This window comes from Lemur catta, chromosome 10 (assembly GCF_020740605.2).
Source record: "Lemur catta isolate mLemCat1 chromosome 10, mLemCat1.pri, whole genome shotgun sequence".
In the NCBI taxonomy this organism is placed as follows: Eukaryota; Metazoa; Chordata; class Mammalia; order Primates; family Lemuridae; genus Lemur; species Lemur catta.
The window spans coordinates 7,547,040-7,670,173 of NC_059137.1; the positions used below are offsets into that span (position 1 = coordinate 7,547,040).

Sequence of the window (123,134 nt, forward strand, 5' to 3'; positions counted from 1 at the left end):
GCACCCAGGGCTCTTTCACCCCATCCCCGCTGCTAAAAGCAAGTCCTCATAATCTCCCTGCTCTGTCTGAAACCCTCTATGGCTCCCCACTGCCTCCGAATGCCACAGCCCGGCATTCAAGGTCTCTGCTTGCGGTTATCTCTCTCTCCCCAGACGTCAACCCACACCGAAGCAAGGAGCACTGCTCCAGGTCCCTACCACACATGTACTGGTGCAGTTCCCCACCGCGATGCTGGCAGTGGCAGTGTTCCTGCAGCCGGTGGTGCCACCTTTCTTCCTATATTAGCTCCTATCATTGCTGTAACAAATTCCCACCAACTTAGTAGCTTAATACAACACAAATTTATTATCTTACAGTTCTGGAGGATGGAAGTCCAAAATGGGTCTCACTGGGCTAAAATCAAAGTGTTGGCAGGGGCTGCGTTCCTTCTGGGGGCTCTAGGGGAGGATTCCTTTCCCTTCCTTTTCCAGCTCCTAGAGGCCACCTGCATACCTGGGTGTGTGGCCCCTTCCTCCACCTTCAGAGCCGGCAATGCAGGGCTGAATCCTTCCCACGTGGCGTCTCTCGGTTCTTTCTTCTGTCTTCCTCTTCCGCATGGAAGGACCTGGGTGATTCCATTGGCTCACCCGGCTACTCTCCCTGTTTTAGGTCAGCTGGTTAGCAACCTTAATTCCATCTGCTCCCTCCATTCCCCTTTGCCGTGAAGCTGGCAACACATGGTGACAGGATCAGGTTGTGGACGTCTGTGGGGAAGGTTATTATTACTGTTCTTCTGCATCACGCCACCCCTCCCCCTGCCTCACCAGGGCCTCAGCATCCTCACCAGGCAGGTGCCCTTGAGCAGGCGGCCGGGAGGAAGTGCGTGCTGCCCATGCTTCTAGGGAGGAAGCAAGGGTTCCCAACCACACGCCTTTGGGGAGTGTTTCCAGTTTATAAAGGGATTCCACATTCTTGGGGGTTAGTGTTATTTGTTCTATTCCACATCTGAGAAAAGCATGGTGAGAGAGGTCAAGTGGCTGGACCACGGTCACAGGGCAAGGAATGGACGTGAACATTGCTGGGTCAGCCCCAGGCCTCACCCCAGCTCCCCTCTTCCTTCCCCAGCTCTGAAACAGCCCATCGTAATGACTTTCCAAGGCCACTCCAAGTGAGTCCTGTGGCCAATATGCTCTTGTTTCTGGCTTCTTGCCAAAAGTCATGGGGTCACACTTGAAAGACTTCCTCAAACCCTGCAAGTGGTGGCTCTGGAGGTTTCTGCTTGAATTAGAAGCTGGAGCTGTTTCCCATGTGCTGCCAGTGGGGCTGTACTACCTGCAGGTTTCCAGGGGAGCTATTTGTCATTATGTTTCAAAAGTGTTGATAATATGCACTCCTTTTACCCATGGATGAAACAGAAAGAAAGTTGACAAAGGTGCAGAAATGTATGCACTAGGTCGTACATCACAGTATGGCGTGGAACAGCAAAATACCCAAGCTACCCAAGATGTCCATCCATAGGGCCTTAATTAAATAAAATGATGTAGCCAGTGTTGTAGCACTACATACTCCTTAAAAAATGACAACATAGCCCCCCATTTATGGGTGTGCCAAGGTGTCCCGAAGCACACAAAAATTGCTCCACTTCATTAGCCACCAGGGAAATGAAAAATTAAAGCCACAATGAGATACTACTACATACCTATTAGAATAGCTCAAATTAAAAAGACTGACCAGCTGGGTGAGGTGGCTCATGCTTGTAATCCTAGCATTTTGAGAGGCCAAGATGGGAGGATCGCTTGAGGCCAGGAGTTCAAGATCAGCTGGGGCAACATAGTGAAACCCCATCTCTACAAAACATAAAAAATTAGCTGGATGTGGTGGTGTGGTGCCTGTAGTCTCAGCTACTGGGGAGGCTGAGGCAGGAGGATCCCTTGAGCCCAGGAGTTCAAGGCTGCAGTGAGCTATGATTGGGCCATTGCACTCCAGCCTGGGTGACAGAGCAAGACTCTGTCTCAAAAAACAAACAAATAAACAAAAGACTGACCACATCAAATATCTGCAAGGACGTGAAGTCCCTGGAACTTGTATATGCTGCTGGGGGAAGGTATAAAATGGTATAATCACTTTAGGAAATAGTTCGGTAGTTAAACATAAGCTTACCGTATGATTCAGCTGTTCCACTGGGAGGTATTTACTCAAGAGAAATAATGGCCCCATATAGAAACTTGTATAGAAATGTTTATAGCAGCTTTATCTGTAATGGCCCCAAATTGGAAACAACTCAAATGTTCAGCAGCAGGCGAGTGGATAAATAAACTGTGTTGTCTCCTCACAATGGAGTACCACCTAGCCATAAAAAGGAGTGAACTGTCAACACACTCGACAACATGGGTGAATCTCAAAAATAATCATGCTAAGTGACAGAAACAAGACAAAAAGTATGTATGATTCCATTTATATAAAATTCTAGGAACTGCAAACTAATCATAGGGACAAAATGCAGGATCCGTGGTTGCCAGGGAAAGTGTGTGGCAGGAGGGATTGCCAAGGGGTGCAAGTAAACTTTTGGGGCACATGGCTCTCTCAGTTGTAGAGGTGGATTCATGGTGCACACATATGTTGAAATGTATGTACTTCAAATATGTGTGGTTTATTCCAGGTCAATTATACCTCAATAAAGCTATTTTTGAGAAAAGATGGCCTCTGGATACATTGCTAAAAAAAAAAAAAAAAAAAAAAAAGCAGGTTACAACGGTATGTACAGTTGATTTCCTTTCTGGAAAAAAAAGTGTTTGTGCGTGTGTTTTCTGGGTGATAGGATCCAGAGGTGAAGTAGGCTTTTTTCTTTAAAGTAGTCTGCATTTGCGTAATGCTCTTTAAAAATCACATGTCTGCATTTATATTTATAATAAATAAAGCAATTTCCATTCTGCAAGAGGAAAACAAAACAAGTGCCCTAAGCAGGGCCTGGGCCCTGCTGACCTCATGAGCCTCCGCTGCGGAGGCTTGTCCTGTCCAACCAGAGACAGGAGTTGACACAGTCGCAAGTGCTTCCTGTGCTGGGGCGGCTGGGCTCTTCCCAGGCTCGCAGCAGGCCCCAGGGCAGTGATGGGAGCAGCTGAACAGATGCTTCCCGGAAGGCCCGGGGTCAGCCTCAGCTAGACCAGTAAATCACCTGCTGGTGCCGCCCCGGCCCCGTGCTGGCTGCTGCAGGGGCTGGAGCGTTTCCTCTGCAGAAGCAGGGCCAACGTGGCAGGGAAATGCATGCAGTCGGTTTAGATGAGCGTGGGGAGCTCATTCACGCTTAGCTTTAAGGGGGTGGGGGATTTACTGTCTGGAGAAAGAGGTGGCTGCTGCTGGAGAGGGCAGGCGGTATCACCCAGTTTCCAAGGGACCCAAACAGAGAACTGGAAAACCAGCAGGACCCTTCAGAGTTCTTGGTGCCTTTCTGGGCATGTGACTACCCTTGGTGGGTAGTTCATATGCCAGTGAAGACTACTTCTGAGTCCAAATTCCCAGGATAGAATCTGATTGGCCCATCTTGGGTTAGGTGGCACCCAGTCAGCCAATGGGGTAGAGTCAAGTACACTAAGATGCCTTCTAAGGAATTCTCCAGGGGTTCTCAGAGAAGGGGCAGGTGTGGGCTGGGTGGCTCCCCAAAGGCTGTCCACTACACTCTACAAACAGAGAAAAGCTGATTGGGTGGCTAAGCTGCCAGACAACACCGTGCCTCCCTATGTGGCAGCTGTCCTGAGGGGCCCAAGCATGGAAAGCCAGCCTGGTCCAAGCCCCCTCCCAGGGAGAGGTTCCCCACCCAGGTTCTGTGCCATAGCAGATCCCTGGTAACAGCTGCTTGCACACGTGCCCCAGGGCAGCAAAGCTCTGCCCCAACAGGGTGATGGCCAAAGTTCTCTAAGGAATCTGACCTGAGTTACACAGGGAAGGCCAGGCTCTTATCTGCAGGAGCAGGGGTGGAAAAATACACACAGAGCCAGCCACCAAGCCAGGGCAATATGGATAGTGGTGCAGCCATCAGCTCCTGAGCAGCTTGTCATCACTGTCATCAGAACTACAATCCCATGGCTGCAACACTGACATGAAAACAACCATGACAAAAAGCATGCTTGCAACATGCTAAGCAATTCTCATGCAGGAGACTGCGACAGATGGAAACCTGGAGACCCTCATCTAACCACTAGCATGTAACGCCAACATTAGCGCTCATCTAGCACCTTCTACAGAGCAGGCACCCATTCCAAGTACATATGGAATCCTCCTAACAACACTAATATAAGAAAGATATCATTATCCCCATTTTACAGATAGTGCAACAAAGGTGCAAAGAGATTCAGTAACTTGCCCTAGTTGCCAGAGACAAGATTCAAACCTGGGCAGCCTGGCTCTGACGTCATGCTCATATCCACCGCGCTACACTGTCGCCCCGGCACTGGCACATGTCTGATGCTGTTCCAGGTACCGGGACACAGACCAAGACCCAGATCCTGTGGACCTTACTGCCTGGGGGGAGAGAGACATAAATAACAATGGCCCACATGATGAGCTGTCATTGTTGTTTTAAGTGCTGGAAGTTTGGTACCCTAAGAGTATCTAGAAAGGGAGCATCTTTTCCTGGAGGGGTCTGGGAGGGCTTCCCAGCAGAAGTGACTTGATGCTGAGGTCTAATGAGTGAGAGGGAGTGGGCCAGAGTAAGCAGTGAGGACGGCGCATGTGACAGAAAGAGGTCCAGGTGAGAGGAAACAGCATGGACAGCATATCCGGATCAGGTAAGCCCTGTGCTGAAGGTCACGGAAGGGCAGTGGTAACAGGGCATGGTAAGGATGCTGCCCTGGCCTCCAGGTGACTGGCCACTCTCTCTGTGACCCCACCCCACCTCCCTACCAGCAATCACAGTTGAATGCCCTCAGCTCTTTCTGAGGTGGCAACAGGACAAAATCAGATATGGTGGATGTGTCCAGGAGACGTTTGCTACCAAGTGGCCCGGGAGGATGTTAATCACTTCAGTGCCCGGTTTGCAGGAGTCATGATGATTCAGGGAAAAGGCTGCTCGCTGGACTCTGAAGGGAATTCAGCCGCCCGGCCACCCACGTGTGTAGATGCTAATCAGAGGCCGCGGGCTCTGCTCACCTCCAAAGTGGGGCCCTGGCGGTTTAGGTTTACACAGAACAGCTCTGGCTTCTCTCCAACGGCTTATTTTGGATATTCTTGGCTTTCCTAAATGAGTTAAAAGGCAAACACTGGGGTTTTTAAGAAGTTCTTTGGCCTCAGCCACCTAATGAATCTTCTTGGCAAAAAGTCAATTTCTGGACCCTGATGGCAGCAGCAGGACTGTCACCAGGAGAGGCTGGGCCACTCTCATGGTTGGGCACTGCTTGGTGAGGCAAGGCGACCATTAGGGCTCATATCTACCAGCTGAGCAAAGACAGCAGCAACAATGGCAATGGCAAGGGTAGGAGAACCAGCCCCCTCCTACCTCTGGACAAAGCTGGCTTTTCCCTCTTGTAGGGAACATTAAAAATGTTCCTGCCCTTTGGCCCAGAGGTTCTACTTCTGGAAATTTCCCCAAGGCCCTCCCCCCAGTGCAGAGGGAGCATTTACAAGGGTGCTTACTGCAGTGTGGCTTAAAATAGTAAAATACTGCAAACACCCCAAACATATCCTGGTGGAACTGGGTAAATCCAGTGTGCATGTCCTCACCACGGATCACTGTACACCGGGAAGAGAATGTTCTGACAAGGAGAAGCCTCCAAGAGTCACTGGTAGGTAAAATAAAACAGAACAATGTGTATCATGTTTTCCCATCTTTGTTTTTAACAAAAACAACAAAAATAATTTGCATTTTTATACACTAACAATGAACAATCCGAAAAGAAAATTAAGAAACAATTATGTTTACCATAGCACCAAAACAAATAAAATACTTAGGAATCAAGCAGGGTGGTGAAAGCCTGCACAGTGGAAACTACAAGGCACTGCTGGAAGAAATTAAAGAAGACATGAATAAATGGAAACACATCCCATGTTCATGGATTGGAAGATGTAATATGGGTTAAGATGTTTTTGCTCTCCCAAGTGATCTACAGATTCAGTGCAATTTCTATCGAAATTTCAATGACAATTTTTTCAGAAATGAAAAAAATCCATCCTAAAATTTATATGGACTCCCAAGGGTCCCTGAATAGCCAAAACAATCTAGAAAAAGAAGGACTAAGCTGGAGGATTCACTTTCCTGGTTTGAAAACTTACTACAAAGTTATAGTAATCAAAGCAACGTGGTACTGGCACAAAGACAGATGTGCAGACTCATAGAGTAGAACAATGAGAGCCCAGAAATAAACCCTCACTTATATGGTCAAATGTACAATGGTACCAAGATAATTCAATGGAGAAAGGACAATTTTTTTCAACAAATGGTGCTGCAAAAAAATGCAAATCGTACATACAAAAGGATGAAGTTGGACCTTTGCCTACCTAATACCATATACTGTACAAAAATGAACTCAAATGGATGAAACACCTAAATGTAAGACCTAAAACTACTGAGAAAAAAGTTTCCCAACATTGGATTTGGCAATAATTTCTTGGCTATGACACCAAAAGCACAGGCAACAAAAGAAAAATTAGCCAAATTGAACCTCATGAAAATTTAAAAATTTTGTGCATCCAAAGACAATATCAATAGTGTGAAAAGGTGACCCCTAGACTGATAGAAAATATGTGCAAATCATATATCTGAAAAGGGATTAATATCCAGCATATATAGAGAACTCCTAAAACTCAATAACCAAAGACAAACTACCGGATTCAAAAATGGGCAAAGGACTTGAATAGACATTTCTCCAAAGATGCTCAACATCATTTAATGTAAATCAAACCACAATGAGATACCACCTCACACTCATTAGGATGGTTACTACAAAAAGAAAACAAAACCCAAATTACTAATGTTGGAGAGGAGGTAGAGAAATTGGAGCCCTTGTACACTGTTGGTAAGAACGTGACATGGTGCAGCCACTGTGGAAAACAGCATGGCAGTTCCTCAAAAAATTGAAAATAGAATTACCATATGATCCATCAATTCTATTTCTGGATATATTCACAAAAGGATTGAAATCAGGATCTCAAAGAGATATTTAAATATACATGTTCATAGCGACACTATTCACAATAGCTAAACCATGGAAGCAACCCAAGTGTCCATCAACGAATGAATAAATGAGTAAAATGTGGTCTATACAAACAATGGAATATGATTCAGCCTTAAAAAGGAGGAAATTCTGACACGTACTACAACATGGATGAACGTTGAAGACATCATCATGCTAAGTAAAATAAGCTAGTTACAAAATGACAAATACTTATGATCCCACTTCTATGAGGTGCTTAGAGATGACAAAATCATAGAGACAGAAGGCAGAATGGTGGTTGCCAGGGGCTGGGGGGAAGGGGAAATAGGAGTTAGTGTTTAATGGGTTTAATGGTTAACAGAGTTTCAGATAATGAAAAAGGTTTTAGAAATGGATGGTGGTGATGGTTGCACAACATTATGAATGTATTTAATACCACTGACCTATATACTTAAAAATGGTTAAGACATAATTTTACATTATATATATTCTACTACAATAAAAAAATTGAGAAAAAATTATGACTGTAAGCTTTGAGAAAATCATCTAAAAGAATCTACACCACACTGTTAACAGAAGTTATCTCTTGGGGGGGCATTATAGGGGACTTTCACTTTTTAAACTTTCTGTAGTATAAAATCATACAATGCTTGAATTTTACAATGATGAACATGTGGTACTTTTGATTTGAGATCTTTCTCCTTCTCCTTCTCCTTCTTCTTCTTCTTTTTTCTTTTTGAGACAGAGTCTTACTCTGTCACCCTGGCTAGCGTGCAGTTGCAGTAACATCATCATAGCTCACTACAACCTCAGACTCCCCTGCTCAAGCAATACTTCTGCTCCAGCCTTCCCAGTATCTGGGACTACAGGCACGTGCCACCACACCTGGTTGGTTTTTCTATTTTATTTTATTTTTGTAGAAATGGGGTCTCGCTCTTGGTCAGGTTAGTCTTGAACTCCTGGCTTCAAGCAATCCTCCCACCTCAGCCTCTCAGAGTGCTGGGATTACAGGTGTGAGCCACCGCGCCCGGCCTTTCTTCTTTTTAATGTAAGCATTTACTGCTATAAAATTTCCTCTTAGCACTGCTTTTTCTGCATGCCATAAATTTGGATATGTTGTCTTCATTTTCATTTGTCTCAAGATATTTCCTAATTTCCCTTGTGATTTCTTCTTTGACCCATTGGTTGTTTAAGAGTGTGTTGTTTAATTTCATGTATTTGTGAATTTTCTAGTTTTCCTTCTGCTATTGATTTCTAGTTTTATTTTATTGTGGAGCCTGTGCTATTTTTAAAACCAGAAAAGCAGTGATTAAAAGGGAAGAAGAATATCTTGATAACGTGTTTGTTAGGAGTTCAGGCTCAGAATCCAAATTGTCTGGATTTGAAGTTTGTTCCATTATTTACTACCCATGTGACCCTGAGCATGATGGTGCCTCTCTGCCTCAGTTTCCTCACCTGTGAAATGGGACATACCATGTGAAGATTAAAAAAAATTCATAATCAAAAAACCTTAGATCAATGCCTGGGGTGCATATTAAGAATTCGGCAAAGTGTTAGCTGCAATGATGGTGAGGAGGAGGAAGAGGAGGGGACAGTGGCCATAGTACAGACTGGGGGTACAGCCTCAAGCACATGAATTGAGCTCCCTGCCCTCCTGGTTTAACACTTACTCTGTGGAAGGGTTAGTGCCAGTAGGGTTCAGTTGTTCATTTGTTTGCTCTTTCATTCAACAGTCACTCACTGGGCCCTGTTATGTGCCAGGCCCTGGGCTGGGGGCAGACTTAACCTTGCTGTGCCTTTACTCCTTTATCCATGAAGTGGGCTGACGGTACCACGGGAAGGCTGCTATTGCCATTTGAGGAAACCTTGCAAGCACAGTGTGCCCAGGCATGGCTCCCAGGGCAAGGTCAGTACAGAAGCTGTTGTAGGAGTTTAGAGAATTGGGAACATCACAATCTTCTTTAAAGCCAATCTGTGCCTCTGTTTCCTGATCTCTAAAATGGGAATAATCAGCGAGGTGTGGTAGCTCACGTCTGTAATCCTAGCACTTTGGGAGGCCAAGGCAGGAGGATCCCTTGAGGCCAAGAGTTTGAGACTAGCCTGGGCAACATAGTGAGACTCTGTCTTTATAAAATAATAAAATTAGCCAGGCGTGGTAGCGATCTTCTTTAAAGCCCATCCCTGAGCAGGAGGATGGGCAAGACTGCTCTGCCTTAGGGCTGCATCACTAAACTATTGAAGTGTTGACTTCTGCTTCTCTGTCCCACCCCCAATAAAACCCAAGGAACCACTGTTACCTCTTCTCGTACACCCCCCAGTGTCTACAACAGTGCCTGGTACACGGTGGGCATTCAGTTTTTGTTTCAGTGGAACAAGAATTATTCTAAGTACTTTACAAATATCCACTCATTCACTACTCATAACCTCTCTGTGAAATAGGTGGTGTGATTATTCCCCCCCCTTTTTTTTTGAGACAAGTTCTCTCACTGTCACCCAGGCTGAAGTGTAGTGGCACAATCATTGCTAACTGTATCCTCAAACTTCTGGGCTCAAGCAATCCTTCTGCCTCAGTCTCCTGAGTAGCTGGGACTACAGGTGCCTGCCACCTCACCTGGGTAATTTTATTATTTAGTAGAGACAGGGTCTCACTATGTTGCCCAGGCTGGTCTCCAACTCCTGGCCTCAGGGGATCTTCCTGCCTTGGGCTCCCAAAGTGCTAGGATTACAGGTGTGAGCCACTGAGGCTTGCTGATTATTCTCATTTTAGAGATTAGGAAACAGAGGGACAGAGTGGTTAACTAGCTTATCCAAGGTCACACAGCCAAGAAGTGGCAGAACCGGAATTTGAATCCTGGGCCATATTTGTTGAATGAAGTAAGGAAGGAAAAGGTGGGGTGTAGCATTTTGAGTCTTTAGGTCTGAAATGCAGAATCGGAGAGCAGGGCCCTGAGCAGGCAGGCATCAGCCCCTGCCTGTGGCTCCACAAGTGAGGACTGAGCTCTGGGAGGGCAGGACCTGAAGGCCAAACAGGAAATTAAAATCCGGAGTTCCCAGCTCCCAGCCCTGTGAGTTAGGAGTTCAGGATGTATGGGAAACCTTTGACAGTGTTAAATTCCCTACTGCGGCTGGACATTCCTCGTGAGCAGACAAGGCAGGTCACAAAACAGTGTGATGTTAACAGCCAGCTTTTGATGAGCACTTCCCGGTTGCCAGGGAAATCAGGAAGCCCTTTACACGGCGCATTGCTACCTCATCATGTCCTCAGAAGAATTCTGTGAGACTTGTATGGCCACTAAACCCACTTTACAGCTGTAAAAACTGAGGCTCAGAGATGCCAAGCAACTGGCTCCAGGCCCCAGAGCTTCGGTGGCGGAGGCTGGGACTCATAGCCTGGCCGGATCTCCAGTTCCCGCTGCTCACCTGCACCCCCGCTGTCCCCACCCCACCAAGGTCTTCCCACTAAATGCCACCTCTGATGCTTTTCACATTTAAAAACAATAGCTGTTGGGAGGGGTGTGGAGAGAAGTTGGTTAAGGAGCACAGGAATATGGTTAGGTAGAAGGAATGAGTTCTGTCCAATAGCACAGTAGGGTGACTATTGTTATAACAATTTATTGTATATTTCAAAATAGCTAGACGGGAAGAAATGTAATGTTCCCAACACAAAGAAAAGATAAGTGTTTGGTTAATTGGATGTCCCAATTAACTCGATTTGATCATTACACATTGTATGCATGTATCATAATATCACATGTACCCCCAAAATATGACTATGATATAGCAATAAAAAACAAAACAAAACAATGGCCGTTGCTGACAGTAATACCAGGGACTGTGACTAAGAATTCAGAAAGTAGGCAGAGCTCAGCAAGGTCTAAAGGGCTGTGTGCATGCAGGTACCTAAGAGGACAGGGAGGTGACCTGGGAACACCTCTCTTTGGTAAACACAGCCCTGATCACCGGGTGAAAAGTGTTGGGCTCCTGCCAGGTTATGTAAGCTCCGTGCCAGCCTGCTGACGCCTGGCCTGCTGGCTGGGGGGTTTGAGAAGGTCCAGAAGACCAAGTCTAGGCTCAGGAGGTATCCTTTGAGGTGCTCAGTGCACGGTCAGGCTGTCCAAGAGAGGCCTCAGATGAGCCTGTCCTCCACTCCCGTCAGGGCCAGCTAGGCCCCAGGGACGCTTCCCAGAAATGGGACTTCTGCTCACCCTTTGGGAAGCCCCTCTGTCTCTCTTTGTGGCTTCGTTTGACCCTGCACAGAAGGAACTCAGCGCGACTCCATTTCCTAAGTGGCTCCGTGCCGTGCACTTTTCCCTCGTAACTTATGTAACTGTGCAAAGAAGGTATCATTATCCCCATTTTACAGGTGAGGACACTGAAGGAGAAAGAGGTTAATGACTTGCTTGAAGCAATAGGGCCAAGGAGTGGCAGGGCTGGGATTTGAACCCAGGTCACCTTTGGCAGGAGAAAGGCCCTAGGAACTGTGTGCTCCTGAAGTATTTTGAGACTCAGGTGGCAGGTGAAGGGAAAGGTAAGAGGGCTAAATTCCTGAATCCTATGGAGAGGCAAAGGCCATGTGGGAAGCTGGTCTGGAATAATCACACCCCCCTTTTTCTAATACCTTCCATGGCTCCCCATTACTTTTAGGATAAAGCATATCATTAATATGGCCTACAAGGTCCTGTAGTAGGATGGGGCCTGTTTACCTTTGAGCCTTGCCCTTGCCTCTGGGAGACCTTGGGCTCCTGCATTCTCTCCTGCCATGGGCCAGCTCAGACTGTCCCCTCTACCAACTCCCCTCTCTTCTGGCTGGCTTCTACCCATGCCACTTGCTCAGGGAAGTCTGCCCTGACCACCCACACCAGGTCAGGCCTCTGTGTTCCCACTGCTCCCTGAACTCCTGCCTCCCTCCCCAACCAGGTATATCACCACAACTGTCATTGCTTGGGCCACATCCATGTGCCCCTCATTGTAGCCCCAGTCCCAGAGCAGATGGTGGGATAAACCCCTGTGAATGTAGAATGAACAAATGAAGTGAATGAATGAAGTGCTGGGCAGATCTTGGAAGCCTGAGGTAGGAGGCAGACACAGCGCGAGGACAGGGAGGCTGCTGGGGGCTGACCTACAGGTTGCACGAAGGACAGTAACGCCAGGGCAGGGCCAGCTCCCAGGGGTCAGGGAACAGGCTGAAAAGTTTGGATGTTGCCCTGTCAGCGATTCGGAGTCCTAGGCTGAGAGCACGTTGGAGCCAAAGGCCTGGTTTAAGAAGGGAAAGTTGGCCTCAAAGCTGAAGGGGGAGATGGGTGCAGCTCTGGGAAAGCCACCCAGGGGTCTCTGTACACAACATAAACAGGGTGAACACACTGTCACATTTTGACCTGAGAATCTGGCCTGAGTTTGCAGTGTTGGGGCACACACTCTCAAATCAAATCTGTCCAACGACCCCAGGAGGCAGGGACCACTGTGGGCCCCACTGAACAGAAGGAGAAACTGAGGCTTAGAGAGATGGAGTGTCCTGCCCCAAGTTACACATGGACTCTCCAGCCCCTGCCTAATAACAAGAATGTATTGCAGCTTGCTCAGAAGTATAGACAATCTACACCTGCACTGTCCAATAGGCTGGTCATTAGCCATGTGTGGCTACTTAAATTTTAAATTAGAATTAAATAAAATTTAAAACTCAGTTCCTCAGTCACACTAGCCACATTTCAAGTGCTCAACAGCCCCACGTGGCTAGTGGTTACCATATTGGACAGTGCATATATGGAACATTTCTATCACTGAGGAAAGTTCTGTTGGACAGTGCTGGTCTAGACCATAGAGGTGGACAGGTCCTCAGAGACTAATTCAATGCTCATCATTAACAGATAGGGATAGAGAGGCAGGGACTGAGTGGTTCAAAGTCACATAGTGAGTCAGTGGCAGAGGTGGAAGTCAAAACCTGACTTCCAATCCAGTGCTCTCTCCATTGAAGTAGATTGACTCCTATGTCTTAGCTGGGGCTTGGCAAGTGGCTTCTGTAAGGCAAAAAGACATCATAAATTGTCTAAAGACAATTGATTAAGTGGAAGCAATACTTTAACATATATAACAGAGCTCGACATCCACAATATGTAATAAGCCACTACAAAGAAATAACAAAAAGATGACTACCCCAATTTAAAAATGGACAAAAGACAGAGAGAAAATTTATAGAAGAAATTTAAACAGCCAAAAAATATGAAAAGATACCAATGAAAGAAATGCAGGTGCTGTGGGATAACTTTTTTTATTTTGGTCAAACAGATTGGTAAGGATGGAGAAAGTATGGGAAGGGGCTGCTTTCTTATACTGTTGGTGGAATACAAATCTGTCCAAGTTTTCTGGAAGGCAGTTTGGCAGCATCTCTCACCAATAAATATGTAAATACCCTTTGACTCAGTAATCCCTGGGCTGGAACCCAGGGCCACTTGACTCCAGATCTCGTGTTCTGAACCATGACTACCCTCCGTGAGTGATGGTCAGGCTTGGGTTGGAAAGGGCAGAGTCGGCTGACCAACTTGTGGACTTGCCCGTGGGAGGGCAAGACGGATTAAGCAGGACGGATTGCTGTGGGCGAGTTCTTTGCAGCCTTTATCTTTTCGTGTGACTAGCTCAGATATTAGCAAGGAGCCCAGCACAAATCGATATGCCCTTGGTCAGCTGCTTCGGTGGCTCAGCTGCCATTCCAGTTCTGCAAATAATTGGAGACCAGTCACCAGTGAATCAGCACTGACTGCCCTTGGCAAGCAGGGCTGGGAAGGCAGCTTGGCACAGCATGGCTGTGTGAAGCAGTCTCTGTTCTAGGTGTCAGGTGACCGAGAGAGCAGGCCAGCTGGGTGGTTGCCCTCAGGGTGATTTGGGCAAGTGAAAAGTCCTCGCCTCTGCCTCAGTTTCCCTTTTCTTTCTCTGCTTTTTTTCCTTTCTTTTTCTTTCCTTCTTCTTTTCCTTCTCTCCTTCTGCCCTCCCTCTTTTCCTTACAATGAATGCCAAGTGTGCACCAGGTATTGTGCTGGGCCCTGCAGAGACAGAAAACAGAAGGCCAAGCCCTCATTTTCTCTGCACACAGGTGTTTGGTAACATGGGGGCACAGAGCATTGTACCCGATGGGGGAGGAGGGGAGAGGGGTTGCTGGAGCTAAAGCTAGACCTAGCGTAGGTGTCACCAGGTGGGCAGGGGGGTGAGCCCAGGACCTTTGGGCAGCAGGAGCCCGAAGGAGGCAGGCTGGGAGAGGCTGAGCAGTTGCTTCCAGAGGGGTCTGAATGCCAGGCTAAGAACCTTGGATTTTATCCAGAGGGTAACAGAGAAGCATAGAAGGGCTTTTGTTTATAATAGCCTTATAATTATATATTGTTAAACTATAAAACTAACTCGTCCTATTATAAGAATCAAACAATACCCGAAAATATTCTTTAAAGTAAAAATTTCCCTCCAAACCCTATCCTGAAATGGAAGCCTCTGGTGTCACGGTTTTGGATGTATCCTTTGAGATTCTCCTCTATGCATGCACAAACATATCCATTTTTCTTCACCAAAATAAGCTCATCCTTTACATACTGTTCTGTGACTCGCTGTGCATGGGAAGGTGGCTGTCTCCCACCTTGGCACACACAAATCTCCAGCCTCCTTCTTAACAGGGCCACATCGTCCCTTCACTGGTGCCTCCCTTCATTGGACAAATACTTGAACCCTGTTGTATACCAGGTGCTGTTCTGTATGCCAGGGATGGAGCAGGGAACAAAACACAGGCCCTACCCTCAAGCCCTCCCTCTTCCTATGTTGGACATTAGGCTGTTCCCAATATTTTCTTATAATATACTATGGTGCAGGGAACATTTTTTACATGAATCTTTGTACATGTGTGTGAATATTGTTATTGGGTAATTTCTGTTAAAGGGAATAGTGCACGTTGAATTTTGACAATTTAATATTGGCAATATTGAGGAGGTTTAAAGTAGCAGGTTATATGGTTAAATTTACAGTCATCCCTCCATGCACATGTACATACATACATGCAACTAACAAGTATATATGCACTCAGTTATGCAGTCACATGTGCATTCCTTTGACAATCATTTATGGAACATCTATCATGTGGCAGGGCCTGGATTGGACATGGGGACACCATGCACCATGCAGAAGTGTCTGACCCTGTGAAGCTCATGCTCCAAGGGAGAGAGTGCTAAGTACGCAGCATGACAAGAGTTGATTCAGGGCCTGGGAAGGTGAGGATTCTTCAAGGCCCTCTCACTTTCTCCAGCTGTGACTATATTCCTCTCTAGTCCTAATCCAGTGCTTATGCTCACTTACCCCCCAACTTCAAGAACCTTGTGGCATTCAATCAGATTCAAAACACTGGGAATATTCAAAAGGTTCTAAATCCTTTCTGGGCTCTTTAGCCCTGACCACACTCAGTAGCCATTATGGTTGCTCAGCAAGTGCTGTGAGCGCTTCCTCTGAGATGGGTCCCTTCCTCTTCCCATCGCTCTGTCTCTGCCCTGGTCAGAGCCACCAGAGACTCCTGCTGGGATGCTGTGATAGCCTCCTCACCTGCCTGCCTGCTTCTGTTCTTGCCCTCTCACAATCCGTCCATTCTCTACACAGAAGTCAGAAGGAGCTTTTAAAAAAATGTATTTTAGATCTTGTCACCCTCTGCCCACATCCTCCAGTGGTGTTCCTTTGGGCTGTAAACTAAGCTCCTCCAAGGCCCACAAGGGCCCACGTGAGAGGCCCCTGCCTACCCTGGTGCCTCTCTCTGCACCAGCTACTCACTCATTCTGGTCACATGGAGTCCCCCAAACATGCCAGCTCATGCCTCTGCCCCCAGAGTTTCCTATGCCTGGGTCTTCCTTATTATTTAGGTCTTGGCTGAGATGACACCCCATAGAGGCCTTCCTTGACCACCCATCTGTATCACGACCCCCAACCCAATCATCTTCTCCCATATTTCCCTCGGTTTCCTTCTCCAGACCACTTGTCAGAAATTATTTTGTCTGGTATTGGGCTCCTTATATGTCGGGGGGACAGGCCATGCTTGGGAATTTGGAGAGGCTAGAGAAGTGTGAAAGTGCTGGCCTGGAGCCCCTGCTGACCACTCGCTCAGTCCCCCATGTCCTGCCAGGCCTGAACCATTCACAGGTACAGCCTCTTGAAGTCCTCACAACATTCTAGAAAGGTTGATATTCTTTTTCTTTTTTTTTTTTTTTTGAGACAGTGTCTTATTCTGTTACCCAGGTTGTAGTGCAGTGGTGCAAACAGCATCAAACTCCTAGGCTCAAGTCATCCTCCTACCTCAGCTTCCTGAGTAGCTGGGAGCAGCTGCAGGTATGTGCTACCACTCATGGCTAATTTTTTTTTTTTTTTTTTTTGTAGAGTCAGTGTCTTGCTATGTTGCCCAGGCTGGTCTTGAACTCCTGGCCTCAAGTGATCCTCCTGCCTTGGCCTCCCAAAGTACTGGGATTACAGGTGTGAGCCACTGTGCCCAGCCAAGGTTGGTATTCTTATTCGCATCTTACAGGTGAAGACACTGTGGCTCAGAGATGGGAAAGTTTAGGGTGTGCCCTTCAAGATTCCTTTCTATGCATACAAAACTACACCCAAAAGTTTGTGTGGCACAGGTGGCAATGGTGAGTCAGCCAGATTTTGAACTTAGCTCTGTTGGCTCCAGGGCAAGTGGTCCTAGCCATACCTGACAGAATACCCTCCCCATTTGGAAACCCCGAACCAAGCCCATGCTGGCAATACACAGCAGAGCCAGGATTCTAGCTCGGACTCACCTCACCCAAATCTAGCATCCTGTCTTGGCACCATGCTCTCTCTCTTCCCTGGGCACCATCTGAGAAAGGGAAGGGAAACTTTCTGGGTTCCCAGGGCACAGGGCACAGGGAGATAAATACCTGACCTGAGCTAAGCCTGGCAGTCAGGCCCACTCTGCTTCCTGTTGGAGTGGCCTGAGGTTACTCATGTCCACAGCTGAGGAGCCAGCCAGGCCTTGGGTTGTCCTTGGCTGGCTCCCTCCTCTGAAATCCCCTCCTGGAATCAGGCAGCCACAGGCTCTTCCCTCGTGGAGCAGGCCCAGCCAGGATTAGTGAGAACACACCCCACAGTGTGGGCAGCAAAGCTTAGCACTCTTTGAGCCTGTGCTTCAGGGTCAAGACCCCAGTCAAATGTTTTAAGTCCTCTAGGCCTCAACTTCCCTATCCATAAAAGGGAACACATTGTAGCACTGGGAGCTGCTATTATCATTTTTCTCCAATCTAATTGTGTTTTCTAAATTATGGGGCAAACTGGAGAGAAGCTTAGATCGCCACCTATGTTATGGCTGGGAAGCAGGAAAAAATCAGAAATCAGACTCACAAGTCCAGACCTAGCTCATCCCCAAGTCCAGAGTCAAATCCGTCTCTCAATGCCTCAGACCTACCCCCCCCCCCCAATGCTGAGGTACTGCTGTCATCATCTCTTGTTTGGACCACCACGACAGGCCCCTCACCTACCCCTTTCCTATCTTCTCCCCTCCTCATTACTTGCAGCCAGGGCAAGCTTCTTATGTCAAAAAGCAAATCTGACCAGGTCACTCTTCCAGTTCAATATGTGTCAGTGGTTTCCTCTTTACTCTGGTCTACAAGACTCTGCAAGATCCAGGCTTTCCAGCCCCATCTCTTGCTTCTCTTTCAAATCACCACAATATAGCCAGTTGGCAGTGCCAGAAACTTTCTGTGGGCACCGTGCTCTCTAGCCACCAGGCCTCTGGCAGCTCCCTCTGCCTGGACCCTGCCTGACTCAGGGCATGCATCCCGTGGGTGGCTTGGGTCACCTTGTTTCAGAAGCCTCTGAGTCCCCTTCCTCGCACCCCTATGGCAAATGCCTCCTTTGAGCTCCCGCAGTCTCCTGTATGTCTCCTTTTATAGCTCCTACCCACGAGGTTTGCTGCTGTGTGCCTGTGCCTGCCTGCCTGCTTCTCCACCTGATCTTGAGCTTGGTGCGGTTGCAGAGGGCAAGCCCACCAGGTTCCCTGCTGGGTCCCAGCCTGGCTCAGAGCAGATTGCCCCTAAACAGTTGGATACTGGATGAATGAACGGCAATATGCAGAGGGGCCTGGGAGGTGCGAGGCTCCCAAAGTGGTCTCTGTAGCCACAGCAGTTAACCTAGTCATTGAGACTAACCTTTTTTTTTTTTTTTTTTTTGAGACAGAGTGTCACTTTGTTGCCCGGGCTAGAGTGAGTGCCGTGGCATCAGCCTAGCTCACAGCAACCTCAGACTCCTGGGCTTAAGCGATCCTACTGCCTCAGACTCCCTAGTAACTGGGACTACAGGCATGAGCCACCATGCCCGGCTAATTTTTTTGTATATATATTTTTTAGTTGGCCAGATAATTTCTTTCTATTTTTAGTAGAGACGGGGTCTCACTCTTGCTCAGGCTGGTCTCGAACTCCTGACCTCGAGCGATCCACCCGCCTCGGCCTCCCAGAGCTAGGATTACAGGCGTGAGCCACCGCGCCCGGCCCAAGACTAACCTTAACCAGGCAAGAAACTAAACGACAACAAAAGGCTTAGATAACAGCTTGAAACAATACAAGCTGGGTCACAAGGCGTGTAATGAACTGGTCCAAGTCACCTCCTCGGCTAAGGCTTCCAGGCACTCCTCAATGACTAGGAGAACTACAGATTTGGAGGCGAAAGACCTGCTCGGGTCTTGTCTCTGGGTGTCAGTTTTCTGAGAAATGGGACTCACTACCTTCCGGGCCTGATTTAATGTTTAACGAGCTCAAGTCTGGCGGGACCCTGGAAGGCCATTGCAGCCATAGTTTTCAAATTGTTTCTCCTCGTCATTGTTTCTTCTTTTCTTCTGCTCCCGCTCTCCTCTCTGCCCTGCCAGCCCTGGCTCCCCGCCCCGCGACCTCCCACTGCCTTCCCGGGGCCCCTCTCCCTTCCCCTCCGCTCCGCCCTACCCGAGGAGGCGGGCCCGGCCGCGCGGCCGCACCAATCCGAGCGCCCCGAGCTGCCTCAGCCTCCGCGAGTCCCGCCCCACGCCGCCGTCCGCCAATTGCGCTCCGCGCCCGCCCCGCCGGGTCGCCCAATCGCGGGAGGGCCGGGCCGCCGGCGCCCCGCCCCTGCCGCTCTCGGCGGCAGCTCCGCGGGCGGCCGAGCGGGGCCTCGGCATTCTCGTAGCGGCGCCGCGCAGCGTCGGGCTCAGGCGGCCGCGTCGGGGACGCAGGCGAAGGCGCTGCTGCTCGCGGGGTGCTGGGTAGAGGCGGCGCGTGAGGCGGGCGCCACTGGCTGGGCCAGAGGGCTTTTCAGCTCCGCCGGGGCCCGCGGCGCGGGTCCCAGGACCGAGAAAGAGGCGGCGCCCCCGCTGCCCGGGGCCGGCCCGGTGCCCGCCCGGAGGAGGCCCGTGGCCGGACATTCCCGGCCCACGGTGTCCCGACGCACCCCCCGAAGAGGCCCCCAGAGCTCCCGGCCGCCCCTGGGGTGCCCTCCGCCTCACCTGCGCGGGCCGCGGGGCACCCGTGCGGGGGCGTGTGCGCGGCGAGGGCTCCTCCCCCGGCCGCCAGCGGGGCGGGGGCGGGGCCGCCCGCCGCCCTTAGTCTCACCGGTTCGCCCGCCGCGCCCGGCCGCGCGGTGTGAGCTCCCCGGGGACCGCGGCTCGGGATGCTGCCCGCCAGCGCGGCCGCTCGCGCGCAGCCCGCCGCCCTTGCCCTTGCCCCCCGGGCCATGCGCCGCTGTTTACATGCCGGTGAAGCCCCCGGCCGCTCCGAACCCCTCCGAGCCCCGACTCCCCGAGGGTGAAGCCGGCCGGCCCGAGAACTGGACTGGTCGCTCAGACCTGGGGCTCCGGACTCAGATACCCGCCGGCTCCGCCGCCTCCGCCACCATCTGGGCGGGATCCGGCTCTGGTGTTTTGAGGAGGGGGTGTGGTGTAGGGAAAGGAATCCTGGGGATTTCTGGCCCCCCTTTTTTTGGCCTTCGGGGCTTCAGACTCAGGGAACTCGCTCATGGCTTTCTTGATGAAGAAGAAGAAATTCAAATTCCAAACCACTTTCACCCTGGAGGAGCTGACTGCAGTCCCCTTTGTGAACGGGGTTCTCTTCTGCAAGGTCCGGCTGCTGGATGGCGGGGATTTTGTCAGCTTGTCGTCAAGGTAGGAGCTGGGGCAGTCTCGCAGGAGAGGGGGATGATCAGCGAGATTTAGTCACTTGGCAAGTGTGGAAGCACCCCTTGGGGCCAGGAGAATCCGGGGGATTATGTGTGTCTGGGGCAAGTTTGCACAAGGCAGGCCCGGGCCTGAGGAAGGTGGCAGGGTGCCAGGCACCCGTCTGCAGGTGACCAGCTGGATACCTGGGGATCTCCTCTTTCAGCAACCCTCGTGGGGCCCTGCATGCTACCTGCAGTAGGCCCATTCTGCCCATTCTGCGGACTTGCACATAGAGCCTAGGGGGATTTGTGCTTTGGTCCAGGGGTGAGTAGGGTAGGGGTGTTCCAGGCCACCTTGCACCCTAGCTGGCCACTCGGGCTCTCACGATTTAGAGCACAGACCTGCCACTGGTGCTCCGGTACTCCCTGGCGCTTGGGAAGGCCGGATCCCAGGCATTCCCCAGTCTGGCTGGAGGGAGGTAGCTGGATTTGGCTAACCCAGCCCCCTCTGTGTGACTGTCCTCTTCTAGCTGGAGCTGGACTGCTTTGCATTGCAAATGCCCTTGTCCTGGAGGCTGCTGCCCTCTCTGAAAGAGGCTCCGTTGAGTTTGGTTTTGTGTTCATCCCCATGCTGGCAGGTCCAGCTGCCCAGCTTATTGCTGAGTTCCCAGGCTGCCCCTCACTGACTGGGCCTGTCTGGAGAGAGCCCTGGCATCCGACACATGGGGGTGGGAATTCTGGCTCTGTTACGTGCTGGGCTTCTGTGTCCTCTTCTGGAAAACGGGCCTAATGCAGGTCTCTCCGTCAGAGTTGTAGAGAAGTTTCAAGTAGCTAGAATGCTGGGAAGGCCTGGGGCACCTTGCTTCCCTGATCTGCTCTGCCTTTCCTCCTCAGGCCTCCCTGTGGGCCCAGTTAGCCAGAGCTGCCTCACCGTTCTGGGTTGGGGTGTGTGTCACAGATGGACAAACTGAGGCCGAGAAAGAAGCGTCTTGCCAGGGACTTCGAAGGAGGCAGTTAACTCGGCCAGTATGGAGACCTGTTGGATGAATCCAGAGGTCGAATGCTTTGCTGGGAGGAGGGGAAGGGAGGGAAGCCGCACAGCCTAACCCAGATTTAGGAATCTCCGGTGCGGACAGGGTGGGGTGGCTTTTCTGTGCACTGGCTCCCTGTTCTGCTGGGAGCTGCTTATCTGAGGAATTTGGACAAGGGCTGCCCCTTGTGGTGGGGATGGTGGGCCATCCTTGGTTGCCTGGGAAGCCTGTGATCCCATAGCCACCCACATAGAAACCTAAGGTTTCAGAGAGAGGGGGCTGTGCTCTGAGCTAGGGCCTGGAGTCAGCTGCTCACTAGCTGGGTGACATTGGGTGGGTTACCTAACCTCTCTGATCTCAAGAATCAGCTATAATTGGTGCTGTGCTCCATTTTACTAGCATCTCTCACTTAACCCTTTGACTATGTAATGGTGGTGGGGTGGCCCATAGGATTATTATCCCTACTTTACAGAGGTGGAAACAGGCTCAGAGAGGGAGCGATTTGCCTCATTTGATACAGTAGAGCCCAGATTCAAACTCAGGATGTGCTTTTTTTTTTTTTTTAATTGAGACCAGAGTCTCAGCTCTGTTGTCTGGATTACAGTGCAGTGGTGTCATCCTAGCGCACTGCAACTTCAAACTCTTGGGCTCAAGGATCCTCCTGCCTCAGCCTCCTGAGAAACTGGGACTACTGGCATACGCCACCACATCTGGCTACTGTTTGTATTTTTTTGTAGAGACTGGGTTTCACTGTTGCCCAGGCTGGTCTCAAACTCCCGGCCTCAAGTGACCCTCTTGCCTAGTCCTCCTAAAGTGTTGGGATTATAGGTGTGAGCCACTGTGCCCGGCTCAGGGTGTGCTTTTAACAACTATCCTGTTGTGTGTTTTCCTGAGCCTCTGTTTCCTCCTCTGTAGAATGGGGAAGTCATATCCACCTCTAGGGTTGCAAGGGGGATGGGATAATGTATGTACCAGGTCTGGCCCAGGCAAGTTGCTACAGCAGTTACGGTTACTATGGGCAGAAATGCCCAGGCCCTTCCTGGGTCTTGTGTGGGACCAGATTGAGTCAGCAGGGGGCCCACATGTGAGCTGGGAGTGAGGAACAGGGTCTTGGATCCCACCAAAGAATTGATATTGAGGCCTGGGCCGAGGTCTTGCCTGGCCTCCCAGGTCCTGGAGCCACTGTCACCACCCTACCTGTTGGCCCTTCCGTTGTCCTAAATCTGCTCCGTCATCCAGGAAAGTCTGCAAAGTTCCAGGTCTTAGCCCATACTGGATTTCACCTCTTCCTTCCTGGTTTTCTCTTCTTCCTTCCTGGCAAGGGGACTCAGATTCCCTGAACCAAGCTGAGCCCAAACAGCCTTTCCCAGATCTCATCCTGGATGGAACCTGAGGGGCTGGGGAGGGAGGAACTGACATTGAGCCCCCCACCCCAACAAAGGTGGGCACTTACTAGGCACTGGGCACCTGTTTGCTGCTGTGCAGGTGTGGCTGGAGAGAACAGACAGTGACGTTGGAACTTGAAGCCAGCTTAGAGCTACTTTGGCTTTTGTTGGGCTTTTGCTCAGTAGATGGGGGTTTTGGGGTTTCTGGGTTCCTACTGCCTCCACCTCCACCCCACCCACTCTGGTCTGTAGCCTAGGAACCCCACCTCACAGCCTGCCGCTCCAGACAGCCAAGGCCCCATTGTTTTCAAGTTGAGGTAGGGCCTGGGGGCATTGGACATAGTTACACCCTGGGCTCAGATCCAGTAGCTATCTTCCCCAACCCCAGGGACCCCTGAGATGGCCCAGAGTTCTGGGTGGCAGCATGGGCCCCACCCCTGCAGCACCCGCCCTCCTAGCTGGAATGTTTCCCTGTGTGTTGGGTGCCTTGGCAACACCTGGGTACACAGCTTGCTTGACCCAATTTGAGCAGGTAGAACAGGTGGTATGTCGGGCTGTTCCTTAGCCTCATCTTTCTGGGGCTTCCTTACGAATAGTAATCCTCGCGGCTACTGTGTTCTGAGTGTGCCAGGCACCATGCTGAGTGTTTTGTGAATGGCATTTCCATTAATCCTCTTGGCTATCCGGAGAGGCATGTAGGCCAGAGAGGTGAAGCCACACACCAGAGATCACCAGGTGGCAATTGGGAAGTTAAGGCTTTTAACATTACAGTTTTAAACCACCTTTGATTGTGCACTTACTGCATGCCAGGGACTTGTTGAGCATCTAAATGTATGATCGTTGGAGTCCCTTCAACCATCCATCCATGGGCTGATGGTGATCCGCCACTCAAGATGAGGGACCGGGGTCAGGAGAGCAGAAGTGACTGAGCCCGTGCTGCTCAGCTAAGGAGTACCGGACATATGATTTGAATTTGGGCAGGTCCAGCTCCAAAGCCTGTCTTGCCTTGATGGCAGTGGGTTGGAAGCAGCCACAGAACCATGTGACACCCCCGCACCTTTGCAGAAGGTTCCTATCGGCATATTGGGTGGGACAGGAAAGTCCAGAGCTGGATAATTTGGAGGCTCTGTACTAGGCTTTGTGAGGTCCAAAGAAAAGGGTCCCCAGGGCCATAAGGTGGGATGGAGCTGAAGTCACTGCTGTGGATTTGGGGCTAGGCCTGGGCTAGCACTGGCGCACTGCAAGCATTGGCCAAGGTTCCTGCCCAGAGACCTCCCAGGCGGACATATTCAAGTGGCATCAGGGAGGCTTTCCTGGGGGTCCCGGGAGGGATGCAGAGGTCCTAGTCAAGTTGGGGAACAGCCAGCTTTTCCAAGGCGGCCCTCCAGCAGCAAGAATCCCAAACATTCTGAGAGGTCTCTACTCCCAGCTGGCACCAGTCCTGTGGCCTGCCTCACGCTCGTGGCTGGCAGTGCCAGGGGAAGGGAGCACAAGGGAGGCGCTGACTTACCTCACAGTAAGTCCTCTCTGGAGGAGATGGGCAGAGAGCGTTTCCTCAGCCAGTGGATGGAGAAACTGAGGCCTGGGGCACAGAAGTGACTTCCCAGGGCCACTTCATAGGAGGAGCTAATGGCATAGCTAGGCAGACTCTGATCTGGCCCTGACCTCTGTTGCCTGTGCCTCAGTACCCTTCTTTGCATGAAGGTTGCAGGCTGGGCCAGAAGGAGAGGACGGGTCCCTCTGGGGGCTCCTCCTACCCTGTACTTGGGTGCAGGCTGTCCAAGGAGCAAACTGTGACTTGGAGAGGCCCCTCCCCTGGCCTTTCTTCTTTGATAGGCTTGAGTCCTCAGTTGGCTTTCAGTGGGATTTTTACTTGTTTTGTTGGAAGAGCGTGTGGCTGCTCACCACACAGGTGCTGTCTGCCTTCCGCGGGCGGGCACAGCCTTGTGCCAACCGGGATGGGCAGCCTCAGGCCACGTGTGGGATTCCTTGAGCATGAAGAAGGTCTTGGGCACGTTGGCTCTGCGACTGGAGGCCCTGTGCCAGGCCTGGTCCCCAGGGAGGCCAGGCCGCTGGGTCTTTCCTCACACTCCTTACACTTGGCCAGGGCCTCTGCTTCCCCAGTCCCTCGCCCGTCCTCCTGGGAAAAGGCTGCACAATGCCACTTGAATCCGCCACCCTGAGAGGCCTTCTCTCAGGCACTGTGGAGCTCGAGGAGGGCAGGATGGCTGGAGGTAGACACACAGTTCTGTCCCTCGGGGGTATGTGGAGGTGCTGTGGGACAGACCCCCGAGTTGGGTGGAGGGCAGTGTGCCTGGTGGGCACCATGGAAGCTTCGGGGCCAGGCAGTTCTGGGGCAGGTCCTCCTGGATTCCATTATGCCCTGGCAGACCAGCTGGGGGGCATTTCTGTTCAGGCATCCCCCACTGGCTCAACAGCTGTTGATTGAGTGCCCATCTCAGACTGGACATGTCCTTGCCTTCCTGGAGCTCACCATCTCGGGATAGGGAGGGCTTCCCTGAGGAAGTGACCCTTCCTGGGAGGAAGGCCAAGGGGGATTGGACTAGCAGAAGGTTGGGTCAGTGGAGTCCCCTGGCCAGGAGGCACTTGCTCCCAGTGGTCCCGGCGAGGGGCTGGTGTGGCTGGGTGTGGGGAGGAGCCGGGAGGAGGAGAAAGTGAAGTGGTGGATGGCCAGCTGCTCTGTTCCTGGCTTGGGAGTCCTGTCGAGGGGCGAGGGAGTGACAGGCCTGGTTTGCCAACTAGGATTGATGGCTCTTGCTGCCTGGCGGAGAAGGTGCAAGGGGGCCTGACCTGAGCCAGTTGGAGTTGGCTGGTGGGCAGTGCTGGCCCCGCCTGGCTGGGCAGTGGCAGGCAGAGGAGTGGGCAGACTGGAGAGAGGGTTGGCAGGCAGAGTGGGCAGGTGGGTTTCCTCATCCCAAAGGTCTGGCATCATGCCTAGTACTTAGTAGGTGCCAGAAGATAGACATTCAGAAGGTCCACAGTGGCCAGATATAGCCAGGGTTTGTTGACCCCTGGAGTGTTCCAGTAGTTTTTGATTGAGTAAAAATCCAGACTTTCCATTTCTTTTAAGTTGGAAGATCTGACAGCAGTGCTGCGTGGCAGTGTTTGGCTCTAGGGCCTGTGTAGCTGCCTCTTACGTGGGCTGCTGCTCGAGGCTCCTCCTCGACCCCACTGCATGCCCTGGATCCCTGGCGTGGCCACCTTCCGTTTCCTCAGGCCAGCCTGGTCCCCAGGGCACCTGGAGAAGGCCTTCCATGTGCAGGTGGGGGGCACAAGGAGGCAGAGTGGCCTGTGGAGAGAAGCCCCAGCCGGAGAAGCAGGCAGGGCCATGCTGGGAGGCCTCAGAGGCCAGCGTGAGCAGCAAGGCCGTGGCACCGGGCCAGCTGCTGGCTCCCTGCCAGGTCAGATTGTGCTTCTGGTGGCCGTGGTGAGGCCTGAAGTTGCCCAGTGTGTGCCTGGCCTTGGTGTCTGCTCTTTGGACCTGGCTTTTGCTCTTAGCTAGTCACACAATTGGCAGGTGCCACCCTGGCAGCCCCTGCCTGCCAGCCTGGCAGCAGCTCTGACCTGTGGTGATCTGGCTCCACAGGGCCAGCCTGTTCCCCGAGGCCTGTTCCTCCCTTCAGGCTCTGTCCTGGGAGGTGCTCTGGCCAGGGGTTCTGGGCAGCAGCCACACCATGTGCCTGTGGGCCCTGCTTTGCCCGGGGTTGGCTGGGAGGCTGTGTGTGTCTTCGAACCTTGCTTGTTCGGTACCTGAGAGTCCTGACTTGCATGTGGGGGGCCCTGCTTGGGCATTGGGATGGCCACTGTTGTGTCTGCTAAGGGACCTCAGGGGCTGAGGGACTTGGTGTGTGAAGACTGGCGATGGCCATGTGGTGACCTTGGAGTCGCTCGCCTGTGGCTGGGGATGGGCAGTATTACCTGAGACAACCAGTGTAGATTTATCCTTCTCACCAAGGGAGCCACAGTAAGTTTAAGGAGGGGAGAGGCACCAGATTTGCTTAGAAAGAGACCTGGATCTAATGTAGGGTGGGGAGGGTGGTGTAACTCTTCATTATCCACTTGCCTGGCAAGCGCTTTGGATGTGGGGGCACAGGACTTGCCCCAGGGCTCCAGGTGTGCTCTGTGACCTGTCAGCCTCCCCCACCCCCAGCCTGCTGGCGCCCTGCAAGGTCAGACTGCTGTTGGTGGCTCTGTAAGGCCTGAAGCTGCCCCGCCTATGCCTGGCCGTGGTCTCTGCAGAGGGCTATGGTGGCAAACCCTTGGTTTTCACTCTGAGTCTCTTTTGGCACCCGGTGTTTGGAAAAGCTCTCACATGCAGGCCAGGAGCTGCCCACACCCCGACCCTGCCCGATGTCAACTGGGAGCCGCCAGCCCGCAGCCCCTCCAGCCAACTTGTTTTGGTGGTTGGGAGGAAGAGCTGACAGAGGGCTTTCTGCCTACTTGGTTTCTGTCCTGCCCTCCCCCTGCCCCCAGGTCTGGGGGAGATGGTCCTGTCCTGTCTCTGCCACTTGTTGCCTTGGGCAAGTGACTTCCCTGAGTCTCTATGACCCCCCCTGTGAATCGGGGCTGCTGGTGCCTGCCTCGTGGTGTTCTTGGGAGGACATGGTGAGATGATGCCTCTCAGACGTCTAGCTCGGCTCCTGGCACACGGTAGACACACTGTATCTGCTACAGTCTATCCTTCTGTCCCCTGGCTGAGTCATGACCGTGGGCTGAATGGTGCATCTAAGTTGCCCCTCCAGAGCAGCTGGCATTGGTGCTCCCTGTGGGCCAGGACTGATGGGGTGCTGCTGGGACAGGGTACTTCCCCGTCTCTGCTCTCTGCAGGCATGGGAGCAGGTGAGAGCACACCTTGTATCTGAGCTCAGGGTCCCCAGTGGGGTCTGCGTGCTTTCTGGTCCCTGTTGGCTTGAACCTGCCCTGCATGGGGGTGCTTGGCTATGAATGAGTGAGAGCCAGAGTGCTCCTGTGCTGGGGAGGCTTCTGCCAAGGAAGGGGCCGTCTCCACGGCCAGCTGTGGGACCCACTCTGGCATGCAGAAGACAGCTGTCCTCAGAGGTGGAGGGCACTGGCTGGCAGGTTGCTGGTAGGCAGGGGCACAGGTGAGAGAGCCAGGGGCCCCTCCTGGCCTCATGTCAGCTTCTACCGCTCCTTGCCCTTCTGGTTTCTGTGCCTTTGTTCCTGCAGTTTCCTTTTCCTCAGGCTCCCTCCCCCACTTCTTGACTTGCTGAACTGCTGCTCAGCCCAAGAGCCACCTCCTCCAGGAAGTATCCCCTGGCCTCTTTTGGCCTCATACACCCTGTGTGGACCTTTATCTCAGGGCCCTGCAGTCCCTGACCACGTCTAGCTCTTTCCTCAGACTGTGGGCCCTTTGTGGCCTCTGTTACATCATTGCATCTTAGTCCTGGGGCTTCCTGTGGTGGGTTGGTGCTGCCCTGAGGCTGGAACTTTTTACCCGGGCTCTGAACCTATGTGAGTCTTGGCACTGGACCTCGAGGCAGCCACCACCAGCTGCTGGACCGGGCCCTGACCTCCCGTGCCCGAGGTATCAGTCTGTGTCAGGAGCCGCCCTCACCCGCACACCAGGCAGCTGGGCACCGCCACGGGCTCAGAGGCTGCAATTGACAGGCAGCTGGGGGCATGGATGGCTTGGGTTGGGTGGACCCCTGGGGGGAGTACGGGTGCTCATAGTAGGGTGTGGAGGAGGAGGAGGGGGCTGGGGCCTGACTGTGCTCTGCAGTTGGACCTTGGCAGCTGCTCAGTTGCTCCATGACCATGAAGGGCCTTGGCCTCTCAGCCTCAGCTTCCTCCTCCGTCAAATGGAGGCACTCACACGGGCGCAGAAGGGCTACCTGAGATTAGAGCTCCCTGCTTAGCACAGGGCCAGGCATCTGGCAGCTAAAAACAGACTCAACCTGCCGAGAGAGAAGGTGCACAGCCTAGTGCTTGGGGAGGGTGGAAGTCTGGGTTCTCTTTGCACGCAAGGTGCCCTCACCTCCCACCACTTCCTCTTTGCGCGGCCGGACGCTCTGCAGACGTGGGGGCAGCACACCTGCGGTACCCCGCTCCTGCTTGTCTCCCCCTGGTTGCTCCATGACAGTTTCCTGGGCATCTTCTGTGTGTGGGCCCAGGCTAGGCCCTGGGGATGCAGCGCCCGCCCCCCATGGCCCTCCCCAGTCGGGGAGGCACAGGAATCCAATCAGTGCTGTGGTCACAGGCCCTGGGCAGGTGATGCTAGGTTCAGTTCCAGGGGAGGAGTAGGGTTAGCGGGTGGCGGGTAGGAGAAGAGCATCCCGGGGCAGAGAGATGGCAAGATAGAGTTCTAAGCAGGGAAGAGCCCTTGGAGTGGGGGGGGAGGGTAGGGGGTGGGAGCCACAGCAGGGTGTGACTCCAAGTCATATTTGTATTTTAGAACCACAGGGCGGCAGTGTGGTTAACTGGGGCTCCAGGTTGCAGAAGGGCAGGTGACGGTCAGCTGAGAAGGGCGACTTTCCACCCCTGTCATCACGGAATGATTCAAAACAAAACTCGAGGCGTACTGTGCGGTGGTGAGCGAACAGGCTGCTGCTCTCAGGGACCAGCCTCACAAACATGACATTCGGCAGAGCAAGTCAGAGCCAGGAGTGTATGATGCCATTTATATAAAGTTCAAGAACATCTTGATACAAGTCAGGGTGAGGGTCACGTGTGGAAGGGGTTTCTGGGGGCCTGTAATGTTCTGCTTCTTGGGGCTGTTCTCATGGGTTTGTTCTCTCTAGCATCTGTGAGCTCTGCATGTCTCTGTGCCAGAAACAAGCCTTGCGATGCCCCACACCTTTGGGCAGTGCTGAGCGGATGCCAAAGTCCTCTAGACAAAAATGAGCCACCTTTTTGTGTGCCTGGAAGAGGTCCTTGGATCTTTTCCTGGGTCTTTTTGGTGGGGCAGCCTGAACCATCTGACCTGATAAGCATCGCTCTTGTTTACAAGGCAGTAACTTATCTTGGCAGCTGCGGCAGTCTTCTCTGGCGAGGGGTTTTCCTTCTGCCTCTTGCAAACCCCAGCAGGGCCTGCTAGACCGTGGGTTTGGCAGTTCAGAGGGAGGGAGGGCTCCTGTGCTGCCAGACGACTGGATCTCTCTGATCCTTGCTTTCTTCGTCTGTGAAATGGGATAATAAGCTTCTCCTTGATGCTTGGGTGAAATGGGATAATGCCTGTTACATACCTGTCCTGGCCCCTGGCATGGAGCACGGCTCTGTAAAGGCTGGCAGTGGTTGGCATTAATCCAGGGCTGTTGTTGGAAAGGGCCCAGGGGTGGGAGCAGAGAGGAAAGGTCCATGTTCCTCCCTTTCTCTTTCTCTTCTGTCTTCCTGTGGTTCACCCATTTAGGAGACATTTGTGTTAGAACCAGGCCACTGCCCTGATCAAGACAACTGTGGTCCCTGCCTGGGGCCCATGAGCCAGGGGAGACTTTCTGGCACGTCCGTCCCTCAGAGAAGTGCTGAGCACTGCAGGGGAGGGGAGGCGTCACCACCCCTCCTGCTGTGGCCCTGAACCCTCACTTTGTGGATGAGCCTTTGACAGACCACGCTCTCCCCGGGTGCCCAGAGAAGGCCTGACCCTGGGCTGCAGCAGCTCCTAGAGGCTTTGTGTCAGCTAAGGAGGAATCGCATGTTACAGCTGGCCCGTCTTAGATGCAAGGAAGACCAAGGCCCAGGCTCCTTTGGATGTATCCTCGGTATTCCATAGAGACCTGAGTCGTAGTAAGTGCTCAGTAAGTTTGTGTGGAGTGAGTGAATGACAGGCAGGGATTGGCCCAGGGTTGGTCTGTGAGTCTGCAGAGAATCAGGTGTCTGGGGAGGAGGTGGAGACCAGTGAGTCAGGGCCTTGTGGTCCTTCCTGACCCTGAGCCCTTGGTCCTGTGGTTGGAATCTTGGGGAGCTGCTGAAGATGGCTGGAAAAACAGGTCTGAGTCTGTGCTGGGCTGGGAGGAAAAGTGGCTCTAGCCGAGCAGTTCCTCATTATCACCCGGTCACCTCAGAAGTCCAGGGAGCCACAGGTAATGCTGTATGGATCAGTGGGAATGCCTGGGTGACAGATCCAGCAGTAGCAATGACCCCTGACCCCAGCTGGCAGCCCCTTTCCTGGAGGTGGTACAAGAGGCTTAGGGGCAGCCCTTGTGGGTACAGGGGTGTGCAGGCACTCATTCAGTTGTCAGATGCTTATTGAGCACCTGCTGTGTGCCAGGCGCTCTCCTTGGGACAGGGGATGCAGCAGTGAGTGAAACAGAGGCCTTGCCTCCAGCAGCAGCTCTGTACCCTGTGAGACAGGAGCCTAAGACCTGGGCCCACAAGAGGAAGCCCACAGTGTGTAGGGTGCCCTCGGGATGGGCTTGGATGGAGCTAGGGGTTCAGAGGACAGAGGCATCCCTGTGAGTCAAGCCTAGCCATTCCAGGAGCCGGTCCCCAGGGATGGGGATCCCCCTCCCCTCTCTTCTCTTCCTCCTCAGGTGAATCAGACACCACCCAGGTGTGAGTCAGCCAGGAGTGGCCCCAGGCATGCCTGAGCCACCTGCCAGTCCACCTCCCTGGACATCCCAGCCGGGGTGTCCAAGTGAGGTTCAAGGCCTGAGGAAATGTCCTGATCCATGGGCCTGGGACAGAGAAGTGGGCGGGGGCCTGGGTCAGGGGCTTTGCCTGCCTGGCTTCCTGCTGGACCATCTGCGTAAGAGGGGAACTCAGGGTCCCTCTCTGCAGTTACTTCTGGAGGCCTAGTCCCTGCTGCATTCAGCATGGGTTCCCCATGTATGTGCCAGGCCTTGTAGCAACCCAGTGAGACAGGGACAGGGTGGTGACTGAGGCCTAGAGAGGTCAAGTGTCCAGAGTGGCAGAGCCTGGCCTTGAGTGCTGGTCTCTGCTTCCCCATGCTCACAGGTGGGCCTGCTGGGAGTCTGGTGGGTACAGGAAGGGAAGTCCCCTGAGTAGAGCCAGCCCCACAGTCTGTGTTTGTCATGGGTCCTCAGTGGGGGAAGTTGCTACCACAGCCTGGCGTGATGCCCGCTGTGTCTTCTTTTTTTTTTTGAGACAGAGTCTCACTCTGTTGCCCGGGCTAGAGTGCCATGGGGCCAGCCTAGCTCACAGCAACCTCAAACTCCTGGGCTCAAGCAATCCTCCTGCCTCAGCCTCCCAAGTAGCTGGGACTACAGGTCTGTGCCACCAAGCCCGGCTAATTTTTTCTATATATATTTTTAGCTGTCCATATAATTTCTTTCTATTTTTAATAGAGACAGGGTCTTGCTCTTGCTCAAGCTGGGCTCGAACTCCTGAGCTCAAACGATCCACCCACCTCGGCCTTCCGGAGTGCTGGGATTACAGGCGTGAGCCACCGCACCCAGCCCCACTGTGTCGTCTTGCTTTGCATTTCTAGGGCCTCTGGCTTGGCCCAGCCGTGGCATGGGAGCCCAGCTTGTGGCTCTGGGGTCAGATCACAATCCTCTCCAGGCCAGGAGACCATGGACAGGTGACTTCTCTGCTCTAGTCCTCAGTTTCCTTGCCTGTGACGAGTGAGATGGGGATGATGGTCCCTGTTTCCTAGGGCTGGGCTGCGGACACGGGAGGTCCAGCAGGAGAGCTCTTGGCTCAGTGCCTGATGTGCAGCAGGTGTTCAGGAGATGGGGAGCTGATATTAGGAGTTTTTGCCGGGCCTGTTTGCTAGGGAGCATTTTCCCACTTCTCCTCCTGACCCTGGATTGATCTAACTTGGTCCCCGACACCAGCAGGTCTTGATGGGTTTGGCCCAGAGCCACACCCACTGACCCCACACTTTGACCAAATTTGACCATCCTTCCCTTGGCAGAAGCCTGGACTCAGAGCTGCCTCTTCCCTGGTACCGAGACTGGCGGTGAAGGGTCAGCCCACAAAGCTCAGGATCCCGGGTCGCCTTGCACTTATGCCACGATCCCCTGAGCGTGGCTGCACTGTCTTGGCAGATTTCCCAGGGATCCTGCAGGGTCAGGAGGTGGCGGTGGGTTCCTACAGGGGGGCCTGGGAGTACAGACCATCCCTCATCTCCTGTGTGACCTGCAGCAAGTACCTGGACTTCTCTGAGCATCCATTTCCTGATCTGTGACATAAAGGAATGAGGTTAATGCTTGAGAAGCACCTGGCACATGAGAGGGTACCTGGGAAACAGGAGCCAGGCTGGACTGCACTGGGTGGTGGGGGCACCTTTGCTCAGGTGTGAGGGATTGGACCAGCACTTGGTCAAAGCCAGCAGTTTACTTGGGACCCCATCAGTGGCCTGCTCTCCACTTGTGCTGTAAGGGCAAGAGAGAGTGGCCACTGGCATCAGCTGGGAATCGCATTCACAGGTGTTTGCCTGGGCAGTAGCTCGAGCTGCCTGCGCAACCTGACTCTGGGTGCAGAATGCAGAGCAGGGCAGCCATGTGCCTCTGTCCGTAAAACAGGGTGTCTGCACCTGCCTGTGGGGTTTTTGAAGATCATTCTCACGGATACTTGGCTGGCGAGTGGCAAGATTCCAACCCAGGTATGTCTGACTCCAGAAGCCCTGCTCCTAAACCCTGACACTTGCCCAGCAAGCCTGAGTGACCTGGCCAGTCCCCCACCACTTTTCCATCTTGGAGTTTCCGGAGCCCCAGTGGGCTGTCTGCTCTGCTTGTTTGGGTCGCTTGCTGACACCAGCCTTCACTCCCAGCCCACCCACCAATCCCGGAGCCCCTCGTAGGGCTCCCTTTGGCAGAGGAGCAAAGAAGGCATCTTAGGGCTGATGGGTGGCTACTCTGAGCACTCCAGTACCGGGCAGCGTGGCTTGGCTTCTAGGAACTTCTTGCTGCCTCATCGTGGGAGGAGGGGCTGGCCCTGTCAGAACTGTGAGCTGCTTCCCCTGCACACAGCCCTGAACCCCTGGCAGGAGCCAGACGCTGCTGGACTGCCACGTTGGCTCTTCACCCCACAGCCCCTGGACGGACGCCGTGGCTGCTTCCCAGGGTGGGCTCCTCCCCAGGCGGCTGTACTCTTGTCTCTTCGGGGAAGCACAGGCAGATGTTGTCGATTTAAATTGTTTCCTTATTAGACTCTCTCTCTCCATCCTGGGCTGGGTTTCATCAGCTGGGAGCCTTGATTGCATCACTGCAGCGCCAGCTCCTCCAGGAACCAGGCCAAGGACTGTTGGAGTGGGTGTGGCTGAGGAGGGGCAGGCAGGACGGCAGGGGGAGGGACCTACATGGTGGAGTCTTACTCTGGTCACTTCTTGTTATAGGGGCTGAGTGGGAGGCATCAGAGTGCCAGCCCCCTCAGGTACCCAGGAACATATAGCGAGGGCTGGGAGGTCCCTGGGGTCCCACACAGTTCTGACAGCTACGTTGACTCTTAGCTGGGTGCCCAGCTCCCTGCGTCAGAATCACCTGGGTGGTTGTTTAAAATGTCTTTCCAAGGCCTGCAGTAGTGGTTCTCAACCACTGGTTCACAACCAGGAGTGATTGGGAGACATTTTTGGTTGTCACACCTAGGGGTGTGCTACTGGCAGGATGTTGCTAACCCCCACAGAGAGAAACCCTGTCCTGCAGAGTCCGTAGTCCTGGTGGGCCTGCTGGGAATCTTCGATTGCATCTGAGAAGCCCTGTCTTGCTGGGCCTCACACCTCTCTCTTGGCTGTGAGATCGAGCACCTGTTCCTAGCCAGGCTGGGGCTCTGTGCTGGTGATGAGACACGTAACCGTGAGCACGTGCAACTGGGAAGGTGCAGTGCTGAGGATGGGCATGGGGTCATGCTGGAGCCCTGTCATGGGGGCTGGGCTGCCCCAGTAATACCCAGGATCCCCTTTTCCTGACTTTCTGCCCCTGTGACAGTTGGCTGCCAGCCAGGCCATACACCTTTGCTCTGACTCCAGGGAGAGGCCCGGTTGGGCCCGTTTGGTTCTTGTCAGTAGGGACCCTGTGGGCCTGGCAGCCTGTGGCCAGGAGGTGGCTTCCACGGCACTGACCGCTTGTCACCCGAGTGATGGAAACCGGGGACCCCAAGGCTCTGGGATCTTGTTGTTGCACTTAGCTGCGCAGTGATGCTCGCCATGCCTGGGCCAGGTACTGGGGATGTGGCAGCGAGCTGGCCTCCGGACAACAGAGCTCAGACTCGGGGACAGCTCCTGCTGGGAGCTCTGAATTTCACTATCTGAGAAGCTGAGGACGGTGGCTCATTTTAGCCTGGCCTGCCACCCTTCACAGGCTCTGAGGCCTCTTCAGTAGCCTTCAGCTGCTGGGAGCCTGGGGGGGCAATGTCCCTTCCTCCAGCGTGTCCATCTGCCTTCCTGCTTTTGAGGGGAGCAGACATAGGGAGGGGGTGAAGGTGTGGGCTTGGTGTCACAACCGCTTGGGATAGCATCCAGCTCTGTTGTTTTCGTGACTTTGGACCTGTCCTGCCCCTCTCTGGACCTCAGTTTCTTTTTCTGTAAAATGGGAATGGTAATGGCACACACCTCTTAGGACTATAGTAGAATTCAGTTGGTCATGCATATAAAACATGGGTCCTGCAAAACAAGCTCAAAGAACAGGAACTGTTTTTAACAGGAGGTATTGATTAATTAAAGATGTGCTGCGGGGGCCAGGGACGGGTTCAAGAGCAGGCCTTGGAGGAGGACACAGAGAAGGTCCTGCTTTATGCTAGCTCTGTCCTGGGCTCTGAGGAGGCAGTAGTGATTCAGACAGAGATGTGGTCCCCATCTGCATGGGGCTCCGAGGGTGAGACATGGTGGGGCACATGCTAGGCAAATGTGGCCACACGGATGCAGTGTTGACAGAGTTCTTTGCATCCCTCCTCCAGCTGAGCAGTGGAGAAAGGAGCGGTGGCACCACAGAGCCATGGTGACAGCCCTATGTGCTGGGGAGATCACTCTTTTATAGAAGAAGTTGAGACTTATTGAGATGGGGTTTCCTGGTCACTTGAGTGGCCTCTTTGTCAGCCTGATCCTGCCCCCCTCCCTTCTCTTGGCTCTTCCTGGGAGCCGCCTCCTAGCTTCTGGGTCTCCCCTGTGCTGTTCCCACTGCCTGGGACATCCTTCTCCCCGAATCTTCACCTAGCAAGCTTCAGCCTGCAGGTCCCAGCCCTGACGTCACTGTTGGGGGAGCCTTCTCTGACTCCGGCCCCCAGACCCCAGGTCAGGCCCCTTCTACTTCCACGGAGACTGGCAGCGATTGTTGGTCTTTTCCTGTGTAATGTCTGCCTCCCCCACTCCACTAGGGGCTGCCCCACACCTGAGCCAGTGCCCACAGTTAAGTCTTTGTGGATGCATCATGGAAGCTCTGGTCAGGATTTGGGACATAGGTCCCTGTGTCTCCCACACTTCAAGGTGCGGCTGCCAGGACGGGGCCAGAGGTCACTGGGCTGGCCTCCCCGGGGCAGGAGAGCTCCAGGGGAGTTCTGCCTGGCAGAGGACACGAGCATGTTGGGGGTGCTCTGCTCTATTTCAGGACAGCCCAGAAATAGCTGAATTCTGCCACTGTGCTGGCCACAGTGGCTGTGGTAGGTGGAGGGCTCACCCTGCCATGCTGAGATTTGCACGTCTAATTGTATATCTTAAAGCTAAAAACGAAACCGTCCCTGTAATTACCTGTCCTTGGCAGTGGGGAGCCGAGAAGCACACCCTGAAAGCCCAGGCTGGGGAGGGCTGGCCGTTGGCGGCTCTTTGCTGGGGGGCGCCCAGTCTCGCCAGCCGGTCCTGCGCACCGCACAGGCTGGCCCTATTTGTCAGTGCCGTGGGAGGCGAGTGTGGGTCCAGGCCTTGAGCCAGGCAGCTGGGGGTTCAAGTCCCTCTTGCTTGTGTGTGACCAGCTCTCCTATCCCTTTTCTCATTTTCAGTTTCAATTTCGATTATGGAAACAACTCTTGGGCAGAAAAGAAGAAAGTGGCCCTGATGACCCCTCCCCCGCCTCAGACCTGCTCTGAGCCCCTCCCCTTCTGACCGTGAGCCCCTCCCCTTCTGACCGTCATCCCCTCGCGCCAGTGCGAATAAGCCCCTTGGCCAGGCATCCTGGAGTCTGGCGTTCTGGGCCCCCTGGGTTAAAGCTGTCTCCTTCTCTGGGCCTTGGTTTTGTCATCGTTAAATTCCAATTTGAGCCACGTTAGCCAGGCAAGCGGGGGGATGCACAGTCTTACATTTTCTTAATAAACATTTAGCATTTTTCTTCATAGCTGCTCATCTGGCTTAGTTTTTTCACCCTTTCCCTTTTTCTGAGACAGGCGGCTCACTGTGCCTCTGGTCACTGCAGCCACACGCTCTGCTCTCCGGAGCCTCGGACACTCTTCTGGGTGCTGCAGTGCTGGGCTGGGCTCTGCTGTTCCTGGGGGACATTCCGAAGGGTGGCTTTTCGGCCTCGGACCACATTGCAATCTCCAGGACTCTGGAGGAGTTAATTCCCTCTGCTCGGCGTGCTTTAAAAAAAAAGTTTCAACTGATACTTTCAGTTCACAAAGAAAAAAAAGACATAGTCCCCCCCTCATCCTCATCCTTTCTCTCTGTCCTTCCCTACTTTTAATCTCTAGACACTCCAGTGGCCAGAGATGGCCTTCATTTGTGATGTCACTCAGGTACTTCCCATTTTCTCTGTGCATATGAACATTTATATAACTTTTTAAAAAATAAAACGGGGGAATGGGGTCGTACTGTAGATTCCCGTCTGCATATTGCTTCTCCTGTGGGTCGATGGGTCTTTCCGTGTCGGTGAGCACAGACTGCTGTGTCCCTTCTTCTGGCAGTTGTCTGCTTGGTGCCGTTTGAGCCATCCCCTCATGCTCATTTGGGTTCTTCCTGTTTTTCCCCAACTGTAATCTCTGCTGCCATGGCCGCCTGTGCACACGTGGATGCCTGTGGTTGCCGGCATCTCCACAGGGCCCCTTTGTGAGCTTGGGGCCAAGACTCCCTCTCCTGTCTCCCTGCGTACCATGTGCCACGCTGGCTCCTTGCTCCTCCTTACACATGTCAGGTGTGTTCCCACCCCAGGGCCTTTGTACATGCTGTTCCTCAAGCATGGGTTGCTCTTCCCTCAGGTGTCTGTGGGGCTCACTGTCTCCCTCCTTCAGTTCTTCGCTCAGGCATCACCTTCTCATTAAGGCCTTCCCTGGCCATCTTTCCCTCATGCCCCCTCACCTGGGCATTGCCTACCCCCTTCCCCAGTTCCTTTTTCTCCACGGCACCTACAACCTCCTGCCATGCACTTGCCTGGTTTTGTCTGTCTCCTAACCCAGAGTGTAAGCTCCTTGCAGGGGACGGTTTCTGTCCACTTCGTTTGCTGCTTATGTCCCTAGGGCCTTCAGCACCCTGGCAGGTGGTGGGTGCATAGTGAAAGGTTTCTGAGTGAATCAAGTCCCTGAGATTTCCTCACACCTGGCCTGGCCAGCTCCAGCCTGGGGCTCCTGCTGTCTGCTTTGCACCCTCCCCCTGCCCCAGCCCTGAGCCTGTGTGCATCTCCCCTCGTTGTCCCTGGGACCCATGCCACCCACCTAAGGTGCACAGCCGCTTCCTACCAGAGGAGCCCTGGGTCTGGTGGGAGGCTTGTGGGCCCTGAGGTGGCTGCAAGCTGTGACCTGGGTGGGACATGGGCTGTGGACACGGGACGGCCTGGAGTCAACACTGGCTCTGCTGCCAGCAGCTCTGTGACTCTGGGGGAGCTACACGGCATTTCTGAGCCTCACTTTCCTCATATGTAGAGTGGGCCACAGTGACTGACAGCCACCTTTCTGTGTTGAGTTCCAGGTGGCACACAGTAGGCCCTCGGGAAGTAGCCACTGCTGCAGTGTTTATTTCACCCTTGCTGTGACCTCCTAGGGTGGGCCGGTAAGGCTGCTAGCTTCTTCCTGAGGGTGTGGTGGCATCGAATAGGTGATTGTTAGAGCCCTGTGGAAACAGGGCTGCCCGGCAACGATCCTGGGATCCGTCCCAGGCTCGCCTTCCCGAGGGAGGGAACGTGCCCCGTTACCTGAGCCTGAGAGGGCTCCACGTGGCTTTCTCTGGCCTCAGGCTTTCTGGCTGGCATTCCCACGGCAGACTCTGAACGGGGAAGGGCAGAATCCCACAATTCACCATCAGCTTTTGTTCCCAGATACTAATCCCAATTCCTGAGTATTTCAACAAACCCAGAACAGCAAGCTTCCTTCTTAGGCCTCCAGCAGTTGCCGCCAGCTCCTAGCTAGGGTGGGGGTCTGAGGGTCCACATGGGAGCCTCACAGCTACCCTGCTCTCAAGCTTGGCCCCTGGCCACCTGGGAAGTGTCTGTTCTTGCCCTTCTACCCGCCTCCACCATGGCTGCTCTTAGCCTCTGCCTAAGCCACAGTCCATGGTGGCCAGATGGAGCTGCTGTCAGAGTAGATGCAAAGTCTTCACTGCGCCCTGGGGCCCAGCAGGCCCTCACCTCTGCTCCCTCACCTTTATCTGCTCTGCTCTCCCCTCAACTCCTTTTCAGCCTCTGGCCTCCCTGCTGTGTCTCCATTTGCTGAGCATGAGCATGCCTCCATCGAGCATGAGCATGCCTCTACCACAGGGCCTTTGCACTCCTCTGGATGGCTCTTTCCCCCACTGTTGCTCAGCTCCAGTCCTTACTTCCTTCCAAGCCTTGCTCAGATGTCACTGCCATGAGGGCCATCCCTATGCACCTGTCTGAAGTAGCACTCTGCCTTCTCATCTCTACTCCCACCCGCCTTTCCTGCTGTGTTCTCCATTTTCTGTTTATCTGACCTACCAGGTATTTGGTTTTTGGTAACAGTTTTATTGAAGTATAATTCACATACCATACAATTCACCCATTTAAAGTATACAATTCAGTGGTTTTTAGTACATTCACAGAGTTGTACAACCATCACCACAACCAATTTTAGGACATTTTCATCACCACAGAAAGAAACCCCGTACCCATTAGCAGTTATTCCTATCAACTTCCCCATCCCCTGGCCACCAGTCTACTTTCTGTCTCTGTGGGTTCACCTGTTCTGGGCATTTCATATAAATGCAGTCCTCTCTGGCTGGCTGCTTTCACTTAGCATAATTTTTCAAGATTAATCCACAGTGTAGCATGTATAAGCATTTCTTTTTATTGCTGAATAACACTCCGATGTATGGCTAGACCACATTTTATTTGTCCATTCACCAGTTCTCTAGCCCTGACCTTTCCGCTTGTCCCCATCTTGGACTGCAGGGGGTTGCTGGAGCTCAGCCTCCTGACAGGGTGGCAGCATTCTGGTGGCTGAGTTCCCTCCATCCCCAGCGTCTTCATCAGATGAGGCACATCTCACAGAGACGCCAGGCCCCTTGCGGGGCTCCGCTCGCTGCACACTCCAGGTGCCCGCGAGGGAGGGTGCTGTGCCCAGTGAGGGTGAGGGCTGCAGCCCAGGTCTGCCTGACCCAAGTGCTGTTGCCCCTTGTCACAGCCTTGGCAGGAGCACGGGATATCCCTTGGTCATGTCCTCAAAGCCTTGTGGAGCCAGGCATGGTTGCCTGGAGGGGGCTTCTCACAGAAGGTGAGGCTTGGGGACTTTCATTGGCCGAGGAAACGGGACTCCCTTCTTGTTCATGCTGTTCCCTCTCCCTGGAACTGCCTCCCCAGCCTGGCTTCTCCCCACTTGTCATTTGGGCCTGAGCTTGAATGTCACCTCCCTGCAGCGGTCACCCTCCCTGACTCACCCCTTCCCCTGCCCCCTCCAGGTGACACGGGGTGAGTCATCACTGGGTGGATGTAGTCCGCGGCAGTGGCTCACCGCCCAGCGCCTGCTTGGCACTCAGAGACCTGGGCAGGGCCTCGGGTGCATGGCAGGCACTGCTGGCCCCGCCAGCGCCGCGAGTTCCACCTGCCAGGCCTCCCCAGGCTCCACGCCCTGTGAGCCGAGGTGATGGCTGAGGAGCCGTGACTCTGAAGTTGGACAGTCCTGGATTCAAATCCCATTTTGCCAGTCACTAGGGATTTGAGCTTGGGTGGGTGTGGAGTGGCTTCCTCTTAGTGCCCTCAGCCCTAGAAGGGGGCGCAGAGAGCCCATCTTGCACGGCTGCCGTGAGAAGCAAATGCCGATGCTCAGGAGATGCTTGACTGCCACCCTTTCTGACCCTCCACCCTCGGGTCACCCAGGGTGTGAAGAGGCCACTTCCTAAGCTGTCCACTTGGCCTTTCCGGTTAGGTGGGACGAGCTGGAGATAACGTCTCTCACACCACCCCCTCCCTTCCGTGGCCGCCCCTTCCTTAGCACCGGTTCTGCCAGGCGGGCTGTGGGGGGACGGGAGCTGCAGGGATGCAGAGCTCTTCTCTGCCATGTGCTGCTGCCACCCCCACATCCTGCCAAGGCCTCTGCAGCAGCTGGAGGGGCTTGGCTGAGCCGCTCCCACCTGCTCCCACTCACCCCAGGGCACAAAGCACCGCCCCATTGAAGGGGTGCTGAATTCCTCAGCGTAGTCATGGCTCCCAGCCCCAGGAGGAACTTGCAGGGCTGGAAGGCCAGACAGCCAGTTAGCGTCAGGGAAGCTGAGGGCGCTGGTTGCTGCCTGCACGGAGCCAGGCTGCTTGGTTCAACCCCTGTCCTCTTCCTGGTGCTGGGCCTTGGCGAGGGTCCTCACCCCCAGCGCTCCTGGTTTCTTTGAGTGTGGAACTGGGCTGAGATGGTGGCTGTCCCGGACGGTGTTTGCAAGGGTTTGGCATGAGCGCCTGTCCCCAGCACTGGGAGCAGGCTCTGGGGACGGCTGGCTTTTGTGAAGTTCTTTGAGCAGTGCAGGCACACAGGAGGTGTTGTGTGCATATTAGCTATGGTGGTTACTGTTGTCATTGTTACCAGTGGTGAAGAAGGGGGCTCTGGAGTCAGGAGGAACTGGGCTTAGGGCCCAGTGCAGCTGTTTCCCCGCTGGCTGATGCTGGGCAGTTTGCCTCAGTCTCTTCACCTGTGAAATGGGTTGAGTGTGGTCCCGCCTTGGAAGACTGTTGTGAGGGTCACCTGAGGTGGTTGGCAGGAGCCTGGCTGAGGGAGGTAGTGGCAGCGGAAGGAGCCACCCACAGTCACGGGGCAGGGTGGAGGGGGCAGCGCTGGGAGTAGAGGGAAGCTCAGCAGCTTATTAGCTCCCTGGGGAAGGGGGCGGCTGCCCCAGCCTGGCCTCACCCTGGCCTTGTGTTTTGCATATTTTTTGAGACAGTCTCACTCTGTTCCTCTGGCTAGAGTGCCGTGGCGTCAGCCTAGCTCACAGCAACCTCAAACTCCTGGGCTCAAGCGATCCTCCTGCCTTAGCCTCCCGAGTAACTGGGACTACAGGCATGCGCCACCATGCCCGGCTAATTTTTTCTATATATTTTTAGTTGTCCAGCTAATTTCTTTCTGTTTTTTCAGTAGAGATGGGGTCTTGCTCTTGCCCAGGCTGGTCTTGAACTCCTGAGCTCAAATGATCTGCCCGCCTTGGCCTGCCAGAGTGCTAGGATTACAGGCATGAGCCACTGCTCCTGGCTGTGTTTTGCATTTTTTATTACATGTTTTTTTGTTGTTGTTTTTACAATTACACAAGTCCATTCTTGTGAAAATGCAGTTACTTTGTGACACAAAGTGAGAAGTGAGAGCTCCCCTCCTCCTCACTCCCGCCAGCAATGGCACTCTGGCAGCACTCTCTCCCCGTCCCAGGTACCTTATGAGGTTCCCTGGCAGTGATCTGTGCTTTGTACTTGCGCTCACCTCTCCCCTCTGGCCTGCAGGGAGGAGGTGCAGGAGAACTGCGTGCGGTGGCGGAAGAGGTTCACCTTTGTGTGTAAGATGAGCGCCAACCCTGCCACAGGCCTGCTGGACCCTTGCGTCTTCCGTGTGTCTGTGCGTAAGGTGAGGCCTGCCCAGGGTGAGGGTGGGCTTGGGGCCACTGCCTCTGGGGCTTTAGGCCCTCCCCTGACTTGTCCCCCCTGACCAAGGAATAATGGGGGAGGAGTTGCTCTGCCCCTTTTCTGTCCCTGCCTCAAATTTGGAGAGATTTGGGGAGACACATGAAGTCCCTAGGACTCCCTAGTCACCCTGCTGCTGTATCTCCCTCCCTGTGCAGGAGCTGAAAGGCGGCAAAGCTTATTCCAAGGTAAGAGGGCCTGTGTGGAGGGGCGGTGGGATGGGACGGAGCAGCGTGGGATGAGCATGAGGGAAGCTTCCAGAAAGACTCACAGCCCCGTCTCTGCTGCAAACAGGAGATAGTCAGCCCTGCATGAGATGTATTTTTTGGGAAAAATCTTTATTGATAAGTCTTTGCAGTCCATATAAAGGTAGCACATGCTCGTTGGAACACAAATGGTACAAAAGTTCATAGAGTGAAGGGGCCAGTTTCCATCCCCTCCTCTCCCCAGGACCCCACCATTGGGATATGTTAGGATCTTTCCAGACCTTTTAAGAAAAAAAAAATTATGAAATTACCATACCTGCAGAGCAGTGAATTAAAAATATATGCATGTAGTTTAGAGAAATATAAAATGAGCAGCCTTTATGTGTATTTCTGTACACGCAAACAATAGGATTTTTTAAATGCACAAGTATACAGATTTGCAGCTTGGTTTTTTTACTTAGCCAGTACATCGTGAGCATCTTTTTGTGTTATCACCAATTTCCATGTGCTTTCTTTTTTTTCTTTTTTTTTTGAGACAGAGTGTTGCTTTGTTGCCCGGGCTAGAGTGAGTGCCGTGGCATCAGCCTAGCTCACAGCAACCTCAAACTCCTGGGCTCAAGCGATCCTACTGCCTCAGACTCCCGAGTAGCTGGGACTACAGGCACGCGCCACCATGCCCAGCTAATTTTTTCTATATATATTTTAGTTGTCCATATAATTTCTTTCTATTTTTAGTAGAGACGGGGTCTCGCTCTTGTTCAGGCTGGTCTTGAACTCCTGACCTCGAGCAATCCACCTGCCTCGGCTTCCCAGAGTGCTAGGATTACAGGCGTGAGCCACCGCGCCCGGCCTTCATGTGCTTTCTAATGGCAGCAACATCCCATTGCATGGCTGATGACGGTGACTCAGCCAGTCCCCACTGTGGGACATCTGTGTTATTGCCAGGGTTTCAATGCACCCACAGACAGTCCAGCCCTACATAGTAAAATCTTTTCTACTGGGTAACGAGAGAAGACAGCTCTGGCTTTGAATCAGCCTGCTCTGCCCTCAACCCCTCATCTGTGTGGGGAACCCTGGGCCTCCCCACTTCCCCTCTTGGCTGCTGGGAGGCTAGTGCCATGGCGGGAGTGGGGAGTGGGCGCCCTCCGACGGGAGGGGAAGTGTGTTGGCTCACCTCTCACCCTGCGTGGAAGGCCTGCGGGGGGCGCTGCACAGGGCGTGGCCCTTCCCCCTGGTCAGAGCTCAGGAACCGGTGGCTGGGCTGTGCACTCTGCCCCGGCCCCCGGTGTGACGTCCCTCTCCAGAAGCAGAGGGCAGGGTGGCTAGAACCAGGCTTGGAGGGTGCTGAAATGGAAATTTCTCCTCCTGTTGATTCACGTGGGTGAGGACAGCCACCCAAGCAGGAAAGAAACAACCAGGGAACAGCCGAGAGCATCTTATCTCCACCAGCAAACGCTTATGGGGCACTAGCACCTGTCAGATGCTGCCAGGCCCCTTCCCATCTACTCTGTAACTGAACTCCTGCTGCCGGCTTTGCTCCCATCGGACAGAGGAGGAGACCAAGGCCCAGAGAAGTAGTGGGACATGGCGCTGATCTGGAGTAGTTTCAGTCCTATCCGTCGGGTTAGCTGTGTGGCCCTGGGCAAGCCTCCTCCCCTCCCTGAACTTAGTTTCCTCGTCTGTAAAACGGTCTGAGTCAGTGGCAGAGCTGGGACCTGAACTCAGTTCCCTGATTCTGGACCGTGTGCCCCTAAACACAGCAATAGAGACTTGTACACAGCAGGCCTTGATAAACATCCCTGATCGGTTTGGTTTTCCCCAACGTCCCCAAGCCTGGCACTACCTCACCTCGACTTCAGTTTCCCCTCCAGGTGTGGCAGACTTGGCTGCCATCTCAGGGCCTTCCTAGCTCATGCCTACTTGCACTTTCTCCCACTTCCCTCCCCACCCCTCGTTCCTCTCCTGGACTCAGCATCAGAGGAGCCCCCCTCCAGCCCCTCACTCTGGCCTCCACCAGGGGGACTTCCCTGGGGTCCGTGCCCCTCCCTGCATCATGCCACCCCACCATCCAGTTCCCACGGGCCTTCCCTCCTTCCCTGCCTGCTTGCCTGGCAGCTCCCGACAGCACGGCCTTGTTTCCCAGGGAACAATGCATCTGTGTCACGGACAACAATGTCCTTTCATGTCGGGCGAGCTGGCCCCAGTGCACGCTGGGACACGACACAAAGGGTGCTTTGTGCAGCTCAGGGATGTGAGCTCCTGGCTTTGCCACGTCGGTGCTGCTGACCCGAGCCCTCTGTCCTTGGGTCCCAGTTATGCAACAGTCAGTCAGGGCTGTGGGGTGGGTCCAGGGGCTTTGCCTGTCTTCCCCCTCCCCCCACTTCTGCCAAGTTACCCCTTCTGGGAGTCTGCCACCCAGGAGCCCACACTGCGTGCAGCATCCCACATGCTCTTCTTCCCTCCTAGCTGGGCTTCGCCGACTTGAACCTGGCTGAGTTTGCAGGCTCGGGCTCCACGGTGCGCTGCTGCCTGCTGGAGGGATATGATACGAAGAACACCCGCCAGGACAACTCCATCCTCAAGGTACCAGGGGCCCTGCTGCCTCTTCTGCCCCCCACCAAGGGGTGGGGACAAACCCAGCTCCCCGTCAGAGTCTCCTGGAGGGTTGCTGGCAATTCAGGTTCTCACCTGGGCAGGCAGTGAGAGACCCTGGGATCAGGAAACCACTATCAGAGGCCTGGCTGGGATACTGGCCTCAGTTTACCCATCGTGGTCAGGGGGTGGACCCTGACAGTTTCTTTAAGGGTTTAGTGAGCACTTGCAGTGAGGGCCGGCCGTCCCTGACCTTGTGATATGCCGACAGCAGCCCCGTGGGTGTGTATGTGTGATTAGTCCTGGCTGTGCACGGAGAGAGTTGAGGCACAGAAGTAAAGTCGTTTGCCTGGGGTCACACACACAGCTAGCCCTTGGTCCCCAGCCCCTTTGCCTCCTCGGCCCAGCTCCTAACCATGCCCCATGTGACACGGGGCAGCCTGGCTCCTGTTGAGGATCGGCGAGCATGGCGGTTGCTGAGGGCCTGGCACAGGCCCGCCTTGGCTGGACACCTGCAGGTGTCCAAGACAACTGTTGCCCCTATAGCCTCTTGGGAACAGAGAGGTCTGGGTGTCCGCTGCCAGCATGTCTATCTTCCTCTGTTTCCCCACCCTTCCACCTGGTTAGAAAACAGGCCTGTCCCGACACCACCTCTGTAAGCAGGAGCGTGTTGTGTCTGGAGCAGGGCTGGGCAGGAGGTAGTGGGCAGGGGCTCTGGGACCTTCTAGACCCTTTGACCTCTCACAAGGGGTCCAGGCTAATGGTTGTGGTGGCCAGAGCCTTTCAGCCTCCCCTACAGTGGCCCCATGTCCCCTCAGTCAGGCCAGATCAAGGGGGTGGGGAACAGGTGGCATCGGATTCAAGCCAGCTCCCCCATGTCCTGTCTGCAGGGTCTTTGGCTATCACTTCCCTTCCCTGAGTCTTGGTTCCCTGGTCTGCAGCCTGGGGCTGTTGTCTACTCTGTAGGCTGCTGTCGTGGCCAAGTGAAATCATCCATAAAAAGCCTCAACCCAGTGGCCACCGTGTGATCAGTGGTGGGAGCTGAGCACCTCTTTCCTGCACGCCTGTCGCTCCTCTCAGCCCAGATTTTGATATCCAAACCTTGCCATGTTTGGGCCATTGAAAACATCTTTGCCCAAGTGGATGCTAACCTTTTCATGGCTTTGTGCTTTGCTTTATGCATCAAACTTTCACCAAGCCCCCTGCAGCCGGACTCGTGAGCCCCCACCCCGCCCACCTTGTCAGGTGCCTGAAGCTTCCCCACCACAACCCCATGTGGGGCTTTTCAGGCCCCCTCCTGCCTGTGCCCCTCACACAGGATGGAGGGGAACGCGTGGCCCCATGCCTGAGGTACTCTCAGTGTCGTCATCATGCTGAAATGACTGTAGCTACCTCTGGCTACGCTGTCACTCCGCCAGGCACCGGGCAAAGCTCGGGCCTCATCATCTCACTGCGTCCTCCTCACCACCCTGCCAGGCAGGCCCTGGGGTCATCTCCATCCTCCACAGGAGGCTCAGAGAGGTTAGGTTACTTTGCTAGGACCCTCCAGCCAGGAAGGTGCAGAGACGGGGTTGGAGTCCAAGCCCTCTGAGGCCAGGCCAGGAGGCTGCTGGGGGCTGTGCCTGGGCTGGGTGGGGGTGGCCGAGATGTAGCTGATTCCTCCCCTTCCTGTAGGTCACCATCGGCATGTTCCTGCTCTCTGGGGACCCCTGCTTCAAGACGTGAGTGCTGGCACAGGTGGCGGGAGGGCTGGGGGACAGGGACTCTTGGGCTCCCCTGTGCATCTGGTCCTGAGCTGGGGCCCCTTAGTCACACCCATCTTTCTTCTCAAGGCCACCGTCCACTGCCAAGTCCATCTCCATCCCGGGCCAGGATTCCTCCCTGCGGCTGACGTGTAAGGGTGGCGGGACAAGCAGCGGTGGCAGCAGCAGCACCAGCTCTCTGACAGGGTCTCGGCCTCCCAAACCCCGGCCAACCATCCTCAGCTCAGGTACCGTCCCCTCTGCCCGCCTCTCCCCCACCAGCAGCGGGTACCCAGGGAGACACTTGCTGAGAGGAGGGAGGTGGTGGGATGGTGTTTGTGTCTGTTCGTGTTCCCACTGGGCCGATGGGGGCTGAGCACCTTGTGAGTGCTGGGCCTGGGATTGCAGCAGTGCCTTGAACCAAGAGTGACATGGCCTCCTCGCCCATGTGGTCCTCAGTCTAGCAGGAGAGACATAAATAAATCATATGCATAAATCAAGCCATAAATAAATCACATGCATGTCCATGTACAGATGTGACCAGAGGTGGGGGAGACAGGCACAGAAGGTGGGATCTGTCTGAAACCTGGGGTGGCTTCCCTGAGGAGGTGGCATCTGGGGGCTGAGAGCTCTTGCTCTCCCACTTGCTGTGTGACCTTGACTGGCCAGTTTGCCTCTCCGAGTTTCAGTGTCCTCTGGAAGATGGGGTTGGGAATGGTAATTACAGCTTAGGTTGCTTTGGGGCTTAACCAAGCTAATGTACCTGTTGGCTCATAGCTGCTCAGTAGGTACGACGTTTGTGTTAAAGTATCATCATTACTAATGTTGTTATGAAAAAGCCCAGATCCCCAGAGGAGACAGTGTAGCAATTAGGTAGTGGTGCTGGCAGGAGAGGAGGCTCTGGCCCGCCCCCAAGTGTTTGCTGTGCTCCCGAAGCAGGGCCCCCAAGCTGATGCGTGAGTGAGCCAGTGTGCTGATGCTTGCTAGGTGATTCCGCCCTGGGGGCGGTGAGGGACCTTTGGCCATTGGGGCCTGGCTGTCCTCCACTCACATTTTTCCTGCAGACGCAGCCAGGGGAGGCCCCAGGCAGAAAGCATGCGGGCGTGGGGCTTCCCCGCAGTTACTCTTCCAGCTCCAGGGTGGGGGGCCCCAGAGGAGAGCTCCATCTGGGGACCAGGCCTCTCCCAGGCAGGTGGGATTTAAGCACCCACTTACTTCTGTGGCTGGTTCCTGCCTCCCCCGAGTGCAGAGAGCCTGTTGGGGACTTGCAAAGCCACGTGGCTGTGGTGGGCACACGGGCAGGCCTGGGCTCCTCTCTGAAGAGGGTGCGGATGGACCCTTCCTGTGCTGGCTGGCAGGGCTGGCGGGAGGGCTGGCAGGTGGGGATTCAGAGCACTGGGTGGGTCCTGCCTGGTCCCGTGTGCCTCCTGCTGGGGAATGCCAGGAAAGTTTGTTTTGAAGTTGGGCTTATGGGTGACTTGGGATAGGGCTGTTGACTGGTCCCTTCAGGCCAGCCTGCTCCCCTCCCCCTCCCCACGTCCCCTCCCCCTGCTCGGTCTACTCCAGCTACACTGACCCCAGCTCATTCCAGCCACAGGGCTTTTGTGCTGCTCTCTCTGCCTTGAAGGCCTTTTCCCTGATGCCTTATCTGGCTCCCTCCCTCCCATGTGTCCTGAAGGGCTTGGCATTAAGGCCATCTCCTTGGAGAAGCCTTCCCTGCAGGTCCCCAGACAGGGCCAGGCCCCCGACATGCTCTGCTCCTTGCTCTGCTGCTCACCACAGGTGTCGGTGACAGTGGCCCAGGTTTTGTTCAGCGTCCTTCCTCTGAGCCTCAGGCATTCCTCACAAGGAGGTCCCCAACTGGTATCTTGGGAATGAACAAAGCTGGGTTCAGAGGGTGACCTGTGGCTCAGGGACTCAGGCAGGTTGCTGCTCCTCTGAACCTTCATTTTTCAGTCTGTAAATGGAAATATGTGGAGCCTCCATAGGAGGCTCAGTAAGGGGACAGTGTGAAGGGTGAGGTGGCACCACTGGGTAAGCCCTGCGCCTCCCCCTTTCTGCCTTCCAGGGCTGCTGGAGGAGCCAGACCACAACCTGTCCAGCCCTGAGGAGGTGTTCCACTCGGGCCACTCCCGCAACTCCAGCTACGCCAGCCAGCAGTCCAAGATCTCCGGTGAGTGGCTGCCTGGCCCTGCCTCCGCGGCCTGCTGTGTCCCTGGAATCCCCCATAACGACCGTCCCTTCCACCTCCCCCGCCAGGGTACAGCACAGAGCACTCTCGCTCCTCCAGCCTCTCTGACTTGACGCACCGCCGGAACACGTCCACTAGCAGCAGCGCCTCTGGTGGCCTCAGCATGGCCGTGGAGGGGCCTGAGGGCAGTGAGCGGGAGCACCGGCCCCCCGAGAAGCCGCCACGGCCACCACGGCCCCTGCATCTGTCAGACCGCTCGTTTCGGTGGGTCCCACTGCTCTGCTCCCTGGGAACAGACCCCTCCCAGTGGCTCCCTGCACCTCTCCTGCTTTACTGTGACACAAGGACAGTAGGGTCCCCACCTCAGAGGGTTGGGTGGTGACGATTCAACCAGTTAGGGCTCAGCCCTGTGCCTGGCATGCAGCAGATGCTCAGTCAGTGGTTGCTGTTTGTCGAGAGCGTGGTCCGTGGGCCACACAGACCTGGGCTTGAGCCTTAGATCCACCGCTTACATGCTGTGTGGCCACTGTGTGGCCTTGGCCAAGTTACTTAGCCTCTCAGTGCCTGGTGTCCTCATCTCTAAAACCAGATAACAGCCCCCTCACCCCAGCATGGTCGTGAGGGTTGAATGAAGCACAATGTGGAATGTGCATGGAACATTCCAAGTGCTGTAGCTCTTCACTGTCGTCGTTTTGCTGTGCTTGTTGCTGCCTTACTGTTGTGACTCTGCCCGCCCCCAGGCGGAAGAAGGACTCAGTGGAGAGCCACCCAACCTGGGTGGACGACACGCGGATCGACGCAGATGACATTGTGGAGAAGATCATGCAGAGCCAGGACTTCACGGAGGGCAGCAACACAGAGGGTGAGCTGCCTGCGCCGCGTGGGCAGGGGACGATGTCACCCGCTCCAGGGGCCGCCCTTGCCCTGCTCAGCCTCCATCCTCCCTTGTGTCCCCACAGACAGCAACCTCCGGCTGTTCGTGAGCCGTGATGGCTCTGCCACGCTGAGTGGCATCCAGCTGGCCAACAGGTAGGGGCAGAGGCTTGGGGAGGGGTTACAGGGCAGCCGTGGGGTGCGGCGGTGGGCGCTGTCTCCGCGGCTCCCTGCCCTGGCTCTGATGATCTAGTGCTGGGGTACAGCTGTGGACAACACAGGTTGCACCCACGTGACAGTTTGTAGTGTGCCCTCATTCAGAGCACGTTACTGTGTGCCTGGCTCACTGCATCCTCTTGGCTCATTGGATGAATGAATGAGGGAGGGAGGGAGTGAAGGAGCCTCCCACATGCAGGCTGTGCTGAAGGCATCCCCCGTGTTCCTGTGGGCCGGGTGGGGAGGTGCCATTGAACATCCGGACCCAGAGCAGGACGGCCTCGGCCAGGGTCTGGGGAGCTGCCCTGCTGCCCCACTGCCCCCTGCTGGCCGAGGGATGACATTGCAGCCGCCGCCTCCCAGCTCACCGCCTGGGCTGCTCCGAGTAGGGTGGGCAGGAAGGAAACAGAGGGCGCCTCTGTGGAGGTTTGTAAACACCCCTCCCCAGCCCCTCTGAAAATGATGGGTTCAGGGGAGGGAAGAAACCAGTCTGGCTGCAGCAACGTCATAGGAGAGCTGCGAGCCGAGCCCCGGATGTGCCAGCAGGCAGGAGACCTGTCAGGTTCCCCGACTTTCCACTGTCCTCTTGGCAAACCTCACAGTCTCTGTGAGCCTCAGTTTCTTCATCTGTCAAAGGGACACGGCGCAGTCCCTGCCTGCCGGGGTTATTGTGGGAGAGGGGTGCACACCCGGGGATGTAAGCTGCCAGTACCCTGGAAGGGCTCAGGCACAGCCTGCGCCAGCTCTGCGGTCCCCATGGATTTTGATACTTGCCACGGTGCCACCCCAGGCAAGTGACTTCACATCCCTGAGCTTCAGCGTTAGCCCCTGCAAAATGAGGCTGGGTAACAGTGCCTGCTTCCACGTACCTCCAAGGGCCTGGCCCACGGGGTGCTCGGTAAGTGGGGCGTTGAGGGGGACAAGCTGACCCGTCTCTCCCCTGCAGGGTCTCTTCTGGGGTCTACGAGCCAGTAGTGATTGAAAGCCATTGAGGAGCAGGTGTCCAGGCTGGAGAAGGATCCTGCCTTCTCGGGTGTCCAGACCTGCATCATTCCACAAGGAACCTTCCCATTTGGATCACCATCCTCACTGCATCTCTTCCGTGCCTCTCCACTCCAGCCCACACCTGTCCCCCAGGCATCATTCCACTGTCCTCGCATCCATGCCGGGAGCCTCCTGGCCTGCCTGCGAGGGCCCAGGCACCACTGTGAATGTTCTCCGCTGAACCACTAGAGAGCAGGACAGGCTGGCCCATGCAGCCGGTGGGCAAGACAAGAGACTGGCCTGGCCCCCTCCGCCACAGACATGCCGCAGCTCCTAAACGTAGGGGTGTGTGTGGCTGAGGGCCTGTCCACTGCAGGAGCACTGGCTTCAGTCATGCCCTGGCAGGGTCTTGCTCCATTGCCCTCTTTCCGTGGGCGGGCCAGACCACCCCCAGAATCCTGCCACCTGTGACCCTTTGACTGCTTAGTGCTTCAGCTATCCCTTCCCTGTATCCTGGGGGATCCGCTGGCGGCCTCCTCCTGGGAGCCACAACCTCAGACCCTACCCACACTCCAGATTGAGAGCCCCACCGCCCCCAACAAATGTTCTGCTGCCCTGGCAGCCTGCACTTTGCACGTGCTTGTCCCCAGCACAGCCCCCTGGCCCTCTCCTCCCCTTCCTCTGACCCCTTCCCAAGGACTCCTGGTCACTGCCCGCTGTGCAGTCAGAGGCCCAGGGTCTGGCAGCCCGGCCGGAACGGGCTGCCGCCTCTCCTCCCTACATTTAGCTCCAGCTCAGGCCTAAGACCTGTGCTGACAAAGGTCTGAGCACCGACGGTGCCCTCTGCCCAGGGCTGGGTCCTGCGCAGCTGGTTTCCCGCAGCAAGGTTGGGGCAAGCAAAAGCCCCTTTCTCTGCCCTCAGGGTCAGCTGGCCCAGCTGGGGCGGATGCCAGAGAGGCAGGTGGACTGTGACTGGACCGCCTTAGAGCTGGCTTTCTGGCGGGAAAAGCCTCAGCCTTCCTCTGGAAGCATGCCCCCCCTGGGCAAGGGAGAGGTGGGGTCCTTTAAGGGGTGTGCTTTCCCAGCGGGGTGCAGTCTGGCCCTGCCCCTGGCCCCTGCCCTCACTGAAGCCCCTGCTCTCAGCACTTTCCCCCCGGTCCTCGTAACCTGCTTGAAGGTGGGTTCCAGCTGCCAGCCAGCCCCTGGACAGACGCCCTTACCCCTTTTAAATTTCACTCATTTCGTACAAACCCAGCAGGCTGGTGTTTACTTAGCCCTGTAGCTTTTTTTCCTTTCCTTCCTTTTTTTTTTCTTTTTTGCTTTCATTGAGTTCACAGTTCAATATTGCCTCCTCCCCCAGGTCAGGGGTGGGGTGCTTCTCTTCTCTGCCCCACCTGCCGGCTGGGTCCAGCAGGGCTGGGGACCCAGCTTGGGGCTGGGATGCTGGTCCTCTCTGGGGGAGCACGGGTGACCTCCCCAGGCTGGGAGCGGTCCCATTCCCCAGCTGGCCAGAGTTAGGGTTCTTGGTCTGAGAACTCCCTGGCATTGGGACCAGAGCATTTCTAGGGTTTCTGTTGTTGTTGTTTTACTTACCTAACTCTTTTAGAAAACGAATGTTAGAAGGTGCCTGCCGAGGCAGGATGGAACGTTCGCTCAGGCTGGAGAAGGCTCTGGTCAGCCCCGAGAGTCCCTTTCTGCCCCACAGATACTGGCACTTTAAAAGGAAGCTGGCGACACAGTCTCCAGATGAATTGGCCCCTTGAAGATGCGGGAGCGCTGTCCTTCCCTTCTGTGTCTGCGTCACCTCACCCAGCCCAGTGGGGAGGTGCATTCAGGGTAGATTCGGGATCTGATTTGAAGTTCTGGGGCTACAGGCACAAAACAGCTGGCCTCGGTGCTGTTGGGACTCTAAACCAGGAGTCCCAGCCCCACCTCCGCCAAGGTCTGGGCTTAAGGGTCACCCCAGAAGGAGATAGAGCCTGCCACATCCTCCCACACAAGGCCCTGGGCCAGGGTAATTGGACCAACTGAGAATTCGGCCACAACCAAATTGTCACTGGCTGGAGCAAGAGGCCCAGAGCCCTGGCCTTGTCCCCATGAGGGACACCTTTCTTCAGCCCTCTTGTCCCCTTGAGCTCAGAGAATTCCCACCAGGTGCCCACAGCTCCTGGACTTCAAATTCTATATATAGAGAGATGGAGAGAATATATTAGAGATATTTTTGGAAAGGAATTGGTCTATGCAATGCCAGTTTGGAATCTTCTTGAAAGTTTAACGTTTTTACTAGGAAATTTAAAGAAAATAAAGGTCTACAATATTTTTAAGATTTTTTTTTCCTGTTAAACCCCACAAACTGACCACATGGCATGATCTGCCAGGAGGGGAATGTCCATGTTTTCCTCTGTCTTTAGGGAGGTGATTGAGGAGATGGGGAGGGGTCTTTTTTTTCTTTAATCCCCCTCCTTTGTAAGAGAATGCTGCCACCACTACTTCTAGTTCAGTGGGCTGTGTTTGTATCTGTGTCCCAGCTTCTATTGTAGAAAATAACATTGTAAGGGGAAATCAGCCTAATGTCGGTGTCTTGGTTTGGGGAAAAAAAATTAAATATTGCGGATTTTGTTTTGCTGAGTTTTTCTTTTTTTTTTACCTTGTTACTTTAGCACGTTGACTTTGGGATCAAAGACAACATCAGAAGGAAGCCAGATGTATAAGGTGACATTCCACAGGTGGGGAAGATGTAGGTGGCCAGGTTTCTCCCAGTCCTGACTGCAGTCACAATTATCACCACCTTTATTGCTCCAGACTCCTGGGGGAGGAAACAGTCCCAGGTGGGCAGTTACTTTGCCACACCTAGTGACAGCTTTGACCTCCGAACCCAAGTTCTAACCACTGCTCTGTGGACCTTCCCTGCAATCAGGTGGCCTCTAAGGAACATGCCTGAGGACAAATACCTGTGCCTGAGTTTCCTCAGCTGCAAATGGGGTTATGGATCAAATGAGAATGTGGGTATACAGCCTGTACTACAGGAGGTGCTGGGTGTGTTCCCAAACTCTAAAGCCTCAGGCTGGCACTGTCTACAGCTTGGTCTGGGCCCTCACCCCTGCTCCTGACTGTCTCAAGTTACAAAGGAGCTCAGTGGCTTAGCCAAGCTTTGGGACAGCCAGGTCACTCTGGGCCTTTGACAAGCTCAAAGGTGGCAGGAAGCCTCAGTAGTTTTGGCCAGTCCAGAAGGAACCAGGCCACCAGGCCTCTGTCTCTGCCCCTAAACAGCCATTATCCCCACCCCTTCTCAGAGCACACCCCCACTTGTAGCCCCTTTAAACCCTGAAGGGGGTTCTCAGTCCCCTCCTCCGTTCTATGCACATCTGGGCAGGGAGGGAAAAGTTGGCTCCCAGCTCAGCCGTCTGTCCTTAGAGTGGCGAGGAATAGAATTGGGCTGTAGGAGAAAAAGGGTTGCTAGTGTCAGCTTTGGGAGAGCAGCCCCCATAGTGAGGGGCTCTGATGACAGGAGATAAATGCTGCTGGCGGGAGCAAACTATGCCAGGCCCAGACAACAACTCTCCCCTGCCCTCAAGCGGGGACAGCAGGCCAAGGGGCTCCACGACCAACTCGGGGCATTCCAGGATCTAAAAAAAAAAATCACTGACAAAGCTGGTTGGTTGATTCAAAGCTCCTACTTTGTGCCAAGCCCCTTTCTGGTGCTGGGGATACAGCAGTGACCACAGACCCTAGCCGTGGGGCGCTTAAAATGTGGGCCAGAGCAACTGAGTAAATCAGCTGATCCAAACACATAGAGGTCTCTGGCGGTGGTTCACACCTGTAATCCCAAATGCCTGTAATCCTGGCACTTTGGGAGGCTGAGGCCAGCCTTAGCAAGAGCGAGACACCGTCTCTACAAACAATAGAAAAATTAGCCAGGTGTGGTGGCACTTACCTGTAGTCCCAGCTACTCTCGAGGCTGAGGCAGGAGGATCGCTTGAGCCCAGGAGTTTGAGGTTGCAGTGAGCTATGTTGACGCCACTGCATTCTAGCAAAAAAGGGAGACCCTGTCTCAAAGAACAAAAAACGCAGAGGGGAAGAAGCCCCTGTCTCCAGCTGCGAAGGCGGCTTGTGGGGGCTGGGGGGTGGCACCCCAGTGAGACCTGATGGGTGAGGCGCAGCCGGCCCCACGAGCTATGGGAGGACAGTTCCAGGTCCTGGTGCTGGAGAGGCGTCAAAGATCTGGCCCTGCCTCCCCTTGTTCTCAGAGGAAAGGGCCTCCAAGACCATGGGGCTTCCCGCGGGCCTGTCCGAAACCTCTGGTGCTGCGACACCCAGGGCTAGAGAGGCAGACGGTGAAGAGAGGTAGAGGAAACCCGAAGGGTCGCCAGGGAAGCCAGGCGATGGGCAAGGGGGCGCCCTCTCTCCCGCAGTCAAAATCCTCCCCATCCGTGCGGGCTCGGCCAGCCCTCCTCATCCCGCCCCAGGCCGGGCTCTGCACCCTTCCCCTCAGCAGACAAGGCAGGGCCTCGGGATCAGGCAGTAGGACTCCCTGTCGGGTTCCAGTGTCAGCTTCACCGCTGACTCCTGTCTCTGAGCTTCACTTTCCCCATCTGAAAAATGGGACTTCCGATCCTCCACCCCCATTCCGCTCTGGCTTTGGGACTCTGGGATGTTTAGAGATGGGCTTTGGTAGGAGGCGGGGGGAACGATCCCGCAGGACTGTGACCACGAAAGCCAGGCAGTCCGGGTTCCCAGCTCGGGCCCATTCCCTAGTTTCGGGGAGCAATCTGCCCCATGACTCCCTCGAGAACTACATTTCCCGACATGCCAAGGGAGGCGGCACCTGCCAGTCTCGGACCACGCGTTGCTGGGCCAGCCTGGGAACTACGACTCCCGGCGTGCTTCGCGCCCTAAAGCCAGAAGGGCCCGGATCCGGAACCGGATGTGGCTTGGTGCTCTGGTGGCGGAGCGCCGAGGCAATGGTGAGGTTGGGGCTGAGTGCTTGGCTGTGGGCGTCTAGGGTGAGGTCTGGGGTCTGTTGGGGAGCTGGGGCTTGGGCACTCGGAACCGGGAGTGCTGTCTCCCGCCTGCTCACTGTACGCGTGAAAACGCAGAGGCCTGGCGCTCTCTGCCAGCCTGGAAACTGATCCCTGGTCAGCCCTCCCTAGCATCGGCTGGATGAATGGGGAAGCTTAGAGCGTAATCAGGCCGCGACGGCCCTCGTCCATTAGTGCCCCTAAATGGAGGGTCACTTCGTCAGCTGAGCCCTTCCTTTTCTTCAGGCCACGGGGACAGACCAGGTGGTGGGACTCGGCCTCGTCGCCATTAGCCTGATCATCTTCACCTACTACACGGCCTGGGTGATTCTCTTGGTATGTCTGTTTCTCCCGCCCTCTGCTCGCCTTCCCCATCCTTGGGTCTTGAAACCGACCCACAACACTATTTAAGCAGCTACCAAGTGCCAGGTGCTGTGCTAGGGGCTATACCCGCCAGAGCTCATGAAATCTCCAGAACAGCACTACAAGGAAGATGCTAGTGGTGTACGCATTTTGTAGATGAGGAAGCTGAGGCGCATTCTGGGAGAAGGGTCTGGCCTAAGGTCACATACTTAACCGCTGGACTTAAAGCCCTGTGCCCTGTTTGCTTTGCCTTTTGGAGGGAGTTCTGGTTCTGGTTAGCCTTCCAGCTCGTGGGGATGGCAGGTACCAGTGGATTTTATGAGGGCCTTTAGGATGTTTTCTTCTTGCGGGAAAATTTATTGGTCGTTGCTTAAGAAGTGCAGTGTGTTTGGGAGGCAAAATCTTGCAGAACTTGCTATCCTTTGGAGAAAGATGTTAGTAAAGAAGACCTGCGAGCCCAGGTTGGGAGTCACTCAAGGATTCCTCATGTACTTTTTGCTAGACTGTGAGTGCCTGCTAGACTGTGAGTGCCTTAGGGCAGTTCTCTTGGCTTCTGTTCACTGCCAGGTTCCCAGCACCAACGTAGGGCAGGCACCAAGTGCCCAGTAAATAACTTAAATAAATGAATGAAGGAAACAAAACATGGCACCGCAGATGCCGTTGTCCTAAAGATGATAAGTCCCTTAGATGGAGGGGGTGGGGTGTTTGGGCTGGGGGCTGGACGAGGCCACTGTTGCTCACCAGAGCTCTGCCCTGGCTGCCAGCCATTCATCGACAGCCAGCATGTCATCCACAAGTATTTCCTGCCCCGGGCCTATGCTGTCACCATCCCACTGGCGGTGGGCCTCCTGTTGCTCCTGTTTGTGGGTAAGTCACCCCCTCACCGCAACCCCGACCCTGGGCAGGGTGTCTGGAGGGCCCCACCTCTGAAATTACTTCCACACTTTGATACTTTCTGGACATCTGTTTGAGACTCCTTGCCCCCAACTCTCCCCTGGGGTTTTCCTGTTCCTCCTTCAAGGCCATGGTCAGTAACTCTGGGCTTCCCGATGCCTCAGGCTTTTTGGACTCTAATGGTGTGTGTCCCTTTTTCCTGCTTGCCCCATCACTCTGCTCACACCTCAGTCACCTCTCACCCTCTTGTCGCCCTGCCTCCTAATTCCTGCACCTCTCTATCTCTTATGGCTTCACAGGGACGAGGACTATGTCTCTATTGTTACTATGTCCTCAGCACTCAGCACAGGAACGTAGTTTTGACGAGTCAGTCAACATTAGATGCCTGGATGATGGGGTAGATGGGTGGGTAGGTGGATGTTGGGTGGGCAGGTGGTTGATTGGGTGATGGATAGATGGGTGGGTCTTGTTGCCCTTGGAATCTGAAACACTAAATGCAACATTTTGCCTGAGGTAGGCACTCAGTTGGTGTTTGTTGAATCAATGTGAGTGGATGTGTGGCTTGAATGACTGGGGAGACAGCAGGTGCCTTCGAGGGTGGTTGGGTACGCGCATGGCCTTGCACGTGGGTTGCCTTGTCCTGCCCTGCCCTGCCCTGCCCTCCCAGCATCCCTGAGCCCAGATCTTACCTGGCCATTCTGGTTTGTATATTCCAGGATTGTTCATCACCTACGTGATGTTGAAGAACCAGAGAGTGACCAAGAAGGCTCAGTGAAGGCCCAGCAGGGATGAGGCTGCCAGCCCCTTTTTGGCCTCCTCTCCAGGGCAGGGACCAACGGTGGGAGCCCACAGGACTGGTCCAGGCACTGTGGCCCGCTCCAGCTTGGCTGCCCTCCAGACATCCCTGTGGGACGGAGCTGTTTAGGACTCACCCCTGACTGACCAGAGCCCTGCTCCTCCCCTGCTCACCCTTCCAGAAGCCAGGAGGGAGGAGCACCAGGGAGACCTCTCATCCCCTCTGGCTTGGGCATGAAAGACACTGGTTCTCCTTACCTCACCGTCAGACTTCCCATCACTTTTTCCTCTGGGTTCTACCATCTTGCCTCAGTTTCCCTCCTTTCACATGCTGATATTGGACTTAGCAGGTTCTGAGGTGGCACATGGTCTCTCTGACCTCTCCCCACAAGTCCTGTTCCTCTACAAAGGCTGCTTCCTTGGCCTGACACAGCCCCAGACCCCACAAGGACTTCTGGACCTGGAAAGCCTAGGAGAAGGATTGGCCCCAGAGCTGCCACCACATCTCAGCACACAGGGCAGCCACGCTGGCCTCCTGACCAACCATTCCTCGTGGAAGCCCGGGCCCCAGCCCCAGGGCTGGCCTGTGTAGGGAGCCTACCAATAAACACTGATTTCGTGTTTGTCTCTGTGCCATCCTTACCAGAGGAGGGGGGTGGGAGGTGGCCCCTGCATTGGTCTCAGGTCAGAAGACCCTGGTTTGTACACTGAGGGTGCCTTAGTGCCTCTTCTGCCCTGCCCCTGTGCTGGACACTGGAGACAAAGCTGGGACTAGGACAAATGTGCTTCGGACTCAGTGGAGCTCGCAGCTCTAAAGCCCGTGGCAGCCTTAGCATTGCCTCTGCCGTGTCTCCCCTTTGCCAGCATAGCCAGGATGGACTTACTATTTTAGGGATCCTTGGGCCACTCGTCTGAAAGCCCAAGCTCGTCATCATCCATCTCTTGCACGCAGCAGCCCAACTTAGCCAAGCCCTGAGCGACAAAGGCTGCTACTGAGTCAGAGCAGGGCTGCTGTGTTCGGGGTAGCTGATCTGGCGCAGGCCCTGGTATGCAGGCAATCCCACTGTGCCTGAGCAGCCTCTTCCGTCCCCCACGGCACCCAGTGTGAACCTGCCCCCAAGCCTGAGACATTCACTTTTCCCCCAGTTAGCAGAGGCTTCTCCGTCATCACAGAGAAAAGGGGCCAACTGTGGGCACGCCTGCCTTCCCTTGCCTGTGTCACCTGTCCTCTGTCCTCCAGTCCAGGCGGAGCTGCACACTTGGGCTTTGGGTCCTTTCTCCCCAGTGCTGTGGCAGGAGCCTGTGTCACCAGTGGTGCCTGTCGTGGGAACAACCTCTACCTCTCCCATTGTTTCCTGAATGCGCTCCAGGCTCCACTTCCAGGACCCTGCATTAACCCAGCAACTCCCTCCCAGTTCCCCCTCTCGCCTTCACTGCCAAACTTCCCCGAAAGGGTGTCCACACCTCCCCTCCGGCTGTGCCGGGCATCTGCCCTGTCACTCAAGGGAGGCTGCACCCCCTGAGGCCACCGGTGATGACCATTCTTTAAATCCAAAGGATGTTTCCTTGACCCTCTGCCACATTTGGCACATGACATCCCTTGGACCTGCCCTCAGACGCTCTCTTGGTGTCTGTGATGAGTGTTCTTGATGCCTCTCTCATGTTCTCTTCTGCCATGGGCTCCTGAGGGCTTGGTCACAGGCTTTGTCACCCACACCCTTCCTGGTGATCCCGTCCTTTCCCAGGCTTTCCTCCAGCCCAGCTCTCCCCTTTGGGCCCCAGCTGTGCACCTGACGTCCCCATTGGATGTTGTGGTGGGACCTCGATACATCTGGTTGTGAGCTGAATTCTTAGACTTTCCCAGCTCTGGCTCCCCTCTCGTGCCTGCCCCCTCTCATGACTGACTGGCAGCCTGTGTCCCCGCTGTAGCTTTCTTCCCTCACACCCCAACCACAAGTCCCCAAATCCCATCAATTCTCCCTTCCTCCCAGCCACTTTCTGGATGCACAGCCACTACCCTCTACCCTAAGTCAAGGATGGCTTCTTCACCGCTCCCCCACACCTCACCTGCTCTGGCCCTCTCCAAACTATGCACAAAAACCAGTGGCCTTTCAAAAACCCATATCCAAGCATCTTTCTCACACTCACACGATGTTTTTCTGGGTCCGCACCTGTCTTCCTATGACAGCCTACAAGGCCGTGGCTGCTGGCTTGCTTTCTCTGTCCTGTTCACTCCAGCCACGCTGGCCTTTCGCTTCCTGGGACTGGCCCAGGCCCTTTGCATACTCTACTCACATTGTTTCAAAATGAGACCGGCATGCTTCCTGCCCTTGTGGCATTTCCATTCTAGTGGGGGAGGTGCAGTAAACAAATAAATGAACAAGACAATCTCGGACAGTGTAAAGAAAATAAAGGTGATGTGATCAAGAGTGGGGGGAGGGGACGCCTGGTTAGAGTGGGCGAGATAACTGGAAGGAAGAAGGCAACTGAAAGTCTGGGGAAAAGGATCCTGAGGGTTTGGTGGCCAAGGAACTGTAGGGGCCTGTGTGGCTGGGTGGTGGGTGTAGGGAGAGTGGTCAGACGGGCCTGGGGCCACGGTGAGGAGCTTGGATTTTGTTCCATTGCCCTGAGAAGCCACTGGAGGCTCCAAGCATGAGAGTGACGAGTGACATCATCTGATTTACGCTTTTAAAAGATCACGCTGGCAGCTGTGTCCCTCCCTCTCGCTCACCACTAAATCCCCAGGGCCTAGCACTACTGGCTCAAAGTGGGCGTTCAGAACATGTGTGTTGAATGAATGGGTGCCCTGACTCCCGTGTGACCTGGAGGCAGTCGCTTTTTTCTCTGTATCTTAGTTTCTGCACATGAGAAAGTCAATGGGAATTTCACGGCAGAGTGGGTGGGCGGGAGAGGATTTAGGTTACTCGCTTCCAGGCGGCCCCCAGACCCGAGTACCCCACCCCAGCGGGGACAACGGCGGGCTCGCCCTCCCGGGACCGTAGCCAACGCCCGGCGGCTCCGCCCCGCCTGGACCGCGGTCCGAAGGATGCTGCAGCCGCGGGGGCGGGACCCGCCGGCGATCTCCAGCGCCCCCCGCGCGGATTGGGCGCTGCCGTGACCGGCGCCGCGCGATTGGCCGGTCGCGAGGCAGGGGCGGGGCCTGGCTCCCGCAGCGGGGCAACAGGGAACTCGGCCAAAGCCCGGAAAGCTGCAGCGGGGGCGATGGCTGCGCCGAGCCCGGGGCCCCGCGAGGTAGGTGCAGACCCGAGAGAGGACAGGAGAGGGCAGGGGTAGTGGGCAGGGGCCGGGCCTCCTCTCCGTGAGTGGCGCGGACACGCCCCCATCCGAGCGGGGAGGGGCCCTGGCCTGGGCAAGGACCAGGACACGCCCCGCGTGGGGCGGCAGGTATGGAGGGGGCGGTCTGGCGGGTATCCCCGAGGACTCCCGCAGTTTCCTCGTCGCGAAAACGGGGGCGATGATAAAAAGCTCCTGCCGTGTGATCCCAGCGTCGCACTGACCCTCCGCGGGAGCCTGGGGGGGGAGCTCAGCGTGCACGAGGGGAGTAGATTGACTGAATGGCAGCAGCGCGGCTGCTCCTGTCAAGGGTTCCTGTGCAAGGAGCTCAAACCAACAGCACTAACAGCTAATGCCTGCCAGGAAGGAGTTAGAGTTCTCATGTGACAGCTGAGAAAATAAGGCACGGAAAGTTTAGGTGACTTACCTAAGGTCACACAGCTGGTGAGAGACGCTCAGTCTCGGCCGGGTTTGACTGCCGCAGCATGCTCTACCCACTGACCATGTAAGAGCCATCACTCCATGTGGGTGCCGACTACATGCCAGGCGCCATGTGGCCCTTCACAAACACCTGGTGAGGTGGGTACCAGCATTATTCCGACTTTACAACTGAGGAAACTGAGGCAGAGAGAGATGAGGGGAAGTCTCACAAGTAGAGGGAGTGGGACTTGATCCAGGGTCTTTCCCCTCTGAGATGCTGCCACATGGTCTTTGCTTCCTGTGTCTCCCCCCACCAGGTCCTGGCCCCCTCCCCAGAGGCTGCGCGCAGAGCACCGACCTCCAGCTCCAGCTGCCGCGGGCTCCTCTGGCGCCTCCGAGACAAGCAGTCTCGCCTGGGCCTGTTTGAGATCGGCCCGGGGCACGAACTGCATGGGATGATGTGTATGATGCAGGCGGGGCTATGGGCTGCCACCCAGGTCTCCATGGATCACCCACCCACGGTGAGTGGCCAGTCTGTCCCATGCATCCCCACACCAATGCCAAGACTGGAATGGTGCCCTGCCTTGCTAATACTGCAGACCTGGGGATCAGAGAGCGCTATCCAGGGCAGAAGTCAGGGAGGGAGGAACATTCTGGTGGAAGCTGGAAAGCCCAGGGTTGGGGATGTGAGGACCCCTCGACTCAGGTGGTTGCTGTGTGACACCAGGTGGCCCTCTGCCCATCTCTGAGCCTCAGTGTCTCCATCTGTATAATGGAGGGGGATTGTACTCTGTGGTTTCTGAGGCCCTCCCAGCCCTGCCAGAGTATACAGTTGAGAAGGGACCCCACCCCCATCCTGCCAGCCTGGCCTGTCCTCTCCAGAGCTCAGGCTGGGGCCAGGCTGGCTCAGCAGAAAGGGTCACCCAAGTGCAAGCTCAGCAGCTGGGCAGGCTCCGGTGAGCAAGTGTGTTGTCTGTGTGTACATGTGTGCATAGTGTGACCACATCCCACAGGCCAAGTCCTGGCACAGGAACCTGGAAGTCCAGGAAGTATAGGGGCCTGAGAGGGTCCTCTAAGCCACAACCTGACATCATCACCTGCTGAAAATCTTCCATGGCTCCCCAGTACTCAGCATGGCCTCAACAGCCTGCAGGCTCCAAGGGTTAAGTGTCCAGCCTTGCTCATACACCACCTCCTTTACTGGCTGCAGCCACTCAAGCCCTCCTTCCCTTGCTGGTGGCCACCAGCGCTGTTTCACCCTATGAGCACCCTGCTCCTCTCAGAGGTTGCGTCCCCAGGCAGCTTCTCTGATCCTGCCCCTCCCAGGCTGTGTCAGGAAGGTCAGTGGCTTCAGGACCATCCCCTTGTACTGGGATGGGATCTGGCTTCACTGCGCATGTGTCTGGGGGCATGTGCCAGGCTTGAACTCAGAGCCAGGTGCGGGAGACCCAGCGGTGGATGAGACACACCACACACACCTGCCTCAGGTCACCCTTGTCCTCCCTGCAGCCCATCTGCCCACCTCAGACACACGCAGAGACAACTCAGGTTCCTGTTTTCTGAAGGAATTAAACCAGAGGAAAGGGGCAAGGCCAGGTGCAGGACAGTCGGAGAGCCTGGGGCAGGCAGTGGGGGACGGAGACTTGCCCTGAGCTCTTCTACCCTCCCTGCAGGGGCTGCCCTCCCAGGAGGACTTCTCCGAGGTCCTGACCCAGGTTCACGAGGTAGGAAACCCAAGATTCCTGTGCGGGAGGGGGCATATGCCGGTCTTAGCTCTCTCTTCTCCTCAGTTTCCCCATCTGTGCAGGGGTAGTGATGGCTTGCTTAGGAGCTTTGCAGGAAGGGTGTGGTCACCCTGACCCTCCAGCACCAGGGCCAGCTGTGCACCTGGACCCACGTGGATACTCTTGGGACTGCTCTTCCTCCCCCACAGGGCTTCGAGCTGGGCACTCTGGCTGGTCCAGCCTTTGCCCGGCTGCGCCGCTGCCTAGGCCTGGCCGAGGAGGACTATCAGGCTGCGCTGGGCCCGGCCGGCCCCTACCTGCAGTTCCTCAGCACCTCCAAGAGCAAGGCCATCTTCTTCCTGTCGTGAGCTTACGCGGGCTGGGGCAGGCGTGAGGGTGGTGCCCCGGGGGGAGGGAGGGCAGAGTGGTGGGGACTGCTCCTTGGGGAGAGAACCAGAGCGACCAAGGCCAGGGAGGGTCTGGGCCGGATAGAAGTCCTATGGGGAGGAGAGACTGAGGGCGAGGGCCGCAGGCGAGAGGGGCGATGGCGAGGCCGGGAGCTGAGACTCGGGAGACAGATCCGCGTGCACAGGCCGGGGCAGGGGTACCGGTGGGAGTAGCTCCAGCCCAGCCTGGGCAGTGACCTCTCTCTCCCGCCCCCCAGCCACGACCAGCGCTTCTTCCTGAAGACCCAGCGGCGCCGGGAGGTGCGGGCGCTGCTCGCCCACCTGCCCCGCTACGTGCAGCACCTGCAGCGGCACCCGCACTCGCTGCTCGCCCGGTTGCTGGGTACGGGGGCTGGGGACTGGGGTCGGTGGGGTCTGGTCCTAGGTGGTAACGCACTACGGAGAGCGGGCGCCTGTGGGCGGGGCCATGCCCTGGGGAGGTCCCAAAGGGGCGGGTTTGGGATTGGATGTCCCAGGGGAGGGAATGTGGGCGTGTCCATGCCTGTGGGCGGGGCATCACTGGGCCGGATCTAGGGGTGGGGTCCAGTCGCACAGGGACTCTAAGCCAAGGGAGGGGTCTGGGAGGGGGGCCTGGAGGGGTGGGCTCGGGATGCGGCGGATCTGGAGAAGGAGGTGTGGCCTGGGGCTGGGGCTGGGCCCGGGTGGACCCCGAGTTATGGAGTTTGGAGCCCTCACCTGGCTCCCTCTCCCCTGCAGGAGTGCACAGTCTGCGGGTGGCCGGGGGAAAGAAGGTGGGTGAGGCCGAAGCGAGGTGGCTGGGCGGAGGGGGCGGCTGGAGGGTGAGAGCCTGGCTTCCCTCACTCCCTATCCCGGTCCCCAGACGTACTTCATCATCATGCACAGCGTTTTCTACCCCGCCGGCCGCATCTCCGAGAGGTGAGTCCACGGCAGCAGGCCTCAGGGCCCGACCCCACCCGGAACGTGCCCTCTGAAGCGCCCACACTCACTAGGAAGACAGCTAAACTGAGGCCCAGGAAGGAGAAGGGACGATCCCACGTTCTGGCGGGAGAGAGACGGTGACACTGAAAACCAGCATCTCCTGAGCACTCAGTATGCCTTAGGCGCTGTGTTGAGCCATTTGCATTCTTTTTCTTTTCTTTTCTTTTTTTTTTTTTTTTTTGAGACAGGGTCTTGCTCTTCCAGGCTGGAGTGCAGTGACGTCATCTCAGCTCACTGCAACCTCCAACTCCTGGGCTCAAGTGAGGCTCCGTCTCAGCCTCCCCAGAAGCTGGGACTACAGGTGCATGCCACTATGCCCAGCTAATTTTTAATTTTTTATAGAGAGGGGGTTCTGTGTTGCCTAGGCTGGTGTTGAACTCTTGGCCTCAAGGAGTCCTCCTGCCTCAGCCTCCCAGAGTGCTGGGATTACAGGCCTGACCCACTGTGCCCAGCCCATCATCTTCTTAACTCCCAGAATGACGCTGAGGGGTAGCTGTTGTTCTCTTCATTTTATGGATGAGAAACTGAGGAAGGTTCAGAAGGCCACACAGCTAATGTGCGAGGAGCAGGGATTGAAACCCGGCCTCCCTGGCTGCACAGAGCCTCTGTGCCTTCCAGTCCTGTTCTGCCCACACGTTCCTCAGGGCCATCGGCTTCCCGGGTGCTGCTGTCCAGGGTCGGAGCCCTGTGTCTGGGACACCCTCAGTGATGACAAGGTGCTGGGAGGCAGGCACAGGCAGGGCTAAAGCCTCAAAGGCCTGTGTTTGAACCCCTGCTCTTTACTTACTGTGCAGCTTGGGCAAGTCAGAGGAACTCTCTGGGCCTGCTTCTTTATCTTTACCTTGGGGACAGTAATGGAGCAGGGATGTGCTGAGGACTAGGGACAGTACAGGAAAGGCATTTAGTGCGTATGTGAACAGCCACCAGTGGAAGCTCTTGTTTCTAACTATTACCTTGCGAGGTTCCCTGTCTGTGTCAAATCTATGAAAAGCTGAGTTCTGCACCCCCATCTCCCAGGTATGACATCAAGGGCTGTGAGGTGAGCCGCTGGGTGGAGCCAGCCCCCGAGGGCAGCCCCATCATCCTGGTGCTGAAGGACCTCAACTTTCAGGGCAAGACCATCGACCTGGGTAAGCCACAGGGAGGCCCCTGCCCACTCTTCGTCCATGCAGGGTGAAGTTTAGACAGGTGCCCGCACAGCCCTCTTCGTGAGTTGTTAAGAGCCCAAATTCTGGAGTCAGACAGAGCAGGGTTCAAATTCTGGCTCCACCATTCCTAGCTAGGTGACCAAGGCAAATTACAGATGACTTTCCTTATTTGTGAAATGGGGACAGTAACGACACCTGCCATTGTGGGGCAGAAGCGTGTGGAGCACCGTGGCTGGCCCATGACGGGTGCTCAGGTTGGGGCACTGATGCTCCGGCAGGGCCCCAGCGGAGCTGGTTCCTCCGCCAGATGGAACTGGACACCACCTTCCTCCGGGAGCTCAACGTGCTGGACTACAGCCTCCTGATGGCTTTCCAGCATCTCCAAGAGGATGAGAGGGGCCCAGGCAGCAGCCTCATGTTCCGCATGGCCAGGTGAGCAGCAGCAGAGTGAGGTGATGAGAGTATGGGAAAGACAGGTGTGGAGGGGAGGGAGGGCCTTCGGTGTGTGGGGTCAGCATAGGCAAAGGCTCGAAGGCCGGAGAGTGCAGAACGTGTGTGTGTACACATATGTACATGTGTGTATGTGTGTTTAGAGGGAAGGGCCAGAGAAACCTGTCTCGTAGGGGCCGGGGCCACAGGTGAACCACAACAGGGGACAGAACACATGAGGTCCAGTGGCATTTTGAAGAATCTGTCCATTTTGCAGCAGGGGATGTGGAGCCATTGAAGGTTTCAGAGTGAGGGAAAGACCTGTTTATTTTTGCCTTAGAAAGAGCCCTTGCCCCTTAAGCCAGTCATTCCGCTTCCGGGACCCTGAGGTCATTGCCACTGGCACCATCATCAATCATGTCCACTGCTTTGTAGTAGTAACCATCTCTCCTTACATAGCAATCCCAAGCTTCACTCAGAGGGTGGACTCATTCCCATTTTAGAGATGTGAAAACTGAGGCTCAGAGAGAAGTGCAACATCAAAATAACTTTCTGACGACTCTTGTTAATACATAGTTACTTGGATTTTAACTCTCCAAGGCCCACCTCTGTGGCTGAACAGAATCACATAGGGGTTAAGCCAGGCACTCTAGGACATGAAACCCATTGAGCCAGTGGGTGGACAAGGGACATGAAAGATGAGGTCCACTCATCCAGCCCCCTGTTCCTGCCCCTTGGAGGAAGAACTTGGGTTGGGTGAGGCTTGGGCAGAATCCAGAGTAATGGCTCCCCGCAAAGCCTGTGGCTGGGCTGGGCATGGCCTGGGATGGTGGCATGCTTGTCATGGGGCACAGAGACCCCCACATCTGCCCATCCAAACTAGGTCAGCTTGTCCCTTACCCTCCACTCTCATCTGGTGCTTAGGTCACTGCTGTCATTCAGTCAGTAAGTTTTGGCTTTCATAGAATGGTGTTGTGATATTGAAATATTTTCATATTGACTGTCCCAGCCCCATCCCCACCCAGTTCCCAGCTCCCCACTCAGAACACCCCTGTCCCACATCTCCCCATCGTCCAGGTACCCCTGGCACCTCAGAGGGTACCGGCATCCTGCTCTCAGACCTCTGTGTTCTGATTGGTTAGCACCTGGGCAGGGCTTGTCTCCCATTGGCTTATTTTGCCCCCTTACCCCACAGGACAGAAATAAACACCCTCAGTGATGCTTGCAAGACAAAGTTAGGGAATTGAACCTGCTTCTGCTGGGGGATTGGGGAGGCGCCAGCCAAAGGCATCTTCTGATTTGTAATACAGTTTGAGGCAAAGCACACATGTACCATTTACAAACTGAGGCTGTTGAATTTTGTTTCACAAAACTTCAGCTCTGAGACCCTGAGACTTCCAGGGTTGGATGACTCCAAACAGAAGTTTAGGAATGAACCAAATAAGGGACTTACCTGAAGTCATGTGACACCTAAGTGCAGAGCCAGGGTCTGTATGACCCAAAAGTGCTAGACTAGAGCTACCCAATAGAAACATAATTCAAGCCACATATGGAATTTGTTTTGTTTTGTTTTGTTTTTTTGAGACAGGTCTCACTCTGTTGCCCAGGCTGGAGTGCAGTGGCGTCATCATAGCTCACTGCAACCTCACAATCCTGGGCTCAAGCGATCATCCCGCCTCCATCTCCCAAAGTGCTAGGATTACAGGCGTGAGCCACCTTGCCTGGCCTACGCCTGTAATTTAAATTTTTCTAGTAGCTTCATTTTAAAAAGTACAAAGAAATAGGTAAAATCAATTTTAATAATACAATTTAGTACTGAATACATCCAAGATTTTATCATTTCATCTAATCAACGTAGCAATTGATGAGACATTTTACATTCTTTTCTTCATACTGTCTTCAAAATTCGGTACGTGTTTTACACGGACAGCATATCTCTGCTGGGACTGGCTGCATTTCAGTGGCCACATGTGGCCAGTGGCTAAGACCAGGGCAGTGCACCTCTAGGCCTTCAACTGCACCTTACTCGGCCTCCCAGTTTACCTGACTTCAAAGACCCAGGCACACAGGTGTGGGAGGGAATGAGCCAGAAGTGAGCAGCCTGGCCGGGCTTGCAGTTCCGACTGGCTGGTGTTCCCTGGAGGAGGCGGCAGCCTCACCCCGCTATCGGCCCCCAGGTCTGTGCAAGGGACACAGAGCCCGGAGGAGCCTGTTGCCCAGAACCGCCGGCTGCTGCCAGACGCCCCCAACGCCCTGCACATCCTAGACGGGCCAGAGCAGCGCTATTTCCTGGGCCTCGTGGATCTCGCCACGGTCTACGGGCTCCGCAAGCGGCTGGAACACCTGTGGAAGACACTGCGCTACCCAGGCCGGACCTTCTCCACTGTCAGCCCTGCTCGCTACGCCCGTCGCCTCTGCCGGTGGGTGGAGGCGCACACCGAGTGAGGGGCGCCGGCCTCGCTCTGCGCTTCTGCGCCCGGGACGCTCGCCTGCAGTTCCCCTGATGGCCATCAGGAGGCAGCATCCCCTAACTAATCCCTTAACAGCGCTGCCCTATTTGGTGGTGGTGCTGTGCTCGGGATCGTGCCAGGCACGCCCCTACTTTAGCTCATTTAATCCTCAAAAAATGCTATTATACTCTTTTTACAGACCATGAAATGGAGGCTCAGGGGGTGAAGGGACTGAGCAAGATCATTCAGCAATAAATGCTGGAACCAGGAGTCGACCATGCCTTTTGGACTCCGGAACCTGTATTCTTTTTTTTTTTTTTTGAGACAGCGTCTCACTTTGTTGCCCGGGCTAGAGTGAGTGCCGTGGCGTCAGCCTAGCTCAGCAACCTCAAACTCCTCGGCTTAAGCGATCTTACTGCCTCAGCCTCCCGAGTAGCTGGGACTACAAGCACGCGCCACTATGCCTGGCTAATTTTTTCTATATGGATTTTTAGTTGTCCAGATAATTTCTTTCTATTTTTAGTAGAGACGGGGGTCTCGCTCTTGCTGAGGCTGGTCTCGAACTCCTGACCTCGAGCGATCCACCCGCCTCGGCCTCCCAGAGTGCTAGGATTACAGGCGTGAGCCACCGTGCCCAGCCTGGAACCTGTAATTCTTAATCTCCAACTCCCGCAGCCCATCGTCCTACTCTGGGGAAGGGGATAGGCTGAAGGCTCCAGCCCCCTTTTCATCCAGATGGGGAAGCTGAGGCCCAGAGATTTTAGGGGCTTATACATGGGTAAGTGGCAAGGTCAGCCGGAGAACTCAGGCCTACCAACTCCCTGCTCCTGACTTGGGGCCCTACTGGCCTCCCTCTGGGATGGCCCCTTGCTCCTGCTCCTCTAGGGGTGCAGGTGGGAGGATCTGGGGTCGTAGGGGCTTCCTGGAGCTCTGGGAGGTATTCTGATGGGGTCCATTATTGATCTCACATGAGCTCTGCCCTCCTCTGGAAGTCACTTTTCTCATCTGTGAAATGGGGGCAAGGGTCAGTGGTCAGACCAAGGCTGGCTGCACAGACGTCACCAGGAGCCTGCATAGCCCTGATCACTCCTTCTCCCTCCTCCAGGACACTCCAGCCTGGCCTCTGATCCCAATTCAATCTGACCATGCCCAAGTGGGCTTTTCCTCCAGAGCTACTCTAGGGCCTGGCTGTGTGACCAGGACAAGGTGCTAAACCTCTTTGTGCCTCAGTGGTCTAATCTGTAAAGTGAAAAGGATGAAAATGGACCTCATTAACTCATTAAATATTTATTGAGCACCTGCCATGTGACAGGCCCCCTGCTGGGCCATGGGAACCTGGGGATGAAGCAAGATACAGAGATTCTGCCTTCACAGAACTCATGGGACTCACAGTCTGGGGGGACTCACAGACTGGGTGACAAAAGCAGCCTGGAGTGACAAAGCCTCAGGGAGAAGCATGGGGCCATGGAGCTGGAGGAAGGGCTCCCACCTGATCGTTTGATGGATGGCGCTGGGAGAGGGGCTTTAACTTCTACTCTGAGACCAGAAGAGTCAGACAACCCTACGAGGGTCCGAGACCAAGGGCACAGCAAAGGCCCAGGGTGACAGAAGCCTGGCATTTGAAAGAAAGAAAACATATCAGAGGGGAGGAGGCTGTGTGGGCCAAGAACAGCCCCCCAGGACTGTGCAGTGCAGGACCTTGGGAAAGCTACTCAGCTGCACCAAAAGCTGCTGTTTCCACTGAGCCTCAGATGCCCCAGAGAAAGATGGCTGCCAGGGAGGGGACAGCTTATGCTGCAGGGCTGGAGCGTGGGTTCTGAGAATATATATTTGTAAAATATTGACATCACTCTTACTTGTCTGGATGACCTTGAGTGACTGCTCAACCTCACTGAGCTGGCATGAGTTAAGTGGAAATTTCTTGCTCTTGCTTAGCAGGAAGTTAAAACAGAGTATGTAAGGTCACACTCAGGAGGTGGAAGGCCAGAGAAACTCGGGGTGGCAAGGCATCGTGGCAGGAACTGGGGTCTGGCTCCGACAGGCTGAGTCAGAGCCCCAGAATTGTGCTCCGATCTGTAGGGATGATTCAGCCCCCTCTCCGCCCTCACGTCTGTGGCAGGGCCTGAGGCTGGAAGGGGAAGTGACTTGTCCAAGATCTCAGGGAACCCAGGATGCCTGGCTCTCCTAACTCGTGCATTCAACAGACATTATTGAGCACCTAGTGTGTGCCAGGCACTGTGCAGGTGCTGGAGGTGCCCGAGAACATGGCTGGTCTGACTCTGCCCACACGGAGCTCGTGGGCACGTGGGCCATGAGCAAGGAAACCAGTTAATAAAGAGGGTGATTTCAGAGTGTGACAAATACAGTGAAAAAACTAAACTGGGGTGAGACAAGGAGGATGGGGTGCAGAGTTGGATAGGGTGGCTGGCAAGGGCTTTTCTGAGGAGCCGATGTTTGAGCTGAGTGACAAGAAGGGGCAGCCATGTGACTAGACTGTCTAGGGGAGGATGCAATGAGCAGTAGGACTGGGGGGCGGGGCAGGAGGTCACAGCGTGCAGGGGCATGTAGGCTGGGGGGAGGAGAGTGGGTTTTTGCCAAAGCCAAACTGAAGAGCTTCATCTGGGGCTGTGGGACTTCCTGGTCTTGGTTACACTGTGAACTTAGGATCCTCATCTACTCTGGGAGCCCAGGCCATTTGGGCATGTCCCTGTCTCCATGTGGCCCTAGTGAGGAGGGAGTTGCCTCTCTGGGGAAAGAATCATCACCTCACCAACCATTGAGGGTGAGGTGAACTTGGACCACTGAACGTGGACCACTGCTCCCCAGGCATGTCCAGGCTGGGGTGGGAGGGACAAGAGGCTTGTGCTCCAAGGAAGTCCCAAAAGGGCAGGGCCACTGCAGCCGGTTTGCTCCTGGCCCCTGAACAGGATGGGGGAGGAATGGAGGCTGAGAGCACAGGGATTTGGCTTTGACCCTGGAGTAGTGTAGAATCAGAAGGTTGCTGAGCTGGGGATGGACATCATGGAGTCCTGCCCATACCTGAGCCTCTGAGAAAAAGGAAAAAGGAGTTTGCAGTGGGGGCCAGAGCAGGGGCCAAGGCTGGGGCCAGGGCCTCCATGGGAGGTGGGTGTGGCAGGGATGGTTAGATGACCTTTCTGGGCAATGCAACATTTTGCAAAAAAAGTTCTCAGAGGGGAAGTATGCTCTTCACCTCACCACAGGCTCCTCCTCCCACTGTTCCACAGGGGGCCCTTTCAGTGCTTGCTGCCACCAGCCTGGCGCCTGAGGGCAGCCACCTTTGAAATCCCCGAGGGACCCCATGTTTACCTTCCAATGCGATACAAGTCAGCAACTGCTGGGCCTAGGCCGAACTGATTGGGATTTGGAGAACACTCTGGCAAGGAGGCGTTTGGGAGGTAAAGAGCAGGTGGTCAGAGCCGAGCCGAGTGTCCCTAGGTACTTGCTAGATCTGGCAACCCTAACAGCTTGAAACCCAGGGCTGCCGGACCCAAAGCTCCTGCTTAACTTCCCTACCCACCCACCGATTTCAGACATGGGAAAACTCAAGTCTGGACGGCCACGCAGCACCGCATGGTGGCTCCGATATCGTCTAGGTCCCCCTTCCTCTGCTGCCCCACCACCGCCACCCGGAGCACGAACCCGCTAGAAATGCCAGAAGGAAAAACGGGTGACGCGGAGCGCAGACTCCGCCCCCGGCGCCGAGGCCCCGCCCCCAGCCCGAAGGCCTCGCCTCCTTTCACGCACGTCCCGCCCCGCCCAGGCCCCGTAGGCCCCGCCCCCGCCCCGGCCCCGCCCCCGCCTCAGGCCCAGCCGTTTCGGCTTCCAGCCTCCAGGAGCCGCGGCGGCATCGCCGCCTCCGCCCCAGGGATCCAGCTTCCAGCTTCCAGCCTGGTCGGCCAGGCCCTCGGGCCATGGAGCTCCGGGCAGCGGATCGCGAGCCTCCTGCGCGCCCCAACTTGCCCGCCCGGTTAGCGCCCGGCCGGGAGAGGGAGCGGTGGAATCTGGACGGGCGGTGAAAAATCCCACGTCCTGCCCGCCCAGGCCTCTCCATTCGTCCTCCGGGTCGAGAGGTAGGATGGATGGGGTGAAATCCAGGCTCCTGGCTCCTGGCTCTATCTGCCCCAGACCGGATGGATGACCTTGAGCCGAGGGTGCCCCCTCCCTGCTGCCTCTTCTTCCCCACCTGCACAATGGGGATTGGGTGGGCAGGAAGTCTCCCGAAGGTCACCGATTCTGGCTCCTTTAGAATGGGGACAGTGCTTTCTGGTGTTCGGAGACTTTAAGGAGCTGAATTCCCAGGCACCCTCTGCCTGGACCCCGGCCTGACCCTCCCTGCCTCAGTTTTCCTCACAGCCTAGGACCCTGTCTGCCTTATCCCCCCCGCCCCCTTATCCCTCTGAGTTTCTGCATCTTGGCAGGTGTCCAGCTCCCACTCCATCCCAGCCCCAGCCCTGGAGGCAGCCCCGGGACTACTGACGGACAGCATGAAGGCTCCGGTAAGTGGTGGAAGGAGGAAGGTTCCCAGGGGACTTGGAGGTAACTTCCAGCAGCCTCGGCAGCCTCTCCACCCCAGGACTGACTGTCACACCTGACCCCACCGCTCTGGCCTCAAAGTCCAGCCTTGTTCGTGCAGGCTCTGTGGTCCCAGGCAGGTGCATTCCTTTGTGGTTCAGTGCCTTGCTCTCCTCCCCTGTAGAATGGAGGAGACAGTACCTGGGGGTGGATATGGTGAAAGTTCAGTCCGGCCGCTCTTGCCTTTGCTCAGGAGCCCCTGGTTGTGGGAGAGACCTGGATGTTGGGGGCAGTTTACGCCACTGTCTGAATCAAGGTCTCTGGGTCTCTGGTTCCTCGTAGGCAGAGGAGCAGGTGCCGGGCAGAGCCTGAGGCCTCAGGGGCTGAACCACCTCCGTGGAACAGCTGGCCACACAGAAGAGACTTATTTTTAGAAGCTGATGTAGCTGTGGGCTGAAAAACCATGGGCCTCTGAGCAGGATGTGCAGCGGTGGGGGGTGGGGGCTGCTTTCACACTTCTGATTTTAAGAGAGCACCGGCCAACTGCTAGGTGGTTTCTGAGGGGCGGCCTTGCGATTTGTGCCTTGGGCCTAGAAATTGGAGCCCAGAGAGACACAGGTGGTGACTGGGTAGCTCAGCACACAGTGACAGACCCAGGGTTCTGTTCTCCACCAAGCCCCTCCTGGAAAGCTAAGTCTGCCAGCAGGTCCAGCCCCAGGCTGGGCCCAGGCCAGAGGGCCAGAAGGGCTTCCTAGTTCAAATGGCCTTTGGCACTAGGTTTCTGGAGGTGGGAGGCTCTGGGCAACAGCTTTTCAATTATTGAAACCATTTCTTGAATGACGCTTCCCTGAATCCCTTTCTGCCTGCTGGGTTGCTGACCCAGATCAAGATCATCAGCTAGGTGGATGGCCAGCTGGGGGTGGGACAGAGGCGGGGCCGTCCCAGGTGGCCCTGGTCCATGCACTGAAGGGGCTGGCAGCCCTTCTGATGTGCCACTCTCCTGTCCTCATGTGCGTAGCACTCTAGAGCGTACAGAATGCTTTCACCACTGTCCTTGCTGTGAGGTCCCACCGTGGGCATTAACAGAGGACTCTATAGAGGAGGGGTTTATAGAGGAGGAGATAGGCCCAGAGAGAGGGAGAGCCACTCCCAAGGCTGCACAGCACCCAGGCTTCTGGTTAAGAATGTGGGCTCTCCAGCCCATGTTTAAGGCCACACGTGCTGTTTCCTTGCCATGTGGCCTTGAGCTGCATACTTCACCCCACGCTGGTTTCCTTGTCTAGGGTACAAGGATAGTGACAGCATTATCCCCAAGACCAGCATGACCAGAGTCTGGAAGCCCTGAGTAAGGTGTGGTTAATGGAGACTGGGCCTTCTACTGCTATTCTAGGAGCTGCTGAAGTGGGGTCCAGGCCCAGGAAGCCGGGTGCAGCCCCCTGCAGAGGCTCCTGGGAGTCCCCCTCCCCACATATACACCCCCCTGACCACTGTCTCCCTCAGGGCCGGCTCCTGCTCATCTTCCTGTGCTCCTTGGTCTTCTCTGCTGTCTACATTCTCCTGTGCTGCTGGACCTGCCTGCCCCTCTGCCTGGCCACCTGCCTGGACCACCTCCCTCCTGGCTCCAGGCCCACCGTGCCGGGGCCCCTGCACTTCAGTGGCTATAGCAGCGTGCCGGATGGGAAGGTGGGTCTGCCAGGCAACATGTCAGGGGTAGGCCTGGCTCCCCCAACTCTAGGGGGTATTGAGAACTGGGCTTGTGCCAGGCCAGCCTGGACCCTGAGCTTGGCCCCTCTGCTCACCTGCTGGGTGATCCAGGCCAGTTACTTTACCTCTCTGAGCCCTGGGCTATAGGAAGAAATGGGTTTCTTATTGAGCAAATACTGTCTGGCTGCTTCAGCTGGATGCTGGGGTAAAATGATGAGTTGGGGTGGCTGCCAGCCTGGGGCTCCCAGTCCAGTGGGAGAGACCGACACAGGCACAGCACAGTGTACTCTGTGCGTTCTGGGCATCTTCCGATTCATCGGTCTACCCACACAATCCATTCAGCAAGTGTGTACTTGGCATCTGCCATGTGTCTGGCCTGGTGCCAATGGCTGCTGAGGATAGGACGTGGGGGCCCAGGGGTGATGAGGCAGGCGCAGCCCCTGCCCCATGGTGCCCGCCGCTCCATGCTCGCTTTGCCTGGCAAGGTGCAGAGCCCTTTACACCCCTCACCCCGACTTTGGTGGCCCCACCTGGTGGGTTCCTCCTCCAGCGAGTGCCCTCAGAGGGGTCTGTATTGATGCAGGTGCGCACGCTCCCAGTCTGAGTTTGACAGCGCTCTGAGCTGCCGGCACGGGAGGCTGCTCAGGGACGCTGGCTTGGAGGAGACATGTTTCAGGTCTTCATCCGTCTGAGTCTCCATTGCCTCCTCGTCTGTCAAAGCTGATTGTTGCAGTTCCTGCCTCTGGAGGGTCGCAGAGACGATTCAGCTGGACGATTTGTGGACAGTACACAGAACACACGCTGTACAAATCTGTGATGAAGAAACAAAAACTACTCAGGGGCTCAAACTCTCACGCACCACAGAATGGCCAAGTGGGACAAATGTCGGGGTGGGCTGGGTGGACGCTGTCCCATCTGCCACGTGGTGGCCAGTGTTCACTTCAGACACACAAACCTCACAGGGATGTGAGCCCAGGAGGCCAGGTCCTCCTTGTTTTCCTTAAGAGAAGCGGCCAATCTAGATTTTGAAAAAGGCCAATTCTTATAAATCAAGAATTAATGAAAAATTTTAAAGACCTTGCGAGGGACAAGCAGAATACCTCCTGGGGCTGGTGGTGACTTTGAATCGGAACAGGTCCCGGTGGGACAAGCAGAATACCTCCTGGGGCTGGTGGTGACTTTGAATCGGAACAGGTCCCGGTTGTCAGGGCAGGCCCAACGCGAGGGCAGAAGAAGGAAGCCTTGTTCTCTGTTGCTGTGGTGTGGAAAATGCGCTGAGTCTCTAAATCAAGATTATGTCGGCTGTAAAATGTCCCTGAGTGGGATATGACAGTGCGCTTTTTATTGGCTGGAATTAATGTCCCTGCCAACTTTCCTTGCCTCTGTAAACCTGGGATCTTCCAGGAGGGCGCAAGTGTGGAGGGAGGGGCATATCTTTCTCTGGGAGCCCGGCCCCTGACCTCCAGGGGATCTTGTAGGCTGTGGCTCAGCTTCTGCAGCCGGGGCAGGGGGCGGGGGAGGATGACAAGCTGGGGTAGGGCCCTGTCTGTGTGCAGGGTCTGTACAATCACCCTCCAGGCATTTGGAAAAACTTCATCAGCTTTATTGAGGCATAATTTACGTACAAGGAAGTTCACTGATGTTAAACGTACGTTTTAGTAAGTTTTGGCAAATGTATAAAGTTGTGTAACAACCATAACCGTCATGTACAGAAATTTTCTGTCACCCCCCAAAGTTCTGTTGTGCCCTTTGGCAGCCTCTCCAGGCTGATTTTTAGAAATTTTTTTTTTTTTCACATCTGTATTGTGTGCTAGGTTTTCGGGAGTTTTAATAGAGGATTATTGGCTTTCATGGGGGAAAATATCATACGCTCCATGAGACTGGAGCACCACGCCCGGCCCCTTGCTCTTTCTAACTCCTTCACCTGTGTGTCACCAGCTCCTTATATTCTCCAGACATTTGTTGTTGGAACCTAACAAGTAGGACAAGTAGATGCTGTTTGCATCCCATTTTACAGATGAAGGAATTGAGGCTCGTGGAGGCCGAGTGACTTGGCCTCAGGCCACACAGCCAGGAAGGGGCAGAGCCAGGATTCAGGCTCAGGACCAGAGAGTCCCAAAGCTGTCATGGGCCCTGCAGACCCCGCTTTTACTTAGGAACTGGGCACAGCATGGGTGGGGCTTGGGCAGCGGAGGGCACGGCCTAGGAGTGTGTGCAGAGCTGAGGCTCGTGTTTACTTTACAAACACTTACGTGGCATCCAGTCTGTCCCAGGCACTCTTCTGAGTGTTTTGTTAAGTATTTGCTCATGTAACCCTCAAAGGGCTTGATATAGGGACTGTCAGGGCCTCAGAGACGGCAGCAGGGACAAGGACTATGAATATGGCTGATGAGGAAGCCAGGGCTCTGAGTGCAGAATCTTAGCTCTCCCACTTGCTGTCATTGTGACCCTGGGAAAGTCACCCCACCTTCCCAGCCTGCAAAATGGGTTAATACCAAACAGTCCTTCGAGCTGATACCTGATCAAGCAAAGTCCGCGGGTGTTCCTGGGGGGAGGCGCAGGGGTGGAAGCTGTGTGCACTCACCTCTCTCTCTTTTCCCCTCTGCCTCCCCCTGCAGCCACTGGTCCGAGAGCCATGCCGCAGCTGTGCCGTGGTGTCCAGCTCCGGCCAGATGCTGGGCTCGGGCCTGGGCACCGAGATCGACGGTGCCGAGTGCGTGCTGCGCATGAACCAGGCGCCCACCGTGGGCTTTGAGGCAGACGTGGGCCATCGCAGCACCCTGCGCGTCATCTCGCACACGAGTGTGCCGCTGCTGCTGCGCAACTACTCGCACTATTTCCAGCAGGCCCGAGACACCTTGTACGTGGTGTGGGGCCAGGGCAGGCACATGGACCGGGCGCTCGGTGGCCGCACCTACCGCGTCCTGCTGCAGCTCACCAAGATGTATCCAGGCCTGCAGGTGTACACCTTCACCGAGCGCATGATGGCGTACTGCGACCAGATCTTCCAGGACGAGACGGGCAAGAACCGGTGAGCCTGGGGCCTACCTGCCTGCTGGGGTCTCCCTGGAAGCTGGGGGTCTGCCTTCTGCAGCAGTCTCTTGTCCATCAGGGGTCTGCTTCGCCAGGCCCTGGGGACCCGCAGTGATGGAAGCAGACGGTCCTGCCCTCCCATGGGGCGTCAGGAGGCAGAGGGACTGTCATTCATGGAACTTGCACACAGATCCCAAATGGTGGTGAGGGGCACTGGGCCTTGTGAGCCCCTGGTGAAGAGCACTGGCCAGCGGGGGAGGCATTAGGGAGCACCGCCCTTTGGAGGGCATGCTCTGAGATCTGACTTGGTCTCTGACATCCTCTTCACACACCGGCCATTGGGTTAAGCACTCTGCTTTCAAGATCTCATTTTATCCTACACCCAGGAGAGCACCCCTGACCGCTGCTGGCCCCTCCTTCACACCCCTGCTCCTCCCCCAGCCTCCAGAGCTCAGGAAATAGAACCGTCCACCTTGGCATTTTAGACAAAAACTTGGGCTGAGCCCCTGACTCCCCTTGTACTGTCATCTGTCACATGCAGTGGCCCTGAGTGCCACCTTGACCTACGTCTCCATCTTCTCCCACCCTCAAAACAGCCCCTGGCAGGTCTCCCTGCCACCTCCCTTGTCCCTGCCATCTGAGCTCATCTGCAGTGAATTCAGTCCCACGAGTCACCTGCCCACAACCTGCCAGCAGCTTTGTACCACAGGGAGAATGAAGTCCAGTCTTCCCACCTTCTCCCCTCCTGTGGCCTGCAAGTGTGTATGATCCAGCCCCTGCCTACCTTCGTGGCCTTGGCTCCTTCACTCATTCTGCGCCAGTCACACTGGCCACTGGGGCTTCTCGGACATCCCTGCATATTTCCACCTGCAGGCCTGCGCGTGCCATGAATGTTTTCCTCCCATATCATCTCGGGACGGGCTCTTCTTGCTATTCAGGTCTGGATGAAATGTCACCTCCTCAGGGAAGCCCTTCCTGGCCTGACTTCTAAAGGAGCGTGTTTTGCCCTGACATTCTTTTTGTTGTTGTTTTTTTAAGACAGAGTCTCACTCTGTCTCCTGGGCTAGAGTGCCGTGGCATCAGCCTGGCTCACTGTAGCCTCCAATTCCTGGGCTCAGGCAATCCTCCTGCCTCAGCCTCCGGAGTAGCTGGGACTACAGGTGCCACTACCACACCTGGCTAATTTTTTCCATTTTTAATAGAGATGGGGTCTCGTTCTTGCAGGGGTTGGTCTCAAACTCCTGACCTCAAGCTATCCTCTCGCCATGGCCTCCCAGAGTGCTAGGATTACCGGCATGAGCCACCGCATCCAGCCTTGACATTCTTTATATTACTCTTTTGTTTCCTTGTCATGGCAGCAGGTGTCACCCTCTAACATCATCTTGTTTATATATTTGTCTCCTTCCCTTGGGAATGTTGGCACCTGGTGTGGCAGGTCCAGCGCCTGCACGCACAGGGCCCAGGAGGTGTGAGTCGGATGCGTGAATAAGCTCATGCCCGCTCTGTGGAGGCTGAGGTGGTGGCCCTCAGCGGGGATGGTACCCAGAGCTGCTGCCCCAGAGAGCAGAGGCCTGGGGTCACACAGCCCCTCACTGCAAGTGGGGTGGGGGGCTGGGCTGACAGTGTTCCTTCCCCGTAACCACCTGGAATTATCCCCATTTCACAGATGAGTCTTGAGGCTCAGAGAGGTTAACAAGCAAATCCGATGCCCCATAGCAGAGTCAGGGTTTGAACGGAGGACCATCTGGAAGACCACACAAGTCCCCCCACTTTTAACCACTGTGCTCTGCTGCCTACTGCTGTCTCCCCAGGCCTGGTCCCCTTAGATGAGGAGAGGATGTGACCAGAGCCCCTACACCCATCATCCCGGGCTTCGCTTAGGCCTCAAAGCACAGCTTGACTTAAGCCCTGCTTGGGTGGTGGGGAGTTGACTGGGCCCGGGTTGTGTCCAGCTCCACCTTTTGTCCCCTGCTGCCTTGGGCCGGCTCTGCCCCCACCCTGGCTCCCCCGGGCACCCTCTGTAGAGGTTGAGGTGAGGGGTCCTTGGCTGGGAAAGCACCAAGCCCCGCTTCCCTGAGAGGGCTGAGGCCTGGGGCCGCCACAGGGCCCGTGCCCCATGTTGGGTGTTGGAGATGCCCTGCTGATGTGTCCCTCCGCCCCACCAGGAGGCAGTCAGGCTCTTTCCTCAGCACCGGCTGGTTCACCATGATCCTTGCCCTGGAGCTGTGCGAGAAGATTGTGGTCTATGGAATGGTCAGCGACGGCTACTGCAGGTCAGGCCAGCCAGGCCCCAGGCTGGGGGTGGGGGTGTGGGACCCTGCCCAGGCCTGAAGCCAGAGGACTTAGGAACTGGGGGCACAGGGTGTGTGGGCTTCACTGGGTGGCCGAGGCACAGACACCCCTCAGGCACTGGGCCCTGGGACGGAGCTCAGTCCCTGGAACAGGCTCCTGGACCAATCCTAGCGCTGTGGTGTGGCCTCCAGCTAGTCCTCCCGCCCCCGAGTGCCTCCAGTTCCTCGTGTGTAAACTAGGGAAAAGCGTGGCAGCTTCCTCAGAAGGTTGTTGAAACATTTAGGGAGAGAATAATCTACAAAAGTGCTTACCACAAACCAGGGCATATCAGTGATATGCTACAGGCGAGTTTTTACATTCAATATTGTTTCAACATCATGATACCAAGTTCAGATGCAGTTATGGTATTATAACATGGTTATATTACTATACTTCAATATTATTGTAACTAATGAGTTCAGAAAAGTCCCATGTTTTCACCCGTGTTCTTTGGACCTTGCCTGTTGCGCACACGGCCGAGATGGCAGGTGCCTGTGTGCCCCGGGCGTGGCCCTGGCCTCACCGCCAGCCTCCGTGGTGCTGATGGGGAGGTGGGAGTGCAGGGCTGGTGGCTCTGTGCCGTGGGAGCCTGGTACCATCAGGGCACTTTGCAGACACTCTCACCCTGCAAGGTGGTGTGGCCATCTCCGTTTTATAGGTGGGCTCTTGAGGCTCGTGAGATACACCTCCGGCCCCGAGTCACCCAGCTTGTAAGAGGCAGAGCCCAGGCTTGAACCCTGGCCTTTGGGATCTGCAGGCTGTGCTGCTCCTCCCATGTGTCCTGGCCTTCCCTGGGACCAGGCATGGGTCTCTGTGGTGGGGGCAGGGTCTGGTGGGAGGTGGGTGGGTTCTGGTGTCCCACACCCATCCCACAGCAGCACTGCTCCCCACCCCACAGGGAGAAGAGCCACCCCTCGGTGCCTTACCACTACTTCGAGAAGGGCCGGCTGGATGAGTGTCAGATGTACCTGGCACACGAGCGGGCACCCCGAAGTGCCCACCGCTTCATCACTGAGAAGGCTGTCTTCTCCCGCTGGGCCAAGAAGAGGCCCATCGTGTTCGCTCACCCGTCCTGGAGGACTGAGTAGCCCGTCACCCAGCTGGCCACCATGCCTTCGCCAGGCCTCTGCCCCATCCCAGGCCACCACACTCCACCAAAAACATTTAATTTATGGATCCTGACTCTTGCCACCTGTCTGGTGGACCTAGGGTTCCTTCTTGCCCTGCCCTGCGGACATCTGGAGGCATCTCTGGCCTCACGACTTGAAGGGGAGTGGAGAGAGGTGCCCTGTCTCTACCCCACTCTCCAAGCAATCCACAGCACTTTGGGGTTCATCCCACCTCCTGGTCTATCAAGTGGCCTTTGTCCCTGGGGCTCGTGGCCCACCACTCACCAGCATCGTGACCTTGTGCCAGTCCTGGTCCCCCCCCCCAGCCGCCTTTGGTGCCACACTTCTCAGGCCAGTTGCCCTGGTTAGGGCAGTGCGAGCCTGGGTGTGTTGGATGAAGGGGCCTTTGAGCCTGACTGCCAAGGCCATGTCAGGAGTGTACGGGTAAACGTGTGTTTTCTGGACACCGTCTCTAGCGTGGTGATGTGTCTGGCGGTGGGGGTTGTGGCTTCTGTCCCTGTCACAATCCCATAACCTGTTGACTGCAAGCCCCGAAGCCCTTTCCCAGCCATCTCCGGCAGATGGTGCCAGCAGGTCGGACTCCTCCAGGGTCTGGCTCCTTGGCTGCTCTGGCCCAGGAAACTGACCCTGAGTCAGAGGCTTCTTTGGGACGCCAGCTCTGCACCCAGTGGGAGGGGAGGCAGGACCTGGGAGGAAGCGACTTCCTGGTCCCGTGGGTCAAATTCCAAAGAGGTAGCCAGTTAAATTCCCTATTAACTCTGGGGTCGGTCCCTCTGCAAAGCAGGAAGGTTTGGAGCAGTGGGCGGGTGCTGGGAGAGGCTGCCCGGAGGGGAGTCAGTCCCGCCTCCTTCTCTGAGCTTCTCTTTCCTCACCTGACTTTGGCTTCTGCACCTGTTAATGAAGGTGTGCCGCCGCCCTGGGAGGGGGCTGGCGTCAGCCCGTTTTACAGATGAGGCGAGGCCACTCAGCTAAAGCCCAACAGCTGTGGAGCGGCTGAGCCAGGTGCAATCCTAGGTCTGTGAGCCGCAGCCCGGAGGGAGCCCACAAGGGCTTGACCCCTGCCTGCCCCCTTGTTCCTTTCTCTGGAGACCAGAAGACTAACAGAGCACCCCGGGCCTTGGGCTCTCAGCTGGGATGGAGCACTGGGGTTCTCGCTCCCGGCTCCAGGGGTCAGGCCCTATGCTTAGCTTAATGCTCTGCTGTCCCCAACTTGAAATTCTTAATTTTTGTTAACAGGGGGCCTTGCATTTTCATTTTGCATTGGACCCCACGAATTATGTAGCCAGTCGTGCCGGGGCCCTGGGTGACCCGGCACACTCTCCCTGCCACCCCGGCCTTCTCAGGAGCAGCTGGAGCCCTGGCACTGGGCCCACAGCACTGCCTTTGCACCCTGCCTCCCCCTACCCAGTGCCAGGCGGGCCCAGAAGGCTCCACAGGCGTGGGAGGAGGGAGGAGAGCCTTGAGCTGGTGAAGGGGGAGCCGCTGGCAGCCGAACCCAGCTGCTGGCCTGGGGGTGGCTGGGCTCTGAGCAGGTGTTGGGCCAAGGAAGGGTGGGTGTAACCTAGCAGGTGGGGGATCCGGATGGGAGGTCTCCAGGCTCAGAGGGAGGGCCCTTGAGTCAGCCGGGGGGCCTTCCTCTGGTGCCACTTCCTGCTGTGGGGCCCTGGTGGCTTAGCACCCCTCCCTGGGCCTCAGTTTTCTCATCTATAAAAGGTTAAATTAGTCCCTACCTCACGGATTGTATGAATTCAGAGACAATGGACTGTCCCTGAACCTAGGACAGGGTTGGTACTTGATATGTGGAGCTGTCATTTTAAATGGGGTCATTTGCCGCCCCCGCCCTGCCTCGGTGGTGACAAGCAGGAAGCACTACCGCCCCAAGCGTTGTCTCCCTGCTCACAGCCTCATCAGGCGTCCAGGCCCTGGGGTCTGCTGGGATTCGAACTCAGCCCCCTCCTGGGAGGGCACCCCCTCTTCCTCCATCCCTCCCAGGAAACGCTGGCCAGCCCTCCAGCCGGGACACAGAGTGTCCTCTGTCCCTGCCCTGCCCCCGGGTGGGGTGTTTACTGCTGGGTTGGCCCAAATAGTGTGTCTTTCTGGGAGTGGCGACCTGGCAGGAGTGATGCATCTGCTACTTCGTCTAGGCAGACGAAGATGACCCCTAACAGGTCTGGTGGCTGGTTTGGGGTCTGCTGAAGGCTCTTCTGACCTCCCAACAAGGAAACTGAGGACTCTCTGCCTTTGCCACAGTGGGCCCTGCAGCTGCTGGGAGGTGAGTGGGGGGCCAGAGACCCCCCACAGCTCTAGGGGGCACCTCGATGCGCAGCCGCTCTTTGGGCTTCTGTTTTCCTGTCCACACTCTGGTTCCTTTGCCCCTCAGCAGACTTGCTGGGGACCTGCCTACTTCCTCCTGAGCCCACAGGGAAGCCAGGTGAGCCGCACAGCCTGGAGGTGGCATAAGGGGCCCCTTGCTCAGAAGGGCATTGGGGCCAGGCCTGGAGCTCATGCTCAAACCTCACGTATGTAGGTGAGGAAAGGAACATCAGGCCTTCTGGGTACTGGTGTCCAGTGTCCTGTGTCACCTGGGCCTGTCACCACTCCAGCCTCTGTCTGTGAAGAACCAGGTACTTCCTCATTCCAGACCCACTGTGCCTCTGCGGGAGCCCAGGTCTGGGGACCAGGGAGCTATGGAGCAGCTCCCGTGTGAGGCCCCCACCTGCGGCCGCCCTCACTGGCCTGTCCTCCAGGGGGAGAGAGGCTCCTGGCCTGCCTCTGCCCAGGACCTGCTGGGGTGTCTTGGGCAAGTTCTGTCCTCTCTCTGGCCCTTGATTTTGGTTTCTGTGAATTGGGAACTGGGCAGCAGGGGAAGAGATCTTTTAGGAATCCCCAGAATACCATGGAAGGGAAAAATCATACTGTTACGGTCCACAGTGAGAAAGTCAATCACGAAAGACTGGTTGAAATTTAGTGAGTCTTTATTAGCTGGTCAGTGGCATGTTTTTTGGCAGGGAATCCCACCAAGTTCGGAGTGTGGCCCTGAGTATGGGTTTTGTGACAATTTATATATTTTTTACCATTGTGCTATATGGAACATTAAATATATACACCTTGGGACATTTTAGGCAATAATTTTTAGCTTTAAGGCTATGAGATCATTTAAAGACCCTCCGGTCCTATCTGATTATCTATTTTAAACAATCAAGTAGAAAGTAAGTAGGTTTACAGAAGTAGATAGTATCAGTTAGAATAAAGTATAATTTTTTATAACTTAAGTAAGTATTGTAAAATTTAATTTTATATAGTTGGGCAGTGTTGTTAAATTGACTTCCCCTTCCCTTGGACCTAGGACCTGTCTTAGGTCACTGTGATTATTTGCCCATTGTACTATGTTAGTAGATAGTCATTAACACAGTTAATAATTATGAGATCTTTTTTTTTTCTGTGCATCTGGGGTGGACTCTGGCCTTCTGCCTAATTGGAGAGACCAGAATTTACGTCTGCTTATCATAATACCAGCTTGAAGAAGTTTGCTAAGGGGCAAGAAGAGGGGATCACATGCTGGACCGATACCTGTGGGGCAGGAAGGGCTGAAGCAGAGGCCAGCTCCCCCAGACCACAGGTGAGGGGCCGGAGGGAGGGACCACAGGATTGGCCACAGTCACCATCCATGAATGTCCTGTTTGGCCTTGCCCAGCTCTCATAGGCCTGGGGCCTCGGTGTAGGACAACTTGTGCTTATTAGACAGGCCTAGTGGAATCCCAGCCCTGCCACCCATGTGTTCTCTGAGCCTCAGTTTCTTCATCTGGAAAGTGGGGTAACAGTGGTACCCATCTCATAGGTTATTTTAAGGATTCAGTGAGGTATATTTGCAAAGTGCTTAGCACAGGAGTAAGCTGCCCTTTTTCTCATCCTTATTATTACTGTTGACTTGGTGGTCATTGTTTTTGGGGCTCAGAAGGGAAGCAGCCCTAAAGCAGAGCCTCCTGGGGTGAGCCCTGGCCCGGGGTCATGGCAGGTCTGAGTGGGCAGCTCCAGGTCTGGATCTGGTCCAGGGGCTGGGCTGAACTACTCCCTCTCACTTGCCGGGTTCAAGTCACTGACCTGGGTTAGGGAGGACTGGGTTAGATGTCCCCACGCCTGGTGCAGCCTGCTGGGTGGCCTTAGGCTAGGGGCGCTCCTTCTCTGGGTCCCAGCAGTCAGGTTCCTCTGGCTCCCTGCCTGACCACTCTGCTCCACTCTGTGGTGCTCCCTCTTGTGCCTGGTAGGGCAGGGCCAGGCTGTCCTGTGCCAGGATGGGGATGGGGCTGAGGCTTACAAAGCGGATGTGGGTGGACAGGGGCCCGCAGGAAGGGCCACCCCTCCCCTTCCTGAGGGCCGTGCCTTTATAGCCTGGAGGACCTTGGAGGACTGCTGACTTTTGTTTTAATTGAAAACAAAGTGTTATTAACTTACCATATTAGTACAGTGCAAATAGCCTAGAAGTTTATAGACGGAAAAGTAAAGGTGGCACCTATCCTTTCTGTCCTACCTCCACTCTCCAGGGGAAACTACTGTCAATAGTCCTGAGTAGATTCTTCCAGACAGTTTATGTGTACATTTGCAATTATCCACAGACGGTTCTATTTTTAAAAGACAAGCAAAAAAAAAAAAAAATCATGGTATATATGTAGTTCCTTTTTAGAATTTTTTTTTTTTTTTTTTTTGAGACAAGAGTCTTGCTCTGTTACCCAGGCTAGAGTGTTGAGGCATCAGCCTAGCTCACAGCAACCTCAAACTCCTGGGCTCAAGTGATCCTCCTGCCTTAGCCTCCAGAGTAGCTGGGACTACAGGCACTTGCCACCATGCCCGGTTAGTTTTTGTTTCTATTTTCAATTGGCCAGCTAATTTTTTCTATTTTTAGTAGAAACCAGGTCTCATTCTTGGTCAGGCTGGTCTTGAACTTCTGCCCTCAAACAATTTTCCCACATCGGTCTCCCACAGTGCTAGGATTATAGGCATGAGCCACCAAGTACAGCCCTTTTTAGAAATTAAAAATAATGTTTTTAAATATATAAATATCATGTGACTGTGATTTTAAATTTTTTAGAAAATGCAGCTAAGCTAAAAGAAAAAAAAAGCCCTAAATCCCACCATTCCAGAAATAACCACTATTAATACTTTAATCACTCTGATAGGCAAAAAGGTATTTCCTTATTTTTCTTTGTTTTATCTTTCCTCTTTTTTTGTACCTTTCTTTTAAAATATTGTGATACACACAAACGACTGTGTATCATCTTTGTAGGTTATAAAGGATAATGATTGCATGAATCTCTTCCCGACTTAAAGACCAGACCATTACTTGCACACCTCCTTTCCTCCCCTAGAGACATCCCTGTGCTCTTGACTTTTGCTTTTAAAACTTTAATCAGTATGAGAGGCAAAAGCTATCCCGTGTCCTTGGCTGTGAGAGGTGGGCCACTGCCCACTGAATGCTTAAACAATACCTCGTGTAGTTTGATTCGTCTTCCCAGACTTGACTTTTTCACTCCTGTCTCTAAGATTCATCCACGTAATTGTGGCTTGCTCATTTCCCCTTGCTATATATTATTCCATAATGTGAATGTTTCATCGTGTACAAAAATTCTCTTCTTTCGTTGGTGGATATTTGTGCTGTTTCCAGTTTTGTATTATTTCAAGCAATGCTGCTATGAACTTTGTTGTGTACATCTGCAAGAATTTCTCCAGGGTATATATACGCAGACGTGGAGTGCAAATGTTTACAACTTTGTTTTCCAGAGTGATCATACAAGATGCAGTTCTTTTTTTTCTTTTTCTTTTTTTAGTTTTAAAGAAATAAAGTTTATTTTACTTCCCAAGGGAGGGAAGGGCATGGCACAAGAGAAAGAAAGGAGAAGTGCCAGCCCAGAGGACAAGGGGTCTGGGCTTTTACTGAGGGTAAAAGGCAAAGAAAAAAGAATAGTTATTGTTGCCAGCTTATAGCAAGAGGGCTGTGAAGAGGCTGTGTCTGTTTTTCCTTTTTTTCTCTTCTCTGTGAGATTGGCTGATCTGATCAGCGTCCTTGAAATGTGGTCTGGCAGGAACTGGGAGCTCCCATTGTCACAGCTCAAGGTGTGGTTCTTTAACTTGCTTTCTTCACTTAAATGTCCTGTAAATATCCCAGCTGGCCTATCCAGTTAGGGCCCATTGACCCGAACCCATTTCAACAGCCTCCCAGTGCACTGCGGGCTGGGCTTTCCTTTATTTAACCGTTCCCCTCGCCCCGCCACGGCTCCTTCAGTTATTTTTCACTATCATGAATACCCCGGTAATTATAAGAAGGAACGTTTTTAACCCTCACAAGCCTGAGTTGTCCCTGCCCCTCCTTTCCAGAGGCAGGGAGAGGGCAGTGGTGTGCCACGGCCGCACGTGTGTGTGCCGAGGCCGCACAGCTAGTCCACGGCAGAGCGCGCCTCGGATCCAAGGATGAGCCCTGCGTTCGCTCGGGGTGACTACCGGTGCAAGGCTCTGGGCAGGGAGCCTTGGGAGAAACTCAACTGAGTCCAAGCGCACGGTGCTCTGTGACTCAGTTTCCCCATCCGGGGTCGTGGTGACAATCAAACGAGATAGAATTGGGCCTGACCCACAGTACAAGGCTCCGAAAGTTTGTTGTGTTTTCGTGGTCACTACAGGCTGCCCAGTGGGGAAACTGACGCGCTCACCGGGCCGCGGGACCCGGGCCGCCCGCCCCTCACCCTTTCCCGCCGGCACCGCCCAGGGGCGGAGCCACCGCGGCCCCCGAGGCTCCGCCCGCCTCCCAGGCCTGGACCGCGCTGCGAGCCGCGGCGCTAGGACCCGGCGGGCCGGGGCTGCGGCGGGGCCTGGCGGCCTAGGGAGCGCGGACCCCGGCTCTCGGCTCCCGGCGCCATGTGAGGGGGCTCGGGGGCCGCGGGGGGCCGGGCGCTCCCCGGCGGAGGTGAGCGGGCGCCGCGCGGGGCGGGGGCGGGAGGGGCGCTGCCTGCGCCCGGGAGGGGGCATCGCGGACTGCTGGGGGTGGGGATGGATGCGGGGGCCCGGGGGCTCCCCTAGACCCACTCCTCCTAGGTGATCGCGCCCCGAGGTCCCGGTCCTCGCGCACAGAGGTGGTCGCGGGGTTCTCTGGGCCTCCTGGCGCTGACTGTTCGATTAGAGCTGGGGACCCTGCCGCTGTCCTGCCTGTCTTCTCTTCCCCGTTGAGGTTAGGGCTCTGGACCCCCAAGTGCGGGAGTTGGGGAGCGGGTCAGCGCGAGGGGGGCACAGGGGTGAGGTCCCCGATGGACCCACGGGCTTGGCGTCCCCATCATTTCGGAATTAGGACCCCCTCCCCCTTCTCGCTGGAGCCCTCCTCCCACGCGGGCTGTGGGGGCGTCCCGACCCCGCGGGAGGACGAAGGAAAGCCCCCAAACAGAGGGCAGGGTGTGGCCCCTGCCCTTGGCTCCGGCTCAGCCCTCTTGCACGTCCAGCCCTGGGGCTGAGTCCAGGCTCCTGGGCCAGCTCGCCTGGGCTGTCGCTTCCCCAGCCTGAGCAAGCCACTCTTCAACGGCCTGCTCCCGGCTGCCAGTGCCCGGCCAGGTGCTGCACACAGTGGTGGCCTCTCCCCCTCCAGCCCAGGGGGAATCCTCCAGGGAGACCCTGTCAGGCTCAGCCCTGGGCTGGGCTGCTCCCTGTAAACAAGGCTCCCCACAAAGGCTCTGGGCGGCCCTGCAAGGCACTTTGCCTCTCTGAACCTCAGTCTCCTTATCTGTGAAATGGGGAATAAGCATGTGTTGCCAGGAGGATTGAGCGAGTGGGCGATGCTTAGCACACTCCCTCAGGCTTTCTTGGGTCAGGGTCAGGGGAGGAGTGTTTCCCAGGCAAAACGGAGAGACGGGCCTTGAGCAATGAGTAACCACCAGATTAACAGCTGCTGGCACTGACAGCATTGTCAAGACCTGTGTGTCCCTTGCCACATCCGCTCGAATCCTTCCAACAACCCTGTGAGTTACCTGCTGTTATTATTCCCATTTCACAGATGAGGAAACTGAGGCTCAGAGAGGTCACATGGCTTGCTCGAGGCCCCCCAGCCAGTAAGTGGTGGAACCGGGATTCGCACTGGCACCTGACATGCTCTACTGACCATGGCCTTCTCAGAGCAGGATTGTGACGGGGCTGGCCAGGGCGACGGTGGTCCTGGCTGAGGGCACCGCTCAGGCAAAGGTGGGAAAGTGGGGGGTGGGCACTGGAGTGCTCCAGTGTGTCTGGAGCATGGGGCCGGCGCAGGAAAGGGTAGTAAGACGTAATAAGACCGAGGCAGCTGGACCCATGAGGCCTTGAATGCCGGAGGCGGCAGGGCTGCTGGGGGACCCTAGGATTCTGGGCTGCCTTTTGCCCTGACGGTCTGTGTGTCCAAAAACAAGCCGCTCCTCCCTCCTGACGAGCCTCAGTGTCCTGGTCTGTACCGCGGGGCCCGGACTGGGCGAGGTTCCGGGGTCTCCCAGACTGGCCGTGAGGGGCTGACCACGCAGAAACCCGAGCCGGGCTCGGTCGGGGGGAGGTCCCCGCGGGGAAGGGGTGGGGCTGGGGAGGGGCGGAGCCAGGACCTGACCAATCTGCAGCGGGGAGTGTGGCGCCTCCTTTGGCCTGAGGTTCCCCTGCTATTCCCGGTGACAGTGTAGGAGTAAACAGTCGCGAGGTCAGGGGGTGGAGAGAGTGGCCGGAGCTGACAGGCCCTGAAGGAGGGGACCGGGCTGAGGGTCCCCCTGAGCCCCAGTTTTCTCCCTCTGCACACCCTCCCCACCGCCCTCCGGCCGTTTCTGTTGGAGGTAGGCTGGACACGGTGCCCACTCCCCTTTCACAGGTGGGAAACTGAGGTCTGGAGACAGCTGCTCCTGGGTGTGGGGTTGGGGTAGGGGCTGAGGCGTGGGGAGCAGAGCCGGGCTGGTCCCCTCACTGCCAGGCCTGGGGGCGGGCGCAGGAAGGAAGGCTTCCCAAGGCTGCCTGTGCCCAGAGGCCCCCCATCCAGCCCCCAGGGTGGGGCTGTGATTACAGCCATTTGGCACGATGAGTCTGAGCCCCTGAGCCCCTGAGCCCGGGCAGAGACTGCGGAGCAGCCTGTGCCCTCAACTCCCCGGACCTTACCGGTTAACGAACTGATTCCGTCACCGCTATTCCGTGGCTATGGCGGCAGAGGGGAACCGATTGAGGGCCTGTGTGGGCTGCGCCCCCAGGCAGCTCAGCCTGGGGTGGGGTGAGGTCCCAGGGAAGCTCCTGGTCCACCCCAGGCTTGCAGGATGAGTGGGAGCCAGGCGGCCGTAGGAGGGCCGTGCTCCAGGCAGAGCCGAGGGGCGTAAGATCAGAGGTATTTGGGACCTATGAGGAGTGTTGTGATGCTTTTATTCTGAGGCCGGAGGGACCCAAGGTACTGTTTAGAGCAGGGACCCAAGGCAGGGTTTAGTGCAAATGGGGCTCCCTCTGAGTGGGGGTCAGGTCCCCCAACAGGGGAGTCAGCTTTAGGTCTGCCAGCTGCCGGGGTGTGGACCAGCTCCTGCTCAGGGAGAAGAATGGGCAGGGAGAGGGGCAGTGCTCTGCCACTAACAAGCTGTGTTACCTCAAGCAGATTCCTGCCCTGTCTGGGCCTCAGTGTCTCCATTTGCAAAGTGGATGTGGCCCTGAGCTGTAACGTTCTGCGTGCGTAGTAGAGCTCGTGGGGGACATAGGGTGTAGCATTTGACCAGCTGAACCCAGAGGAGGAGGCCCAGGCCATAACCTTTTCCGGTGGCTTGCAGGTGTGACCCCACGTCCCTGCCCCCAGGGCCACCTGCAGGACACCAACCCCTACCCCTCAGCAGACGCCGGAGAGAGATGAGTAGCAACAAAGTAAGTTCTCCTTCATTTCTTGTCCCCATTTGGGCCTCCCACTTCCCTCTGTGGAATGGGCTCCTTTGGACCTGCCTCAGACCCCCGCCACTGTGAGTCTCTCTCCTTCCCGACAAGCAGCATCAGAGGGTTGGGGACCCAGGTTTGAGCCCTGCTTTGGCTACTGAGTCGCTGAGTGGCGTGAGGCAAGCTCCCACCAGTCTCTGGGCCCAGGGTCAGCTCTGCCCTCCAGGGCTTGACTGGTCTGTCTGTGGTGAAGGACCAGCAGAGGTGACTGTGGAGTGCTGTGCAGGAGGTGGGGGTGGGGAGGTGGAGGTGAACAGGAGGCAAGGGAAGGGGGCAGTGGTCAGAGTCAAAGGTGATTCAACATGAGCATCACCTTGAGGACATCAGGATTCCCCACCATTCATTTATTGGCCTACTCTGTGCCTGACCCTGCGCACTCCTTCCCTAGGGTCCACTGCAGCCTTGGCAGAGCCTGAGGTTTGGAGGTGGGGTGGGCTGGCTGTATTAGTCTGGGTCTAATCAGGAGAGAGAAGCCACACAGTAATTGAACAGGAAAAGTTTATACAAAGATTTATCAACTATAACAGGGCATTGGGATAACAAAGGATTGGAACTTTAAGGAACATAGGAATAGCAGGTATAAAGAGCAGACACCCCCCCACACACCACCACCACCAGGGCTGAGATCCAGGCTTTGCTGCAGAGGGCATGGCTATGGCCCCTGGGTGGCTCCAATACGGAACTGGGGGAGGGGAGCTGCTGGCCTCTGGGTGCAGCATAAGGTTGAGTGTTCTGCAGTCGCTGGACTTTGGAGAAGCTGTGATCACAGCAGGAGCTAGAGGCGTTCTGCCTGAGGGAGCTGCTGGGTGCTGCTAGTGTCAGCACTGTTGGCCTTGGGGCAGTGGAGAAGATGCCCTTGTGAGAGTAGCCATGTGCCCTGCAGGAGCCTCCCTAGCAAGTCCACTAGAACCAAGAAGCGCTTTCCTAGTGCAATGTCTCTCTAGCACCTTCTACTGACCACAGCTAACTAGTGAGGGAAAATATTTAAAGGGCCCAGATCCATTTCCACAGAACAGACAAAAAAGATAAACTTGGAGCTGAGAGGCAACTTAGATAACTTATGGAGAGTTACTGTTGGGGGAAGAGCTAGCCCTGTCGCTCAGATGTCCTGCCTGTTTCTAGACAATCTCTTAGCTGCAGCTGTTGAGAATCCTGACACTCACATCCAATCCAGTCCAGAACCCTCTCCAACCCCAAGGAAACTTCTGTGTTCCAGGCCCTGCCCTGGGATCTGGGATACAGTAAGGTGTGAAGCTGACCCAGGGTCAGTCCTCAGAACTCATGGTCTACTTGGAGGGATGGCAGTTTGGATGCAGCGTGATCAGTATTGTGATAGGGGAAACGAGGGAGCTGAGGGAGGCCTTCCTGGAGGAGGCAGTGTGTCAACTGGCCTGGAATGAAGAGCATTAGCCAGGCATGGTAGGTGGCAAGGCAGGGGGCTCTGAGCCTGCCGGGTGGCTGGGCCCTCACTGGCCTCTCCCTCTCCAGGAGCAGCGGTCAGCAGTGTTCGTGATCCTTTTTGCCCTCATCACCATCCTCATCCTCTACAGCTCCAACAGTGCCAATGAGGTCTTCCATCACGGCTCCCTGCGGGGCCGCGCGCACGGGCCTATCAACCTCAAGAAGTGGAGCATGACTGATGCCTATGTCCCCATTCTAGGCAACAAGGTAGAACAGCCCCTTTGGGGAACTCCCTGGAAGTGCCTGGTGGCAGATCCTGCCCATTGCCCACCATCACTGCTCCCTCTTCCTCCTCCTCCTCCTCCTCCTCTACCTCTTCTCTTCACCACCCCCAATCCTCCTAAAGAAAAGGTGGGTCCCAGGAGTCAAGGCTCTGACCCCCTGTGACTTTGTCCCCTTGCTGGCTGCATGACTTTGTTAAGTGTCCTGCCCCTCTCTGGGCCTCCTGAGTCAGAATCCCTTTGGAAACGTGTCTGGTTTTCACTGCTGTCTGTCTCTGCCGGGAAGTCTGCAAGGCTTAGGAGCAGGACATGGGTACGTGACTACACAAAAGCAGTAGTAATAACAGCTGCCTTTATCAAGGGCCTGCCACGTGCCAAGCACCGTGGTCACCAGTAATCCTCAGACAAATCCTGTGAGGTCAGCATTATTCTCTCTCTTGAAGAGATGGGGTAACCAAGGCTCAGAGAGGTGAGGTCATTTGTCCACAGCCACACAGCAAGGAAGGGAAGGACACAAGGTATTTTCCTAACCTCTGCTAAGTTGCAGCTACATAGAGAAGCCAAAAGTCCTTCCTGGGGACTTAGGTTTTCCTTGGGTAGCCATGAAATTCAGGTTATATTTCTGGGGTTCACCCTGTAGTACCTCTCCTTCCTCATCAACCCTCCTATATTTTCTTTAGGGCCTTTGCACACAGTGCAGAGCCCTGGGCTCCGGACATACCCTTGCTGGGAAAGGGCCCATTTGTGGGTATTTAGAGACAGATTAACACCTGAATCTTTCTCTACCCTAAGAACCCTTGAAAGAGGAAGAAAAGTGGGACATCCCACACATGGGTGAGGTGGGAAGGAGTGAGGCACAGCCAGGCTTGTGGAGCTTCTGGCCTGATGGGGAAGCCAGAAAATGAGAGCTCAGGAGGGTGGGAGAGACAGTCGGTCAGTGTACGTGTGACACGTTGCTGGATCCTGGCGTAAGGACTCAAGGAAGGCTGCCTGTAGGAGGTGACATTTGAGCTTAGCCTTGAAGGGTGACTGGGAATTCCATGGGCAAAAATTAGACCCAGAGAGCATGTGGTTGGAACCCATTCATTTCACCCACAGAAACACAGAGGCCCAGAGCGGCTTTCACAGCCTTCCTTGATAGTAAGGTGGTGTCTTGTTTCTGGGTGATGTGGAAATGCCCTGGGTGCATTTGGGGAGATGTCCTCTTTGGGGACAGAGGAATCTGTGGTCACATAGACCTGGGTTCAAATCTTGGCCCTGCACTTCTCCACTGTGTCACCTTCTGTTCTCTGCCTTGTTGATTCTGCCCCAACTGACGCTTTTACTCCCACCTCAGAGTCCGTGCTTGCTGTCTCTCCTGCCTTCAGTACGTCTTTCTAGGTGGTTCTTTCTCATCCTGTAGAGCTCAGATCAGGGAGGCCTCCTCAGGAAACCTTTCTAAAGTCGCCCCCAGTCCAGTCGCTCGTGATCACCTGCCCTTATTTCATGTTTTCCTAGCATGTGTCACATTGTTTTCTGTCTCCCCGACTGAGTTCCTTGAAGGCAGGAGCTGGGTCTGTTTCACTCATTGCTCTGTCCCATGTACCCGGCCATTAGCCAGCTTACTAGAAATGGTTGTTGAATGGCAAATGAATGGGCTTTACTTTCCCTGTCTTTAAAATGGGCTTAATAATTCCTGGCTCCTGGAGGCCCAGACGTATGGAGCGCAGGGGTCCGCATGGAGTGGCCTCCATAATGTTGACTTTCCTTGCCCTCCAGACGCTGCCCTCTCGGTGCCACCAGTGTGTGATTGTCAGCAGCTCCAGCCACCTGCTGGGCACCAAGCTGGGCCCTGAGATTGAGCGTGCCGAGTGTACGATCCGCATGAACGACGCACCCACCACGGGCTACTCAGCCGATGTGGGCAATAAGACCACCTTCCGCGTGGTGGCTCATTCCAGCGTATTCCGTGTGCTGCGGAGGCCCCAGGAGTTCGTCAACCGGACCCCTGAAACCGTGTTCATCTTCTGGGGCCCCCCAAACAAGATGCAAAAGCCCCAGGGCAGCCTTGTGCGTGTCATCCAGCGGGCAGGCCTGGTGTTCCCCAACATGGAGGCCTACGCTGTCTCTCCCACCCGCATGCGTCAATTTGATGACCTCTTCCGGGGTGAGACGGGCAAGGACAGGTACCAGCCTCCCATCTGTCCCCTCTGGCCAGTCCTGTGCTCCCTCCCAGCCTGTTCCACCCAGAGGGCCTGTTGCTCCCAGCACGTGCTGCTCTGAGGGTGTGGTCAGGTTTTCTGGGAGAGTTCTCTTCATGTCCAACTGTTAACATGGGTGTTTCCAACATGCTCTGCATGGCCTCATCTCCCCAGGAGGGCTTCCTCCCAGCATGCACTACTTTGAGGGCACAAGGACTCCCAGCATGCTCTGCTCTGAGGTTGCACAGTCACTCCTAGCACCTTTCTGGGAGAAGCTCCCCATAGCATACCTAAGGTAAAGTCTTCACTACTCCCAGCATGTCTTGCTTAAGCACACAGTTGCTCCAGCGTGCTCTATTCTAGGGATACATCATTCCCAGCATGCTGTGTGGGAATGATGTATCCCTAGACAGGGAAACATCTGGGCCAGTGCTGTCCAATAGAAATATGTGAGCCATATATGTAATTTAAATTTTTATAGTAGTCACATTAAAAAAGTAAAAGAAACAGATGAAATTACTTCAGTATATTTTATTTACCCCAATATGTTCAACATATGGTTCCTGTACATATTTTGTTAGATTTATACCTAAATATATAAAAAACTTTGGAGCTATTACACGTGACTATAAAAATTTTTTTTTGGTTCCCAGTTATTCATTGCTAATATATAGAAAGAATATATAGAAATTGATTTTTTTGTGTTGACCTTGTATCCTGTAACCCTGCTAAACTTAGGTATTGGTTCTAGAAGATTTTTGTAGATTCTTTGGAATTTTCTATGCAGATAATCATTTTGTATGCAAATAAGGAGAGTGTTATTTCTTCCTCTCCATTCTATATGCCTCTTATTTCTTTTTCTTGCTTTATCGCATTGGCTAGGATTTTCAATACAATGTTGAAATGTATTGGAAGTGGTGGGAGTGAGCATCCTTGTCTTGGTCTCCGTCTTAGGGAGAAAGTATTCAGTCTTTTATCATTGAATATGATGTTAGCTGTAGGCTTTTTGTAGCTACTCTTTATCAGGTTGAGGAAGTTTGCCTTCTCTTACTAGCTTCCTAAGAATTTTTATCATTACTGGATATTGAGTTTTATCAAATGTTTTTCTATAGCAATTGATGTGATCATGTGATTTTTCTTATGACTGTTAATGTGATGGATTATATTGACTGGTTTTTGAATATTGAATCAGCCCTACATTTCTGGAGTAAATCCCACATGGTTGTGATGTATTTATAGATAGATAGCTGGATATGATTTGCTAATATTTTTTCGAGATTTTTGTGTCTATGTTCATGAGAGATATTGATCTGTAGGGTTTTTTGGTACTGGCTTTGCCTGGTTTGGCTATCAGGGTCATGCTGGCCTCAGAGAATGACTTGGGAAACGTCCCCTCTTCCATTTTTCTGGAAGAGGTTATGTAAAATTGGTATTATTTCTCTTTAAATGTTTGGTAGACTTTGCCAGTGAAACACTCTGGGCCTGGAGAGTTGTTTTTCAGAAGGTTTAAAACTATGAATTCAATTTCTTGAATAGCTATGGGATATTCAGGTTATCTATTTCCTCTTGGGTGAGTTTTGGTAGTTTGTGGGTTTGAAGGAATTGGCCCATTTCATGTAAGTTGTCAAATGTACGTATGTGGTTGTTTGTGGACTTTTCTTATTATTCTTTGAATGTTTACAGGGTTTATGGTGATTTCCCCTCTTTTATTCTTGTTATCGGTAATTTGTGTCTTCTCTTTTTTGTTGTCAGTCTTGCTAGAGGTTTATTTTTTTGAAATCTTTTCAGAGTACCACCACCTTCTACCAAATACATGCAAAATATTTTCAGTTTGAAATGTAATCAATATAACAAATTATCAATGACATATTCTACATTTTTTTCATACCAAGAAATGCAGTGTGTATTTACACTTACAGCGCATCTCAACCACATGTCAGTACTCAATGACCACATGTGGCTGGTGGCCACTGCAGTGGAAGCACAGCTCCAGGTTCTGGGCTACACTCCCAGGCCTTGCACGGAACTGCAGTCACTCCAGCATGACCACCTCTGATTAGTCTCCCCTTAGGGCACAGCTGCTTTTAGCATGCTCCCTCCCAGCCTGCCCGACTGTGACCGGTCTCCCTGGAAGCACATTCTCACTCTTGCCCTCAAAGGCACTCTCTCCACACCCCTGCCTCTGCCTGGACAGCCCTCTGCCACAGGCCTTGCTTCCAGAGCAGGGCTGGACTGGGGTAACCAAAGTGGGGGTGGGGCCCTGCTGTGTGGGTGGAAGGAAGTCCAGGAAACTCCACATGGGTTGGCCACCCCTCCCTGCCTGTGCCCCCCTTCTGCCTGCCCCCTCATCATGACCCCTCTCTGTCCCCAGGGAAAAATCCCATTCGTGGTTGAGCACAGGCTGGTTTACCATGGTGATCGCGGTGGAGTTGTGTGACCACGTGCACGTCTATGGCATGGTCCCTCCCAACTACTGCAGGTGAGCCGCCTATCTAGTGCCCTCCCAGGACAATGCCCTGTCACTGGCCGCAGGATGGAGCTGGGGGGCCTGGAAACCTTGCCTGGGAGTGTCTAAAAGGGCCTCTGCTTCATGGTATTCAAACTGCTCTGCAGAGATCCAGGCTTCCTCGAACTCCCTCAGGGGCGTCCACCCCAAGCTTAGCCAGAGTTTGTTTATTAATAATAACTATTATTAGTAGTATGATATGAAAAGCCCACTAGGTGACAGCTATACTTTACTGAGTACTGACCACGTACCAAGCGTGGCTACGTTTGTTACCTCATTTACTCCTCACAGCAACCCTAAGGGATAGGAACCGTTACTCTCCCCATTTCAGAAATGAGAAAGGCTAAGGCGGACGTTTTATGAGTGGCCTACGATCCTCCAAACAGTAGGAGGTGCGGCCAGGCTCTCGTGCCCACAGTCCTGCCTCTACACTGCCTCCCTCTTGGGGAAAGGAAAAGGTGCCACTGCATTAAAAAAAAAAGTCTGATGGTTACAAACCGAGTCCACCCTACACTCACTTTACAGAGGGGAAAACTGAGGGCTGGGGAGGGCCAGGGATTTCCCTTACTGAAGTACTACAGCAGGGGAGGGGCGGGGCAGGCAGGGCAAGGACCCTGCCGGTGCCCACCCTGCCACGATGACCCCACCTGCTCTGCCCCAGCCAGCGGCCCCGCCTGCAGCGCACGCCCTACCACTACTACGAGCCCAAGGGGCCGGACGAGTGTGCCACCTACATCCAGAATGAGCACAGCCACAAGGGCAACCACCACCGCTTCATCACCGAGAAGAGGGTCTTCTCATCCTGGGCCCAGCTGTACGGCATCACCTTCTCCCACCCCTCCTGGACCTAGGCCACCCTGCCTGTGGGACCGTAGGAGGGACACAGGAGAAGTGGCTCTCTGACCAACTGCTCAACTGTGGGCCGTCTTCTGCCCAATCAAGGCTGGCTGGAGTGTCTCCCAGCCAATCAGGGCCTTGACGAGGATGTATCCTCCAGCCAATCAGGGCCTGGGGTATCTCTTGACCAGTCAGGGATTTGGGAGTCTATGTGATTAATCAGGGGTGTCTTTCTTGTCCTGTCAGGGTCTAAGCTTAGTCAATCAGGGTATAGGGGTGCTTCTGAGTCAATCTGAGGCTAAGGACATGTCCTTTCCCATGAGGTCTTGGTTCAGAGCCCCAGGAATGGACCCCAAGTCACTCTCTCCTGGGTTGGGACAGTGGGATCCCGTCCCAGGGAAGTGAGAACTTGGTGTTGTCCCCTCAGTTCCCAGAATCAGAAAGAGATCATGTGGGGGTGGAAGCTGTCTGGAGGCCAGGGCAGAGAATGTGTGGGGTTGCGGAGATTGTAGGGGTGTGGGGAGTCCCAGAGGGGGAGGCCGGTTTCCAGGTCTTGGGTCTGCCCTGAGTGAACTTGGGTAAACTCCCCTCTCTGGGTGCCCTTTTGCCTGTGTCAGGTTCTGAGGTGGTCTGAGACCCTTTCCCACCGCCCCACCGACTGCCCTTGGGTCTGTTCTCCCTGAGACTGGGTCCCCAACCACTGTCCCTTGCTGGAGGCTCAGCTCCTTGGTAGTCTGGGGTGCCCTCTCCACCTCCTGGAAAACTTTAGGGTATTCTTGCGCAAACTGCCCCAGGGTTGGGGGACTCTGATGGGAATGGGACAGCCTTCAGCTGTTTTCATAGCCCCTCAGCCCAGCTGCCATCAGCTTGGCTCTTAAAGGGCCAGGCCTCCTCCTCTCCCCTCCAGCAGGGAGGTTTCCACCTGTTCAAGGAGACTTTGGGGCTGAGAAAACCACACTGGGGTTTCACGCGGCCCCTGCCTGGAGCCGCTAAGGGCTTCTGAGGGTCTCCCCCGGGCTGGCCTGGGATGGCTGTAGGGAGCTGGGAGCTCTGTCACCCCAGCTCCGCATCAGGCACTTTATTAAAGCTGGCCTCAGTGGGGTGTGTTTGGCCCCTGCCCTTCGGAAGCCTGGAAGGGAAGGGCTTCCGAAAGGAGGCTGTGGGGTGGAAGGGACCAGGCAGGGAGGCCAGCAGCGAGCCATTGCACACTGGGGTGATGGGGGGGCAGTGACTGCCCCAGACTTGGTTTTGTAATGATTTGTACAGGAATAAACACACCTAAGCTCCAGCCTCGTGTCCCGTGTCTCCTGGGTGGAAGCTCAGCTGGTTGAGCGCTGCATGCACCAGGCACCGGCAGGAGCATGGAGATCTGAGGGCTCCGGGGGTGGGGGTGCGGAGCCAAGCCCACCTGGCATTTCCTGTCCCTGCCTTACAGTACCTGTGTGGCCTTGGGCGAGTCACTTCACCTCTGAGAGCCCCAGTTCCTTCATGGACCAAATGGGACCAGACGCTGTCCTCAGGGAGCCCAGGTTCTAGGGAGGGGAGGCCCCCATGACTCTGCGAAGAATTCCTGCAGAAGTTGGGGGAAGAGTTCCGGCAGTGGGAGAGTTTGGCAGGAAGTGTGGAAGGGGTGTCGGGGGATGACCCCGGCCACAGGGCCAGAGGTTGGCTTGGTTCAGCTCAAGGGCCTGGGGGCCTGATGGGCAGAGGGCCGAAATTTCCTGCTAAGCTCTGCAGCGGGGAGGCTGGTGCAGCTGGGACCCTGGCAGGGGTGTGGTGAGCGGATTCCACCTTGCTGCCAGCCTCTCACAGAAAGGCGTTTACTCCAGGTTGGCAGGAGGCAGTGGGTCTGTGACTCTGAGATTACAACCTGTTTAGGCAGATAAGATGCCCTTGGGAGTGAGGCCTAACAAAGGATGACTGTGTGAGACAAGGGCAGGCAGCCTGCTGGGATCTCCCAGGGCCCCCGCGCTGCTGCAGACAGGAAAGAGAGCTTTCCCCAGGTACCGGGCACCGGGCCAGCCGGATTGTGGGCCACCGAGGCTGGGAGGCAAGAATGGCACCTTGCATTTGTCTCTCAGTTCACGTAGTCAATCAGCAGCCACAGGCCATGTACTGTGCTGTGTTAGGCCTCAATGGCGGGGGAGGGCATGTGGGAGGTTGGGGGAGGAATGGCCCCAACGAGCCTCAGCCTCACGTAGGTGGTGAGTCCACAGTGGGAGGCAGCAGTGAGAGACCAGACTCCTTGGGGCCAGATGGCAAAGGGCCTTGAGTGTCAGCCTGAGGGGTCAAGGCCTTGATCCTTTTTGCTTGGAGAAGTCCAGTGGGACCCAGTGGGACCCAGTGGGGCCGCAGCAGGATGGTGGGTCCCGGGGCCTGAGCAGATGCCGTAATGATGGCTGTTGGGAGAGGCTACTGGAGGGACAGAGACTCCTTGCACAGTCCTGACCTGGGAACCCCAGCGCCCAGCGTGGCTGTGGGGATATGGAAATATGGCGCATTTCCGGCCCCAGGCCATGGCGGGGAATGTGGGCTCAGGAAGAGGTTTTCGGTAGAATTTCTCCCAGAATGCCGTGGCTCTTCTCTCTGCCCACCCGTGGGCATGAAGGGAGGTCCGGAGGAGGGTGTCAAGAGGAGGTCTTGCTGGGGTGGACCCTGGGGAAGTTCAGTTTAGCATCAGGAGGTGGGACTATGGTGGGCCTCGACCCCAACTCCTCAAACTCTCGCCTCCTCAGATGGGACCCCGTGGGGACTGGTCCACTTGCCAGAGTTAGCTTCCCGAAGCCCCCTTGGCACGGCTCTCTTTGCTCTGAAACCTTCTCTGGCTCCCCATCCACTGACCAGGACCAAACCCACCTCCTCGTCTGGTGTTCGAGGTCTCCCACACTGACACCTGCACCCCTCTACCAGGTACCCCTGCAAAGCCCGTGCGGCCCCACCTCTGTGGAAAGGGCCTTGCCACCCCCCTCCCCGGGCTGCAGCCCTAGTGAGTGGCAGCCGCTTCTCGCTGGGTTTCCTGTCCAGCTGTTTCCTACCTCCAGCTGCTGGCTGCGGCTGCTCAGGGGTTCCGCCAGGCCCTCCTGGGGCAGCCCCGTCCCCCAGCCTGGGCTCCCCCAACACCCTGCGTGCTGACCCGTGGATCTGGCTGTGAACTTCATTTCAGAGTGAGGAGGCCCCAGAATCCTCCTCCCTGGCGCTGGTTTGTTTTCAAGCCTTGGAATTCTTTCCTGAACAAAACTATTTTTTAAATGTTTTCAAAAATTGGTTTCATTTTTATATGTTTGTGTTTCTAGATTTTTGGTTATAAAACAACTTAAATTGTGTGAATGATATAGGGTAGAAAGGGAAGGCATCACCCAGCCCTATTCCCTGTTAACAATGTAGGGTATAATCTTCCAGATCTTTCCTCCATGCAGTTTTTTCCTTCCCTTTCCCTCTTTTTCTCTCCCCCCCACCCCCTCCTTTTTTCTTTCTTTAGGTTATAGCTGTGAGATAAAACCCTGAAACTTTAATATCCCAGCATTGGTGGAAAATCCATCATTCATATACAAATGAAATAATTAAAACGGGTACTTAAAATTTTTTTTATTTAAAAACTTTATTTTTAAATTGTGGTAAAAATAACACATAACATAAAATTAACCAGCTTAGCCATTTTCACACTTGTACAACAGATCTCCAGAACTTTTTCATCTTGCAGATCTGAAACTGTCCCCATGAAACAGCAGCTCACCCTGTCCCTCTCCCCAGCCCCTGCAGCCACCGTGCTACTTTTCCGTTTCTGTGAGTTTCCCTCCTTTAGATGCCTCATATAAATGGAATCATACGCTGTTTTTCTGTTTATGACCGGCTTATTTAACCAGCATAATGTCCTCAAGGTTCATCCATGTTAAAGTTGTTTTATATAAAGTAATAGATGCTTGTTGTATGGATGAACAAAAAAAAGCTCCGGGAAGCCCTTATGTAGGAAGTGAAAGTCTCGCGTATAGCCAGGTGGTCACACACCCTACAGCCGCCTTCTCAGCCCTGTTTCATTTCATCAGTTCGAAGATGTTATTGATTTGAATGTAAAACAACATGATTTTAACTTTGCAGAATTAAAATGCCAAAAAATATATATATCTGGGAATAGATTTTACACACACATACAACACTGCTGTGTAGTTAGAGTCATTTTTGTGCAGGTGGGATCGGACCAGCACAGTGGGGCTCTTGGGCAATTTCTCACCAACGCTGGGTGTGTCAGCATCTCTTGCACCACCAGCTGCGAAGAACGTGGGCTTCCATTCTCACTCGGACCCTATGGCAGACTCACCACCTCTCCACCTCCCCTGGCTGTGCCACCAACCCGGTCAGTCCCCACCGGCACTAGAAAACCTTCCCGTGTGAATTTTGTGCCCACATGTGTTTATTTGAAATGAATTTCTAAAAGTTGAAGGGCGCATCTGAAGTTTTGATTTACATTGTCAGTTTGCTTTTCCCAAAGGTTGTGCCAGTGCACACACCCATGAGAGGGCCTCAAACAGCTTCTAATGCAGAGCCTCTGGCCCACAGCGTCCACCCCCAACTACGCTCCCAAGAAGTAAGGACTTGTCTGGCACCACAGGTAGCAGAGCTGGGACTGGACACAGGCCTCCTGGTGTCTGGCTGCTGTTGTTGCTAAGGCACGGCCACCTAAGGTTGTCTCAATCTCCTGGTAGTCTCACTGTCTTGCTCAAACACCTTCCATGGCTCCCTAGAGCCTGTAAGACAAATTCCAAATTCAGTCCACCCTGCCTTCTGGGGCTGCTGCCTTCAAGGTCGTGATGTGATCTGGTGGGTGTTCCGGTGCTTAAGTCCTGAAGCTGGACAGCCGTGGGCTCTCATTCCTACCCTGCTACACTATCAAGGACCTCCTGTTATGTGCCAGTCACTCCAGAAAATGCTGGATAAACACATGGCTTTTTACAGGGAAGCTCAGGCAGGCAATTGACATGCCAGCTTCACATTCCTCCCCCGTGTTTAAGGGGCACCGTGAGTGCTCATTAGCGGGAGCTATTCTTTTCCTCAGGATTATCCATCCCCCACCTGGGTACCCACAGCATTCTGAATGTCCCGCATCCCAGCACGAACTCACTAACTCACTGGGAGCTGCCTTGCAGCTCCATGGGGACAGGGCTGTTTTTTTTATAATCTTCTACATTATATGGGTAGCCTTTATGGCCCTGGGGAGTTTCAGTTCCAGAGCAGCTTGAAGGTCACCTCCCAACAGGGGAGGAGGAGTCCCAGGTGGGACTGGTCCCAGAGCCTCTGGGCAGGCTCTGAGGAGGGGCCAGCAAAGCCCCAGAGTCCATGCCTCCTGCCTCCCTCCCCTCCCTCCCTGGTCTGGCTTCTCTCTGCCACCAATGCGCTGTGGCATCTTATGCACTAACCCTAACACTAACCCTAACCCTAACCTCTCTGGGCTTCTCCTCTCTGGGCCTCAGTTTCTCCAGCTGCCATCCAGAAAGCCTGGCCTTGTACCCTGGCGTGTACCCTGGGCACAGTGGCGGTAACAGAGGAATGGAAGAGCCTTGGCAAACTGTAGTGTAGTGCTCATGTGTGGGCCCAGCCACCAGGGGGTGCACGGAGACGGGGTGCCAGCCGTGCCTCGGCTTCCCATCGGTTCGGGCTCGGCGGTCTCCACTCCATTCCCAGTTTCCCGTCCGCTCTCCCTCCCTCTTCCCTCCCTCCCTGCCCTCGCTGGGAGCGCTGGCTCCCGGCATGCCGCGCGCTGACAGCCTTATAAATAGTCGCCTGTGCAGGCGGCCGGCGAGGACAGGCAGGGCACGCACTGGCCCCAGCGCCCACCCGCACCCCTCCCCAGGTCAGTGCATGCCGGGTGGATGTCTGGGGGGAGCGCCCCCTGGGGGGAGGCTGGGGCGTGTTTGTGTCGCTGTCCTTGGGCGGGGGGTGTGTGTGTTTGTATCCGTGGGTATGATCTGTGTGTATGTATGTGTGTGTATTCCCCTGGCTCTGGGTGTTTGTGCCTCACTGCCCGTGCCTTTGTGGATCCGTGCATGTGTGTGCGTGTGTGTGTGCATGCGCTGCAGCTCCTCCCAGCCTCGCAGACAGTCACCAACCCTTCGTCACTCCTGGGGCTCCAGGTCCCTGCCCTTGGCACGTCCCAGCTGGGGCCCAGGGAGGGGGTACTGTGGCCTGGCTCCCTGCCCCAGAGGACCAGGGCAGGGGCAGCCTATGTGCTGGGAGGGACTCTCCTGTCACGTCACTTCGAGTGTTGGGGGAACTGGAAGCCCCCGATGCTTAGCCCCTGTCCCAGCCTCCTGGCAGGAGCCCCAGGGCCAGCACTTGGGACCTTCCTGCAACACCACTCCACTGCCCACTCAGCACTGTCCAGCTGTGGCGGGACAGGCCCAGAGAGGGGACTCTGGCTGCTCAAGGTCACGCAGCTGAGTGGTGGAGCTGGGATTTGAACACCAGTTGGTTGCCGAGTACTGGGAAAGCTGCTCTTGGGCAGGAGCTGGGATACCTGGGCCTTGCCCTGGCCTCACCTTGTAGTTGGGGTTAAGTCATTGTCCCTCTTGACCCAGGCTCCCCAGGCCACTCACTGATGCTAGGAGTGGCTGGGGCCTGGCCCGGGGGCCTTATAAGGCCTGATATTTAGCCCGTAACCCAAGTCTGTCCTGGACCCCTGGCCTCTCTGAGGTCTCCTCACAACCCAAGTTATTTTGGGTCAAGGAAGTGGCAGGTGCCAGCAGGACGGAGGGGCTTAGGTTACTAGGAGGGGGTGGGGCAGGGTGGAGCCACTTCTCAGGGCTTCACTGTGGTTGTCCCTGGCTGGGGACACTCCTCCATCCCTTGGCAGCTGCTGAGGGGTGCTTGGCAGCTCCTACCCCTCCTTGAGCACACTCAGCAGGAAAGGGGCTATAACTCATGCCCCACAAGCTGCAGAGGCCATCAGTAAAGGTGCTGAAGGTCCTGCCAGGTGCCAGGCCCAGAGCAGCAGAAAACCAGCCCCTAGCCAGGCCCTTGAGCTAGTCTGTCCTCTCCGAGCCTCCATTCCCTCCCAAGATGGCAGCAGGGATGGAATGGGCTCCCCACCCCTGGGCCAGACGCAGTCGGTGAGGACACAGGCCCTCAGTGTAGTGAGGAGGCCCAATACGGTGAGGTGTGTGCGATGCTGGGGGAAGGTCAGAGGAGGGACCTGCCAGTGTGGGAGTGGAGGGTAGAGTCCAGGAAGGCTTCCTGAAGGAGGTGACACCCAAGCTGAGTCCCAAACAATGTTGAGGTGGGGAAAGGTATCCAGGCATTGAGCACACCGTCTGCCAAGGACTGAGGGGGCACCATCATGGTGGGTGAGCGAGCTCCAAGCAGTTCCGGTGGCAGCTGAGAAGTCTGCAGAGGGTGGAGGGGCCAAGTCGGCTATGTTAAGGGGCCCAGACTTTGTCTCGGGAGCTGAGAGGGCCACGCATGGAAAGTTGTGAGCAGGTGTGTGACATGATCCAATCCTATGCTTGTCAGAGAAGATCCTGCAGATTCCCTGGTGGGGTATAGTGGCCAGGAGGCCCCCCATGCATAGGTGGGAAGAGTGGCCCAGGCCCCTTGTTTAGGACGTCGTGGTGAGGTCATGGATTGGAGTGAGCCTCAGGAGCAGGGAAGTTGGGAGGTGATCGTGCAGGGGTGTGGGAAAAGAGCCTTCATGCTGACCGGTCTCTTGCTTGATGATCCGGGCCTGGAGCCGGGGGCTCAGGAGGGCTGTTAAGTAACTGAGGGGTCTGTGGGGACTTTGGGGGCATGGATGTCCTGGGCTTGGGAGGGGGGCCTGGGCTGGCTGCACAGGGAGCCTGAAGCCAAGAGTGAGAGGGCGGTAGAGGGGTCTGGGGTGGGGTCCCAGAATCAAGGGTGGAGCAAGCTTCAGGCAAGAGAGGCTGTGATGGTCACTGGTGGCCTTGGAGAGGACTGGTGCGGGGTGGAGGCATGGAGGCCAAAGGTGTATGGAGGGCAGCTCTGCAGGACTGCTGGGAAGGGGGCCGTGGGTGGTCCCGGGGGGCTGGGGAAGCGCAGTGTGGGGACACAGCAGCGATGGGGTCTCTTTGCATGCTGAGGGGAAGGCGGGCAGTGAGGCTAGGTGAGAGGGTGGGGGTCAGCGGCCCTGTGCAGCCACTGGAATATGGACCTGCACAGGGGCAAGAGCCTGGGACCACCTCACTTTGAAAAGTGCAAAGGGCTGTGTCCCTGTGAGCAGCTCCTGCAGATCCCTCCCCTCAGACCTCTGTGTCCCCTGGAGCATCCTCATCCAAACCTTGTCCCAGATGAGGACACACGTAGCTCCATCTGCCTCCTGGCGGCTTTCCCCGGCCCTGGGGAGCGTTGTCAAGGCATCTGGGTGACGCTGGACCCATGCCCTGTTTCCTGGGAGTGGCTGGGGAGCAGCTCACTGCCCTCACCCTCCTTGCCCCTCCAGCGGGAACTGAGGGGGGTGGGAGTGGGCAGGGGTTACAGCCCTCCTGTGAAAGGTGAGGCAGTGGAAGCCAGAGAGGAAAGGTGACTCTTCCAAGGTCACCCAGCTGCCTGGGTCTTCCCTGCCCCAGCTGCCCCTCTGCGCTCAGAGGCACGTGGGGTCTGGGTGTGGCTTGGCGGGAGCTGAGTCAGGGTGGGGAGGAGCACCCCCCAACCTGTGCCCTTGTCTTGCAGAGCACTGACTCGGCTCCCGGGACCTCAGCAGGATGGAAGGTACGAGCTCCTCTCTGTCCCACTTGTTGCCGGGCCTCAGTGTGCCTGTCCGTGCAGGGGGTGTTGCTTGCAGGGCGTTCTGGGGGTGCTGGAGGAGGCTCCGGGGCTGCCAGAGCGGGCCTGTCTGGGAGCCACCAGCATCCTTCTCTGGCCTCTCATGGGCTGTGCCAGCTCCAGGATTCACTTTAGAAGCAACAAGTCCTCCCTGAGGCTCCCGAGGGCCCCAGGGCTCCCCTCCTACGCTGGTATTTGTGGAAATGAGTCCCTGTCTCTTTCTGGAGAGGGGGGCGCGGGGGAGGGGAGGCCTGCCTCGTGGAGAGGCCCTGAGTATGCAAAGTGCCAAGCCTTTAGGATGAGGCAAGTTCCTGTTCCTCTCTGGGACTCAGTTTCCCTGTCATCCAGTGGGGCCTTGAGGAGGCCTTGGGCCCTCCTGGCTGCTGTGGGCGGGAGGGAGATGTAGGGCAGGCAGAGAGCCCAGAACGGCAGCCCCGGGCTGCTGGCAGCCGCATCTGTCCAGGCCCTGGCGCTGTGCCTTGGCCTAGGCGGCTCTTAAAGGAGCCCGCGGGCCTGGCTGCTGCAGCTGCCTGGAGCCAGTGGTCGCCCTTCCACCCCGAGCTTCAAACATCAGCCACCACAGCACTGTGGCCTCCCTCTACCCCCAGCTTGTGCCTTCCCCCAGGGACGGGAGCCCGAAGGAGAAGTCATTCTTCTGACAGCTCCTCTAGGCCTCCAGCCTCAGGGCCAGGAGGGCCCTGGGAGCTGCCAGCCACCTCCTCAGTGGGCCAGGGACAGAGACTAGAGGGGGACAGAGGCTCCTTCCCTGAGGTCACACAGCAGGGTGGACTACAGCCTGGTCCTCTGTCTCCCTCAGAAGAGGGGAAGCCTGGGAAGCCAGGGGCAGAGACCTGGGTTCTGGTTCCGGTTCTGACACCCTTGTGCAGGCCCCTCCCTCTCTAGGCCTCAGTTTCCCTCTGCCCAGATCTAACGGCCGGCGCGGCGAGGCAGAGGCTGGAACGCAAGCTCGCCTCCCTGTCTGGGCAAGAGTTCCACGTGCCCACCGCAGCCCTCCTCCCCGGCAACCGTCTCCACAGCAACATATGTTGTTGCCAACTCCACGTTAGCACTGTGGGGAGGCGGGCGATGAGCAGGCCCAGTCCTGGGAGGGGAGAGGAAGGGCCATAGCAGAACGGGACCATGGGCTGCTGTGAGTCCGGGAACCACATCAGCAAGGAAGACCAGAAGGCCAGAGGTGACCAGACCCTGCCAGGCACAGGGAGGCCCCACGAGAGTTGCCTCCCAGCCTCTTGGCCTCCAGACCTCAGCCTCTGACGGTCCCTCTGCCTGGAACACCCGCCCCTCCCTGACCTCTCTGACCTCCGAGCTTTCGAGCACATACTGCTCACTCTGGGCTGCGACTTGTCTGCGTCCCTGATAGGAGCTCGAGCCACGTCTGTCCCCTTGTCTGGGGTGCAACACAGGCCTGGGCCTCCAGAAGTGCCTCTGGCTATTGGCCAAGCGAGTGACTGAGCCCCGCTCCCCTTTTCTTTCCCGCAGAGAAGCTGAAGAAAACCAAGATCATCTTTGTGGTGGGTGAGTCGCAGGCGGGCAGGCGGTGAGGCAAGAGGGGAGGGTCTTTGCAGGTGCGGGCGGAAGCCAGGCCTGGGGCTGCAGCCTGGGCTCTGGCCCTCCCTTGCTGGGGTCCCTGGCAGCCCCCCATCTCGGGGTTTCTGAATTGGTGGGCCCTCACAGGCGGGCCTGGCTCGGGGAAGGGCACCCAGTGTGAGAAGATTGTGCAGAAGTACGGCTACACCCACCTCTCTACCGGGGACCTGCTGCGGGCCGAGGTCAGCTCAGGCTCGGCCAGGGGCAAGAAGCTGTCGGAAATCATGGAGAAGGGGCAGCTGGTGCCGCTGGTGAGTGAGCCCTGGTGGCGTGACGGGAATGGGTGACGGTGACCCTGAGTGGGCACGTGCCAGCAAAGCCCATGGCATACCGGCAAGGCTGACCACAACCCTTCCCAGCTCCGAACCCTCCGGTGGCTCCCACTGCCTGTGAACAAAATTCCTTCTGGAAGCTCCCAAGACCCTGCAGGACCCTGCCCTGCTGCCCACTCTCCCCTGTACTCCGTCCTCTGGCCACCTTGGCCTTTGTATCCCTTCAAACTGGCCACACTCCTTTCTGCCTGGAATGATCTTTCCTCTTCAGTTTTCAGACTCCCCAACTCCCCAGATTTGGGCTAAGACCCCCCTAATTTTATATTCCATTAGCTTCCCTTCTTTGCTTGTACACCCTGTGTCATGCTGGGAAATTGATAAATGCGCTGTGGAATCGTCGGTGCCTCATCAGACCCTCAGCTTGCCCAGGACAGGGAAAGTCTGATCTGCTGACAGCCGTGTCCTCAGGGCTCAGACGGGCACCTGGCTGGGAGGAGGGCTCAGTAAACACAGCGGTGTGACATGCATGAATCATTCATCCGGTCAAGGGCTCCACAGTTCTGCAGAGGCTTCCTGGGGTGGGAGGCCTGTTTGGGACATTTGTGTCAGAGGGGAGGGGCGTTTCAGGCAGTGGGACCAGCACAAGCAATGGCCTAGAGAAGCGATGGGGAGGCTCACGGCCCCTTCCTCCTGCTGTGCCCCAGGAGACAGTGTTGGACATGCTCCGCGACGCCATGATGGCCAAAGTAGACACTTCCAAAGGCTTCCTGATCGACGGCTACCCGCGGGAGGTGCAGCAGGGAGAAGAGTTTGAGCGGCGGGTAAGGCAGGAGCTGTGATATAGGGCAGAGTTGGGGTGTGGTGGGGGAGAGGGAGAGAGGCTGATTCATGGGGTGTGGGTGAGGAGGAAAACCAGGAAGACTTTCTGGAAGTCCAGAAGGAAAGGTCTAGAAGAAGGGAAAGCCCCAGGCTAGAGAGGTCACAAACCTGGGCTCAGGTTCCAGCTCAACATCTTGAGACCTTGGGCCATTCGTTCTGTATCTTGGAACCTCAGTTTCCCAACTGCAGAACGGGGGTGACAGGTCACAGCTCTGTAAAGGGCAGCATGGGGATTAGAGAGGATGCTCCCTTCCAGTGTGGGGCTTGGTGTCCAGTAAACACACAGTTGCAGCAGCAGCGAACAGCATTGGCAGGGTGGAAGGGTACGGCCCGTGTGGGGAGAGCACAATACGTGGGCAGGCCGACCAGGGGTGATGCACGCGAGGGGGTTCAGGCCTGGCTGGAGGACTCGAATGTCAGGGAGGGGCATCTGGTCTCCTTCCAGGGGCCCCAGGGAGTCTGGCTGGAAAGAGCAAGCCCAGAAGATAATGGCTCTGAGCTTCCTAGCACGGTGCCCACAGGAGCACCTTGCACAAGGTGGGGGCACCTCACACAAGCACACACATGGACACAGGCACATGCGCAGCACACACACATGTAAACACATGTACCTGTGTGCACACCATGCACAAACACATGGACACAGATACACACACATGCATGGGCCCACAAGTTTGCAAACACAAGGCCACAGGCATGTGCACACGTGTGCACACATATGTACATGGATGCAGTGCACATATGCACAGGGATGCACATGTGTGTGAGCACACACAGGCACACGCACACGCTCACCTCTACCTCTGGTGTCACAAGGCCATACAGGGAAACAGATGGGGCTGCAAGTGCCTAGGAGAGAGGCCAGCAAGGGTGTGTGGGGGCTGGCCGTGCATCCCAGTGGGCTGGGGGCAGGACCAGATCCCAGCCCACTCCCCATCTCTCTGGGGCCATCTTTGGGCTTCCTTAGCTTCGAGCCTCATCCAGGAGCAGGAGACTGTCGTCTTTCTTAACCTCTAAGTGGCTGCAAAACCTCAAGAAAGTGTCTGCCCAGCTCTGGACTTCAGTTTCCCCTCTGTGACATGGGGTTGGCTGGCTTCCTTCAGACCCCGGACCCTGGACCCTGTGGTCAGATGCCAGGCCGCACATTCCAGCTGTGTGACATCACCTGCGACCCTCAGGGTCACATCTAGAAATGGGGTTAATGGAAGTCCCCATCCCTCCTGGGGCTGCTGTGGATGCTGCTGAGGGCAGCAGGCTCCGCACACTGCCCAGCCCTGCAGTGGCCTCTAGGCGTCCGGGCATCTGGTTTTCTTGGCTCTGGACACCAGGGGGCACCAGGGCTTCACCAAAGGAGGAAGGGCTGCCTGGAGATGTGACTGGCGCACCTGGCTAAAGGGCCAGAGCTTCCAAGGGCCAGAGCTTTCCCGGCGCCGTCTCTCCAGGCTAAATGCCCACTGTCCTGACCAGGAAACTGAGGCCCCACGGCCAGAATCTCAGCCTGGGCCTTCCAGCACAAAGGCTAGGCTGGCACTCGTGGATTTATCACCTCCACCTGGGGTGTACTTACTGTGCGTGGCCCTGGGAGACCATGGATCTATGTCCTGGAGGAGCTCAGCAGATGATGGATGAGGGGTTGATAGTGGCCTTGGAGATGGTCAGACTGCTGGGGCCAGGCCCAGCCTTTGCCACCACAGTCATCTGTAAAATAGGAGCACCAGGGTGGCTTGTGTGGGGTCATCGGGAAGCAGGAGCCACCCTCCCTGAAGGCAGCTGACACTGTCCCCCTGAATCCTAAACTATCCAGGAGGTAGGGACGGACATCAGGTTTGGAATTGCAAGCAAGGAAACCAAGGCACAGCAAGGGCAGGTGTCTCACCCAAGGTCACACAGCTGGACAGGGCAGAGTGAGCCTGGGCAGAGGTCAGGCTTCCTCCCGCCGAGTCCCTGTGACGGCAGCACCCGCAGGACCTTAATGAGGGGTCTGGGTCGACAGTGACACAGAGGCCCTTGGGGACTGGCCCAGGCAGTCAGGAAGTGGGAGGCAGGGCTTTGAGGGTCCCAATCCTGAGGCTGCAGCAGCCGTGGGTGGCTCCTTCCCTAGCTCTGGTGGGAGACCCAGGGCCCTTCCACACCGGGCATGCTGGGCTGGGCCGTGCCAGGCCTGGCAACCTGCTCTCGGGGACTCGTGGTCAGGCTGCAGGAAAGACTACCATCTCCTCGGTGTGGAGGCCAGTCTGGGCAGGGGACACTGTGGAGGGGCACTGGTGACCGAACTGAGCAGGACAGGGGCTGCGGGGTCTTATTCTTTGTTGTCCTTCCAAGTCATCCTGCAGATGACACACTATTCCAACAACAGCAACCTGGCTCAGAGTCCCCCAGAACTCAGCAGCCCCTCACCCGTTCCCTTGTCCCTTGCCTCTCTGTCAAGTCCTTATCCAGCCAGGAAGGTGTATAACAGCTGCCTGCCTGCCCTCAGGACCACGCTCAAGGGAGAAATAAACGGGGCCCCAAGAGCCTGTCCCCGAGGCCGAGAGTTGTGGTGGGGGGGGGGGCATCTGGGAAGACTGCCCTGAAAGAATGAGGTTTGAGCTGGACTCTGAAGGACAGGCTTGGTGTTGAGGTGAAGGTGGGCTAGATCAGGTTCGAGGGAGAGGGCTTCTAGCAAAGGGAGCAGCAGGAGCACAGGCCTGGCGTGGGCGGAGGCGGAGGAGAGCCTAGAACAGAGTCTGTGGCTGAAGCAAGGAGAGCATGGGACGGTGGGGTGGGTGAGCCCCAGCCATGCAGGCCCTGTAGGTCTGGTGAGGAGTATGGGCTTTCTCCTGAGGGCACCGGGGAGCCATGGGAGAGGTTTGAGCAGGGGAGTGGCAGGGAAGATTGATTTTAGGAACATCCCTCAGGCTGCCCTGGAAAGGGACTGAAGGTCTGAGTGAGTCTCGAGTAGGGCCTCAGAGGCTGGAAGATGGAGAGGAGATGGCCCCAGGGGGCAGGATCCGGATCCCCGTGACATGGTGCCCCACCCGCAGATCGGACAGCCCACACTGCTGCTGTATGTGGACGCAGGCCCTGAGACTATGACCAAGCGGCTCCTGAAGCGCGGGGAGAGCAGCGGGCGTGTGGATGACAATGAGGAGACCATCAAGAAGCGGCTGGAGACCTATTACAAGGCCACGGAACCCGTCATCACCTTCTATGAGAAACGCGGCATCGTGCGCAAGGTGCGCCCGCCTCCGCCTGGCTCAGCCTCCACTCACTGTGTGGCCTTGGGCCAGCTCCCCTCTCTGGGCCTCGGTTTCCCAGCCGGTTCAGTGAGGGCTGCTGTCCACTGAGGCTGGGCTGGGGGAGCCAGGCCTGGCTCCGGGCAAGGCTGTCCTTCTGCCTCGGTGGGGCCCCTCAGCCCTCCCGGCATCGCAGCCCTCACGGCCCGTCTCCCTGCAGGTCAACGCCGAAGGCTCCGTGGACAGTGTCTTCTCCCAGGTCTGCACCCACCTGGATGCCCTGAAGTAGCGACGCCGGAGCCCCTTCCCCAGCTCGGAGCCCCACCCCAGCCCTGTGCTGGCCCGAGCCCAGCGCCTCCACCCCGCCTGGCCGCGCACAGACAGAGGAAGCCACTTATCCTGTTTTCATGGACAGCCCAGCACTAAATGAATTTCCAAGGACATTTAGTTTTATTCCTTTTTCTTTGCTTCCAATCGGAGTTGATTCATGTGGTTGTGCCCGCCCAGCCTGGGGGCCCCAGCCCCTTACCCTTCCAAGCATCCTAGGACCCCCGAGCCCACCCGAGCCAGCTGCTCCAGCTCTGGCAGGAGCCCTAGGGCCCTTGCTCACGTGGGGCGTGCCCAGCCACCTCTCTGGGCCTGGGACCCGGCTAAGGCTGAGCGGCAGGGCCCCTGCTCTCGGGGTCTCCTGTTCAGGCAGAGCTGGGCCCCAGCCTGGGTTCCCCCGCATCCCTGCTCTGTGGCCTTGGCCCTGACCTCTCATCTCTCTGTGAGTGTGTTCCATGCCTGACCCCGCCGGGGCCTGGGCTGCAGCAGGCAGCAAGGCCATGGCTGTGTGGGCGTCTTGGGCAGGGAGGGTGGCACACGCTGGCCTGCTGAGGGGGCAGCGAATTGGCTTAACTGGTGCAAAAAGCTCTGAGGGTCTGAAAAGGGCATCGTGGTTGAAACAAGGAAGTCAAGGTCAGGGTGCCTCCCTGCAGCGGTGAGACCTGAGCGTTCTGTGCCGGGTGGCCCTGGCCAGGGCACAGCCTGCCCTCTCTGAGCCATTTCCAATTCTAAAATAGGCTCCGGGTCCCCCTCACCCCACCCCTCAGGGCAAAGGGTACAGCTTGTCAGTTGCCCTGGCCCGAAGCGTGCAGGGCCCGAGGGGTCTTGGGGACGCCCCAGAACCCCCTAGGAGAAGCATCTTTCCTTTCTGTTCTCTTTCCCCCTGTGACCTCATCACTGAGAAAGGCTCAGTTTGGTGCTCATGTGTCCCTGACGCCTGTCTGGCCCTGGCTGCTCTCCCTTGAGAGCCGAGAGAGCCGTCAGCGGCCGCCCCTGCCTGCAGGAGACGCACGTCTGGGACTGACTGCTCGCCGTGCGCCCTTCGCTACGACGGGGGCTGTTCCCATCTCCACGGGTTATTTAAAGTTTCCTTTAAAATAAACGGTTTTAAGTTATAAAAGGCGAGTCTATTGAAAGAAGAACGTGAAATAAATACAGGGTAGCTCTGGGGAGACAGGAGAAGGCAGGTGCCACGCAGGGTGAGCCGCAGGGCCGGAGTGGGCGCCGGGCAGCGAGCTCGGAGCCGCAGGCCACCCGGGACCTGCTGCCCACGTGGCTTGTCAAGCCGCACTCGCGCGCGCACGTTCTGTCTCAGCGTCGCCTCAGGGTCAGCGTGAAGACGAGGGAAAACACGGCGGTACACAGCTAGAGAGCCACTTGACAAAATCGTCCTCATTATCTTTATTTTTCATTATAGCTTCATTAATTCAGGAGAGTCCCCGTTTATGAAAACCTAAACAATACTCTTTCTGCCATCTGTCATCCATCCGTCTGTCTAATCTATGATCTGTCTATATAAAGATGCAGACATCCTCTGCTGAAAACTTGAAAACGCAAAAAGTTTAAAAGCTCTAGTAACTGCCACCCCATCCTTGCCACCACAAATCTCCGAGAGTTTCTTTCACGCACGTTCGTGCCCTCAGTGAGCATCTCCGGGACACCTGCCCCTGGCGAGGCAGAGGCTCCTCAGCCTCCGGCCGCCGTGACGTGGCTCCAGCACGTGGGGGACCGTGTTCACAGAACTCCGTCAGCCCTGCTCAACCAGGGCCAGCCCCGGGCAGCCGAGTGCACAGAGCTCAGAGGGGACCTCGTGCTGGGAGGCTCCTTGAGCCGGAGCTCTGGAGCAGAGCCTTGCAGACACCCAGGAGCTCACCCCAAGACAGAGTGCGTGGAAGGGCAGAGGGAACAGTCCTGCAGAGCCACAGAGGCGGGGAGGACCTGTGAGTGTGGGGAGAGCTGAGGCCTTGGGGGCCATAATGTGGGCCAGAGGGGCTGCAGGAGCAAGAGACACGCCTGGCGGGGGGTGGGGGCCAGGCTCACAGGGCCTTGAATCCCGACCTAAGTATCTGGCTTTTCTTATAAGGGCATGAGGAGGCTCAGAAAGAGGAAGGGGTTTTGTTTTATATTTGCTTTTTTAAATGAAAAATGTCAAACAAACTGAAAATTGGAGGAAAAAATATAACAAACACTCACATACCCATCACCAACATTTAGCAATTGTTACCATTTTCACAGTCTTCCTTCATTGTTTAGCTTTTGCCAAAGTATTTTAAAGTAAATTACAGATATGAGGGAACTTTGCCCCTAAAATAGGACTCCAGTATGACTAAGAAATAAGGACATTCTCCTAAATAACCACAACCAGAGGGTTTTGTTTTGTTTTTTTGAGCCGGAGTCTCACTTCATTGCCCTGAGTAGAGTGCAGTGGTGTCAGAGTAGCTCACAGCAACCTCAAACTCCTGGGCTCAAGCGATCCTCCTGCCTCAGCCTCCCGAGTAGCTGGGACTATAGGTACATGCCACGACACCTGGCTAATTTTTATATTTTTAGTAGAGACAGGGTCTCACCCTTGCTCAGGCTGGTTTCAAACTCCTGAGCTCAAGTCATCCTCCCACCTTGGCCTCCCAGGGTGCTAGGATTACAGGCGTGAGCCACCACACCCGGCCTCACAACTTTCAATAGCCTAAATGAACACTGCTACCTCACTGGCTGATACTTAGTCTATTGTAATTGTTCCCACTTGTGCCTAAAAGGCATCTGATAGTTGGTTTGTTGAAACCAGGATGCAATTCAGGCTCACACGTTGCATCTGGTTGTGATGTTCATCAAATCTCTTTTAATCTAGGACAGCTCTCCACCTCCTTCTGTGACATTGGCTATGTAGGAACCAGCTGTCCTGCAGAAAATTTCTACTTCCAGATTCATCTGTGGCTTCCTCATGGTATTGTTTAACTTGCTCCTTTGTCCTCTAAAGTCCGTGTAAACTGGGAGGTAGTTGTAGGATTCAGGTTGGGCCTCTGAGGCAAGAGTACCTAATAGGCGAGACTCATGAAGGGTTTTAAAAACAGACAGGAAGGTCCGATCCACAGAGCTTCCAGCTTTAATGTGCACATAAGTGTCCTGAGGGGTCTTGTTAAAAAGTTGATGCTGATTTCACACGTTCCGGTGGGGTGGCGGAGGGAGGACCGGAGGGGTCCTATGCAGGCAGGGGCCCAGGGAGGGGCAGGAAGGAGGGGCCTCTCTAGGGTCAATGTGTGCTCACTTCTCACTGGCAGGTGTTAGGCGTGGCGTGGGTCTGAGAAGGTCCCTGTTCTCAAACTCTTCTTAGCTCTAGGGGCCCTCCGGGCAGGGGCTTGTTCCAAGGTGCTGGAACATTCTAACCAGTCAGTAGGATCAGAGCTTCTATAACCTTGGGGTCTCAGAGAGGGGGTGCTCCCGGACAGCCCCGCTGTGGTTGGTGGCCTCAGATGCCCCCCTGGACTGTGCCCCCACATCTTGGCCTCAGGGGCCCTGAGGGCCTGGGCCGGAGGCACTGAAGTGGGAGAGGAAGGAAGCGGGGAGCAGAGGAGGCCAAGGCTGTCGCCTCCCAGCCGCGTGAGGGGCCTCGAGTAAACAGGAAGGCCTGGCGGCTCCACGATGGGGGTGCTTAGAGGCGGGGGCCAGGAGCCCTACTGGACATGCACAGCCGGTGAGCACAGGGCTTGCTCACTGGGGAGGCAGGCCCAGAGAGGTTGTGTGGCTTGGCCCAGGTCACACAGCTGCAGGGGCACAGGGCTAGACCCCCACCAGCCGCTCCCGCTCCAGCCCCTTCCTGGGGTGCTAGTGCAGGGTCTCCTGCCTGTGTTGCCAACCATAGCTCATGGGGTAGTTCCCTCCTGCCCTTGGGCCTCAGTTTCCCACTCTATGAACTCAGAGCCCTTACAACTCAGAGGTTCTAGAATCCTGGCCCGCTGGGTAGAATCCTCTGCTTCCTTGATGGTTCTCACAGGTTCTTTAGATCTGGGGGAGTGGGTTCGTGAGGAAGGCCAATATCATGCAGGATTTGGAGGCAGCAGGTCCTAGAGCCGCATCCTTGGGGAAAGAGAGGACAGCTGTAAGGGACACTATTCTTCTAGAACAGAGCAGGGTCTGACGGGACCCTGACCTCTGGGACCACCTGTATCCTTGGGGAGTCATTCCCCCTCTTCAGAGCCCCTGTCCCTGGGCTCAATGCCCCCAACACCCACAGCCCGGAGACTCAGAATCATCACCTGTGAGAGTTCGAGCTGTGTGGTCCATTGGTCAAGTGCACTCGTTTACTCGCAAGCATTTATTAAACACCCACCACAGTGGGGTGCTATTGCACCTGGTAGAGATTCAGCAGCGGGCGGACGGAGGGAGGCCCTTGCCCTCATGGAGCTTCTGTTCTGGAGAGGCAGACAGACAAAACAAACAACAATATGCAGCGTGTCAGAAGATACTAGGTGGGTCGAATGCCAGTGGGGGGAGAGGGCCATTTTAAGTGTGATGGTCAAGGAAGACCTCACTGACGCTGTGACATTGGGTCAGAGACATAAAGAAAGAGGTAGCAAGCTCTGTGGCTACCTAGGGGAGCATTTTGGGTAGCAGGAGCGGCAAGTGCAAAGACCCTGGGGTGGGTGTGTGCTTGGCACATTCAAGGAACAGCAAGGGGCCAGCCTGGCGGGGGGGGGGCACAGGAGGGGGGGAGGCAGAAAATGAGTGGTGAGGGGGCGGGGGAGCCTCACCGGCCATTTGAGGGGCTTTGACTTTGACTCTGAGGGAGCCAGTTGCCAGTGGAGGGCGCTGGGCAGAGCAGATGGAGCCAGGGAGGAGAGGCCGAGCCGCGGTATGCTGAGGGCGGTGGTGAGAAGTGACCAGTGTCTGCAGACCATGGAGATTTGATGGAGGACTGGCAGGGTTCGCTGTGGCTTGGAGAGGGATCTGAGAGAAAGAGTCCAGGTTGGGCCCAAGGCTCGTGCAACGAGAGCAGGTGAAGGTCTGAGACAGAGACCTTGGCAGGAGGGGTTTGCAAAGGGAGAACAGAGCCCAGCTCGGGGCGTGTGAGGTTTGCTGTGCTGGTCAGACACCCAGGGGCCTGCAGGCATCAGCATCCCAGTGGTATTTAAAGCTGTTTGTCTGGACGAGGTCACCTGGAATAGCACTTGAAATTAATGTACACACGAATCCCATGAGCATCTGGAGAAAATGCAGGTTCCGATCCCGAGGTCTGGGCAGGGCCTGGGAGGCTGCATTCATTTCTAACAAGCTCCGGGAAGATTGAGCTCGAGTGGCTATGACCTACGGCGTTGTATCTCGTGGCCAAGACCCCTCCGTGGGTAACAAAAGCAACAGAGGGGCTTGTGGTCAGTGGTGACAGCAAATGCAGCGGGACAGAGGCTGTGGGAGGCACTGGGTCACAGGGTATGTCAGGGTCACAAAATGTTTCTTCTGGTTCGAGCCTGAGTCCCAGGGTCTGTGCTGGGACGTGACAGCAGGGTCACAAAGGTTTGAGAAAACCTGGCTGGGGAGTGAGGGTAAACAGAAAGGGGAAGGGCCAGGGACCAAGCCTGGGGGACGAAGAGGAACCGGGCTGGAGAGAGATAAGGTAACCAGGGAGGTGGGAGGAAAGCCAGGACAGAATGTTCTGGAAGCCAAAGAAAGAAATACAGGCTGGGATTTGAATTATCCTCTGCCTCTCCCCAGCCCTGTGGCCATGCACATCTGAGCCTCAGTTTCCTCCACTGTAAAATGGGGACAGGACAGTTTTGGCCCCTGCAGGTGGCTGTGGAGTGGCCTCTGCACAGGGCCAGGAAAGCCTGGGGGGGTGGAGCCATTCCAGTCTTTCTTGGCCCTCTGGAGTCCTCCAGCCCGGAGGCTGCCTTCCCATTGTGCAGATGAAGAAACTGAGGCTCAGAAAGTGGGACAGTCTTGCCTGAGGCCACCCGGCCAGTGCAGGGCAGAGCCTGGGTACCCTGCGCCCAACCCAGTGTTCTCTTGCCTCTGCCCCGTGGGTCTGGCCCTGTTGTTATCAGCAGTCCCTGGCTCCAGGCCGCTGCTGGAGACGGACAGCCGCCTGGTGGGTCCCTGGGGGCCGCCTGAAATTCCTTCAGTGGCCAACGGCCAGGGTAGACGTGCTCCGTCCCTTCCTGAAGCCCCAGCCTTCCTGGCCAGCCAGGAGGAAGAAGGCGCAGATCGTGTGCATCTGCCCACTGTGGGGTCCAGGCACGGGGGCCTGGCCACTGGCCATGCGTCTCTCTGGCGTGTGGACAGGCGGCACCTGAAAACGTCTGTATCAGTCAGAGCCCCAGCAGGAAACAGATGGCACGCTCCGGCGGGACATTAGAGGGGGATTTGATGAAGGGTCTGTTTACACAGGTGCGGCCAGGGTGTTGGGAAACCACACGGGACAGGGGACAGTGCGGACGCCCAGGCAGTAGCTTGGGCCATGACCACCCTCAACCCGAAGGGGCCAGGAGTCAATTCCACAGCCAGACTGGGCTGTGTGGAGAGGGTCCCCGACAGGGCTGGGGCCTTCAGGGAAGGGAGGCCACCAATGTGCAGCGACCCTGGGGAAGGAGCCAGCAGATCTCCCAGCATAGGGGTGGGCTGGGGTGGGGACGGACGCAGAGTGCATCTGCGGGGCAGTGGGAGACAGCTAACCCTGCGTCTGTCCCTGGCTGTAAGGCTGTGTGACCATCAAGCTTCCTGGGGACAGGAGACCCAGTCTAGGACTGGCCTCTTCTACTGGGGACCAGGGACAAGGCCTGCCTCGCTGTGCCTCAGTTTCCCTGTGCCTCCATGAGCCCCACCCTGCCTCACCTTCCAATATACCTCATGCTTGCAATAAATGTGTCTCGAAGGCTAAAAGGCCCCGGGCCCTGGGCTGGGGACAGCAGTGCAGAGGACATTAAAGTCCCTGTCCTCATGGGGCTTCCAGCTGAGTGGAGAGACACACACAGCCGGACTCCGCACAGGCTGGGCTGTGGTGGGAGGCTCAGGGTGCTGTGGGAACTGGAGGTGACCCCTCTCCACCCCCAACCCCTGGGTGGGTCCCAATATCCTCCTTCCTCCATAAGGTCCCATCGCCACGGGTAGGTGTCTCTCTCCCACAAGGTTTTCTGTAAGTTTTCCGCGTGTCCATCTGGAGTCTCTGCTGCTGTCTAGAGACTCCATGGGGTCTTGTGTATAGTGTGGATGGGGGTGGATGGTGCAGCACGGAGGGAAGGGGGAGGGAAGGAGGTTTGGGAAGAGCCTCCTGGGGGGTCCCTGCTACTGCCCCAGGTGCTCCCAACACCCTCTGTAAGCCCCCCACACTGAGATGCCCACTGCCCGTGCAACATCGGTCCTCCCTCCAAATTCAGCTCAGGGGGTGGCGAGGGAAGAGCTGATCTTGGGGTCAGGCAGCCCTGGGGGTCACCACTTTCCAGCTGGGGTCACCTACATGTCAGGGAGCCTCGGGCTCCTCCTCTGTAAAATGGGGGTAACGTAGTACCGGCAGCTGTGAGGATTCAGAGCTGATAAGGTGAACGCCTAGGGCGGGCCCTGGGGCTGGATTAACTGTCCCTGGGGCACGGATCCTGGAGACACCTCACAGCCCCCACCCACACTACGCTGCCCTCTGCCTGGGTGCCCCCCATCTCCAAGGCTGCAGAAGGCAGAGGAGCTGTCCCCCTCGGGATGGCCCACTGGGGAGGGTGGTCTCCCTCGACCTCACGCCCAAGGTTGGCTGAGAACTGGCAGGGCGGCCACAGGGCTGGGCGAGCGAACCTTCCCCCACCCCCCACCCAAGGAGCCACACCCACCCTTCCTGCCCCCGTGTCAACTCCTGCAGAGACAAACACATGGCCTACTCTGATCACTGGAGCAGGCAACAGGGCTGGGAGGCATCCGGGGGCCAGGCCTCAGACCCCAACCAACACCTTCCCTCCAGAGGCACCCAGGGTTCCAGCCTTCTCCTTCTGCCCTGGGCCTCGATTTCCCCATCTGTGATCCAGAGCAGGTATAAAGAGAAGGACCCCCCAGCTCCATCTCATCATAGGCCCTGCCAGCACACACGAAGATTTGTCTTCTCAAAGCCCAGCTCTGTCAGCATCCTTCCCCTCAAGAACCCTCCATGACTCCCAGTGGACCTCAGGATAAAGTCCTGGCATTCAAGGCCCTCCCAGAGCAGGGCCAGAGTCTGCCTCTCCAGGCTTCCTGTCCTACCACACCCCTGCTGTCCCACAGTGGTCGGCCACTTCCTGCTTCTGTGCCTTTGCCTAGGCCAGTCCCCTGCCTGGCATGCCTCCTCACCCCGTGTCTCCCTCACCAACTTACCTAGTCTTTCCAAGGCCAGCCCCTAAACGCTAGCCCCTCCTCAGCCTGCCTTCTCTGCGCCCCCTTGGCCTGGCCCTAGGTGCTACCTGCGACTAGCACCATGATGGGCACAGAGAGTAGGTGCCTACTGTTTGCAGAATGAACACGGGACGGTTTGGGGAGCACTGATGGGGGAGTGTCTCCTGTGTGCCAGGCCCAGAGCTCATAGCAGCCGATCCTTAGAAACCTCCCAGCCTGGCCAGGAAGGCCTGCTGTGCCCACTTTACAGGCAGAGGGACTGAGGGCAGAGGGGCCTTGCCCGAGGGTGCGTGGGTCAGAGCAAGCAGAGCAGGGTTTGAACCCAGGGCCATCTGACTTCAGAAATGCCATTAAAGTCTGTCTCCCTTTCATTTGGAGCTGTCTTTTGTCCCTGAAGGATTTTCCACCCATAAAGAGAGCAGACACAAAGTGTGTGGCCCTGGGCAGGTCCTCTGCCCTCTCTGGGCCCAAGACCCCAGCCCCAGCTGCCTTGCTTGCCAGATTGGGAGTGTTCCTGCCTATAAACAAGGGAGCAGC

General features: G+C 55.8%; 6 protein-coding genes and 1 long non-coding RNA gene across 19 annotated transcripts; 6 read left to right on the top strand and 1 right to left on the bottom strand.

Moving 5' to 3' along the window:
• The first annotated feature begins 19,722 nt into the window (after positions 1-19,722).
• On the top strand, positions 19,723-54,011 carry FAM102A (family with sequence similarity 102 member A). Of its 2 annotated transcripts, none has more exons than XM_045563333.1 (11): positions 19,723-20,278; positions 42,403-42,523; positions 42,738-42,767; positions 45,252-45,368; positions 47,052-47,098; positions 47,210-47,367; positions 49,188-49,292; positions 49,379-49,574; positions 50,051-50,172; positions 50,270-50,339; positions 51,346-54,011. In XM_045563333.1, the coding sequence occupies exons 1-11, from the start codon at positions 20,133-20,135 to the stop codon at positions 51,389-51,391; spliced, it is 1,158 nt and encodes a 385-aa protein (XP_045419289.1). In that variant the 5' UTR covers positions 19,723-20,132; the 3' UTR covers positions 51,392-54,011. The 2 variants fall into 2 exon arrangements, with proteins under 2 accessions (XP_045419289.1, XP_045419291.1); XM_045563335.1 differs by having other exon boundaries at positions 19,729-20,278; positions 42,403-42,514.
• A 28-nt stretch (positions 54,012-54,039) lies between these two features.
• On the top strand, positions 54,040-59,076 carry DPM2 (dolichyl-phosphate mannosyltransferase subunit 2, regulatory). Of its 2 annotated transcripts, XM_045563337.1 has the most exons (5): positions 54,040-54,095; positions 56,198-56,347; positions 56,648-56,737; positions 57,529-57,631; positions 58,375-59,076. In XM_045563337.1, the coding sequence occupies exons 1-5, from the start codon at positions 54,087-54,089 to the stop codon at positions 58,431-58,433; spliced, it is 411 nt and encodes a 136-aa protein (XP_045419293.1). In that variant the 5' UTR covers positions 54,040-54,086; the 3' UTR covers positions 58,434-59,076. The 2 variants fall into 2 exon arrangements, with proteins under 2 accessions (XP_045419293.1, XP_045419292.1); XM_045563336.1 differs by lacking the exon at positions 54,040-54,095 and having other exon boundaries at positions 55,373-56,347.
• A 2,599-nt stretch (positions 59,077-61,675) lies between these two features.
• Positions 61,676-69,319, top strand: PIP5KL1 (phosphatidylinositol-4-phosphate 5-kinase like 1). The gene is made up of 10 exons (XM_045563338.1): positions 61,676-61,705; positions 62,485-62,688; positions 63,841-63,891; positions 64,101-64,255; positions 64,556-64,680; positions 65,055-65,089; positions 65,179-65,234; positions 66,315-66,427; positions 66,724-66,877; positions 69,052-69,319. Exons 1-10 carry the CDS (start codon positions 61,676-61,678, stop codon positions 69,317-69,319), a joined length of 1,191 nt encoding a protein of 396 aa, XP_045419294.1.
• A 3,816-nt stretch (positions 69,320-73,135) lies between these two features.
• Positions 73,136-82,498, top strand: ST6GALNAC4 (ST6 N-acetylgalactosaminide alpha-2,6-sialyltransferase 4). Of its 2 annotated transcripts, XM_045563339.1 has the most exons (6): positions 73,138-73,415; positions 73,764-73,841; positions 75,358-75,540; positions 78,180-78,592; positions 80,760-80,867; positions 81,824-82,498. In XM_045563339.1, exons 2-6 carry the CDS (start codon positions 73,830-73,832, stop codon positions 82,011-82,013), a joined length of 906 nt encoding a protein of 301 aa, XP_045419295.1. In that variant the 5' UTR covers positions 73,138-73,415; positions 73,764-73,829; the 3' UTR covers positions 82,014-82,498. The 2 variants fall into 2 exon arrangements, with proteins under 2 accessions (XP_045419296.1, XP_045419295.1); XM_045563340.1 differs by lacking the exon at positions 80,760-80,867 and having other exon boundaries at positions 73,136-73,415.
• Positions 82,499-84,206: 1,708 nt separating this feature from the next.
• On the top strand, positions 84,207-100,484 carry ST6GALNAC6 (ST6 N-acetylgalactosaminide alpha-2,6-sialyltransferase 6). Of its 9 annotated transcripts, none has more exons than XM_045563342.1 (7): positions 84,207-84,327; positions 90,082-90,136; positions 91,835-91,925; positions 93,480-93,659; positions 95,432-95,838; positions 98,225-98,332; positions 99,025-100,484. In XM_045563342.1, exons 2-7 carry the CDS (start codon positions 90,111-90,113, stop codon positions 99,260-99,262), a joined length of 1,050 nt encoding a protein of 349 aa, XP_045419298.1. In that variant the 5' UTR covers positions 84,207-84,327; positions 90,082-90,110; the 3' UTR covers positions 99,263-100,484. The 9 variants fall into 9 exon arrangements, with proteins under 9 accessions (XP_045419298.1, XP_045419300.1, XP_045419303.1 ...); XM_045563344.1 differs by lacking the exon at positions 84,207-84,327 and adding an exon at positions 85,540-85,674; XM_045563345.1 differs by lacking the exon at positions 84,207-84,327 and adding an exon at positions 88,877-89,007 and having other exon boundaries at positions 99,021-100,484.
• Positions 100,485-104,919: 4,435 nt separating this feature from the next.
• Positions 104,920-114,379, top strand: AK1 (adenylate kinase 1). 2 transcript variants are annotated; one of them, XM_045563352.1, is made up of 7 exons: positions 104,920-105,041; positions 107,870-107,908; positions 109,463-109,498; positions 109,658-109,821; positions 110,547-110,663; positions 113,745-113,936; positions 114,157-114,379. In XM_045563352.1, exons 2-7 carry the CDS (start codon positions 107,902-107,904, stop codon positions 114,223-114,225), a joined length of 585 nt encoding a protein of 194 aa, XP_045419308.1. In that variant the 5' UTR covers positions 104,920-105,041; positions 107,870-107,901; the 3' UTR covers positions 114,226-114,379. The 2 variants fall into 2 exon arrangements, with proteins under 2 accessions (XP_045419308.1, XP_045419307.1); XM_045563351.1 differs by lacking the exons at positions 104,920-105,041; positions 107,870-107,908 and adding an exon at positions 109,023-109,157.
• Positions 114,380-118,248: 3,869 nt separating this feature from the next.
• On the bottom strand, positions 118,249-119,028 carry LOC123646427. Its single transcript, XR_006737894.1, has 3 exons — positions 119,009-119,028; positions 118,514-118,669; positions 118,249-118,334 (listed from the first exon to the last, which is right to left on the bottom strand). It is a non-coding gene; the product is annotated as an uncharacterized LOC123646427 (long non-coding RNA).
• Positions 119,029-123,134: the final 4,106 nt, after the last annotated feature.

Excerpts from the sequence above, each read along its gene's own strand:
- ST6GALNAC4 (XM_045563339.1), top strand. Across the intron at positions 78,593-80,759 it reads GACGAGACGGGCAAGAACCG|GAGGCAGTCAGGCTCTTTCC; the intron begins GTGAGCCTGGGG and ends CCGCCCCACCAG. Across the intron at positions 80,868-81,823 it reads GTCAGCGACGGCTACTGCAG|GGAGAAGAGCCACCCCTCGG; the intron begins GTCAGGCCAGCC and ends CCCACCCCACAG.
- ST6GALNAC6 (XM_045563342.1), top strand. The coding sequence starts at position 90,111 with ATGGCTTGCTCGAGGCCCCCCAGCCA. Across the intron at positions 91,926-93,479 it reads GAGAGATGAGTAGCAACAAA|GAGCAGCGGTCAGCAGTGTT; the intron begins GTAAGTTCTCCT and ends CTCCCTCTCCAG. Across the intron at positions 98,333-99,024 it reads GTCCCTCCCAACTACTGCAG|CGGCCCCGCCTGCAGCGCAC; the intron begins GTGAGCCGCCTA and ends TGCCCCAGCCAG.
- PIP5KL1 (XM_045563338.1), top strand. The coding sequence starts at position 61,676 with ATGGCTGCGCCGAGCCCGGGGCCCCGCGAG. Across the intron at positions 64,681-65,054 it reads GCTGCTCGCCCGGTTGCTGG|GAGTGCACAGTCTGCGGGTG; the intron begins GTACGGGGGCTG and ends TCTCCCCTGCAG. Across the intron at positions 65,090-65,178 it reads GGGTGGCCGGGGGAAAGAAG|ACGTACTTCATCATCATGCA; the intron begins GTGGGTGAGGCC and ends CCCGGTCCCCAG.
- AK1 (XM_045563351.1), top strand. The coding sequence starts at position 109,103 with ATGGGCTGCTGTGAGTCCGGGAACCACATCAGCAAGGAAGACCAGAAG. Across the intron at positions 109,158-109,462 it reads GGAAGACCAGAAGGCCAGAG|AGAAGCTGAAGAAAACCAAG; the intron begins GTGACCAGACCC and ends TCTTTCCCGCAG. Across the intron at positions 110,664-113,744 it reads GAGAAGAGTTTGAGCGGCGG|ATCGGACAGCCCACACTGCT; the intron begins GTAAGGCAGGAG and ends CCCCACCCGCAG.
- DPM2 (XM_045563336.1), top strand. The coding sequence starts at position 55,529 with ATGGGTGAGGCGCAGCCGGCCCCACGAGCTATGGGAGGACAGTTCCAG. Across the intron at positions 56,348-56,647 it reads GGCGGAGCGCCGAGGCAATG|GCCACGGGGACAGACCAGGT; the intron begins GTGAGGTTGGGG and ends CCTTTTCTTCAG. Across the intron at positions 57,632-58,374 it reads CCTGTTGCTCCTGTTTGTGG|GATTGTTCATCACCTACGTG; the intron begins GTAAGTCACCCC and ends TGTATATTCCAG.
- FAM102A (XM_045563333.1), top strand. The coding sequence starts at position 20,133 with ATGGCTTTCTTGATGAAGAAGAAGAAATTCAAATTCCAAACCACTTTC. Across the intron at positions 42,524-42,737 it reads TCCGTGTGTCTGTGCGTAAG|GAGCTGAAAGGCGGCAAAGC; the intron begins GTGAGGCCTGCC and ends CTCCCTGTGCAG. Across the intron at positions 42,768-45,251 it reads GCGGCAAAGCTTATTCCAAG|CTGGGCTTCGCCGACTTGAA; the intron begins GTAAGAGGGCCT and ends CTTCCCTCCTAG.